Genomic DNA, 144,179 nt, shown 5'->3' on the forward strand with positions numbered 1-144,179 from the left:
CTCTTTACTGCATAAAGGAGATGAATGGGTATGGGGTAAAAGCCAAGAAAATGCCTTTGAGAAAGCTAGGAAGCTGTTTCGTTCAAACAAATTGCTTGTGTTGTACGATCCATGTAAGCGTTTGGTATGAGCATGTGATGCTTCATTGTACGGGGTCGGGTGTGTATTGCAACAAGCTAATGAATTTGGGAAATTGCAACCGATTGCTTATACAACCAGAAGTCGGTTTATGGTCAAGAGGGCCTACAGTATGATCGAAAAAGAAACGTTAGCATGTGTTTATGGGATAAAGAAAATGCATCAATATCTGTTCGGACTCAAATTTGAATTGGAAACCGACCATAAGCTGCTTATATCCTCTTTTCTGAAAGCAAGGGGATAAATATGAATGCATCATCCCGCATCCAGAGATGTCCGCATACAACTGCGCCATCCGCCACAGGCCAGGCACAGAAAACTGTGCCGATGCTCTCAGTAGGCTGCCATTGCCCACCACAGGGTTGGAGATGACACAGCCCACAGATTTATTTATGGTAATGGAAGCATTTGAGAGTGAGCAATCACCTGTTACCGCCCGACGGATTAGAACCTGGACGAGCCCGGACCCCTTACTGTCCTTAGTAAAAAACTGTTTGATCCATGAGAGTTGGTCTAGTGTCTCATTAGAGATGCAGAAGGAAATAAAGCCATACCAGTGGTGCAAAAATGAAATGTCTATACAGGCAGACTGCCTCCTATGGGGTAATCGTGTAGTGGTGACAAAAAAGGGCAGGGAAACTTTCATCAGTGATCTCCACAGTACCTACCCAGGCATTGTAATGATGAAAGTGATAGCCAGATCCCATGTGTGGTGGCCTGGTATCAATGCAGAGTTAGAGTCGTGCGTGCACAAATGTAATACATGTTCACAGTTAAGCAATGCACCCAGGGAGACACCACTAAGTTTATGGTCCTGACCCTCTAAACCGTGGTCCAGGGTCCATGTCGACTATGCAGCCCCATTCTTGGGAAACTTGTTTTTAATGGTTGTAAATGCGTACTCCAAATGGATTGAATGTGTGATAATGTCGGCAAGCACGTCCGCTGCCACCATTGAAAGCCTACAGGACATGTTTGCCACGCACGGCCTGCCTGATGTCCTTGTAAGTGACAATGGGCCGTGCTTTACCAGTGCCAAGTTCAAGGAGTTCATGACCCGCAATGGGATCAAACATGTCACATCTGCCCCATTTAAACCAGCGTCCAACGGTCAGGCAGAACGAGCAGTTTAAACAATCAAGCAGAGCTTGTAAAGGGTAACTGAAGGCTCACTGCAGACTCGCTTATCCCGAGTCCTGCTTCGATACCGCACAAGACCCCACTCGTTCATTGGGGTCCCTCCCACTGAACTGCTCATGAAAAGGGCACTTAAGACAAGGCTCTCGTTAGTACACCCTGATCTACATGAACAGGTAGAGAACAGGCGGCTTCAACAGAATACATATCATGATTGCGCAAATGTGTCATGTGAAATTGAGATAAATGATCCTGTATTTGTATTGAAATATGGACAAGGTCCCAAGTGCCTTCCTGACACTGTTTTGGCCAAAGAGGGGAGTAGGGTATTTGTGGTGAAACTCTCAAATTGACTCACCTGCAGGATTCACTTGGACCAAACCAAATTCAGATTTATGGACTATCCAGAACAACCACAATAGACTCCACCTTTTTCGACCCTCCAACACACACACTGGTGGTAACCGACCCAACGGTTGACCACGAAGCAGAACCCATCACCCGCAGCAGCCCAGCAGGACTCACCACCCCAGCAGCCCAGCAAGGCCAGCTGCACAGCAGCCCAGCGAGGGCCCAAAAAGTACTCACCAAAACCAGCATTTGCACCGAGACGATCAACCAGGGAAAGGAAGGTCCCAGATCGACTCACATTGTAAATAGTTACACTATTGACTTTAGGGGGGAGTGTTTTTACATATGTAAACCTGTAAATAGCATGTCTAACCACCAGAGGGCTTATCCCCCGGAGTCCCAAGGGTTCCCGTAATCCCTTGGAAGCACCTGTATATAAGGAAGCCTAACAGGCTGGAGAGGCACTCTGGAGACCTGTAATAAAGGATTACGGTCACACCTTACTTTGAGCTTGCAGTATCTGGTCTGACTCTTTATTCAAGACATAGCAATATGTATCCTGCATCCTGCCTCCTGCCAATAATAGGAATCTATTCCTTAGTTCTGAATAACAACAGGAAGCCACTTCATGGCCGATGATATTAGCTCTGAATAACAGGAATTTTACCATTGTCCTACAGTTGCACCTGCCAATTTTGCCACATCAGCAAATTGTGTTTTTGCCTTCCCAATCTAAAACGTGTTCAACTCTTTAATTCCCGCTTCAAATACTATCCACTTGCTTGGATCAGTGCAGCTCCAACAACACTCAAGAAGCACCACGCCATCGAGGACAAAGCAGCCCGCTTGTTTGGCACCCCATCCAACACTTTATACATTCACTCCCTCCAACACCAGCGTACCGTGGCTACAACGTGTTCCATCTACACTGCAGCATCTCGCCAAGGCTTCTTCGGCAGCACCTCCCAAACCCACGACATTTACCACCTAGAAGGACAAGGGCAGCAGGCGCATGGGAACACCACCACCTCCAAGTTAACCCTCCAAGTTACACACCATCCTGACTTGCAAATATATCGACATTCCTTCTTCGTGGCTGGCTCAAAATCCTGGAACTCGCTCCCTAACAGCACTGTGGGAGTTCATTCACTACATGACTGCAGCGGTTCGAGAAGGAGGCTCACCACCATTTTCTCAAGGCAATTAGGGATGGGCAATAAATGCAGGCCTTGCCAGCGATGCCCACATTGCCCCCAAAAAAACTTCAAACATATTTAATTGGCTGTGAAGTGCTTTGGGATGTCCTGAGATCATGAAGGGTGTTTTCTTTTAAATCTTTGCATTCCAGGATGATATTGGAGCAGTGAACAATTTGGCAAAGGAGAGCAAGGCCCAATAGTGCTTAATATGTTCCAGCCTGCCATCTAGGGCAGTAAAGTTGGAGATGAGGGATTGATTGCTATGATCGGCAGCTGCAGAAGTATCATTGCGAATGGAGGGCCAATGGCGAAATAGTTGGGAGCCTGAAAGTGAAGTTGCAAGTGATTTGGAGAAGAGTTTTTTTTCCGAGGAACAAATACAGAATGAAGTGGGGATTGAGAGGGTGAAGGGGGATTGGACATTGAGGAATAAAAGGAAGTGATCAAAGATCGCCTTTTCTGTGATTGTGATCATGTGAGTAGAGAGGCTACATGACATGGCAAGGTCGAGGGAGCAGAGTTATTGCTGTCCTTGGGAGAATCATAAATTTGCCTAAGCAATTTTCCCCTCCATTGCACTCCTGCCTAGTTTGCACCTCGGGTGCAGTGTAGGCACCAATCAGGTTCAGGGCCTGGATGTCTTTCTGACTGGAGAGACACAAATAGTGTTATGCTGCAGGAGTTACTGTTGGGACCATTGCTATTTTCAATCTATATAAATGATCTGGGCTTGCAGATAACACAAAATTTCCCGGCAGAGGAGGTGTAGGTTAACTTTTTGTTTAAATTCCTATTCTCACCTGATGGCTAGGTTTCCAATTGGGTGGCTTCTTCCTCCTTATTTCTTAAAGTAGGAATTCTTACCTACTACCTTTCCCTTATTCTCTGCCATATGGACTCCCTTCCCTCTGTCCTCAGCTGAAATCATTTTGTCAAGGTATTGACTCTTGCTCTGGTCTTCCACAGGTAAAGCTCTTGTAGGATAAGAATGTTCTCTCTCTGCAGCATTTTTTTTTGGCTGAAGTTGTTGGGGATAAATTTCCATCATGTTGCATCTGCCTCAGTCCACACAACTCTCCAAAGCTGCTGGTGCCCTCAGTGATTTCAAATGCGACATTTCAATATTTGCAGTGATCTTGCCTGGCTGCTTAGTGAAGATGTTAACGCTACATAATTATCTGATGTGTCTTAAGGCCTGCAAGTTAGAAACTATAATAAATTAGATAAGCCTACATAGCAATGAAAATTCACTATTAGAGGTACTCCTCTACTGATTAATGAATCGTGAAAGCCACCTCTCTCTGAAGGTTGTAAAGAGTCACAATCATAATGAGCTGCTTATGGTCTCTATGTAGTCACAGTAGGCTTGAGCCTACAACCACTAAAGCTATAATTTGACATGAGGGAGTTCAGGCTGCTTTGCCACGAACAAATGCATAACAACTGATTCATATGTTAACTGACTCTTTCACAGTGGAAACTTGTTAATAAATGAGAGTCTTTAACAGACACAGTTATGCAGGCACCAATTAATTCACATACAATAGATGCTGCAATGTTTAAAAGGAATGAACATAAGAACTTAAGAACATAAGAAATAGGAGCAGGAGTAGGCCACCTGGCACTTGAGCCTGCTCTGCCATTTAATAAGATCATGGCTGATCTGATCATGGACTCAGTTCCAATTCCCTGCCCGCTCCCCATAACCCTTTATTCCCATATCGTTGAGTAAATCTGTCTATCTCCGCCTTAAACATATTCAATGACCCAGCCTCCACTGCTCTCTGGAGCAGACAATTCCACAGATTTACAACAATTTGAGAGAAGAAATTCCTCCTCATCTCAGTTTTAAATGGGCGGCCCCTTATTCTAAGACTATGTCCCCGTGTTTTAATTTCCCCTATGAGTGGAAATATCCTCTCTGCATCCACCTTGTCGAGCTCCCTCATTATCTTATATGTTTCGATAAGATTCTTCTGAACTCCAATGAGTAAAGACCCAACCTACCCAACCTATCTTCATCAGTCAACTGCCTCATCTGCAGAATCAACCTAGTGAACCTTCTCTGAACAGCCTCCAATGCAAACATATCCTTCCTGAAATACGGAGATCAAAACTGGACGCAGTACTCTAGGTGTGGCCTCACCAATACCCTGTACAGTTGTCGCAAGGACTTCTCTGCTTATATACTCTATCCCCTTGCAATAAAGGCCAACATTCCATTTGCCTTCCTAATTACTTGCTGTACCTACACACTAACTTATTGTGTTTCATAGAAGCATAGAAACATAGAAACATAGAAAATAGGCGCAGGAGCAGGCCATTCGGCCCTTCGAGCCTGCACCGCCATTCAATATGATCATGGCTGATCATGCAACTTCAGTACCCCACTCCCGCCTTCTCTCCATACCCCTTGATCCCCTTAGCTGTAAGGGCCACATATTTTTTGAATATATCCAATACACTGGACCCAACAACTTTCTGTGGTAGAGAATTCCACAGGTTCACCACTCTCTGGGTGAAAACCTCATCTCGGTCCTATATGGCTTATCCTCCTTAGACTGTGACCCTTGGTTCTGGACTTCCCCAACATCGGGAACATTCTTCCTGCATCTAACCTGTCCAGTCCCGTCAGAATTTTATATGTTTCTATGAGAACCCCTCATTCTTCTAAATTCCAGTGTATAAGCTTGGCTGATCCAGTCTTTCTTCATCTGTCAGTCCTGCCATCCCGGGAATCAGTCTGGTGAACCTTCGCTGCACTCTCTCAATAGCAAGAATGTCCTTCCTCAAATTAGGAGACCAAAACTAAGGTGTGGTCTCACCAAGACCCTGTACAACTGCAATAAGACCTCTAAGCTCCTATAATCAAATCCTCTTTCTATGAAGGCCAGCATTCGATTTGCTTTCTTTACTGCCTGCTGTATCTGCATGCCTACCTTCAGTGACTGATGTACCATGACACCCAGGTCTCGTTTCACCTCCCCTTTTAATAGTCTGTCACCATTCAGATAATAATCTGCCTTCCTGTTTTTGCCACCAATGTGGATATCCTCACATTTATCTACATTATACTGCATCTGCCATGCATTTGCCCATTCACCTAACCTCTCCAAGTCACCCTGCAGCCTCTTAGCATCCTCCTCACAGCTCACACTGTCACCCAGCTTAGTGTCATCTGCAAACTTCGAAATATTACATTCAATTCCTTTGTCCGATCATTAATGTATATTGTAAATAGCTGGGGACCCAGCACTGAACCTTGCGGCACCCCACTATTCACTGCCTGCCATTCTGAAAAGGATCCATTTATTCCCACTCTTTGCTTCCTGTCTGCCAACCAGTTCTCTATCCACTTTCAATACGTTACCCCCAATACCATGTACCTTAATTTTGCATGCTAATCTCTTGTGTGGGACCTTGTCAAAAGTCCAAATACACCACATCCACTGGTTCTCCCTTATCCACTCTACTAGTTACATCCTCAAAAAACTCTAGAAGATTTATCAAACATGATTTCCCTTTCATAAATCCATGCTGACTGGGACCGATCCTGTTACTGTTTTCCAAATGCGCTGCTATTATATTGATAATTTAATAATTGATTTCAGCATTTTCCCCACCATCGATGTCAGGCTAATCAGTCTATAATTCCCTGTTTTCTCTCTGCCTCCTTTTTTAAAAAGTGGGGTTATATTAGCCACCTCTAATGCATTGGAACTGATCCAGAGTCCATGGAATTTTGGAAAATGACCACCAATGCATCTATTATTTCTCAGGCCACTTCCTTAAGTACTCTGGGATGCAGACTATCAGGCCCTGGGGATTTATCGGGCTTCAGTCCCATCAGTTTCCCTAACATCATGTCCTGACTAATAAGGATTTCCCTCAGTTCCTCCTTCTCGCTAGACCCTCGGTCCCCTTGTATTTTTGGGAGGTTATTCGTGTCTTCCTTCGTGAAGACAGAATTGTTCTGCCATTTCCTTGTTCCCCGTTATGAATTCACCTGATTCTAACTGCAAGGGACTGACATTAGTCTTCACTAATCTTTTTCTCTTCACATATCTATAGAAGTTTTTGCAGTCAGTTTTTATATTCCCTGCAAGCTTACTCTCATACTCTATTTTCCCCCACCTAATTAAATCCTTAGTTCTCCTCTGCTGAATTCTAAATTTCTCCCAATCCTCTGGTTTGCTGCTTTTTCTGTCCTATTTATATGCCTCTTCCTTGGATTTAACACTATCCCTAATTTCCTTTGTTAGCCACAGTTGAGCTACCTTTCCTGTTTTATTTTTACACCAGACAGGGTTGTACAATAGTAGTAATTCATCCATGTGATTTTTAACTGTCTGCCATTGCCTATCTGCCGTCAACTCTTTAAGTATCATTTTCTATAGTCTATCCTAGCCAAATCATGTCTTCCCCAAGGGGCCATACACGACCAGATTGCTAATTAATCCTCTCTCGTTGCACAAGACACAGTCTAGGATGGCCTGCTCTCTAGTTGGTTCCTCGATATATTGGTCTAGAAAACCATCCCTTATACACTCCAGGAAATCCTCCTCGTGCAAAAGGATCCACTGGTTTCTCTGTGTTGCAGCAGTTTGAAATTTTTCTTCATTTAAATTATAATTTGCTTTTCTATTTTTTCTGCCAACGTGGATAATCTCACATTTTCCCACATTATACTCCATCTGTCAAATTTTTGTCCACTCATTTAGCCTGTCTATATCAGGATATGCAAAGAAAGATATTTGGATCTCTAATATGAGGCTTCTATCATACAATTGAAACAACAGCTGGGGAATATTTAAGAAATTGACGCTCCCAGTGTACAACTTCATGTAACTGGAGAGTGGAAAGTTGGGCAGAAAGCAAAGGGTTGGTTAAAACTGTCATGGCCTATAAAGATGTTGTTAATAGTGTTCCATAGGGGTTTGTTTTGAACTCTTCTTATTTAAAACATACATAAATGATCTTAATTTAGGAAGTGACAGAACAATATTAAAATTTGCTGATGACACTAAATTAGTGGTTGCTAAATGTGTGACAAGGATTATGAAAGACCAATGAGGATATAGATCAGCTGACAAAATAGACAGGTAAGTGACAGAATAATGTCAAAAAATGTGAAGTAATAAATTTCTGAATTAAGAATAGGAAAAGTAAATAGACCTTAAGTGGTAAGAAATTTAATAGGGGTAGAGGAGCTGAGGGGTATTAGCATAAAGGTTTTTAAAGGCAGCAGGAAGGATATAACAATAAAGGAAAAATATGTTACTGGGGAATAGTTATGAAAAGAAGTTAGGGCTTTTTCTACTAGAGCTGATGGACCAGTTAGACTTATCTTATCCTTTTTCATATGTTCATTTTTTCATAGCATTTTTTTTAAAACAGAGAAAACCTTTTTTTTAATCTTTCAATTTTTTTTGAAATAATCTTTTAAAAAGAGCATGACAATAGCTGTTGCACCGTATTTAATATACTACAACAGAAACTTTCCTCGATGCCTATGTGATTTTTTTTGTAGAAACCTCTTTTCATTCCAGACTGAACTGCTAGCGATTTGAGGGTTTGAGCATGTTTAATAATCTCAGAAATGATGGTGATGTCTTTTTAAATGATTTGTTCTCTGATTTATCCTAACCTACAGTTTTTTTTTTCTCTAAATGGCTCAACATCAATTTCCCTAATCCTGAAATTTCTCATTTCTGGTCTATTGCTTATTTCTCTCGTGCTTTGGTTTCTTGCTGGTAATTTATGGTGATTCACTGATTGCTCTCATCCTGCAGTTTCTTGCTGCTTGTCCCTTGTGGATTGCTTTCACCGCAGAGCTATGTTTTCATACCATCTCCGAATGTTTCTCACTAGTACTTGTATACTGATTACCAATGTTCTGTCATTTGAGAGTAATCAGTGAGTCATCATTTTTTAGATAACACGGGATCAGTATTTTCAGTGAGGGATTAGCACTGAGAAACAATTGTAGGAGATAAATCAGAGAAAACTGACTTAAATCACGCAATAAATACCTTTATGCACAGCAATTAAATTAGCTGAACTGTACTGCAGAACAACAATGAAGCTACTGGGAGCATTCAAAATCTAGTCTGTTGATGGCTTTTCTGTTTTTGGAGCAATAGAGAATTATGGAAATGAAATTCATTTTTTCTTTAATTTTTTGGTGAGACATTAAAACATTTTGATGCAGTTTTTAAAAAAAAATTGCGAATATTTAAATTGTGCTTGATCATAATCTTAAATTAAACAATTTTTGAAAATGTCATCTTATAGTAACGTTTTTAAATGTAACATTTCTTTTAGTTATACAGGGCATTGTGTTTATTTCCCCCCCCCCCCACCCCCACCCCCGCAAAGATGTTCCAAATGTTGGCAATGATAATCTTCTGACTTTGCACACCAAACAGGGAGTTTAACCTTCCAGAATCGGATATCAGAGATTTGGCATGAAAATAGTATGAAGCACATGCCCGAATATCCGGTATGCGCTCCTGTTAGGCGAGGCTCCCTGCCGGCAGTGCGAAGTTAGAAAATTAACTGTTGCGCTCCTGTGAGAAACAGCAATTCCAGATACTCTTCAGATTCAGAAAAATAATATAATACCAAGCTTTTACAATTCTGTGACAAGCCTAGTACAAAATATGTAGAAGAAATAGCGCAAAAGCCTTAGTGGGGTGCCATTGGTCTAGGTCAGTAGCACAAAAAGGGCTCAAAGCAACTTTGGAGCCTGTTTTCCACCGCGACTGATTTTATTTTTACTAGAAGTGTAAAGTGGATTTGCCACAAGCCCATTTTGTGCAACTGGCGTAGACTAATTTCACTTTAGAGTTGTCCATCAGAACTTTATGAGTTGAACATGTGCTGCGTGATATTCGTAATGGGCAATATTAACACATTTGTGTGAAATTTCTCTGTTCACTACCACAAAAGCATCAGCCTGTTTATTTTAAATGGTTTAACTCTCCATTAAAAGAGTACACAGGACAATTTCATATGAACACATTAATGTGTTGTTATTACCTAGCACAATTTCAACCTCTATCTTAATAAACTATCATATGTAGAATATTTTAAAACCAATTTATGAAAAAATGAAATGCCATTAAAGTAATAAAATCATTGTATCCTTGCATAATATGGTACTTTCGATATAAAACAGGCACATGGTACAGTATCTGAAATCTGGAAGAAGGCAATGCTGTAATCTGCCTTTTTAAATGCAAATGTATCAGGTTAGTATAATTTATGAATATTTTCACTTTTAGTACAATGATTGTTCTTTCCCAAATTTCATAATCGCGTGTTTTTGAGTTGTGGGTAACATATATTTTAATTAATATTTTTTACATGCAAATTAAATGAATTCGTATACTTGATAGATGTTTCCTATCAGTTACACTGATTAATATCAGCCAAGCTTTGTATGATTATTAGAATTACTAACACCTCAATAAAAATGTTGAAATGTTCATTTTGATGCAATCACACTTGCACTCTTCTCTGCGACACAGACAAAATACAAGAGGGGTGATACTGGAACAACAGTGAATGCTTTTGAGATACATTTCAGACTATTGATCAGTGATTTCTATAGCTAATGTAATTTAGAGTTTGGGTTTAAATTCTACTGACTGATCTGATTTGCATCTGGTTCAGAACTGCACAGAATTTGTTGGAGCGGGGCATCTTCCGGCAAGCCCTGTTAATTAGACTTATTCCCTGCACCCTTTAGCTGAAATATCTTTTGGCCACATAGTTGCTGGAAGTGTGAGATATCTCATTGGGCATTCACAAATATTGGTTCCTACTCCAAGAATTTGAAGGTTATTACTGCACTGTTCTTAATAACTCTTATTTGTCTGCCATACCTTTTTTAACAGTAGGCAGTAGATTCGCACTCTCAATTACGTAGTTCAAAAGGTGGCTGCTCAAAAGCCCCCCCAGAATTTGTATGATCATTTTGTATGACTCAGTCAACTGCCAGAGGCTCTGAGATAAATAACCACTGATCTGCACCACGACAGGTGCATACCCCACCTGTAGACTGGCAAGGATTGGACATTAACCCACTCCTAGTCTAATAAGAATGAAGTCAGAGGTGTACCTCTGCTTACACCTGCCATTAAAAGCAGAATAAAAATAATAAATACCATATAAGAATGTGCATTTCAGCACTCACTAGGACCAAAACCACTTTTGCTATCTTGATGCAAGTGAATATTTTGCATACCTTCAACTTTCAAAAATAACAGCAACACATCATCTGCTGTGTAACTGAATTCAAATTTGAGCCCACTTCTGAATCTTCTAAAATAGGGCAAATTTGCCTCTACTCAGTCGTGTTTTGTACTTCTATAATAGGAATAAGGCCACGTTGTTAATTTCTGTTTGCGTCAAACATTTCTGGAGCAATATTTTGGAGCATCCTCCCTCATATTTTCCATGGGAGTTGTTTCCAAATGCACAGCCTCCTTAAGTTGAGAGATTGATAGGGTCACCTTGCTCTATAACTGGCATCGTTGACACTCTGGAATTTCTGTGCAGTAAGCTGAACTTCTGTTATGGCACTGAAATGAAAAAAGATTTCCGTCCTCCAGTGGCCTGAAGAAGTATTTACATGAGAGTAGCCGAGTTCACCTCATTTGCAAACCCACTGAAATAGTCATTGGTACAAATCCTGTGCAAAATGGCTGTAAGCAGCTGAAGTACATGGACACGGTACTGCAACCTTTAAAATGATGGTTCAGCATTCCCACTGGGGGACGAGCAGGTAAGGATAGGAACAGGGCTTGTCGCTCTCACTTAGCTCTCAGATAACTTCACTGTACGTCCCATCAATCTTTTTTATCAACTTTTCAAGAACTATGACCTGATTTTGCTGTCTAAAAATATTTCCTGTGGCATTTATATAATGCTCTGAAAATGACAAGGGGGTTCACTTCCTCTATGATCAGCGAATAAGAAGCAAGCTTGCATTGCCATCAGCAAACCTGCACAAGTTTTTCTATCCTGCCCATAAGGAGCATCACACATTAGTAAGATTTGGCATGCAGTGATCCTGCAGGAAAGCAACAAGGTTCATTTGCACAGCAGTGGCACACAAGCTGCGATCCAAGCTGAAAAATGTGCATCAGGTCAGACTCTGAATTGTTCAGCCCATGAGATGCCTCCAAAGAGGTTTGCAAAACGGTTTCAGTTCCTTACATGACTCATCAAAATATACTAAATGTTTAAAAGCTAATAGCTTTCTTCCCTTTCATCGGCTCACAAAAAAAATCCCACATTAAACAACAAACATTCAATTGGAAACCGCACTACAGTCAATGAATAGGAGATCCAAACTACCCAATTAAAATGCTCCCTGCCAGCCCTGATCACGACACTTTGCTGAAGTAGCTGTTCTAGCTGGAATAGTGGTTGAGGGCTGTAGTTGTGCTTAATGCCCCAGGGCTGGGGAAAGAGAGCATTATGTGAACATAAGAAAAATCAAGGGTAAGAAAAAAACATTCAGGTCATCAAACCTCATCATTCTGGGACAAAAGCAAAATACTGTGGATGCTGGAATCTGAAATAAAAGCAGAACATTCTGGAAATACTCAGCAGGTCAGAAAGTACCTGTGGAGAGAGGCACAGAGATAGGGCTAGAACCTCCACTTTTTTCGACTGCTTAACGCCCACATAACGCCCATTTTAACGCTGAAATGACGTATAACGCCCATATATCGCCCATTTTGGCACAAAATGGAAACTGGAAGGCATTTCTTGGAAACTTATCGCTGAGCATTACTTTCCCCATGTGCTTAACGCCGAGAAAAAATATTACCGCACGCCCACTTTTTTTGGGCGGATTCAGCAGAATGGACGAATTCAACGCCATAATATCACCCAGCGTTATTTTCCGCACGGAATTAACACCGAGGTTCCATATTAATGCCCGGCGACTGTTTTTTGCCGTCAAGAGCATATTTACCCAAACTAGTGGCCATGGAGATTGGCCATCGGCAATTTCACCACCTCGCACACATTTCACCCGCAAAAGCCCTCGCTCAAAAATCCACCCACAAAAAGTGGAACTAACCGGAACGAATCACAGCATTATGTATGCCATGTTGTAGATTACATGTCACGTCCTTTAAAAGGCTGCTGTGCTTCAAACTCTGCAGGTCGTTGGCGTTGAAGTGAACATCGCTAAAAACATCTTGACCACACAATCATCAATTGGAATTGAAGAGGTGTGTTCGTCGGGGCATTCCTTGCTTGTGTGCAATCGGTGGAGAACAGAGAGCTACTGCAATAGAGTCTGTCCTTTCTCACCCTCTCTTGATGACTAAAATACATGCAGCAGACGCGACATCACTGAAGGAACGCTGCACTGCATTATGTGCTCAATGTATGAAGTGACAGACAGATGAGGAGGACCAGACGTTACACCCTCTGCAAATACAAGGAGAAGCATTCTTACTTCGATTTGCCCGACACCACCTGCCTTCGGAGACTGCGCTTTCACAAAGAGGTTATCACTGAGATATGCCAGCTGAGAAGGGCAGATCTGCAGCCTGCCAGCACCATCAGAACTGCACTACCCGTTGAGGTCAAATTAACCGCGGCACTGTCGTTCTATGCCTTGGGTTCTTTTTAGGCAACAGCTGGAGACATTTGCGGACTTTCTCAGCAAGCCACACATTGCTGCATTATACAGGTCACTGAAGCCCTGTATGCACGCAGGAGGGACTTGATCAGCTTCCCTATAACCAGGGAGGCACAGAGTGAGAGGGCTCTAGGATTCTCTGGAATTTCAAACTTCCCCAAGGTGCAGGGAGCAATAGACTGTATGAACATTGCGATGCGGGCACCTTTTCAGGATGCTGAGGTTTTCAGGAACCACAAGGGATTCCACTCCCTGAATGTCCAGCTGGTTGTCGACCACCAGCAAATTATACTGGCAGTGAATGCTCAATTTCCAGACAGCAGCCATGATGCGCACATCCTGCGTGAGAGCGCTGTATCTGACTTGTTTAACAATGAGCCACAAGGTCAATGCTGGATGCTTCAGGACAAAGGAGATGGTCTCGCCACCCGGTTGATGAACCCCCTGCCTGACACCCACATCGAGGCCGAGAGGCGATACAATGAGAGTCACAGAGCAACTTGCAATATCGTGGAGAAAACCATTGGAGTGCTGAAACAACGCTTCAGACACTGGGACCACTCAGGTGGTGAGTTCCAATGCCACCCTGAGCAGGTAGCTCAATTTATGGTGATCTGCTCCATGCTACACAACTTGGCTATCAGGAGGGGACAAGAATTGCCTGATGAGTCTGACAGTCCACCTCACCACAGAGAGGAAGAGGAGGACGAGGAGACAGAAGCTGACATCGGGCCAGCCAATGAGGCTGATGCTGAAGCCATGCTCCTGCCCTCCTGTAGACCGCATGAAAGGGAGCATGGTGGCATGATAACTGCAAGAGCCTTATGTCAGGAGCTCATCAATGATTACTTTGCCTGAAAGAACATTGGTGTTATTCACAAGGCTACACACTGCTGGGTGTGCAGGTCATACATCAATGGTGGTCATCACCTTGGTGACAGTTAAAGTTTACTTTGATTGAAGTTAAGTGTGATTATACCCTTTGATGTAAAGGAATCACCAACATGTAATGGTGCAGCTATCTAAGCCAGTGTGCTGCAAGGTTTTGTTAAATAAAAAGCATTTAAACTGAACATTAGTCTGAAATCATCAGTATTTCTGTACAAACCAACCCTTCCCCCGTACTCCCCTCACCCTCGTCACTGCTACTCCTCCTCAACTCTACCCCTTCCCCTTCTAATTCCAAGCCGCCTGGCTAAGGAGGTCCTCAGGCGATGCTTCATTGCCAGCGGGGGAGGCCGTGGGGTGGTGATGGCCGATGCACTGCTTGGATGGATACGGGAGAGGACAGTCCCAAGGTGGGAGCATGCTCAAAGCCATAAGCAAGGTGTTGCTGTTGGCTCTCATGTGTGGTTGGCAATGGGGGTGCGTTACCTTTGGGTGCAGTGCAGCACTCCGGGACCACTGGGAGCCCTCTGCCTCCAGTGTTCCTGGCTATCTGCTCCAGGGCCTCCTCCATCCCTTCCATTTTATATGTTATTTGTTGGACAAAAACTCGGTGCCAACTATGTTCTTGGTGCGTAGTGGCCTTTTTGCTGGTGGTGAATCTCCGTCATTTCACCCACAACAGCTAAACAAGCACACATCACAGCCACACAATCTTTCAGTGCCTCTGAGCTCCCTCTCTCTCTGTCTCCTCGTCTGCGCATGTCATGATGTTCCTTGACCTCCTGAATCGCGGGAATCGAGCGTTGCCATGCCGTTGCTAAGGACGGCCACACTTTACGGCAGAGGGTCAGAAAAATTTAACGCGACCGCCTTTTTGATATCGCTCGCGGTAATGCCCATTTAAAAAAATGTAAACTTGGTGTTTTGAGATTGGGCGAGAAGCCGGCGATCTGAAAACCCTTTTTTAACGCCCATGCCAGAAATAACGCCCATTTTGGGGCAATAAGCTCAAAAGTGGAGGTTCTAGCCCTAGGGTTAGAACCACCACTTTTGAGATTATCGCCCAAAAATGGACGTTATTTCCGGCGTGGTCATTTTTTGTCCAACAAATAGAATATAAAATGGAAGGGATGGAGGAGGCTCTGGAGCTGGTAGCCAGGTGGCAGAGGGCTCCCAGTGGCACTGCACCCCAAGGTGCCGCACCCCTATTGCCAACCACACATGAGAGCCTGCAGCAACATCCTGCTTATGGCTCGGAGCATGCTCCCACCTCGGGACCATCCACTCCCATATCCGTAAAGCGGTGCGTCAGCCGTCACCACCCACCCCCACCAATGAAGCATCACCTGAGGACCTCCTCGGTCAGACAGCTTGTAGTCAGGAGGGCAAGGGGAAGGGGTAGAGGTGGGGAGGAGAAGCGGCGGGTTGGGCAGGCGGAAGCGGGGAAGGGTTGGTTTGTACAGAAATATAGTGATTTCAGACTAAGGTTCGATTTAAATGTTTTTTATTTGACAAAACCTTGCAGCACATTGGCTCAGATAGCTGCACCATTAAACGCTGGTGATTCCTTAACATCAAAGGGTATAATCACACTTAACTTCAATCAACGTAAACTGTAACTGTCACCAAGGTAATGCCCACCATTGATGTATGACCTGCACACCCAGCAGTGTGTCAGCCTTGTAAATAACACCAACGTTCTTTCAGGCAAAGCGACCATTGATGAGCTACTGACTTAAGGCTCTTGCAGCTATCATGCCATCATGGGGCCTTTCATGTGGCCTACAGCGGAGTGGGGGCATGGCTTCAGCATCAACCTGATTGTCTGGCCCGATGTCAGTGTCTGTCTCCTCATCCTCCTCTTCCTCTCTGTGGTGAGGTGGACTGTCAGACTCATCAGGCAATTCTTGTCCCCTCTTGATAGCCAAGTTGTGTAACATGGAGCCGACCACCATGAATTGAGCTATACGCTCAGGGTAGTATTGGAGCTCACTCCATGAGTGGTCGCAGCATCTGAAGCGCTGCTTCAGCACTCCAATGGTTTTCTCCACGATATTGCGAGTTGCTCTGTGGCTCTCATAGTATCACCTCTCGGCCTTGGTGTGGGTATCATGCGGGGGAGTATCAGCCAGGTGGCAGGGTCATATCCTTTGTCCCCAAGCATCCAGCATTGATCTTGTGGATCATTGTTAAACAAGTCGGATACAGTGCTCTCACGCAGGATGTGCTGTTAGGGGGGGGATGACTCATCAGGGGAGGGCAGCAGCAGCCAAGTTCATGGCACCATGGGTGCCTCTGCTGCACAGGAGGGCAGAAAAAGAGTGGGAGAGCTATAATGATAGGGGATTCAATTGTAAGGGGAATAGATAGACGTTTCTGCCGCCGTAACCGAGATTCCAGGATGGCCTCCCTGGTGCAAGGGTCAAGGATATCTCAGAGCGGGTGCAGGGCATTCTGAAAAAGGAGGGTGAACAGCCAGTTGTCGTGGTGCACATCGGTACCAACGATATAGGTAAAAAAATGGGATGAGGTCCTACAAGACGAATTTAGGGAGCAAGGAGCTAAATTAAATTGTAGGACCTCAAAAGTAGTAATCTCAGGATTGCTGTGAGTGCCAAGTGCTATTCAGAGTAGGAATCACAGGATAGCTCAGATGAATACGTGGCTTGAGGAGTGGTGCAGAAGGAAGGAATTTAAATTCCTGGGGCATTGGAACCGGTTCTGGGGGATGTGGGACCAGTGCAAACCGGACGGTCTGCACCTGGGCAGGACCGGAACCAATGTCCAAGGGGGAGTGTTTGCTAGTGCTGTTGGGGAGGAGTTAAATTAATATGGCAGGGGGATGGGAACCTATGCAGGGTGACAGAGGGAACTAGAATGGGGGCAGAAGCAAAAGATAGAAAGAAGAAAAGTAAAAGTCGAGAGCAGAGAAACATGAGGCAAAAATAAAAAAAGGGCCACATTACAGCAAAATTCTAAAGGGGCAATGTGTGTTCGAAGGACAAGCCTGAAGGCTCTGTGCCTCAATGCGAGGAGTATTCAGAATAAGGTGGACAAATTAATTTTGCAGATCGCAGTTAATGGATATGCTGTAATTGGAATCATGGAGACATGGCTCCAGGGTGACCAAGGCTGGGAACTCAACATCCAGGGGTATTCAACATTTAGAAAGGATAGACTGAAAGGAAAAGGAGGCAGGGTGGCGTTGCTGGTTAAAGAGGAAATTATTGCAATAGTAAGGAAGGACATTAGCTTGGATGATGTGGAATCGGTATGGGTGGAGCTACAGAATACCAAAGGGCAGAAAACGTGAGTGGGAGTTGTGTACAGACCACCAAACAGTAGTAGTGAGGTTGTGGACAGCATCAAACAAGAAATTAGGGATGTGTGCAATAATGGTACAGCAGTTATCATGGGTGACTTTAATCTACATATTGATTAGGCTAACCAAACTGGTAACAATGCGGTGGAGGAGGATTTCCTGGAGTGTATTAGGGATGGTTTTCTAAACCAATATGACGAGGAACCAACTAGGGAGCTGGCCATCCTAGACTGGGTGATGTGTAATGAGAAAGAACTAATTAGCAATCCTGTTGTGCGAGGCCCCTTGGGAAAGAGAGACCATAACATGGTAGAATTCTTTATTAAGATGGAGAGTGACACAGTTAATCCAAAAACTAGGGTCCTGAACTTAAGGAAAGGTAACTTCGATGGTTTGAGGCATGAATTGGCTAGAATATACTTGCAAATGATACTTAAAGGGTTACATAGAAACATAGAAACATAGAAAATAGGTGCAGGAGTAGGCCATTCGGCCCTTCGAGCCTGCGCCGCCATTCAATGAGTTCATGGCTGAACATGCAACTTCAGTACCCCATTCCTGCTTTCTCGCCATACCCCTTGATCCCCCTAGTAGTAAGGACTACATCTAACGCCTTTTTGAATTTATTTAGTGAATTGGCCTCAACAAATTTCTGTAGTAGAGAATTCCACAGGTTCACCACTCTCTGGGTGAAGAGGTTTCTCCTCATCTCGGTCCTAAATGGCTTACTCATTATCCTTAGACTGTGACCCCTGGTTCTGGACTTCCCCAACATTGGGAACAGTCTTCCTGCCTCTAACCTGTCTAAACCCGTCAGAATTTTAAACGTTTCTATGAGATCCCCTCTCATTCTTCTGAACTCCAGTGAATAGAAGCCCAGTTGATCCAGTCTTTCTTAATATGTCAGTCCCGCCATCCCGGGAATCAGTCTGGTGAACGTTCGCTGCACTCCCTCAATAGCAAGAATGTCCTTCCTCAAGTAAGGTTGATGGTGGATAGGCAATGGCAAACATTTAAAGATCACATGGATGAACTTCAACAATTGTACATCGCTGTCTGGAGTAAAAATAAAATGGGGAAGATGGCTCAACCGTAGCTAACAAGGGAAATTAAGGATAGTGTTAAATCCAAGGAAGAGGCACATAAATTGGCCAGAAAAAGCAACAAACCTGACGACTGGGAGAAATGTATAATTCAGCAGAGGAGGACAAAGGTTATAATTAAGAGGAGGCAAATAGAGTACGAGAAGAAACTTGCCGGGAACATAAAAACTGACTGCAAAAGCTTCTATAGATATGTGAAGAGAAAAAGATTAGTGAAGACAAAAGTAGGTCCCTTGCAGTCGGATTCAGATGAATTTATAATGGGGAACAAAGAAATGGCAGACCAATTGAACAAATACTTTGGTTCTGTCTTCACGTAGGAAGACATAAATAACCTTCCAGAAGTACTAGGTGACCGAGGGTCTAGTGAGAATGAGGAACTGAAGGATATCTTTATTAGGCGGGAAATTGTGTTCGGGAATTTGATGGGATTGAAGTCCGATAAATCCCGAGGGCCTGATAGTCTGAATCCCAGAGTACTTAAGGAAGTGGCCCTAGAAATAGTGGATGCATTGATGAACATTTTCCAACAGTTTATGAACTCTGGTTCAGTGCCAATGGACTGGAGGGTAGCTAACGTAACATCACTTTTTAAAATTGGAGGGAGAGCGAAAGCAGATAATTATAGATCGGTTAGCCTGACATCAGTAGTAGGGAAAATATTGGAATCAATTATTTAGGATGAAATAGCAGCGCATTTGGAAAGCAGTGACAGGATCAGTCCAAGCCAGCATGGATTTATGAAGGGGAAATCATGCTTGAGAAAGCTTCTGGAATTTTTTGAGGATGTAACTAGTGGAATGGACAAGGGAGAACCAGTGGATGTGATGAATTTGGACTTTCAAAAGGCTTTTGACAAGGTCCCACACAAGAGATTGGAGTGCAAAATCAATGCACATGGTATTGGGGGTAATATACTGACGTGGATAGAGAACTGGTTGTCAGACAGGAAGCAGAGAGTCGGGATAAACGGATCCTTTTCAGAATGGCAGGCAGTGACTAGTGGAGTGCCGCAGGGCTCAGCGCTTGGACCCCAGATCTTTACAATATACATCAATGGCTTAGATGAAGGAATTGAGTGTAATATCTCCAGGTTTGCAGATGACATTAAACTGGGCAGTGGTGTGACCTGTGAGGGGGACGCTAAGAGGCTGCAGGGTGACTTGGGCAGGTTAGGTGAGTGGGCAAATGCATGGCAGATTGATAGAGAATTCAAACAGGCTTCATTTAGACAGACTGTGAAAATTCACAGACCCCCAAGTCAAGGCTGCTACGTGCAGTTCAGCATGTTGCATTAAGTCATCAATCAACTTGACATTTTAGGACTTTGGATAGCGAGCCAATTAAAAGGTTAAAAGATTATTAATTGAGCCAATAAGGTCAAAGAAGCCGAGTTCTTTTCTGTAAATTGATCCAGGTATAAGTACAGCCATTTTGACCATGTGGTCTCAGAAGGACATAGACCTAGCTTAAAGCCAAAAGCTTGTTGCTGTCTGCCAGAAATAAAGTTACATTAAAACTACAATCGGAGTTCGTATTTCATTGGAAATTAAGAGATCCAACAATTTTGGCGTCACAAACACGATCGCTGAGGAAAGAAACTGAATTTTGGACATCGGACCTACATACTGAAGTAAGGACTCCTCTTTATAAAAGTCCTTGGTCAAAAGTCTAAATTCGCCTCTCCTTCTACGCGATTCCGAAAGCCTCCAGTTTGCGAACCCTCCGGTTGGTAGTCGGCTCAAGGTCCCATAGACGTCTAAACTTCAGCGGTGTGTTAGTTAATTAATCACCGACCTATTGATCGGCTAGAAAGCCTACGACTCGAGACCCCAGTAAAGAAATCAGTGTTATGGCAGCAGGAGATAAGAGCAAAGAATTGCCTACAACTGTTAAAGGTGGGCAGGCACCACCTGAAGTTTCGCTAGATTTAATTCTCCAACAGTTGAAAGAATACATAGAGCAACAATTCAACTTATCTAAAACCTGTATTAAGATCAAACAAAAGTACGGAACCTCCAAAGGACAATGGTCCTTGGACGAGATTAAAAGGGTCTGGGGAAAAACGACCCGTATGAAAAATAAAGAGAAAACTAGATGGTCCCTAGCGGTTATGGGCCAGATCCGAAAGCGGAATGAAAGTATAATGCGTTCCCAACATGATCGAGAACTGACCAGTACAAATGATCAATTGCAAGCTATTTGTGCACAGCTGCGACAGAAAAAACTTGAACTTGAAAAGCTGGAAGCGGAAGTTAAAGATCTTAAAGGTGAAATTAAAGAATGAAAAAAATCATTAGGTCAAGAGACAGTAATAGGAAATGGAAAATGTATTGGTCAATTCCCAGGGTACCCATGTTTGGATAAATTAAAAGCGCAAACCCGAAGACACGACCGAGGAATAGATTCGGATTCTGAATCCGCCAACGATACAGGGTCGGAGGATAAAGAATTAGGGGTGCGCTTTGCCCCGTTTAAAAAAAGATGAGTCAAATCAGAAGAGACTGCGGATGAGGGCGGAACCAAAAAAACGAGGAAAAGGGTGGACGAAAAATACTTAGTTCATGATCCGGCAGACCCAGAGAAAATTGACAAATGGTCCAAGGAATTTCCCAATCCAAAGAAAGGGGGAGTAAAAACGTTGGACCAATTGGACCGCTTAAGAAATATATATCAATTTCATCCCTGGGACGGAATGCAAATTTTGACCATAATGGTGCCAAAAACACAGGGAAGAAAATTGCACGACAAGGTAGAAGAAGCTTTGGGGCAGGATGATCAAGAATTAGACGCAGGATGGGAGGCGATTAAACACTGGCTGCAAGCCTTCAGTCCAGCTAAGACAGACTGGGGAAAAATTGCAGCCTGCCAACAGAAAGGAACAGAGGAGGTCCTGGAGTATGACGAGCGGTTTAGATGCACGTGGCTAGAACATTCGGGTACGAATAATACGGATGAGGAAACGGATGAACAAGTGTTTGGACCCCTGAAAGCAGCTTTCGTGGCAGGTCTAAAGCCAGAACTGTCCAAAATGCTTCAGGTAGTGTTACCGGACTGGGAAGGTAGAGGAACTACCTTTGCAGCATTGGTGGATCGATGTAACCAATTAGATCGGGATATGGGAGTTAAAGTCCGAGCTGTACAGGCTATGGGATGGAAATCCCAGGATTCCGATAAACAGTCATTCGGAAAATTACCCGGAAAATGTCATTATTGTGGGAAAGAAGGTCACTGGGCCAAGACGTGCAGGGCAAAACAGCAAGCTTGTGGCTGGGGAAGAGGACTCAGCCAGGGATACAATTCAACCAACAAACCAGGCTTGTCACAAGATAACGACCTCATAGAAGCATTTAAGCGACTGACAATACATCAACAGAAGGAGTTACTTGGGATAGCAAAAAACGATTAGAACCCACCCTGGCCCCCCTCCTCGCACGAATACAACAAAGGGGAGATGGGCTATATATAACTGTGAGGGTGGGCGATAAGGATGTGGACTGTCTTTTAGACACAGGGGCGGAATTAACATGCTTACCCCTACAATATGGAGACTTTTTGCCGATGGATGGTAGGGCACGTACAGCCTATGGAGTTGGGGGCCATAACATGGAAATTAGAAGGACAACACCGGTACTTATAGGGCTGGGTCCACATGAACTAACCACGCCGGTCTGAATAGGCCCAGTAGATCAACCCCTTTTGGGAATGGACGTTCTAATCCAAGTAGATTCATCGTTGCATTTTGAGGATGGTCGGGTGACATGGTCAATTAGAACTTTGAAGAAAGAAGAATTGAAGGAACACCCGATGTGGGCTAAAGATTGGAACGATTGTGGCCTACTCCAGATGGAGCCTGTGTCATTTACCGGGACCAAGCCTCCATGCACTGAACAGTATCCCATCAGTCCAACTGCCATCACGGGAATCTTACCGGTTATTCAGCAATTGGAGAAACAAGGGGTGCTTATTAAAACGCATAGCGCCTCCAATAGCCGCATGTGGCCGATACAGAAATCTAATGAGACTTGGCGTTTGTCTGTCAATTATAGGAAAGCTAACCAGTGTATTGATCAAAAAGCTCCTTTGGTCGCAGATCCCTCTACCATTTTTAATGCCCTCAAACCGGAACATAAATATTTCTCGGTTATAGATATGGCCAACGGATTTTGGTCGGTGCCTCTGGCACCGGAGGTTCAACAGTGGTTTGCTTTCACGGTCCAAGGACAACAGTATACTTGGATCCGGTTACCGCAGGGTTTCCACAACAGCCCTACGGTATTCCACATGGCTTTACAAAGCCATTTGTGAGAATTACCTCCCCTGTCATCCAGTCATCCAATATGTTGACGATATCTTGCTAGGTTCAAACACGGAAGAACAGCATGAACAAGATTTAAGAGCTTTGCTGGACCACCTTCGGCTGAAAGGACATAAAGCCAGCATCGACAAAGCACAAATATCTCAAGAAGAGGTTGAATACCTGGGACAAAAGATTTCACAAGGTAAGAGAGAACTTACCCAGGATAGAACTGCAGCCATTCGGGCTGCTAAAAAAACCACCACTATTCAGGAACTAAGGTCTTTTTTGGGATTGTGTAACTTTAACAGAAATTGGATTGACTCCTTCACACAGCTTGCTCAGCCACTGAACGATATTTTAAAGGGGAAATGTGCCTCTAAAGAAGCCACCACCCTCACTAAGGAACAGCAAGAGGCCTTCCTGAGTTTGAAAAAGGCTTTGTGTTCAGCACCGGCTCTGGGAATCCCCGACAGTGGTAAGCCATTTACCCTGTTTGTCCATGAGAAAGAAGGATATATGACAGCTATACTGACACAAGAACATGGGGATCGGCAAAGACCTATTGGCTATTATTCGGCAAAACTGGATGCGGTAGCCCTCAGATGGGGAAGTTGCCTAAGGGCCATGGAAGCTACATGTCGAGCGGTAATGACCACTGCGGGTCTAGTCCTCGACCAAAAGCTGATTGTCAAGTGTCCCCACACCGTACATGCTTTGCTGTCCATGACTAGAATGTCTCAGGTGACGGCAGCTAGATGGACCTGCTGGACAGCAGTTTTGGAAGCTCCTAATCTCCATATCATCCGGGCCAGCCCGGTTAATCCCCCAACTATGCTCCCGATGTCAGAATCGAGGGAGAAAGAGGGGGGAGAATGTGAAGAGCATGACTGCGTGGAGATTTTAAAAGAAACAGAAGAAGCAGCCTTAGCAGCAGAGGAGCCTCTGCACAACCCAGACCTCATCCTGTTTACAGATGGTTCCTCCTTTGTTGACAATGGTACCAGAAAAGCAGGATGGGCAGTTACAACCTTACATGAGGTAGTGGCAAAAGGATATTTACCCTCAGGAATGTCAGCACAACAGGCCGAGTTACGGGCCCTGTCAGAAGCATGTCGAATAGCAGAAGGACAGACAGCTAATGTCTACACAGATTTGCGTTATGCTTTTGGAGTCGCTCATGACTTTGGTCTGTTATGGCAGAAAAGAGGATTCCTCACTGCTGCTGGTACACCTATCCGAAATGGAAAAGAAGTCCGAGACTTACTGGAGGCCATACAATTACCTCAGGAAGTGTCCATCCTGAAGCGTAAGGCCCATACCAAGGAAAATACCACAGAAGCACAGGGAAATGCCCTAGCCGACCAGGCAGCTAAAGATGCCGCCTCACAGGGCGTTCCTCCAGAAGAACCAACACAGATGTGCAGATTGAAAGCACTCAGGAATATGACACGAGACCTTCAAACAATTCAAGGCGAGTGGTCCCGAGAGGAAAAATGGACATGGATTGAGGCAGGAATTAAGCTATGTGAAGATGGTGTCTGGAGACAAAGAGTTACCGACAAACCAGTTGCGCCACAAGCACTTAAACCTTTTTTAGCCCAACAGATCCACTCGTGGGGACACTTGGCCTCACAACAGATGACGGCACAGTTCCAGAAAAGCTGGTGGGGTCGGGGATTTAAAAAACATGCCCAGCTGATAACAGACCGCTGTGTGGTCTGCCAGAAAAATAATTCTGGACCCATCACGGTAATGCCCCAACTGAGGCCCCCTGCCCCTGTCAGACCATTCCAGCATCTGCAGGTTGATTATATATCTCTTCCTTCATGCCAAGGATGCACTAACATTCTTGTCATGGTCGACAGATTCTCTAGATGGGTAGAAGCTGTCCCAACTAAAAGAGCCACAACCAATCACACTGCACAGATCTTGTGTAAGGATTACATTCCCCGATGGGGAGTCCCGAGTAGCATTCACTCAGATCAGGGAACACACTTCACAGGTGCTGTCTGCCAAGAAGTCTATAGGTTACTGAACATTACGTAGGATTTACACTGTCCTTATCATCCACAATCATCAGGACAAGTAGAGCGAATGAATCGAACTCTGAAACAACAGCTTGCCAAATATCACCAAGAAGGAACATCATGGCCCCAGGCACTACCAATAGTGCTATGTAGCATTAGGGCAACCCCGAACAGAATTACAGGTCTAAGCCCATTTGAAATTATAACAGGAAGACGTCGCTGCCAGGAACTATCGATTTACGGAAAGCTGATGTTCACTTAATGAGTGACACTTTGTTATCATACTGTCAGAACTTAACCAATGCTGATCGTTCTGTTTCCCGACAGGTATCGACAGCTTGGGGTAATCCACCCGAAGGAGGACACAACATCATCCCGGGAGTCTGGGTGTATGTGAAAAAGTTGCATAAAGAACCTTTGGGTGCCAAGTGGGAGGGACCTTATCAAGTGTTATTGACCACCCAGGCAGCTGTTAAAGTCCAAGGAAAGAAAGCCTGGATCTACGCTTCACATGTTAAACGAGCACCCGTAACTGAAGCTGAAATCTAATAAGGACAATAACTTTTTGCCAAAATGTATAAATTTACTATATTATTGATTATAGGTATTCTAGGCGTAGACCTACTTCTTACTAGCCGACCCTCTGCACCAAAGGGAAATAGTAGGGTAGCAAGGGAATTACATGTAAATACCTTTTTATATATGTCATACATTTATGCGAAACAAGGTAACATTTCTAGTTGTTGAGTGTGTGCGCATATTCCTATTCACTCAAAGGGAGGGATTCCCTTGGGGCCAGTTCCCTTGAATATCTCGGAAATGGCTGAGTGGATAATTAATCAAAACAAAACAGGCAATGCGTTTCAGGATACGGAAAACTGGGCACGTAAATGGAAGTCAGCAGGTTACAATCTGACTACCTTTGAAGGGGGATACCAACCTTGCTACAATAATTCCAAACGGCCCCCATCTTTTGTGATCACTAATACAACGGGAAAAGGAAGACCGGGAATCGGTCTGTCTGATTAGAAACATCAAAGGAGGCCAAAATATGGGGTATAGTAACTGCTCCCGGAATTATAATATAATCAAGCCACGGAACCGTCCAAACTGGGCCGATGTGGGAATTTTTAACGTAACGGGGATTCTGAATAAAACAGTTAGAAAAGCCTGGACAGGCCCCGGAGTGTTGCTAACAAAGAAACAACATTGCCTATAATGGCACCAATTGGGTGTGTGGCCACAAGGCCTACCCTTGGCTGCCCCAGAATTGGACAGGATCCTGCTATTTAGTCTACATTGTGCATTATATGTATCATATAAAGTCACTGTCGGAACATTTACACCATCCTAAGAGAGCTATCACAGAAACAGAGAGGTTCTTTGCCATTCTGATCCCCAGGTATGGGATCGCCAGACTGGCAAGGGAATCCATTAACATGGCATCCATTGTGGAACGGGTAGCCAATGATACCTCAGAGGCCCTAGTTAAAATCAATGCAGAAATGGTAGCAATCCGCACAGTAGCCCTACAGAAAAGACTGGCCCTTGATTACATCCTGGCTGAAAAGGGAGGTACTTGCACCCTACTCGGAACTGAGTGTTGCACATATATCCCAGATAGCTCCGAAGAAATTACCCACTTAGCGGAGCATATCCAAAAGGAGGTAGAAAAACTTAAGCAACCCCCATCATTCACTTTGTGGAGTGGAGCCACTGAATGGCTAGGTTCAAGAGGAACTTCATTGGTGGAAGGTTTAATTCTATTTGTTGTAATTATTTTACTTTTATATTGTTTGTTTATGTTGATTAAATGTTGTTGCAACCAGGCGGCTGTAGCTGCAGTCCCGCATGTGAGACACCTTGCAGGTCCCAGCAGACCGTCTGTACATGGCACAGGGGTATGTTATGCTTTAGCGAAGATTGTTTACTGGTTGAATTAAGATATTGATTTGGATTAAATTGGAATAAGGTTAATTAACCTACTAAAACCAGACTTCCATTGTGGCCACGATGGAACTCGGGTTGGTTTAAATTTGTGTGGAAGCTGCTAATCCGGACATGTGGCGAAACACATCAACAAATTTTAGAAGGAAACTCTATTAACATGTATGTAACCAGTGATACCTGATGTTTTATGATTCAGTTTGTGAAAGAATCAAAGGGGAGATTGACAGAGAATTCAAACAGGCTGCATTTAGACAGACTGTGAAAATTCACAGACCCCCAAGTCAAGGCTGCTACGTGCAGTTCAGCATGTTGCATTAAGTCATCAATCAACTTGACATTTTAGGACTTTGGGTAGCGAGACAATTAAAAGGTTAAAAGACTATTAATTGAGCCAATAAGGTCAAAGAAGGCGAGTTCTTTTCTGTAAATTGATCCAGGTATAAGTACAGCCATTTGGACCATGTGGTCTCAGAAGGACAAAGACCTGGCTTGAAGCCAAAAGCTTGTTGCTGTCTGCCAGAAATAAAGTTACATTAAAACTACAATCGGAGTTCGTATTTCATTGGAAATTAAGAGATCCAACACAGATGCAGTATAATGTGGATAAATCTGAGATTATCCACTTTGGGGGCAAAAACGCGAAGACAGCATATTATCTGACTGGCGGCAGATTAGGAAAGGGGAGGTGCAACGAGACCTGGGTATCATGGTTCATCAGTCACTGAAAGTGGGCATGCAGGTACAGCAGGCGGTGATGAAGGCAAATGGTATGTTGGCCTCCATAGCAAGGGGATTTGAGTATAGGAGCAGGGAGGTCTTACTACAGTTGTACAGGGCCTTGGTGAGGCCTCACCTAGAATATTGTGTTCAGTTTTGGTCTTCTAACCTGAGAAAGGACGTTCTTGCTATTGAGGGAGTGCAGCGAAGGCTCACCAGATTGATTCCTGGGATGGCTGAGCTGACATATGAGGAGAGACTGGATCAACTTGGCATTTATACATTGGAGTTTAGATGTATGAGAGGGGATCTCATAGAAACATATAAGATTCTGGCAGGATGGGAGTGGTAAGATGCGGGTAGAATGTTCTCGATGTTGGGGAAGTCCAGAATCAGGAAACACAGTCTTAGGATAAGGGGTAGGCCCTTTAGGACTGTGATGAGGAGAAACTTCTTCACTCACAGAGTTGTTAATCTGGAATTCCCTGCCGCAGAGTTGTTGATGCCAGATCATTGGATGTATTCAAGAGGGAGTTAGATATGGCCCTTACGGCTAAGGGGATCGAGGGTTATGGAGAGAAAGCAGGAAAGGGGTACTGAGGGAATGATCAGCCATGATCTTATTGAATGGTGGTGCAGGCTCGAAGGGCCGAATGGCCTACTCCTGCACCTATTTTCTATGTTTCTATGTTCCGATGAAATTGAGCATTCACTGCCAATATAATTTGCTGCTGGTTAATAACCAGCTGGACATTCAGGGAATGGAATCCCTTGCGGTTCCTGAAAACCTCAGCATCTCCTGAAAAGGTGCCTGCATCACGATGTGCGTGCATTCTCTTGCTCCATGCAGCTTAGGGAAGTTTGCAATTCTGGAGAATCCTAGAGCCCTCTCACTCTGTGCCTCGCTGGCTATAGGGAAGCTGATCAAGTCTCTCCTGCATGCATACAGGGCTTCAGTGACCTGTCTAATGCAGCGATGTGTGGCCTGCTGAGAAAGTCGAGCTGTGGTCTGAAAAGAACCCGAAGCATAGAACGACAGTGCCGCGGTGAATTTGACCTTGATGGAGAGTGCATTTCTGAGAGTGCTGGCAGGCTGCAGATCTGCTATTATCAGCTGGCATACCTCAGTGATAAAGTCATTGTGGAAGCGCAGACTCCGAGTGCAGGTGCTGTCGGGCAAATCGAAGTAAGAATACTTATCCTTGTACTTGCGGAGGTTATAATGCCTGGTCCTCTTCATCTGTCTCTCACTTCGTACATTGGGCACATAATGCAATGCAGCGTTCTTCAGCGATGTCGTGTCTGCTGTATGTATTTGGTCACCAAGAGAGGGTGCGAAAGGACAGGCCCCATTGCAGTAGCTCTCTGTTTTCCACCGATTGCACACAAACAAGGACTGTCCCAATGAACACGCCTCTTCAAATCCAATCGGTCATAGTGTGGTCAATGTTATATGTAAACCTGCAAATACCATGTTTAACCACCAGAAGGCTCATCCCCTGGAGTCCCAAGAGACCCCACAATTGTTGGGAGCACAGGTAGTTAAGGAGGCCGCACAGGCTGCAGAGGCACTCTGGAGACCTGTAATAAAAGACTAAGGTCACACTTTACTTTGAGCTCACAGTATCTGGTCAGACTCTTTAGTTATACATAACAACTGGCGATGAGATACAGATGACGAACCCCACCACAACGATGCAGAGAACCGTGGGCATCCTGGAGAAATTTTCGAGGGAAATGATTGGGAAACCTTTGTGGAGCGACTCGACCAATACTTCGTGGCCAACGAGCTGGAAGGAGAAGCGAACGCTGCCAAACGAAGGCCGATTCTTCTCACCGTTTGCGGGGCACCAATGTATGGCCTCATGAAAAATCTGCTTGCTCCAGCGAAACTCACAGACAAGTTGAACGATGAGTTGTGCACACTGGTCCTAGAGCATCTTGACCTGAAGGAAAACCTCTGATGGCGAGGTGCAGGTTCTACACGTACAAAAGGTCTGAAGACCAGGAAGTGGCGAACTATGTCACCGAGCTAAGACGCCTTGCAGGACATTGCGAATTTGAAGGACATTTGGAGCACATGCTCAGGGACTTCTCTGTACTTGGCATTGTCCATGAGGTGATACTTTGCAAACTTTTGACTGTCGAGACCCCAACCTTGATTAAAGCCAAAGTGATAACCCAGGCGTCATTGCCTCCAGTGACAATACCAAGCAAATCTCTCAGCACACAAGTACTGCTACAAGTACTGTGAACAAAGTAATGCTGTTTTCGAATCACAACGTACAGGGCCGGCCCCTCATGCCTGCAGCTGCATGTGCGCAGAGGTCTCAGAGTCCGCCATCAAGGGTGATGAATGCAAGGCATTAACACCTTGTTAGCCCTGCGGGGGTGATCATCGTTTCCATTCATGTCCCTTCAAAGAATACGTTTGCAAGGGCTGTGGAACAACAGTACACCTCCAATGTATGTGCAGGCGAGCTGTAAACCCTGTTAATCCTGCAAACCACCATGTTGCAGAGAAGGACAGATCCACGGTCGATCACAGCGAACCAGAGCCTCAGGTCGAGGACGCAGAGGTATATGGGGTGCACACATTTACCACAAAGTGTCCGCCGATAATGCTGAACGTTGAATTAAATGGACTCCCAGTGTCGATGGACCTAGACACGGGCGCAAGCCAGTCCATTATGAGCAAAAAGACTTTCGATAATTTGTGGTGCAGCAAGGCTTCAAGGCCAGTCCTGACTCCCATTCGCTCTAAACTGAGAATGTACACAAAATAATTGATTCCCGTAATCGGCAGTGCTACTGTAAAGGTCTCCTATGATGCAGCGGTGCACAAGCTACCACACTGGATGGTACCGGGCGATGGCCCCACGCTGTTCAGCAGGAGCTTGCTGGGGAAGATACGTCCAAGCGCTCTCATCCGTCAACGGCCCTTCGTATGCCCAGGTCTTAAACAAGTTCCCCTCAATGTTTGAACCACGCATCGGGAAGTTACAAAGAGCAAAAGTGCATATCCACCTAATTCCGGGGGCGCGACCCATCCATCACAAGGCGAGAGCGGTACTGTAAATAATGAGAGAGAGGGTGCAGATCGAGCTGGACCGGCTGCAACGAGAGGGCATCATTTCGCCAATTGAATTCAACGAGTGGGCCAGTCCAATTGGGAGACGGCACTGTCAGAATCTGTGGTGACAATAAAGTAACTATCAAACGTTTCTCCCTGCAGGATCAATACCCACCACTAAAGGCAGATGACCTTTTAGTGACGCTGGTGGGAGGAAAGACTTTCCAGAAGCTGGATTTGACCTCGGCCTACATGATGCAGGAGCCAGAGGAATCATCGAAGGGCCTCACCTGCATCAACACACACAAAGGCCTCTTCATTTACAACAGATGCCTTTTTGGGATTCGATCAGAAGCGGTGGTTTTCCAGAGAAACTTGGAAAGCTTACTGAAGTCAGTTCCGCACACCATGGTCTTCCAGGACAACATCTTGGTTATAGGTCGGGACACAGAGTCGGCTTAGCCGCGTGGGGCTCAGGTTAAAACGCTCGAAGTGTGTTTTCCTGGTGCCTGTAGTGGAGTTCCTGGGGAGAAGAATCACGGCGAACCGCATCAGGCCCACCAATTCGAAGATGGAGGCAATCGAGAACGCACCGAGGACACAGAACGTGACAGAACTGCCGTCCTTTCTAAGGCTCTTGAACTACTTTGGTAACTCCTCAACGGGTCTCAGCACACTGTTAGAACCACTGCACGCCTTACTGTGTAAAGGAGACAAATGAGTATGGGGTAAAAGCCAAGAAAATGCCTTTGTAAAAGCTGGAAAACTATTATGCTCAAACAAATTGCTTGTGTTGTATGATCCATGTAAGCGTTTGGTACCAGTATATGATGCGTCGTCATATGGTGTTGGGTGTGTATTGCAACAAGCTAATGAATCCGGGAAATTGCAACCGGTTGCTTCTGCATCCCGAAGTCTGTCTAAGGCTGAGAGGGCCTACATTATGATTGAAAAAGAAGCATTAGGGTGCATTTATGGGGTAAAGAAAATGCATCAATATCTGGGCTCAACTTTGAATTAGAAACTGACCATAAGCCACTGATATCCCTCTTTTAGCAAGTAAATTAATTTAAGGGTAAAGTCATGGCAGGAGACCTGTGTCATGCTCCTCCTGTGCTATGTGTGAAATCAGGGACACTTCCATTGTCCCTGACAACTATTTGTGCAGGAAGTGTGTCCAGCTGCAGCTCCTGACAGACCGCATGACGGCACTGGAGCTGCGAATGGACTCACTCTGGAGCATGCGCGATGCTGCGAATGTTGTGGATAGCACATTTAGTGAGTTGGTCACACCGCAGATAAGGGTTAGGACAGATCATGAATGGGTGACCAAGAGACAAGGGGTCACATTTGCGAATGCATTTCGGGAGTATTTAAACTAATATGGCAGGGGGATGGGAGCCTATGCAGCGAGAAAGGGCAAAGTAATATGGAGTCAGAAACAGATGGTAGAAAGGTAAAAAGCAATAGTGGAAGGCCGAGTAAAGAAAGGCAAAAAACAAAAAGGGCCACACTACATCATAATTCTAAAAGGGCAAAGGGTTTTAAAAAAACAAGCCTGAAGGCTTTGTGTCTTAATGCAAGGAGTATCCGTAATAAGGTGGATGAATTAACTGTGCAAATAGATGTTAACAGATATGATGTGATTGGGATTACAGAGACGTGGCTCCAGGATGATCAGGGCTGGGAACTCAACATTCAAGGGTATTCAACATTCAGGAAGGATAGAATAAAAGGAAACGGAGGTGGGGTAGCATTGCTGGTTAAAGAGGATATTAATGCAATAGTTAGGAAGGACATTAGCTTGGATGATGTAGAATCTACATGGGTAGAGCTACAGAACACCAAAGGGCAAAAAACGTGAGTGGGAGTTGTGTACAGACCTCCAGACAGTAGTTGTGATTTTGGGGAGGGCATCAAACAGGAAATTAGGGGTGCATGCAATAAAGGTGCAGCAGTTATCATGGGTGACTTTAATATGCATATAGATTGGGCTAACCAAACTGGAAGCAATACGGTGGAGGAGGATTTTTTGGAGTACATAAGGGATGGTTTTCTAGACCAATATGTCGAGGAACCAACTAGGGGTGAGGCCATCTTAGATTGGGTGTTGTGTAATGAGCGAGGATTAATTAGCAATCTCGTTCTGCGAGGCCCATTGGGGAAGAGTGACCATAATATGGTGGAATTCTACATTAGGCTGCAGAATGAAACAGTAAATTCAGAAACCATGGTCCAGAACTTAAAGAAGGTATGAGGCGTGAATTGGCTAGGATAGATTGGCGAATGATACTTAAGGGGTTGACAGTGGATGGGCAGTGGCAGACATTTAGAGACCGCATGGATGAACCACAACAATTGTACATCCCTGTCTGGCGTAAAAGGGAAGATGGCTCACCTGTGGCTATCAAGGGAAATCAGGGATAGTGTTAAAGCCAAGGAAGTGCCATACAAATTGGCCAGAAATAGCAGTGAATCCAGGGACTGGGAGAAATTGAGAACTAAGCAGAGGAGGACAAAGGGTTTGATTACGGCAGGGAAAATAGAGTACGAGAGGAAGTTTGCAGGGAACATTAAGACGGACTGCAAAAGCTTCTATAGATATGTAAAGAGAAAAAGGTTAGTTAAGACAAACGTAGGTCCTCTGCAGTCAGAATCAGGGGCAATCATAACGGGGAACAAAGAAATGGCAGACCAATTGATCAAGTACTTTGGTTCGGTATTCACAAAGGAGGACACAAACAACCTTCCGGATATAAAAGGGGTCAGAGGGTATAGTAAGGAGGAGGAACTGAGGAAAATCCTTATTAGTCGGGAAATTATGTTGGGGAAATTGATGGGATTGAAGGCCGATAAATCCCCAGGGCCTGATGGACTGCATCCCAGAGTACTTAAGGAGGTGGCCTTGGAAATAGCGGATGCATTGACAGTCATTTTAAAACATTCCATAGACTCTGGATCAGTTCCTATGGAGTGGAGGGTAGCCAATGCAACCCCACTTTTTAAAAAAGGAGGGAGAGAGAAAACAGAATTATAGACCGGTCATCCTGACATCGGTAGTGGGTAAAATGATGGAATCAATTATTAAGGATGTCATAGCAGCACATTTGGAAAGAGGTGACATGATAGGTCCAAGTCAGCATGGATTTGTGAAAGGGAAATCATACTTGACAACTCTTCTGGAATTTTTTGAGGATGTTTCCAGTAGAGTGGACAAGGGAGAACCAGTTAATATGATGTATTTGGACTTTCAGAAGGCTTTCGACAAGGTCCGACACAAGAGATTAATTTGCAAAGTTAAATGTGCAAAGTTAAAGCACATGGGATTGGGAGTAGTGTGCTGACGTGGATTGAGAACTGGTTGGCGGACAGGAAGCAAAGAGTAGGAGTAAATTGGTTCTTTTCAGAATGGCAGGCAGTGACTAGTGGGGTACCGCAAGGTTCTTTGCTGGGGCCCCAGCTGTTTACATTGTACATTAATGAATTAGATGAGGGGATTAAATGTAGTATCTCCAAAATTGCGGATGACACTAAGTTGGGTGGCAGTGTCAGCTGCGAGGAGGATGCTATGAGGCTACAGAGTGACTTGGATAGGTTAGGTGAGTGGGCAAATGCATGGCAGATGAAGTGTAATGCAGATAAATGTGAGGTTATCCACTTTGTTGGTAAAAACAGAGAGACAGACTATTATCTGAATGGTGACAGATAATGGTGACACCCAGGTCTCATTGCACCTCCCCTTTTCCTATGGCGAGAAAGCAGGTAAATGGGTACTGAGGTGAACGATCAGCCACAATCGTATTGAATGGTGGTGCAGGCTCGAAGGGCTGAATGGCCTACTCCTGCACCTATTTTCTATATTTCTATGTTTCTATGTTTCCTAATCTGTCACCATTCAGATCATATTCTGCCTTCCTCTTTTTGCCACCAAAGTGGATAACCTCACATTTATCTACATTATACTGCACCTGTCATGCATTTACCCACTCACCTAACCTGTCCAAGTCAGCCTGCAGCCTCTTATCATCCTCCTCACCGCTCACACTGCCAAAATTGGAGATATTACATTCAATTCCTTCATCCAAATCATTAATGTATATTGTAAATAGCTGGGGTCCCAGCACTGAACCTTGCAGTACCCCACTAGTCACTGCCTGCCATTCTGAAAAGGACCCATTTATTCCAACTTTTTGTTTCCTGTCTGACAACCAGTTCTCTATCCATGTCAATACATTACCCCCAATACCATGTGCTTTAATTTTGCACACTAATTACTTGTGTGGGACTTTGTTAAAAGCCTTTTGAAAGTCCAAATACATCACGTCCACTGGTTCCCCCTTGTCCATTCTACAAGTTACATCCTCAAAAAATTCCAGAAGATTTGTCAAGCATGATTTCCCTTTCATAAATCCATGCTGACTTGGACCGATCCTGTCATTGCTTTCCAAATGCGCTGCTATTACATCTTTAATAATTGATTCCAACATTTTCCCCACTACCGATGTCAGGCTAACCTCTCTATAATTCCCTGTTTTCTCTCTCCCTCCTTTTCTAAAAAGTGGGCTTTCATTAGATACCCTCCAATCCATAGGAACTGATCCCGAGTCTATAGAATGTTGGAAAATGACCTCAAATGCATCTACTATTTCTAGGGCCACTTCCTGAACTACTCTGGGATACAGACTATCTGGCCCTGGGGATTTATCGGCCTTCAATACCATCAATTTCCCTTACACAATTTCCTGACTAATAAGGATTTCCTTCAGTTCCTCCTTCTCGCTAGACCCTCGGTCCCCGAGTATTTCCGGAAGGTTATTTGTGCCTTCATTAGTGAAGACAAAACCAAAGTATTTGTTCAGTTGGTCTGCCTTTTCTTTGTTCTCCATTATAAATTCACCTGATTCTGACTGCAAGGGACCTACATTTGTTTTCACTAATCTTTTTCTCTTCACATAACTGTAGAAGCTTTCGCAGTCAGTTTTTATGTTCCCTGCATGTTTACTCTCATATTCTATTTCCCCCCCTCCTAATTAAACCCTTTGTCCTCCTCTGCTGAATTCTAAATTCCCCTCAGTCCTCAGGTTTGCTGCTTTTTCTGGGCAATTTTCTGTCTCTTCCTTGGATTTAACACTATCCCTAATTTCCCTTGATAGCCATGGTTGAGCCACCTTCCCTGTTTTATTTTTACGCCAGACAGGGATGTACAATTGTTGAAGTTCATCCATGTGACCTTTAAATGTCTGCCATTGCCCATCCACCATCAACCCTTTCAGTATTATTCGCCAGTCTATCCCAGCCAATTCACGTCTCATACCATCGAAGTTACCTTTCTTTAAGTTCAGGACCCTAGTCTCTGAATTACCTCTGTCACTCTCCATCTTAATGAAGAATTCTACCATATTGTGTTCACTCTTCCCCAAGCAGCCTCGCACAACAAGATTGCTAATTAATCCTCTCTCATTACACAACACCCAGTCTAGGTTGGCAAGCTCTCTAGTTGGTTGCTCGACATATTGGTCGAGAAAAAATCCCTAATACACTCCAGGAAATCCTCCTCCACCGTATTTCTTCCAGTTTGGTTAGCCCAATCTATATGTAGATTAATGTCACTCATGATAACTGCTGTACTTTTATTTCACGCATCCCTAATTTCCTGTTTGATGTCATCCCCAACCTCACCACTACTGTTTGGTGGTCTGTACACAACTCCCACTAGCGTTTTCTGCCCTTTGGTGTTCTGCAGCTCTGCCCATACAGATTTCACATCATCCAAGCTAATGTCCTTCCTTACTATTGCACTAATCTCCTCTTCAACCAGCAACACTAACCCACCTCCTTTTCCTTTCTGTCTATCCTTCCTGAATATTGAATACCCCTGGATGTTGAGTTCCCAGCCTTGGTCACCCTGGAACCATGTCTCCATAATCCCAATTACATCATATCCGTTAACAGCTATCTGCGCAGTTAATTCATCCAACCTATTATGAATGCTCCTCGCATTGAGACACAGTGCCTTCAGGCTTGTTTTTTTTAACACTCTTTGTCCTTTTCGAATGTTGTTGTAATGTGGCCCTTTTTGATTTTTTCGTTTGATTTCTCTGCCCTCCACTTTTCCTTATCTCCTTTCTACCTTTTGCTTCTGCCCCCATTTTACTTCCCTCTGTCTCCCTGCATAGATTCCCATCCCCCTGCCATATTAGTTTAAACAGCACTAGCAAACACTCCCCCTAGGTCATCGGTTCCGGTCCTGCCCAGCTGCAGGCCATCTGGTTTGTACTGGTCCCACCTCCCGCAGAACCAGTTCCAATGTCCCAGGAATTTGAATACCTCCCTCTTGCACCATTCCTCAAACCGCATCTTCATCTTAACTATGCTGCTATTTCTACTCTGACTAGCATGTGGCACTGGTAGCAATCCTGAGATTACTACCTTTGAGGTCCTACTTTTTAATTTAACTCCTAGCTCCCTAATTTCAACATGTAGGCCTCCTCCTGTTTTTTACCTATATCGTTGGTACCTATGTGCACCACGACAACTGGCTGTTCACCCTCCCCCACCCCATAATGCCCTGCAGCTGCTCCGAGACTCTTATCCAGGGAGGCAACATACCATCCTGGAGTCTCGATTGTGGCTACAGAAAAGCCTATCTATTCCCCGTACAATAGAATCCCCTACCATTATAGCTCTCCCACTCTTTTTCCTTCCCTTCTGTGCAGCAGAGTCACCCATGGTGCCATAAACTTGGCTGCTGTTGCCTTCCCCGATGAGCCATCTCCCCCAACAGTATCCAAAGTTGTATATTTGTTTTGGAGGGAGATGAACGCAGGGGACCCCTGCACTACTTTCCTACTCCTGCTCTGCCTGATTGTCACTCATTCCTCATCTGCCTTTGTAACCTTTACCTGCGATATGACCAACTCACTAAATGTGCTATTCATGAGATCCTCAGCATTGCAGATGCTCCAGAGTGAATCCATGTGCAACTCCAGTGCCACTATGCTGTTTGACAGGAGCTGCAGCTGGATACTGTTGTGTATGTATATACCCTGTACACTCAATGTAGAGTTACATAAGACCAATGAATGTATCTTTATACTGTATATAATATGATTGTACCACCAGAGGGTGCAACTGGTGGAGACCTAGAGGTTACCTGCACACCGCAGTAACCAGGTATAAAAGGGAGCCCACCTTACTATAACCTCATTCAGGAGCTGCCATAAATGGACCAAGGTCACAACAGTTCAAGTGCAATACCTGATCTCATGGAGTCATTACTAGAGTGCTTACAGACACCACAAATATCAACGAGAATACGAATTCCACGCAAAAAATGGCTAACCTTGGCAACTTTCAACAATTTGCTGATGGGGAAGATTGGGATGCCTTTGCGGAAACGTGAGAACACTACTTCATTTTGAACGACCTGGCTGGAAACACACTGACCGCATTGGCTGATAAGTGCCGAGCCATCCTGCTCTGCAGTTGTAGGCCCACCGTTCATGGCCTTGTCAGGGACTTACTAGCTACAGAGAAGACGACAACGACATCGTTCACAGAGCTCGTAAAACTGATACAGGAACAACTTAAGCCAAAAGAGAGCTTTCTAACAACCAGACACCGGTTCTACACACACCGGCGGCTCGAAGGCCAAAAAATCGCAAAATATGCTGCAGACCTGAGATGATTGGCTGTACTGTGTGATTTTGGCGACCACCTCACCGAAGGACTGAGGGACATCTTTGTTATTGGAATCGGCCATGAAGGCCTCCTACACAGGCTGCTCTCTGCGGACATCACCGTAACCCTGCAAAAAGCAATTAACGTGAGTCAAGCGTTCATGGCCTGGGCCTGCGATACCAGAAGCATGATGACTCAAACCCAGGACTCCAACACGGCAAGTACAGTGAACTGAATGGTGCCTTTCAGAGGTAAGACTGTGACCCCGAGCCCCACAACCCTGACTCCGTCTGGGATTAACCAGCCAGCCCCATGCTGGCACTGTGGAGGAAATCACAGAACCCACCAATGAAGATACAGAGATTATACTTGCAAGGGCTGTAACACTAAAGGCCATCTACAGCGAATGTGTAAAAGGCATTTTACTCACAGAGTCGCTGAAGAGTTGGTCGATCACCCGGGCTCCAGCACTGATGAAGACGAAGAGAGAGTCCAGGAGGCAGCTCAGCCTCAGGAGGAGGTGTACGGAGTGTTTACGTGCTCCATCGAGAGTTCCCTGTTGAAGATGGAAGTTGAAATCAATAGTGTTCCAGTCTCGATGGAGGTCAACACAGAGGCAAGCCACTCGCTGATGAACTAGGCAGCATTCGCGGAATTCTGGGACAATCCTATCGAACAACCCAAAATGCTACCAATCCAGGTGAAGTTGCTCACTTACACAAACAACACCATCCCAGTCATTGGCAGCATGGATGTCCAAGTGTCTTACGGCGGTGCGATGCACAAGTTACCTTTGTGGATTGTTGCTGGTGATGGTCCAACGCTGCTAGGAAAAGTTGGATAAAGCAAATCCAGATCTGTTGGAGCTGGGAAAGCCTCCAGGCCCCAGCGATCGACATCCTAGGTGGCCCCAAATTGGATCCATCGCAGCACCTGAAGATCCTACCGTCCAACTCAACTGCGTGGCGATGACACAGACTGCACTGCAAGATGATCAAACCTGAATGACCATAACTCACCTTCTGGGCCGTGGCAGGACTCAGAGGGAAAAGATCGATGCAGAAGGTAAATCCCCGGCTTCAGTTGCAGAACCTGGGGAGAGAAGGATCATAGCAGTCTACCTCGAGGTGAGTGAAAATATGGCGCCCGTACCACGAGGCGATTTACCTGAAATCAAGATGGCCACGACCAGACCACGAGGGGCAGCGTTGAGGGAGCAACACGTGATGTCGAGCAGCGAACTGGATTGGGGTAAAGATTGCAAGGCTCTCTTAAAGGAGACTGGCAACTCAGAACAATTAAAGGGACAGTTCCACTTTTTGTACAGTGATGCCGGTGATACTAATGTGAGATATGTAATTAACAAATGCAAGTATTTAAATGTACCGTTGAACAGCGATGCCGGTAGGATACGTGGAAAAGATGTTATTGATGAACACAAGTATCTAAATGTAACATTGTACAGCGATGCCGGTAATATACAGGGAAAATATGCAATTGAGGGAAAAGATGTAATTGACAAAGGTGAACTAGTACCTGAGTGCAATCGGAGCCAATGTATCATGAATGTAAACGATGGAATAATGTGTGGTGCCGGGTTCAAGGTGCACGCCGCCAAAACCAAGGGCAATCTCCCGTTTGATGCACCCAGGTCCAGCGGGCTAACCAATCATGTAGCCTGCACCTCCAGGACTAAGGTAATTCCCCAGGGAGTGTGGCCACACACAGTGGTAGCTTACCCACTGCAGGGCCAGCAATCAGCAGACAGCACAGGCACCACCACTGGCACGCTGCCTCCGATCGGTCCTATGCCTCTGGCCACCAGGACCAGCACCGGGTGCAAGAGGCCAGCACCCTCCAGCCCTCTCGATGGGACCTGGGATGACCAGGCTCCCACTACCACTGAAGGGCAGCAGGGAGACCCCACAGCCCTCAAAGGAAGACAGGGAGGCCACGCATTCCTGTGGCTCTACCCAGCACTAGGCAACGGCAAAGGCCCTGAGATCCAGCCAAGGGAGCGATTCGAGCACAGCCAGCTGGCAGGGGCCTCAGCACTGGACAACCTGGACACAGTCCGATTACTCTGGAACTAGCGTCCTCACCCACCTGCACCTACACTCCAGGGGCAAGACTGTAATACCACGTATGTACCTTACCTGTAAAATATGCTTGTTCCACCACTGCTAAACCCAACCAGTCATGTAACCAATCCTAATTTTTGTACATGTATGTAAATGCAACTGTCAAGCCAGACACATGGTCTATGTATGGGGGGGGGGGGCAGGGGGGAGTGGGGGGAGAAATGGGGGTACGTAGCCATGGCCACATGGATCACACCCAGAACCCAATCAAACCCCCACATCAACCTCCAACATTCCACTGCTGACCATTTCCTAATGTTATGGCAATAAGGACTTGGGTGTCCACAGGGAGAGAGCCACTCCCAAGCACAGAGAAAGTGCAAGGGCTTTGGGCACTCAAGTCGAGGGCCAGACCACCCAGTACAAAGGCCAGTGGCACAAGACATAGAGGGGAGTGAGGTTGTGTAGATATATACCCTGTTCACTCAATGTACAGTTACATAAGACCAATTAATGTATCTTTACACTGTATACAATATGCCTGTACCACCAAATGGTGCGACTGGTGAAGACCTAGAGGTCACCTGGACACCGCAGGTAACCAGGTATAAAAGGGAGCCCACCTTACTGTAACCTCATTCAGGAGCTGCAATAAATGGACTAAGGTCACAACAGTTCAAGTGCAATACCTTACCTGGTGGAGTCATTACTAGAGTGCTTATAGACACCACAGATACACTTCCCGTGCACATAGTAGTCAGAGACACTTCCAATGTCCCTGATTTCCCACAGAGCACAGGAGGAGCATGACATGGATCTGGGCTCTCCTGCCATGACTGAAATTTTAGATTAACTTAATTTGGCAACAATGCCAAAGGTTTCCTACTGATAAGAGAAATAGAAAATTAAAAAGTAAAAATACTCACCAATCTATGAGCCAATCACTTACCCGCTTGGCTGTGATGTCACACTTCAATTTCTTTTTACTTTTTTGTTTTACTTTCAGCCTCAATCTCCTGCTCCCACTGTTGTGGCTCCTCCCGAATTCCGCGCCCTTTTTATGGGCCTCTCGATCTCCCGCTCCCGCTGCTGTCACTCCTCCAGAACTCCATGCCATTTTTATGGGCCTCTTGATCTCCCGCTCCTGCTGCTGTGACATCCAGCTGTACCTTAAATGTCTCTAATGATTTGTCTCTACCTTCCTGCCCAGCAGATTATTCCATTTAACTAAAGGGGTTCTGCTTAATATCTGTTTTATAATTACTTTTTGAGGATTTAATTTTATATCTTTAGTTCCCACTTTCTTGGCTCAATTTGAAGAAATTTACTGCATTAGGATTTCCTGGAGTGTATTTGGGATGGCTTTCTAGACCAACATGTCGAGGAACCAACTAGAGAGCTTGCCATCCTAGACTGGGTGTAGTGTAATGAGAGAGAACTAATTAGCAATCTTGTTGTGCGAGGACCCCTGGGAAAGAGTGACCATAATATGATAGAATTCTTTATTAAGATGGAGTGTGACAGTGTTAAATCAGAGACTAGGGTCCTGAACTTAAGGAAAGGTAATTTTGATGGTATGAGATGTGAATTGGCTAGGATAGACTGGAAAATGATACTTAAAGGGTTGATAATGGATAGGGAATGGCAGACATTTATAGATTACATGGATGAACTTCAACAATTGTACATCCCTGTCTGGAGTAAAAATAAAACGGGGAAAGTGGCTCAACCGTGGCTAACAAGGGAAATTAAGGATAGTGTTAAATCCAAGGAAGAGGCATATAAATTGGCCAGAAAAAGCAGCAAACCTGAGGACTGGGAGAAATTTAGAATTCAGCAGAGGAGGACAAAGGATTTAATTAGGAGGGGGAAAATTGAGTATGAGAGGAAGGTTGCAGGGAACATAAAAACTGACTGCAAAAGCTTCTATAGATATGTGAATAGAAAAAGATTAGTGAAGACCAACGTAGGTCCTTTGCAGTCAGAATCAAGTGAATTTATAATGGGGAACAAAGAAATGGCATAACAATTGAACAAATACTTTGGATCTGCCTTCAATAAGGAAGACACAAATAACCTTCCAAAAATACTAGGTGTTCGAGGGTCTAGTGAAAAGGAGGAACTGAAGAAAATCCTTATTAGTCAGGAAATTGTGTTGGGGAAATTGATGGGATTGAAGGCCGATGAATCCCCGGGGCCTGATAGGCTGCATCCCAGAGTACTTAAAAAAGTGGCCCTAGAAATAGTGGATGCATTGGTGATCATTTTCCAACATTCTATTGACTATGGATCAGCTCCTATGGACTGGAGGGTAGCTAATGTAACACTACTTTTTAAAAAATGAGGGAGAGAAAAAACAGGGAATTATAGAATGGTTAGCCTGCCATCGGTGGTGGGGAAAATGTTGGAATCAATTAATAAAGATGAAATAGCAGCGCAGTTGGAAAGCAGTGACAGGATTGGTCCAAGTCAGCATGGATTTATGAAAGGGAAATCATGCTTGACAAATCTCCTAGAATTTTTTGAGGATGTAACTTGTAGATTGGACAAGGGAGAACCAGTGGATGTGGTGTATTTGGACTTTCAAAAGGCTTTTGACAAGGTCCCACACAAGAGATTAGTGTGCAAAATCAAAGCACATGGTATTGGGGGTAATGTACTGACATGGATAGAGAATTGGTTGGCAGACAGGAAGCAGTGAGCCGGAATAAACAGGTCCTTTTCAGAATGGCAGGCAGTGACCAGTGGGGTACCGCAGGGTTCCGTGCTGGGACCAGAGCTATTTACAATATACATTAATGATTTCGATGAAGGAATTGAATGTAATATCTCCAAGTTTGCAGATGACAGTAAGCTGGGTGGCGGTGTGAGCTGTGAGGAGGATGCTAAGAGGCTGCAGGGTGACTTAGACAGGTTAGGTGAGTGGGCAAATGCATGTCAGATGCAGTATAATGTGGATAAAGGTGAGGTTATCCACTTTGGTGTCAAAAACAGGAAGACAGAATATTATCTGAATGGTGACAGATTAGGAAAAGGGGAGGTGCAACGAGAGCTGGGTGTCATGGTACATCAGTCATTGAAGTTTGGCATGCAATTGCAGCAGGCGGTGAAGAAGGCAAATGGCATGTTGGCCTTCACAGCTACAGGATTTATTATAGGAGCAGGGAGGTCTTACTGCAGTTGTACAGAGCCTTGGTGAGGCCACAACTGGAATATTGTGTTCAGTTTTGGTCTCTAATCTGAGGAAGGATACTATTGCTATTGAAGGAGTACAGTGAAGGTTCACCAGATGGATTTCCGGGATGGCAGGACTGACACATGAGGAGAGACTGGATCAACTGGGCTTGTATCCACTGGAGTTTAGAAGAATGAGAGGTGATCTATAGAAACATATAAAATTCTGACGGGATTGAACATGTTAGAGGCAGGAAGAATGTTCCTGTTGCTGGGGAGTTGCAGAACCAGGGGTCACAGTCTAAGAATAAGAGGTAAGACATTTAGGACCGAGATGAGGAGAAACTTTTTCACTCAGAGAGTGGTTAACCTGTGGGATTCTCTACCGCAGAAAGTTGCTGAGGCCAGTTCGTTAGATATATTCAAAAGGGAATTAGATATGGCCCTTATGGCCAAAGGGATCAAAGGGTATGGAGAGAAAGCAGGAAAGGGCTACTGAGGTTGAATGATCAGCCATGATCTTATTGAATGGCTGTGCAGGCTCAAAGGACCGAATGGCCTGCTCCTGCACCTAATTTCTATGTTTCTATGTTTCTATCATAACATTTAATATTTTATGTACCTCAATCATAGTTCCCACTCTTGATTGCCTTCCAGTAACCCAAACTGAAAAGTGTTCATATACGTATGCTGGGTGAGCATCAGATTCAGCTGTGCTGCTCTCCACAATCTTGCATACCACTGCTAATCAAGCTTAGATTTCTGATAGGAGTGCAGTTAGAAACAGTTTTGGACAGATTTAAGTTGAAGTGTGCTGTTTGCATGCAATTTTCCAATGTCAACGCATTAACGCAGTTCCAGGTGCAGATTTGGACTTATGCAGAAAGCACACTCTGGCTGCAATTGCTCCACCTGTGGTGAGTTGAGTGTGACCGGCATTGGCGGCATGTGGGAAAGCGGCTCCTGATTCCATCCCATCCTCTGTACCAATCTTCCTTCGATTGGGCTTGTTAATTCCAACCTGAGGGCTTCCCAGCCAATTAACAAGAAGCCGGTCTGATGACATCATCTGCTGATGCATCATCAGTCGGTTTCCTTAAAGCGACCATTGCTTTTACTAGTTCTTCTGCCATTGTTCTGCAGCATTGAGCTACTGCAAACACTGACAAGCATTGCACAGAGGTACACGGCTGTACCCAGGCTCTCCCATCACTCCAAATGCGACTGGAGTGAGTCACAGCAGGGACGTCCTCTTCCCTTCCAATGGACAGAAGATAGCTCTCCAGGACATCAACGCAGTCTGCTTGCACATTGTATAGGAGGGCACAAGCAGGGATGTCATCAGGAGGATCTGGCTGCAGTGGCACAAACCTTTTAATGATCTCAGTAGATCACAGAATGTTACTGCAAAGCCACACTCAACCTCTTCTTGTTGTGACACTCATCACATCCCCATCACTCTGCATTCCCTACTCTACCCCTACACATCCTTACTCACACCAACTTATCTTGTACCTCCACCCATCCCTCTCTCTCTATCTGCATTATCACTTCCCCAGCTCAATAGCCACCCCTCACACATTCACCCTCATCCTTGTCCAATCATACCAAGTAACAACACAATAGGTGTAGGCACTTGGGTCCTTTAGCTAATGTTCATGTAACGTGTTTGTGGATGTGTTGTCAAATATTGAAATCTTTATTTTCTACATTTTACATTCTTGGACAGATTTGTGGGCACTTTTGGAAGTGGCTTAGGGAGTTGTAGTGAATGGTGAGACAAAAGGGTACCCCCCACAATGGTTATGAGTATGAAAGGAATGGCTTAGGCATTGCAGGAATGCTTTATGGAACTGGTGTGGGGTTGTGCCAACCTGGTGCATCATGTGGTAGCCAGGTTGTACAGCATCAAGTGAAGTAAATCTGGCCATGGTGAGGCTATCCCTGGCCTCCCGGGCAGCAATATGGTTAGGTGCTGATACCCTGTGTCCTGTGTAGCATCAGGTAACTGTAGAGAAGGCTAGTGTTGTTGTTGGTGAAGCTGGTGTGTTTCGTGATGTTGGTGTTGAGACTGATCATGGTGGGATTCTAAGGACCAAGGTGAGATTTTTTCAAAGACACATATGCTGCTGGAATAGATGGCAGGTGAGGCTGAGATGACAGAAGTGATCTGTCACTGGTGAGAGAGGTTGCTCCAAGGAGGAGTTCACTGCAAACACTTTCAAACTGCATACAGCTCAAAAGTTTCTTCCAAATCATGAAGGCTTCAGTTTCTGACACTGGAAAGTGAACAGCTGTGAAATGGTAGCTTTTATATCACTTCTGCAGTTGACAACTTGCCAAAGCAATGGAGAATCACTGAGAACCCGACTCCACTTAGCTGGCATGTTCCCCAAGCAACGGCATTGTAAGTGCCTGCTTTTAATCCTCTTAAGTTCTATTCAACTACCTCCTAACTATCTTAATTGACTGGCTCGCCGCTTGATGTTGGGTCTGTGATCTGCACATAGTCATGACAGGTTAGAAACTGACATAGAGGTGGGTTTAGAGCAGGATCCCGACCCGCTGTCAATCTCGGCCATTTTGACAGCCACAAACTTGCACTCGCAGGGCTGGGAAGATTCCAGCCAAGTTGTGGGAACAGGAAACTGTGTATCTGTGAAATTGAAATGCATGGAAACAATCAAAACAGAGTGACAAAATTCTGAAAGTCTTTGGAAAGGCTCAAAAAGCATCTGAACCCAGTAGTGACTTTTGCCAAGGCTGTATAAGCAGTAGACTAAGAGATAACAGGCACAGGCACAATAGGCCAAATGGTCTCCTGTGCTTTATCATTCTATAACAGGCAAAAAATGAACAGAAAAGAAACCTAGGGCACAGGAATAAGTCTGCAGGAAAATGACAGAACCGCTATTTACCTGACCTCCCGTTTGATGACAGCTGAGGTTACGATGATGTTGCATGAGGTAGTTGCAAGTAGGGTGACCGTACTTGCTGCTCCAGTGTGCCTTAGCTATCGATGAGCATTGTAGCATGCCTGAGGAAGTGGAAGTAGGTTGGAAGCTGCAGTGATGCCACCATCAGGGACACTCATCCTTCAGGAACAAGTATTGGAAATTTGGGCACATGCTCCCTATGATTTTCTGTGGATTGAAAATTGTAGGCAGTGTTCACTTGTAATTTCCAAAACATTGCGACAATGATGTAACAGAATCTTAATCTGCAGCAAGCCATGTTCAATTTTTTACCATTAACTTATATAACCAAAACTTCAGGTAGTATTTGTATTTATTTTTCTGTTTGTGCCTACAGATGCCTTCCTTCCCAATGCATTTTCCAATCAGGTCCCCGAGTTGGCTAACCATCAGTTCAATAGAAATTCAAATGCAAACCATCTCTTTTCACTACTTATGTTGTCAGTGGTGCACTCATAATAAAGGATGAAACTGAGTACTGTGTACAATGAGCAAGTGTGACCTTAGCTCCTTTAATAAGATTCCAGAGTGCAGGTACCTCGTGGGTGGCCTGCTTATATACTGTGCTCCCAACAGATGTTGGGATCCCTTGGGACTCGAACAGGTGGGCCCTCTGGTGGTCGGGTGTCATACAGGTTACACAGGGTAAAATACATTACATCACTCCCCCGTGAAGTCAACAGTACACTTATTTACAAGGTGAGACGATCTGGGGCTTTATGCTCCCTTGTCGATCTTTTCGGTACAAATGCGGTTGTGGGTGGGTTGGTAAGTTCTTCACTGGGCTGTTGGGCAGCCGGCCTTGCTGGGCTGCTGGAGATGATGAGTTCGGTTTCGTGGTCAACTGTGATGTCAGTTGCCACTTGTGAGTGTGTTGGAGAGCCAAAGTTGGAGGTGTACTCTTCGGGTTGTTCGTAGCTGTTGATGAACCGCAATTTGATTTGGTCCAAATGTTTTTAGTGCGTTTGTCCATTGGCCCATTTGACCTGAAACAACCTAATCCCCTCTTTGGCTGTGACTGTGCCAGCCATGTGGGACCATGTCGATAATTGAGCACAAACATGGGATCATTGATCTCAATATCGCATGACAAATTTGCGCGGTCATGATACACACTTTGTTAATGCTGCTTGCCCTCCACATGATCATGGAGATCATGGTGGACAAGAGAGAGCCCTGTTTTGAGTGCCCTTTTCATTAGCAGCTCAGCTGGGGCAACCCCGGTGAGTGAATAGGGTCTGGAGCAGTAGCTGAGCGGCATTCAGGACAGCCGGGTCTGCAGGGAGCTTTGCTTGATGGTCTGAACTGCCCATTCAACCTGGCCATTGGATGCGGGCTTGAACTGGGCAGATGTGACGTGTTTGATCCTGTTTCCGGTCATGAATTCCTTGAATTCAGCACTGGTGAAGCGTGGCCCATTGTCGCTGACTAGCACATCAGGAAAGCCGTGCATGGCAAACATGGTTCGTAGGCTTTCAATAGTGGCAGTGGACGTGGTTACTGACATTATTGCACATTCAATCCATTTTGAGTAAGCGTCCACGACAACCAAAAACATTTTGCCTAGAAATGGGCATACATAGCCTACGTGGATCCTTGACCACGGTTTGGAGGGCCACGACCACAAACTTAGCAGTGCCTCTTTGGGATCATTACTCAGCTGAGAGCAAGTGTTGCACTGGCACACGCAGGACTCTAAATCTGAGTCGATGCCAGGCCACCACACATGGGATCTGGCTATGGCTTTCATGATTATGAATCCTGGGTGGATACTGTGCAGTTCACATATGAACGTATGTCTGCCTTTCTTGGGCAAGACGACGTGATTGTCCCACAATAGACAGTCCGCCTGCAGGGACAACTCGTCTTTGCGTCCATGGAACGGCTTAATCGCCTCCTGCATCTCCACTGGGACACCGGACCAACTCCCATGGAGGACACAGTTTTTTTTACCAAAAACGGTAAAGGATCCTGGCTGCTCCAGGTCCTGATTTGGCAGGCCGTAACGGGGGACTTCTCGTTCTTGAATGCCTCCATGACCATGAGCAAGTCCACTGGCTGTGCCATTTCCACCCCGGTGGTGGGCAATGGCAGTCGACTGAGAGCATTTGTGCAGTTCTCTGTGCCAGGTCTGTGGCGGATTACATAGTTGTATGCCGACAGCATAAGCGCCCATCTTTGGATGCGGGCAGAGGCATTGGTATTAATTCCTTTGCTCTCAGAGAAAAGCGATATGAGCGGCTTGTGGTCAGTTTAAAGCTCAAACTTGAGGCCAAATAAGTACCAGTGCATTTTTTTCACCCTGTAGACGCATGCCAGAGCCACTTTTTCAATCATGTTGTAGGCCCTTTCGGCCTTGGACAAACTCCTGGAAGCATAAACAACCGGTTGCAAAATCATCGTTTCATTAGCCTGTTGTAACACACACCCGACCCCGTATGACGACACATCGCAAGCTAGCACTAATCGTTCACAAGGGTTATACAGGACAAGCAGTTTGTTTGAACACAACAGTTTTCTGGCTTTTTTAAAGGCAGCCTCTTGTGAATTCCCCCATACCCAGTCATCTCTCTTGCGCAGTAGCGCACGTAGTGGTTCAAGCAAGGTGCTTAACCCAGGTAGGAAATTATCAAAATAGTTTAGGAGTCCCAGGAACGATCACAGTTCCGTCACATTCTGTGGTCGTGGCGCGTTCTTGATGGCCTCCGTCTTGGCATCGGTGGGTCTGATGCCATCCGCTGTGATTCTTCTTCCCAAGAACTCGATGTCCTGTGCCAGGAAAACACACTTCGAGTGTTTCAACCTGAGTCTCACGTGATCCAACCGACTAAGAACCTTTTCCAGATTCTTCAAGTGCCCCATAATGTCCCTACCTGTAACCAATATGTCATCCTGGAAAACCACTGTACAAGGAACCGACTTTAGCAGTCTCTCCATGTTCCGCTGGAAGATTGCCGCGGCCGACCGAATCCCGAACAGGCACCGGTTGTAGATAAACAGACCTTTATGCGTATTGATGCAGGTGAGGCCTTTCGAAGACTCCTCCAGCTCCTGTGTCATGTAGGCCGAAGTCAGGTCCAGCTTGGTGAACATCTTCCCTCCAACCAGGATCGCAAATAGGTCGTCTGCCTTGGGTAGCGGGTACTGATCCTGCAGCGAAAAATGGTTAATCGTTACTTTATAGTCCCCGCAAATTCTAACCGTGCCATCCTCCTGAAGTACTGGGACAATCGGACTGGCCCAGTAATTGAATTCTACTGGCATAGTCATTTAATTCTACTGGCATGATGATGCCTTCACGTTGCAGCCTGTCCAGCCCAATTTGCACTTTTTCACGCTTCATGTACGGTATCGCCCATGCCTTGTGATGGATGGGTTGCGTACCGGGAACCAAATGGATCTGCACTTTCACCCCAGAGAAGCTTCCAATGCCTGGCTCGAACAACGATGGGAACTTGCTCAGAACCTGGGTACATGAGGCGTCGGCGATGGACGAAAGCATTCGGATATCATCCCAGTTCCAGCGGATTTTTCCCAGCCAGCTTCTGCCAAACAACCTGGGGCCATCCCCTGGCACAATCCACAGCGGGAGTTCATGTACTGCTCCATCATAGGAGACTTTGACTTCAGCACTGCCAATTACAGGGATTAGTACCTTGGTGTAAGTCCTTAGTTTGGTTATGAATGGGCCTGAGCTTGTCCCTGTGTGCCTTTTTGCCCCACAGCCTGTCAAAGGCCTTTTTACTCATTATGGACTGACTTGCACCCGTGTCCAGTTCCATAGATACTGGAATACTGTTCAGTTCAACTTTCAACATTATTGGTAGACATTTCGTAGTGAATGTTTGTACCCCGTACACTTCTGCCTCCTCTGTACGAGTCTCCAATTCTGCCTGATCCACAGTGGATCGATCTTCCTCTGCAACGTGGTGGTTTACAGGGTTTGCAGCTTGCCTGGACATATATTGGAGGTGTCCCATTGTTCTGCAACCATTGCACGCATAGTGCTTAAAGCGGCATGGATGGGGCCGATGATCACCTCCGCAGCACCAACAAGGTATTAACTGCCTTGCATTAATGATTGATGGCAGACTGTGGGTCAATTGAAGTTTGGCCACAGCAGCCGGTGTGTCCGTTCTGCCCTGTACATTTCTGCTCGAGACCGATGTTACTTTATGCACAGTACTGGCCGAAACTTCTTTACTCTGCGAAATCTGTTTGGTGTTGTCACTGGTGGACATAAATGCCTGGGCTATCGTATGGCTTTACTTAGTTTCGGAGTTTCTGCAGTCAAAAGTTTGCGAAGGATTGTCTCATATCCAATGCCCAGTATAAAATATCTTTGAGCATTTGTTCTAGGAAACCCTTAAACTCACAATGTCCTGCGAGGCGCCTTAGTTCGGTGACATAGCTCGCCACTTCCTGGCCCTCCGATCGTTGTCACGTGTCGAACTTCGCTATCAAAATACTTTCCTTAGGATTTAGGTGCTCTCGGACCAGCATACAAAATTCTTCGTAGGATTGCTCTGTCGGTTTTGCCGGGGCCAGGAGATTCTTCATGAGGCCAAAGGTTGTTGCCCCACAGCCAGTTAGGAGGATCGCCCTTCATTTGGTAGCGTTCTCGTCCCCTTCCAGCTTATTGGCCACAAAGTATTGGTTGCGTCTCTACATGAAGGCCTCTCAATCATCCCCTTCTGAGAATTCTCCTGGATACCAACTGTTCTTTGCATTTTCACGCGGTTGTTCGTTAACTCATCGTCAATTGGTACACTCATAATAAAGGATGAAACTGAGTACTGTGTACAATGAGCAAGTGTTACCTTAACTCCAGAGTGCAGGTACCTTGTGGGTGACCTGCTTATATACTGTGCTCCCAAGGTATGCTGGGATCCCTTGGGACTCCAACAGGTGAGCCCTCTGGTGGTCAGGTGTCATGCAGGTTACACAGGTTTAAATACATTATAGTTAGGTTGCCATTTCAAATATTTCCCTGTAATAGCATGCATTTTACATTTGACCATTATAAAAACAGAACCTAGATATTATTGATCAATATTTACTCTACTCATATGGCAATCCTCTGTCTATTATTTTGGGGAAAATGTTAAAACTATTTATGATAAATGGGGTGATATTGGTGCTGCAATAACAGGCAGAGGAATTTCACAAATGCAGCCGGGGTTTATCTACTAATATGGGCATTAGTAAATACAAAGTAGGTCCACCAGCATCTGAAAAAAGAAAAAAATAGGTTAATACAAGCAGCAATTTCCAGGGGTGGAAATTTTAAGATATAAAGGTGGCACAGGCATGACCGAGTGTCTGAACTGGACTGGTAGTTTGCCACCTGACAGCTCTGGGGCAGCAGGAAGCTCACACTGCTCTCATGCACAAACCTCACTATCCTTAAAAAATATTTAAAAGAAGACAAAGCCTTGGTCAGCAAGCACAGGGGTGATGGATGAATGGGACTGATGCAAGTTAAGATACTTGCAGCAGAGTTTTGAATGAGCTTGTTAATAGATGGTGGGAGGCTGGCCAGGAAAGCACTGGAATAGTCAAGTTCAGAGGTAACAAAGCCATGGATGAGGGTTTCAGCAGCAGATGAGATGTGGCAAGAGCAGAGATGGGTGATGTTACTGAGGTACAAATAGGCAGTCTCGGTGATGGAGCTGATATGTGGTCGGAAGCTCATCTCCTGGTCAAAATGGCTCCAAGGTTGTGAACGGTCTGGTTCAGCCCCGGACAATTGCCAGGATGTCGGTGGCTAGGGAACAAAGTCTGCAGACAATGGCTTTGGTCTTCCCAATATTTAGTTGGAAGAAGTCTTTGCTCATCCAGTGCCAGATGTCAGACAAGCAGTGTGACATATCAGAGACAGTGGAGGGGGGGAGAGAGGTGGTAGTGAGGTAGTAAGGTGTCATCAGCGTATAAGTGGAACCTGACATTGTGCTTTTGGATGATGTTACCAAGGGACAGCATGCAGATGAGAAATAGGAGGGGCCAACTATAGATCCTTGGGAACCCCAGAGGTAATGGTGCAGGAGCAGGAAGGGAAGCCATTACAGGTAATTTTCTGGCTGCGACTGGATAGATAAGAAATAATAGGAAAGCAAATTATAATTTAAATGGAGAAAAATTACAAAGTGCCGCAGAACAGAGGGAACTGGGGTCCTTGTACATGAAACACAAAAGTTAGTATGCAGGTACAGCAAGTAATCAGGAAGGCAAATGGAATGTTGGCCTTTATGGCAAGGGGGATAGAGTATAAAAGCAGCAAAGTCCTGCTTCAACTGTACAGGATATTGGTGAGGCCACACCTAGAGTACTGCATACAGTTTTGGTCTCCATATTTAAGGAAGGATATACTTGCATTAGAAGCTGTTCAGAGAAGGTGCACTAAGTTGATTCCGGAGATGAGGGGATTGACTAATGACGATAGGTTGAGTAGGTTGGGCCGATACTCATTGGAGTTCAGAAGAATGAGAGGTGATCTTATCGAAACATATAAGATCAGGAGGGGGTTTGACAAGGTGGATGCAGAGAGGATATTGGAGAAACTAAAACTAGGGGCCATCGACCCCTAATTTCCCCAGCCGCTTAGAGCGGCGTAGTTAGATGTGGTGCGCCGACTTCATGGGGGAAACACGGGCCAAAAACTTACTGGGATAATTTGGCCGTTCCTGGATCCCTGTGGTCCCATGGCATGGCGCTGAGGAACCTGCGCGGGCGGAGCTTGGCCGCGCTTGTTCAGCGCAGCCAGCAGGGGGGCGTGTCCTCGAGTGCCAGCAGGGGAACACATGACCGTTTGAGCGTGCACGCATGCGTAATGCGCGTTAAAGCGTGCACGCATGAGCAAAGGGGCAGGAACCTTGACAATCGGCCATTTAAAGGGAGAGCATCCTCAGTGCCTCAGCAGCATTGGCAATGGGCCATATTAGAAGGTAAGGTGTGAATTGTGTTTTTTGGGTGGCTGAGGGAATGGAAAGGAGTGCGACATAGATGCATGAAAGGTGAAAACTGTGTGTTTTCAAGATCACCTGAGTGTAAATCCAATACACCAATGACGCAAGAGCGTGTAACAAGGATGAAGAATTTCTTGTATGAGGAGGTGGAGAAACTAGCCACTGTCATTGAGGACAGATGGCAGGAGCTGGATATCAGTAAGAGTGGTCCCACAAAAGTTCCACTCAAAGAAATGAGGAGACGCTGGAACTTAGTTGCAGAAGAATTCTCCGCAGAGTTGAAGACCGCAAGAACTGGAAAATAGTATAAAAAGAAATGGCAGGATATTGGTCAAATAGTGCGTGCAAGTATTATCTTGAGTTTTAAATAGTATTGCAATTGTTACTGTGATCATCTGTATATGTCCCATTCATCAGAAGCTCACCATGTGGCAAAAATTATATTTTCATCTTTGCAGAAGTAATTGGCCCACAACAAAAGGGAGAGAACTAGAACAGGAGGAGGGCCACCATTGGAACAGAGGGTCGCTGCCTTGCTGAGTCACACTTGCAGAAAAAGAATCAGGTCTGCACAAGCTGGGCCCACACGCGAGGGTGTGGGTCAATCATGAAAATGCATCGTCGCCCTTCAAATCAACCTGCTGACTGGCCTGCTAAAGTAAGACTACTCATTCCACCCATCCTGTCCCCTCCTTTCCTACTAACCATTTGACTGATCTGTTGTATTTTACAGAACAAGAAGATAAAACTGAACATCCTGAAGATCAACAAGAAGATCCAGATGCATCTGCTCTAGACCAAGGCGGGTGGGGGGGAGGAGGAGTCCATGGATCTGTCTTCACGGGAGAATGCTGATCATGATATGGATTAGTCCATGGTACAGGGCAGCACTTTGCCAGACACTTCCATGAGCTTTGCCACGACATTCCTTAGTTTCACATATTCTGAGGTTGCGGGTCCCATTGGCAGTGGTGGAATGCAGGTTGGAACACCCAGGGCCCCACCATCCCAGCCTGCGCCTCGCACTGGAGGGGTGCCGCTATGCAAACCCACGGCGAGAGGAAGGAGAAGCCGACCAGTCTCTCCTGAGATGCAGCTTTCATCAGATGTACATCAGGTTATGTCATTGGGTGAGGAGACCAATGCCCTTACCCGATCACTCGTGGCCACCGTCAGTGGGGTGCATGATGAAGTTGCGAAACTGTTGGGAGAAATATCAGCACTGAGACAGGCATGTCAGAGCGAGTGCAAATGATGGCGGAGGCCATGAGGGAGCTAACTGCTGCAATAAGGGCACACAGGCCTGACAATCAAATGCCACTCCCACTGCAAACCCCACACCAGCATCTTGAGATCCAAGTCGGGCCCCCAGCACCACCCCCCACCCCCTCACCACCATCACCACCCCTAAGAGGAAGCGCACATTCCCCGATATGTGCATGAGAGATGGGTGCAGACTCTCTTTGCTGGTGTTGTTGTTGTTGAAGTGCATTGTAAACTTTCCAATAAAAGATTTTTGCATTAAACTGAATCATGTTCCATTATCACCACACAACATTTAGAAACAACTGTAAAAAAAACATCCCTCACCCCTACAGTCATGCGTGCCTGCCGCCCCGAGCCCTGGCCGAAGGGCTAGCCGATGCGTTCTGCAGTCGGCAAGGCAGGACTGCTCGATTTTCAGTAGCTGATTTATCTTTCATTTATTTTTGATGATGTCGTGAAGATGTTGTGCTGAAGTTGTTTTGATGTTGTGCTGATGCTGTGAAGGTGTTTAGTGCTTTAGAATCATCTAACTCACCTTCCCCTCCACCTCCCCCGCGCCCCCATCCCCCCCATCTATGGCTATCTACGCTGATTTCTTTTAATGTAGGTAAGGTTTTTCTGTGGCCTACAAAAGTGGCCACATGCACTGGCCTAAGTTAGTTTGGACTAACTTTTAGCTGGCCAAATTTGCTTCTATGGCCAAAACAGGCGTAAGTGGCTGGTCACGCTCCCTATTGGAGAAAAAAAACTAAACTACAAAAAAACCTAACTAACTGACTTACACTGGAGCAAGTTAAATGGGGAAATTTGCGATTTTTAAGTTACTCCAAAAAAAGCTACTTGCTCAAAAAAATGCAGGACAACTCCTGGGGAAATTTGAGGCCATAGTCTCAGAATAAGGGACCACCCATTTTCAACTGAGATGAGGAGGAATTTCTCCTCTCAGAGGGTTGTAAATCTATGGAATTCTCTGCCTCAGAGAGCTGTGGAGGCTGGGTCATTGAATATATTTAAGGCGGAGATAGACAAATTTTTGAGCGATAAGGGAATATAGGGTTATGGGGAGCGGGCAGGGAATTGGAGCTGGGTCCATGATCAGATCAGCCGTGATCTTATTAAATGGCGGAGCAGGTTCGAGGGGTCAAATGGCCTACTCCTGCTCCTATTTCTTATGTTCTTATGAATCAGGTGATTCCAGTCCCACCCAGCTGGATAATGGAGGAAGGACGTTGAGGGAGGTCAGTATCAAAGGCTGCAGACAGGTCGAGAAGGATGAGGTGGAATAGCTTGCAACAGTCACAGTCGCATAGCATGTCATTTGTGTCTTTGATAAGGGTCATTTCAGAACTGTGGCAGGAGCAAACTTGTATTGATGGTAGATTTTAAATTGAAATTGAAATTAACTCAAGCGACTGAATGCTGTTCAGGATTTTCTTTAACTAGCACAGTTGCTGTAGCCCTGTAATAATGTGACAATTTGAACTTGTACTTAATGCAAAATCGTAACCTCACTTTTTCTTGTGTAATAACTGTTAGAACCTACAAAGATGATAAAAACAACATTTTAACAAAAAGATCATTATTTCCTAACTTTAAAAAAGGGTTCTTCCAAACCAACTGAAAATTGCTGGAAAAGTTATATATTTTAGATCAGAAGAATATGAGCCATTCCTGCGCTGCACGACCATTAGTATTTTAAACCTGCTATCCACTTACCTGCCAAAACTCTTTTAAAAAATTTTAAAAATCACTTCAATATTTGAGTGGATCACGCAATGCAATGTCTCCCCATTATGCACCTCAGCAATGCTGCTCTGGCCTCTTAGGGCTGCATTGGTGACTCTTGCACTCAGTGGTCTCAGCCAGCCATAAATGTAATGCACACATGAGGTGAGCACCATTTTTTTCTGACATTACAGCAGTTTGCTGTGAGCCCGTATAGATTTTCACCTGAATTGTTGATGTGTACTAATTTCAAATTAAAGCCACGCTAAATGGTATCTTACTTTTACTTTTGTAATTTGGCTTCAGACTTGTCTTTTGTATCCACAATTCAGGCTTTCTAAAAATAACAAGTGTCTATCACACTGTTACACACTTCTTTTTCAGTTAACCTTATGTACATTGTACACTGACAGGAAAATATGCACTTGCTGCTTCACTTCCAACTAAAGGATGCAGAGGAGGACAAAGGGTTTGATTAGGGCAGGGAAAATAAAGTATGAGAGGAAACTTGCAGGGAACATTAAGACGGACTGCAAAAGCTTCTATAGATGTGTAAAGAGAAAAAGGTTAGTAAAGACAAACGTAGGTCCGGGGAAGTCATAACGGGGAACCAAGAAATGGCAGACCAATTGATCAAGTACTTTGGTTCGGTATTCACGAAGGAGGACACAAATAACCTTCCGGACATAAAAGGAGTCAGAGGGTCTAGTAAGGAGGAGGAATTGAGGGAAATCCTTATTAGTCGGGAAATTGATGGGATTGAAGGCCGATAAAACCCCAGGGCCTGATGGACTGCATCCCAGAGTACTTAAGGAAATAGCGGATGCATTGACAGTCATTTTAAAACATTCCATAGATTCTGGATCAGTTCCTATGGAGTGCAGGGTAGCCAATGTAACCCCACTTTTTAAAAACAGAGGGAGAGAGAAAACAGGGAATTATAGACCGGTCAGCCTGACCTCAGTAGTGGGTAAAATTATGTAATCAATTATTAAGGATGTCATATCAGCGCATTTGGAAAGAGGTGACATGATAGGTCCAAGTCAGCATGGATTTGTGAAAGGGAAATCATGCTTGACAAATCTTCTGGAATTTTTTGAGGATGTTTCCAGTAGAGTGGACAAGGGAGAACCAGTTGATGTGGTGTATTTGGACTTTCAGAAGGCTTTCGACAAGGTCCCACACAAGAGATTAATGTGCAAAGTTAAAGCACATGGGATTGGGGGTAGTGTGCTGACGTGGATTGAGAACTGGTTGGCAGACAAGAAGCAAAAAGTAGGAGTAAATGGGTACTTTTCAGAATGGCAGGCAGTGACTAGTGGGGTGCCGCAAGGTTCTGTGCTGGGGCCCCAGCTGTTTGCATTGTGCATTAATGATTTAGACGAGGGGATTAAATGTAGTATCTCCAAAGTTGCAGATGACACTAAGTTGGGTGGCAGTGTGAGCTGCGAGGAGGATGTTATGAGGGCTGCAGACTGACTTGGATAGGTTGGGTGAGTGGGCAAATGCATGGCAGATGAAGTATAATGTGGATAAATGTGAGGTTATCCACTTTGGTTGTAAAAACAGAGAGACAGACTATTATCTGAATGGTGACGGATTAGGAAAAGGGGAGGTGCAACGAGACCTGGGTGTCATGGTACATCAGTCATTGAAGGTTGGCATGCAGGTACAGCAGGCGGTTAAGAAAGCAAATGGCATGTTGGCCTTCATAGCGAGGGGATTTGAGTACAAGGGCAGGGAGATGTTACTACAGTTGTACAGGGCCTTGGTGAGGCCACACCTGGAGTATTGTGTACAGTTTTGGTCTCCTAACTTAAGGAAGGACATTCTTGCTATTGAGGGAGTGCAGCGAAGGTTCACCAGACTGATTCCCGAGATGGCGGGACTGACATATCAAGAAAGATTGGATCAACTGGGCTTGTATTCACTGGAGTTCAGAAGAATGAGAGGGGATCTCACAGAAACGTTTAAAATTCTGACGGGTTTAGACAGGTTAGATGCAGGAAGAATGTTCCCAATGTTGGGGAAGTCCAGAACCAGGGGTCACAGTCGAAGGATAAGGGGTAAGCCATTTAGGACCGAGATGAGGAGAAACTTCTTCACACAGAGAGTGGTGAACCTGTGGAATTCTCTACCACAGAAAGTTGTTGAGGCTAATTCACTAAATATATTCAAAAGGGAGTTAGATGTAGTCCTTACTACTAGGGGGATCAAGGGGTATGGCGAGAAAGCAGGAATGGGGTGCTGAAGTTGCATGTTCAACCATGAACTCATTGAATGGCAGTGCAGGCTCGAAGGGCCGAATGGCCTACTCCTGCACCTATTTTCTATGTTTCTATGTTTCTATGAGCAGAAGCTTGATTGGAAGGATTCAAACCTGGAGTTTCAGGAAAGATGGGTATGGATTTGGAATGCGACAGCACATTGGAGGGGAAGGAGAAATGGAATGATAGTTTGCAAGGATAGAGGTGTGAAGGACAGATTTTTAGAAGAGAGGTGTGATGATGGCAGATTTGAAGGGTAGGTTGATCGTATTTGAGGAGAGGGAACTGTAAACAATGTCAGCTAACATGGGAGCCAGGAGGGGACGTTGGGTGGTCAGCAGTTGTGTGGAAATAGGTTTGAGGGAGCAGGAGGTGGGTCTCGTGGACAGGATGAGCTCGGAGAGGGCATGAACTACCCTTTCACTGGTTGTCAAGGCTTTCTCTATTTTTCATATTTGACAGTCAGATTCAAAATAATTGGCAGTCATGCATTAAACCGAACAGATCACAGTGCTTCCTCCCCTTAAGCTTACTGCTAGCAAGCCAGTTTGAACTGACCTTGCAACATATCTATCAAAATAAGCTTGGTTCAGCGATCTGAAATGCAGTCATTCTTTTAACTACTTCGTCACAGTGAATTGAGTTAAAAGAACAGCAACTTATTAAAATAAGACAAAAATATATATTCTTGTCACATAATGATCTGTGGTGAATGTGACTATATTTGGTAATTGTCACCAAGGACAATAGCTTATTAAGCAGCTAAAATGTTCTTTACTTTAATTTTACAGTGCGCACAGAAAAACCAACAAATCAGGTATCTAAAACAAAGTGTGTATTTCCATTATTTGTGATGTTCTTACAAAATGGTATCATTTATTCAAGAAAAAACAGAAACAGTGCCTTAATTGTGATTCACCAAACCCACAATTCACAGCAGAAAACATTTAAATGCTGGATAATATGTGTCTGCTGTTACTGCAAGGAGCTAATGACCAATGCATTTGCTTTCAACATCAATTAAAGGTGTGAAAACTAATCAATTGTTCACACAGATCCAAGGGAGAAATGGCATCATTTCCAATGAAATAAGCTGTTAAAAAACTTTAGAGGAATTATATAAATTTTGATTTCTTAACAGTTCAAAGACAGCTGGATCCTGCACTATGACCTAATGGGGATCCTATGAGCTGGAAATTCCTCTGCTATCCTACTACAAGTTGGATGGGATAACTGAGGAAACTGGGAAAATGGGGCAGTAAATCTACCACTGCCTCCTGTCCTGACCTGGATTTCCCTGCTGCCAGATACCTTCCCCATGTATTCACTGGATGGGGGCAAAGCATTGCTATCCATCCCATTTCTCTCATCCATCCCTCTAACTGCCACTCCCTGGGACCACATGGCGGAAGATAGCAGAAGGTCCAGGTAGCAGCTGCAAAGCAATAGCGATTTTGATACTACAATAAAGTCAATTACACATTTGGCAGCAAAAACATTTGAGAAAAGATTTGACAATATTGTCTATTGATCTTATTCATAATTATGTAAAATAATTGACATTACCACTTGATCTTTAAGAGTAAGTTTTCACTTTCAAAATGTATTTTTACTGTATATCAGAAACAGCAGCAATTCTTTTGCTCTGAGCATAAAGATAGATTTGAATTTGTTTAAGTCCCTTAGGGTTTTATAATCTAAATTCACTGAGATAGAGAATGACAGCATTTGACTAAAATGCCTGACTCATCAAAGCCATTTATTAAAAATAATTAGGTAAAGTTGTCTAGAAGGTACAAGACTGGAATGAATATGACCTTTTAAAAAATGTGTATGCACTCCTGTATCAGGTAAAATATCTCAACTCTGCACCAACTTTGTATCTTAGCCCAACCTTAGAGGAATACCCCACACATCTCTGCAATATTTTCAATGTCCCTAAACAGCCATCCAGTGGCTTCAATGAGTGAGGTTACTTATTGAGAAGCAGTGGACCCATGGCCATGAGAAACTAGGTTCAGACTGCTATTTTATTCAACACTGGACCAATACATCTAATAGACTAGAGATTGTTACCTCATCTGCCTAGGACTGTATATGAACCTAAGTTTTTGGAAGATACAAACTGATTCTGTATATAATAATGACCATGTTTGAGAGCACTATCTAAAATAAAATGTGATGTGTGAAAGGCATTGATCTTTCGCATGTATGCAGAAAATGGTGGAAGTTATTGAACAGCATGAATCATAGAGTCATATGGGCTAGACTTTCCATTTCAGATCGCTGGGCTAGTGCACATATATCACCCAAAAAGGCAGGCTATCGCCCATTTTGATTAAAAAGTGGAAAGTTGGGCAGGAACAACGCTGAAAAATTGTTGGCCCAACTTTTGTGTCACATCACCGAGGTGATCGCTGAGGTAATTGCCCACACATCGCCCAGCACAACTTTCGGCACATTGCCCACACATCACCGGGCTGATTGCTCGCTGAAAACATCGCTGGATATCGCTGGAAAGTAGTTGCTTTTATGTGGCCTTCCTCATAGAACTCGGCACTACAGGACGCCATTTTGAACGTCAGAGGAAGTGAGGAGGCTGCTTCAACAAGAAGCTTATAATTTGTGAGTTATTTAACAGTCTGTTACTGATAGATGCACTCACATTTATACTTATATTTATATTTATATATAAATTTATAATTTATGTTTTTTTTTGTACACTTATTACAGCAGTGATAGTGATAGTGATAGTGATAATAGTGTTAGTGATGGGGTCTGTAGTTTCTCTATCATTACTTGTAAATACTCACATGCTGGCGTCTGAAGTTGAGTTAAATGAAGGTTTAGCGAAGGGGCCAATCGAAGAGGTGGCAGACTAATACAGAGGCGGAGGAGGAGAACATACAGCCGATGAATTTACAGGGAAAAGCAATCTTACCTCAATTTGTCCAATAATGCCCGCCTTAGGAGGCTGCGCTTCTGGAAGGAGGTCATCGATGAGATATGTCAGCTCATCAAGGGGGATCTGCAGCCTACCAGCTCCATTAGGCCCGCACTGCCTGTTGACGTAAAGGTTACTTCAGCACTATCCTTCTATGCATCTGGCTCCTTTCAAGCTTTAGCTAGTGACATCTGTGGTAACTCTCAGCACGCCACACACTGCTCCATTCAACAGGTGACTGAAGCCTTGTACTCTCGCAGGATGGACTTTATAAACTTCCCTATGACCAGGGAGGCACAGACCAGGAGGGCTTTGGGTTTCTCAAGAATAGCAAACTTCTGCAAGATGCAGGGAGCAATAGACTGCATGCATATCAACCTGAAAGGACTGTTACAGAAGGCGGAAGTGTTTCATAATTGAAAGGGATTCCCCTCCCTGAATGTTCAGCTCGTTATCGACCACAACGAAATAATCATGGCAGTTAATGTTAAATTTCCAGGCATCATCCATGATGTGCACATCCAGCGCGAGAGCTCTGTCTCAGACCTGTTTGACAGGCAGCCAGAAGATCATGGTTGGATGCTGGGGGATAAATGATATGGCCTTGCCAGCTGGCTCATGACCCCCCTGCGTAATCCCCTGATGAGAAGCGTTACAACGAAAGCCACATAGCTACACGCCATATCTTCGAAAAGACAATTGGAGTACTCAAGCAGCACTTCAGCTGCCTGGACCATTCTGGAGGCAGCCTAAAGTACCACCCTGACCAGATCGCTGAGTTTATTGTGGTGCGCTGCATGTTGCATAACCTAGCCAAAATGAGAGGACAACAATTGGCATTGGGGCTGCCAGTTCACCTCAGAAAGGAGTGGAGGCGGAAGAGGCAGATGATGAGGAGCAGGAGGAGGAGGAGGAGTTGGCTGGTGAGGACCTCGGGTAGTACAATCAGCCTGGCGATGAATCCATGGTCCCACCTCCCCCCCGCCCTGGAAGACTGGAGAAACCCTATGTGAGTTACGCGGTTGCAAAGCTGTTGGGGACAGTTACAGTCACAGTTACAGTTACGGTTACACAACAGTTGCATTTGCGTTGAGTTATGTTTGATCCTTGGCTGGTCTGGCATGGCCATTGTTGTACAACAGTTGCATTTATGTTTTACCTTAACTTACATTATTAGAAAGACACTGCATAACAATTGTAAAATTCAACAAAATTTTTAATAATTTAACAATTTAACTACATTTTTCAACTGTAACAAATCCCCTCCCACTCCCACCCCCAACAATCACCCAACAATAAATTTAAAAAACAGCAAAAACAATATGAAAATACAACAATATGTAACAACAATAAAACATCCCCTCTATACCTGCAGCCACGATTCCCTCCAGATTCTGTACCCCCCCGCATGTTAACCCACCCCGTTTTGGTCCCAGGGTAGCGTGACGAGTCTGGTGTATAGCGGGCGACGGCAAGACTTCCTGCCACGGTGGGGGTGATGTTGGTGTGTTCGCCTGTTGGGGGGGTGTAGGAGGGGAAGACGAAGCTGGGGCATCGTCTTCCAGTCAGAAGGAAGTGCTTCCTCCTGACTCGCTTGTGTGCTGATGCTCATGGTATGTCTGACGGCGGCAGCTTGGAGTTCAGTGCCTTGTCCCACCAACAATGCATGCCGCACGGCATCGATGGAGGCAGTCTGCACATGCATCTCCAAGAGTGTCTGCTGCAAAACCTCCTCTTGCAAAGCACACACCCGGGACATGTCTCTCATGGACACCATGAGCGCCTGGAAATGCTCGCAACTGATCGCGACACTTTCCTCGCACAGTCTGATCAAGCCCTCTATCCAATCGGCCAGAGGAGGAGAGTGCTGACCTCGCTGACCCAACCTCCGTGGGGTTGGCGTGTGCACTAACGCCTTGGCATCGCCAGCTGCACATCGCTTGGTCCTGCTACCTCTTCAGTCAAAACCGACAAAGTGGCCTCAGGTCCCACATCAGCCATGGTCATGGTCAGCGTCGGGGCATCCTTCCCTGATTTGCTGCATTGCGCTGGCATATGAAGGAGGAGCAGCAGTACTACAATAAATGAGACCAGAGACGCTACATAATAACGCATCACACAGTAATACATATGGTGGTAAATCCGAGTTGAAATTCAGTGACCCAGAGAGCTCTGGAGGCTGGATCAATCGGAGAAAGACAGAATGATAAGGGAGTGAATGTTTATGGGGAGCGGACAGAGAAAGGGACAGATGGCCAGATTGCCTGCTCCTGCTCTTATCTCTTGTCAACCTGAGAGTAGCACAGAGGATGCGTGGGAATCAGGATAGCTGCAAGCATAACATAACATGACATAATTCTTATGAAATAACGTTACATTACTTTAACACTGCTTGATGCATTACTCACGTGATGAAAGCGAGAGATCTGCCTCACCACGGGTGGCCGACCGAGTGTGGCCCCCAACCAGTGCTTCTGCCCGTTCCTCTAACTCCGTGAGCTCCTCCGGGGTGCCTTCGCACGGACCGATTCTTTGCTAACAACTTCTGCAAATGTGAAAAGAGCATGGCATAAGCTCATTGACTCGGTAATATCATGGAAAGACAGCAGTCGTCAACATTATATGCTAATAGGGTTTTTTATCCACAATTGATGCACGGTTATAACAAAGATTGTGTTTAGGAGCTAATGCTTTGACAAAAACATCTCTCTCGGCTACAATCTCCATTGAACTCTGCAATGACAGGAGCTAATATCCCAAAGTGTCGCAGGGTAGACAGTAAGCAAGGGCAGCTCTCCCCCAGTCCATGCTGGGTCACTGTGTAAGTGACAGCAGCCACAGAGACTTAAAAAGAGTGCAGATTCATAGCCCTGTCCAGATCTTAGCAGGGAATATATGTAGTATATATGTAAGAATAACAAGCTTAATTTCAATCCTGGATATTTATAATTATAATTACAATTTGCATCATTACAACATAAAATCTATACTTATTCTTGGTGAAGAAACCAGGCTGTTCCAGCGCTTGCGGCACTGGTCCGATCCCCTCGCCTCTTTGGACGTCGCAGCGACCACATCGACGATCTCGCTCCGCAGTTTGCGGTAGGCCCGGGGTGGAGGTTTCCCAGGCCCACCCCGGATTAATTGGGGCCACCGAGAGTGCACCTCGTTGACGAGGGTCTCATTTGCTTCATCAGAAAAGGGCTTGGCCCTCCTCCTTCCCTCCACGTCCTGCCCACTCTCAGCGGACACGTAGTCGGACATATTTTAATATTTGATAGTTTACTTCTGCTAAGTTTTTTCTCTTCCACTCTCTCCACCTATCTCGGCTCCACAGCCTTTCTCCCTCGCTCTCTTCTTTCTCTCTCTCTCTCTCTCTCCCCTTATCTTCTGCACATGTATGGATGACACCTGACTTCCCGAAATGCGGGAAAACCTGTTTACTAAAAAAAAATGCATGCGCAGAAGGCCATTGCTAGGGAAGCTTTGCCTTCCACATTGCTGGGTTATTGCTGGGCCCGTTTCATATCACTGGGCTATCGCTGAGCCCAAATTCGCAATTCCAAAAATGGGTGATATTCCAGCGATCATGAAGGCTGGAACATCGCCCATTTTTTGGACCCTAGTGATCTAAATGGAAAGTCTAGCCCCTGGAATCATAGAAATTTACATCACGGAAGGAGGCCATTTTGACCCATCGTGTCCACGCCGGCCAACCATGCGCTATCCAGCCTAATCCCACCTTCCAGCTCCTGGTCCGTATCCCTGTAGGTTACGGCACTTTAAGTGCACATCCTAGTATCTTTTAAATGTGATGAGGTTTCTGACTCTACCACCCTTTCAGGCAGTGAGTTCCAGACACCCACCACCCTCTGGGTGAATACATTTTCCCTCATATCTCTTCTAAACCTCCCCCAATTACTTTAAATCTATGCCCCCTGTTGTGTACATCAATAAACAGACAAAGTGAAAAAGGAGTAATGTAACATACTTTGTCCTTCACAGCAACAACCAAAATGGTGTCACAAAACCAGCATGTTTACAGCAGTGTGTGAATAGCTCCCGCAGGGTCCTAATGCCTGTCTATTGTCGTGCAACAAACACACAGAGCATGAACACAACATATTTGCCCTCCTTCTGAAAACACAGTCTATGAACAGACAAAGTCCTTGAGATAACCTTGAGATTCTGACAGGATTGGTTAGATGCGGGAAGAATGTTCTCGATGTTGGGGAAGTCCAGAACCAGGGGACATAGTCTTAGGATAAGGGGTGGGCCATTTCGGACTGAGATGAGGAGAAACTTCTTCACTCAGAGATTTGTTAACCTGTGGAATTCCCTGCTGCAGAGAGTTGTTGATGCCAGTTCATTGGATATATTCAAGAGGGAGTTAGATATGGCCCTTACAGCTAAAGGGATCAAGGGGTATAGAGAGAAAGCAGGAAAGGGGTTCTGAGGGAATGATCAGCCATGATCTTATTGAATGGTGGTGCAGGCTCGACGGGCTGAATGGCCTACTCCTGCACCGATTTTCTATGTTTCTATGTTTCTATGTTTAACCGAGCCGTGTTCTGATACGCTGAATCCGGCTTGGAGCTTGCGGTGTTTGATCGAGGTTTTCAGTTGGGAAATAGAACGGTGCCTCTGTTCCATCCTGCTGGTCTGTTGGCCTGTGAGTTGGGATCAGCCTACGAGCATTCCATCGAGTTCCATCATTGAGCTCGTAGATGTGAGGGCTGAACTTTCGCCTGATCTGTTTTGGAGGCAAAAGTGAAAATGTGAGCTTATGACTAAGGTTTGGCTCTGACCCAATCTCCATTTTTAAGTTGGGGCTTTTGAGCGCGTCGGTTTGCATCACTGTACGACTTTGCTTTCCGTTGGCTTTCCAAAATCTGGGATGCGAGTGTGGCTATCTTCACGCTAGGTTTGGCTGGGGGTTTGAGAAAGTCCAGTAGCCAGCGAAGATTCCACCTAATCATGAGTTCAGCGGGTGTCTTCCCCGTTAGCGAGAGTTTTGATGAACGGTATGTGTGGAGAATGGTTTTAACCGCTTCGACGAATGTTTGGCCTGCTGCGAGGTCGGCCTTCAAACCCTCTTTGATGACGCAGTTAAATCGCTCAACAACTCCGTTGCTTTGAGGATTGTACTGTGCAGTAAGGTAATGCTCGATAATATGACGAGTGAGGAAATTCACAAACTGGTCGGAGACAGAATGTGGTCCATTGTCAGTGATTATGACCACTGGGAGGCCCCACCTTGTGAACATATGCTGCAGAATAGTGACAATCATTGATGAGGTCACTGAACTTGTAGCAATTTCTGGCCATTTGGAATGCAGGTAATATACTACAACAAGGAAACGCTGGTGCTGTGGAGCTGCTTCAACTGGACCGAAGATATTCAATTGAAGTTGTTGCCATGATCTTTGTGGGCATGGAATGGGCTTCATTAGCGCTGGTTGGATGTTTGTGGCCTTTTCGCTCAGACTGCATGCTTCGCAGTGTGACAAACTCCTTGATGCAAGTGTTAATCCCAGGCCACCATACTGAATCACGACATCTTTGCTTCATGCGGACAATACCAGGCTGTCCATCGTGTGCCAATGAGAGAACACGCTGTTGATGCAACTTGGGAGTTCCTGCTCCACAACCACAAGCTCGGCAGGCATCGTTCCAAATGGAAAATTCATTGCGAAGTCTTTGGAAGGTTTTCAGCTCTTCCGGAATTTGCTTAGGCCACTCAGTCTGGAGGAAATGACACATGTGCTGGAGCATAGCATCACGTTGAGATTCGGTTTTGAGTTTGTTGCAGGAGTCACGGTTTCTAAGAGACTGAGTGATGATTGAAGTAACATATGTGTCGTCATCTGTGAACAAGTCAGCACCACCAGAGTCCGAAGCAGGTGTTGAGCGGCTGAGCATGTCAGCTACATGGTTGCGAATGCCAGCATGTACTGTACATCAAAGTTCTACTGATGAAGGCGATCTGACCATCAGCTGATTCATAGTGGTCTGTGCCCAGATCCAGTTGTAGCGAGCAGTGTAGTTAGCGCTTGGTGATCCATATGGAGGGTAAATTTCCTGTCATAGAGGTAGATATGCCAGCTTTCACATGCGTAGATGCAAGCGAGTGCTTCGCGTTCCCCTGCAGAGTATTTACGTTCTGTAGACGAGAGTGTGCGAGAGGCGAAGGCTACTGGGTGTTCCAGGCCATCAATCCATTGTAAGAGCACAGCACCCATGGCAGTGCCTGATGCATCCGTGGTGACATACGTAGTGACATTTGGATCAAAGTGTGAGGATAGGAGGGGATGAGATTTTCTCCTTAAGAGTGGTGAATGCCTGAGCCTGGGAATCTGTCCATTCCCAAGGGACGTCCTTGTGCAGCAACTTGCAAAGACATTCAGCAATATGTACGTAGTGCAGGACGAACTTCAGATAGAAGTTGCAAGTGCCGAGGAATAATGCAATTTCTTTGACGTTGGTAGCTTCCTGCATTCGCTAGATCACTTTAATGTGGTCAAGCGTCTTGTGCTGTGACTCTGCAGTCCAGAAAGTTTATTTCTCCAGCAGCAAATGTATACTTATCGGCATTAAGTGTGATGTTATGTGTAGCAAGTCTAGCCATAACTGCGTGAAATCGCTGGTCATGTTCTTCCATTGTCTATCCACGGATGACGATATCGTCAAGCAGATTGAGGGCTCCCTCTATACCTGCTAGCAGAGTAGTGACTATCTTCTGAAATGCACTTGGTGCAGAAGATAGTTCGTAGGGCATGCATCAATACTGGTACAGCCCATCATGTATCCTGAATGCCGGATGCGCTTTGCTGTCCTCCGCTAGAGGTATTTGCAGGTAACTACGGCGCATGTCGAGTTTCGTAAAAACTATTGAGCCGTGGAATTCTGAAGACAGTTCATCGATGGTGGGAAGAGGTACTTGTCGGGGATGATGGCCTTGTTGACCTCTTTCAGGTCGATGCTTAGGCGGATTTTTATGCCAAGCGATCGAGGGTGAGGAATTGATGCTCTCAATGATTCCCTGAGATTCGAATCGCATTATTTCTGCGGATACTTGGTCACGAACTGCAAATGGGAGTCAGTGAAGTCGCTGCATAACTGGTAACTGGTTTGATGGAAGGTTCAACACGGGGACAATGGCAGAATTTTGTTGTCACTCCAAACGCTGTGAAGATCGAGGGGTATTGCTTGTCAAAGTTCATCGTGTACACTGGTCATAAACTTTGAACCCAAGCTTGTCAAAAAGTCAACACCCATGAGGTTCCATCCCTTAGCGACATGAAAGGAAAAGTTATCCAATGTTATTTCCTTGTAATATATCAGGACAGATATGACCACAAGTACCTCGATTTTGGAGTCGGAGTAGGCATGTAGAGTGGAAGTTACGGGCTGCAGTTGACAGTGCATGACATGAGTTTTATACACAGCCTCACTCAATATGGAGACTTTGGCTCCAAGTCCAATGATAAGACAGATGGGCATGCCGTCAATGTTTACATCACAGTCCTTGAATTTGCCCGCACTGATGTGCGAAATGTCACTAACGGTGTAAACTATACTTGGTTTATCACTGTCGGGGTTGTCTCCATATCGAATCTGCTGTGATGAGTGACAGACACTAGCAAATTGGTTCATTTTACTACATGCAGAGCATTTCTTCCCACGTGCGAGGCAGTTAGGACACTTTGCTGAGTGTGATTTGTCCCCAACTGTTAAAGCAGTGAAGTTAGGCCTGCGATCCATAGTGGGTGGCTTATTACTAGCCCTGGATCTCTGCTGTGATTTCCGCTTTGGATGAACACTTTGCACATGGGCTGTAGCTGCAGTCTGCTGCACAGGGGGAGCACGGGATCTGATCGCTTTTGAATCGGAAAGCATTGATTCAATTTGAATGGCCAAATTAGTTGCTTTGTCTAATGTCAACTTGTCATCCTCCATTAGCAAGCATTCCTGAATGCGGGGGATCGTTGTTTCCTCAATCATTTAATCCCTGTTTATTTCCTCTGTGCGTGCTCCAAAGTAACACGTCGCGGCCAGTTCAGTTAATGAAATGATGTACTGTTTGATTGGTTCACCGTTTCCTTGCCCCCTTTGACAAAATATGTATTTCCATCATGATACTTTTCTTTGTCTCAAAATATATCTCTAGGGCACTTAGCGCTTTGTCGTAGGTCTCCGTATGTTCGATTTGACCAAAGGTGCATTGGCCTTCAGTGCCGAGGCAGTAGAGAAGTATTGCACGTCGGTGAGCTGGTGTAACATTGTTGCCGTCTAACCCACTCGCCGTGATGTACGTAGAAAAGCTTTTTATGCATCTTGGCCACGGAATTGGAGGGTCCTCGGGTGTGGAGAGGAAAGGCGGGGTAGTAGGGAGGTTAATTTGATTCATCCTCGGCGCCAAATTATGTTGTGTACGTAAATAAACAGACCTGCTGAAACAGGAGTAATGTAACTTACTGTGTCTTTTTTGCAACAACCAAAATGGTGTCACAAAACCAGCATTTTACAGCAATGTGTGAATCGCTCCGTATGGTCCTAATGCCTTTCTAGTGTCCTGTAACAAACAAATTGAGTATGAGCACAACACCCGCTGGTTGTTGACCCCTCTGCCAAGAGAAAGGGGTCCTTCCAATCCACTCTATCCAGGCCCTTCATAATTTTATAAACCTCAATCAGGTCTCCACTCAGTCTCCTCTGTTCCAAAGAAAATGGTGGTGGCCTTGTAATCACCACATATCCTGACCGACCCATCCGCCTTGAGCACCAGCACAATCGGGCTCGCCCAGTCACTGAATTCGACTGGCGAGATGAAGCCTTCCCTCAGCAGGCGGTCCAATTCGCCTTCTACCTTTTCCCGCATCACGTACGGCACTGCTCTGGCCTTGTGGTGTACTGGCCTGGCATCCGGGTTTATGTGAATCACTACCTTGGTCCCCATGAAAGTGTCAATGCCGGGTTGAAATAGTGAGTCAAATTTGTCCAGGACCTGTGAGCATGATATTCGCTCCACTGAAAAAATTGCATTGACATCGCCCCATTTCCAGTTCATGTCAGCAAGCCAACTCTTCCCCGGCAGTGCGGGATCGTCCCCCGGGACAATCCAGAGTGGCAACCTGTTCTCCGAATCTTTGTGGGTCACGACTACCGTGACGCTGCCTAGCACCAGAATGATCTCCTTTGTTTATGTCCGTAGCTGTGCGTCAATCGACAATGATTTTGGCCTCCTGGCCTTGGACGCCCACAATTTGTCGAACTGTTTGATACTCATCAGGGATTGGCTGGCCCCCGTGTCTAGCTCCATTGATACTGGGATGCTATTGAGGAGCACTTTCATCATTATCGGTGGCGTACTGGTGTATGAACTGTATATGTGCTCCACATGAACTCGCTGAATATCAGCTTCCAGCGATTGCACCCAGTGTCCATTTGGTCTCGTAGGGCTTACATCAGGCCCGTCCTCTTCGTTCATCAACCTGGCTGCAGGCTTCCTGCACATACGTGCCAAGTGACTGCTGACGTTGCAATTCCTGCAGGTATATTGCTGATACCTACAAGCTCTGCCTGTGTGTTTGCCTCCACACCTCCAACATAAGCCGTTGTTGGAAACAAAAGGTCCATTACCAGATGCTCGTCTCTGACTGTCTCTGTAACTATCCTTAAGCGCACCATTGACAGGTGTTGATGGCCCCATTACTGGCCGCATTGTCCCTTGCGATGGCATGAATCGCCGTTCAGCTAGCCATTGTCTCTGTTGCAGTCCCCCTTTGGGTTCAACTATATGCTCGGGCATATCCGATTGCCCCTGTCTGCCTGGAGAACTGTGTGCAACGTTAACAATATTGACTCCCTGTCCATTTGCTGCATTTAAACCAAGATTTTTGTCAAACATCATTCTGGTCTCTTCCTCCCCTGAGATAAATGTCTGGGCCATCAAAGCCGCCGTTTCCAGGGTCAAGTCTTTGGTCTCAATCAGTTTCCTGAAAACCCCAGCGGCCCGATGCCCTCAATAAAAAAGTCTCGCAGCATCTCTGCTCTGCATGCATCTGGGAACTTACATAGGCTCGCCAGTCGCCGGAGGTCTGCCACGAAGCCTGGAACGCTTTGCCCTTCTTGCCGCCGGTGCGTGTAAAACCGGTGTCTCGCCATGTGCATGCTGCTCGCTGGTTTAAAGTGTTCCCCAATCAACTTACTGAGCTCTTCAAAATCTTGTCCGCCGGCTTCTCTGGCACTAGAAGGTCCTTCATCAGGGAGTACGTCCTGGACCCACAAACAGTCAGGAGATGAGCCCTGCGTTTGTCAGCCGAATCCTGTCCCAGCCATTCCTTAATGACGAAACTTTGCTGTAGTCTCTCAATAAAATCGTCCCAATCATCACCAACACAGTACCTCTCATCTGTGCTGCTAGTGGCCATGCTCGCGTGGTTTAAATCCCAGTTTCTCATCGCCAATAATATGTCCTTAATATACAGTACAAATGCACACGAGGCCCATACTGGGGAGAAGGTCATTCTGTGACCAGTCCTTTATTAGCCAGCACTGAAGTGGAGAAGATGGGTGGAGCTTCCCCTTTTATACCTGAAAGTCCAGGTTAGGAGTGTCTCCCACAAGTTCACCATCCAGTGGTCAGTGTTCTCACGATGTACAACTTAGGTCAGTTTATACATGGATTACAATGACAGTAGAATACATGACACCTGGAAACTGCATCAGGTATTCACAGTACAATCTACGTCCTTGGTAAGCTGAGAAAGATGAGTAAATTTTGTAAGATGCCATATAGATTAGAGGTGCATTTTTTCCAGTTCGTCTTCAATGGGCAGAAAATCTATCCCTATTCCCTCAGACAAAGTCTGCTGAGGAAATAATACTTGACCTCAGATAAAGCAAAACAGATATTTAGGAAATCAGAAACAAAAGGTTCAGGACAAAGAGCGGTTCAGTAAGCAGCATTGAATTATTGGGCCCCTGTCTTCAAGAACAAGATTAAAAAAATATTAAAGAAAAAATCTGAAATATGACCCGAAAGAAATAAAAGAGACAAAGAAAAGAGAGAATTCTGTTGACAGTATGGAATGCAGTGAAGTCCCAAACATTGCCCAGCTTAAGAGAAACCATTCCTGAAATGTGGCAAAAATAACCACTATGCAAGATGATTCAAATCACAGAACAGGCAAAATCAAGTGGATGCTATGAAAGAAGTCACTTGAGGAATTTTACACATATCACTTAGCTTCAAATCAAGAAAATTGAAGGTTGAGTACTGCTAATAGTGACTGCAACAATCATATTTAAATTGTATGTAGACGCATAAGTGACAATGTCGAAGTGCAAATATAAGCGATTACATAATAAACCTATGTATGCCGCACACTGACCCTGGATCAGCCCTATTTACTTAATGCAAGAGGGCTACCAGTCAGATTCCCACCTGGGTGGAGAACTCACCCCAGGGAGAGTTGGAAATCTTTGCTGCTGACCTCAGGCACCTGCAGATGTGATGTGTGGCTGGTTGCCTTTAAGGCAACTGAAGGATATTTTTACATTTCAAAAATCCTGAGCATAGGGAGAATGATTGATTGTACCACAATTGATTGCACTCCTTTGGTGGGGATTTAAAGCTTAAATTACCCATTGTCACAACAATTCTGAATGCACTGACATTTATAGTGTCCAGAGTTGCCACTGCATTAATGATGGGAAATATGTTTTATGACATTTTCCCATCAGTAATATGTCATTGGAATTTGCCTGCCCTATTAGGATGAACACATTCAAAGCACGGTGTCACTTCCAGCAGAAAACCTCAGAAGTAGCAGTGGGCTGTGGGAAGCCAGCGGAATGGCTTTTTGCCTGATTTACTGATCACCACCTATTGGAGATATGCTGGAAAAATGACTTCAATCCAGGAAACGAAATTGCCCTTGATGTCAAAGTGTGCATTAGAAATAGCACTATTAATACATGGGCATGGTAAGGTACCATTGAATGCAAGTGTATCCAAGGTCAAAGTTAGTGTGAACAGAACAGGGTGCATTACTTAAACGTAATCGTTAAGACATTAGCGAAGGAAATGAGGAATGATTTTCTAAATCAGCTATTGATAATGCAGCAATTGGAGCCTAACCTAACTGTATCATTTTTACCACCCGATCAGAGAGTGTTGTAGTCAGGAATTTAGGGTCCAGTCCATCACAAAATTAAATTCCCTAGTAAGAAAATCTAATCATAAAACTAAATATCCATAAAGACTAATAATGACATGCTAAAAGATTACATTTTCTAGACAAAACTACGAACAGATAATCATTAGTTTAAGGAAGGAAGAGATTTTGTATTCGAATAAAGATGCATTATAATAGATAATTGCCAATAATGGTTAAAAAAATGCTACCCGACAGATATTTATGGGTCTATTTAAATCAGTGGATGGGAAATCATAGCTAGCTCACCTGTCATTTTCTCTTAAGTGCTCTCTATGTGAATGGCCTTGCTAGCAGCTGTAAGGGGTGGTTTTCAGGGGGTCAGCTTTCCCTTCTGACATTATATGAGCGGTTCCGAATCGCTCCCACACCCTTGGTTCTAGACACTGGAATTATGAAGGGACGGTGACAGACTTGGACAGACAATCGGTTTCAAGGTAGGAAGCAGGTATGGCTTTATTGTGTTTAAAAAGAAGTAAAAGGCACACCTTTAATAACACACACTCAGACCAATACACACTGAAGGGTACAACACATTGAATACATTGTCAAATTACAGCCTGTGGGGAAAAGAATACAGCTTAAACTCTAAATGGGGTAAAAAGGAGAAGGCAGCTACATTTGCACAAGTTATCCCAGCCTCCCCCCTCCCAATTCCCCTAACTAACTAAGTTATAGCTCTGAGGGTTCAGGGGCTATGCTCACCAATTCCTTTAGACAGTTGCCGGTGAATCACGGTTTCGGGGTTTGTTGCACTTGGCCTTCTAGGCGAGCCGCACCCCGGACAGAGGAGAGGACTTCGGACTGCGTAGTCTTCGGTTGGGGTGCGTCCGTTGATGCGGTAAGTTGCGTTTCGGATGTATGGGGTAAGTATTCACTTTCTTTGGTTAGGAATAGTTTTAGTTAGTCCCTTTTGGTAATTTCTCCCCCGTTGGGTCGTTCAGAAGTAGATTGTAGAGTGGTTGTCAGTTTGGTTGGTGACAACCTTCCGTTTCGTGGACCTCGTTCTCTGTCAGTTCTTGATGAGTTCTTGTAGTTTCCTTCACGACTCCATTTCTTCACTCCCCAGCTCCGGCTGCTTGTATCTGTCTGTGTTCACATCTGTGTCCTTGTTCGAGTCTGTGTTCTGCTTCTCTCCTGTATTCTGCTAGTTTGTGTTCTGCTAGTCTTGAGTTCTGCTAGTCTTTCCTTGTAAAACTGGGAGATAGATATATCCCCAAAAAAAGGCTGTGTTATCTCCCATCAAATCTCTTGGGCTCTGTTTAAACTGTTCTGTCCATTGATTTTCAAATGTCTTCTTTGTCAGCAGTAACTCGATTAGGGTGTGAGAATGTGCTATCACTGGTTTTGCATTATTTTAGGATTGTCCAGTTTCTTGACCATGATTTCCATTGTGCTTGATTGGGTAATTCGATTATCTCTTAGGGGGTGAATAGCATGGGGTCCTTAATGCACGAATTTGACCCCACCTCCTGTATTTGGTAACTCTTTTTCGCAGCCAAAATGTTGTAGAATCTTAAAATTGATATGCTCCTTCCCATAGATGTTTAGGGGATCTCAAGCTTCTGTAATTTAGGTCCATTTTGAATTCCCTTTCCTATGAGTCTAAACACTGGGGGGGGGGGGGTCTCCATGAATGCATCCCCTTTTATCCCCCGCAGGCTTCATCTGCCCCTTTAAACTCATTTTAAAAGGCCAGAAAGGGATTCTTCTCCTCTGCAGGGGAAAGGTACCTGGAATCTTTGCGAGGTATTGGTAAATTCTACACAACTCGGGGCCTTACAATATTTACCCTATAACGCATGTAACTCATTTAGTTGTAAATAATTATGAATGTTTATTTGATGGAATGGTATGTAAGTTTGAGTATGAGAATTTAGAAAAGCTTTATTAACAGCAGTAAGTGCTGTTTCAATGTTACAATAAGACAACTGGTTAGATCAGCTCTAGAGGGTTGCAGTCCTACCCCCACCCCCACTTCAGGATTTACCTGAGGGCCGCTGCTGGCCTGGCAGGCTGCCCAAAAGTCAGTCGGGCAAGCTGCTTTTGGAAGCATGACAGATGTCGGCAGCTTGCTGCAATTATTGAGATGAGGCCCAAGGTCAATACCTCGTGCTCCTCGTGCTTCCATCTTCGGGCACAGGGATCGTTCCCTATCACCATATGGCACTTGAAAAGTAGCCTAAACTAATTTCTAGGCCAGTTAGAGCAAGCACTACTACCAGTGCGCAGTGCAAACTACATACTAGATTTTCCACCACCTGCACAGTTCAGACGTTTGTGCCTCTTTGTTGGAGAAAAGATAGCCAGCAGTGTAGTGAACTGACTGCCTTCAATTTTCAGCTTTAGCTTATTTGAATAAGAATATAAGAACATAAGAAAAAGGAGCAGGAGTCGGGTATTCGGCTCCTCGAGCCTGCTTCGTCATTCAATAAGATCATGGCTGATTTTCTACCTCAACTCCACTTTCCTGCACTATCCCCATATACCTTGCTATCCTTAATATATAAAAATCTATCAACCTCTGTCTTGAATATACTCAAAGGCTGAGCCTCCATGGCTCTCTGGGGTAGAGAATTCTAAAGATTCACCACCCTTTGAGTGAAGAAATTTCTCCTCATCAGTCCTAAGTGGCCGACCCCTTATTTTGAGACTGTGCCTTCTTGTTCTAAACTCCCCAGCCAGAGGACACATCCTCGCTGCATCTACCCTGTCAAGCCTTGTAAGAATTTTGTACGCTTCAATGAGCTCACCTCTCATTCTTCTAAACTGTAGGGGCTGCATTTTAGGCTGTTATGTCTATGGGGTGATAATGGTGACGGGGCGGGAAAGTTAGCACCAGGGAATAGTTTGCAATTTAGTTGTTAAGTTTGGGCATTCCGGCCCTGCGTCAGGGAGCGCAGCGTTAAGGGAGGCGCTGTATACCTCTCTTGGTCCAAGGAAGGGAAACCCCCGAGCTAAAAAGCCGGGCCAGGAGTACTCCAAGAATCATCTGAGTGGGGGGGAGCGGGGGAGGGGAACTAAAGAAAAAACACAAAAACATTCCCAAAACATTGCCCACGCCACCACAACACAAATCACTAAAAATAATTAAAGAAAAAACGATCACACTTACCTTAGGAGTCCATTACCTACCTCTCTGCCGACGGGATGGTTGGACCACCCTGATTTCCCAAGCAGTCATTGGGGGCGCCCTTCCAGGCGGATGATTCAGGCAGGAGCTCAAACTTGCGCCGGTGTCACGCCCAGGAGCGGTGCGCACCGGGCGCAGCTCTTTTGGGTGGTGCTGCTCCATGCCGCCGCAAAACTGGACCTGGAGATCGCTGCAGGGAGCTGGAGGTTGACCGCCCACCCAGAAGCCCTCACCGCCGCCATTGCCACCAGTCTGGGCTGAAACCCAGAGCGCAGAAGAACTGAAAATCCAGCCCGAGAAAATATAGGCCTAGTCTACTCAATCTCTCCTCTTAGGACAATCTCCCCATCCCAGCAATCAGTCTGGTGAAACTTCATTGCACTCTCTCTATAGCAAATATATCCTTCCTTCGGAAAGGAGACCAAAACTTTACTCAATACTCCAGGGGCTGGATTCTCGGCTTTTGAGATTTCGGGCAGTAATGGCAGCAGGGCGGTCCTGATACCACCTGGAAAAAGTTTGCATCGTCTTCAAAATTCAGCAAAAAATTAGGTTCTTTGATCGGGGACGCAAAATCAGGCGTTACACAAGGAAGATTTTGTGCCTCAGCCGAAAATCGAGGTATGAAGAAAGTTTTGTTGATTTAAGAAACTTCATTGTTATTCAGTTCCCTGCAACATAACCTTGTCTATTGTATGGTTTTATTTCAGTGGGGGGAGTTTTTGTTACTTTGTTGCAGTAAAATTTATGATTCATCCTTTACCATTGGTGTCTTGTGTATCATTTCAATATTCAATATGGAGATGTGCCTTCATGGGGGCACATAGTATGTCCAGTATTAGCTCCAACCTTCAGTTTCCTCCATTTAGGAGAACCAGAGCAATATGAGCTGGTGATGTGCGACTCTTGGTCTCGCAACATCTCCATGCTGCCTCTCCCGTGGATGGTGTAGCTATCCATTGGGGGTCTTGCCAGGCTCCTCTTCATTGTCCTTCTCCTCCTGAGGTGGGCATACAATCCCCACTGGCAATGCCTGGCCCCTCATGATGGCCAACATGCAGCACACCACAATGAATTCAGATACTTGTTGAGAGGAGTATTAAAGGCTGCCTCCAGAGCAGTGCAGGAATCGGTCTGCCTGTCGGAGATGGCATATCTCTGTCAGCACTTCCTTTCAGAAGTGCAGCCTTCTCACACACTGCCACTCAGAGAGGTATGAGCGTTGGTGCCGATAAGCCCCTGGAGGGTACGCCCTCCTCCCAGACATCTTCGGTCTCTTCGCAACCATGGGCCGTCATGGCCAAATGCCCTTCTTCTAGCTTGACCCCGCCTGGCAATAGAATGGACCATGATACGCTGGTGGTGCCAGGCTTTCTGTTGGTGGCCCGGCCGAACCCAGTCGGTCAACAAAAAAATGTAAATGGCGACCGTGGCAGTAGGTCCTCCCCTTTAATGGCAGCCAGAGTGCCATTTTAGAAGCACTCCAAGCACTGACAGAAAACGTTGCTGGAGGCATCGAGCGGCAGCAAGATTTTCTCGGCGGAATTCCGCGATCGGGAGGGACATCGGCGGTGCGCGCTTTGATGACACACTTAGGACAGATCGGCAGCAGCGGAGCGATAGTGGGGGCTGAGGGTCACCACCGGGATATCGTAGGAGGGCAATTTTCAAAATGACGGCCTTTCCACGAAAAATCAACGGCCATTCCACTCCGCAGGGTGGCCACCAATTTCCAGCTGTAACAGGTGCTAAGGGAAGGGCAATTTCATCCCCCTTTACACTTATACTCAAATCCTCTTGTAATAAAGGCCAACATATATCATTTGCTTTCTTAATTGCTTGCTATCCCTGCATGTTATCTTTCAGTGATTCGTGTACATGAACACCCAGGTCCCTCTGGACACCAACATTTCCCAATCCCTCACCATTTAAAAAATATTCTGCTTTTCTATTGGCTTTATGCAGAGAGAAAATTTAATCGAAGGAGGCAGAAAAACTGTCGAGCAGGCCAGATTAAAGGGATGTATATACTAGAAGGTAAGTGGTTGCATATTGGAACAAATATTAAGCTTTTATCAAGCTTCACAAAGGAATTTCAGATATTTGTCAAAACTAAGGTTGAGGCAGCAAGGTGAGAGAATTGAAAGCAAATCCGATCGTGGAAACACAAAATAAGTGATGTAGGGCAAAGCAGAATAGTACAGAACCTGACCTCCTGTTTGATGGATGGCTACATGGATATATAGCTGCAGGAGGTGAGTGCATGAAGGTTCCCCAATTTGGAACTCCAGAGCATTCTCTCCAATGAACAGTGGTGCATTATTCCTGGAATCAGGGTTAATCTGAGCTCAATACTGTGAACACTACCTGCAGGGATCTGAGAAAAGATCCAGTGAAGACTGCAGACTTAAAGGCATCTGGCAAGGAAACTGTACACAAAAGTACAAAAAATTTGATAGCCCCCAAAAACAGGCAAAGCGATCGCGATGTGCGATTACCCCACGCCCATTCAAAATAATGTAGGCAGCATTAGGGAACTTAGGGAAAGGTAACTTCGATGGTATGAGACGTGAATTGGCTAGAATAGACTGGCGAATGATACTTAAAGGGTTGACAGTGGATAGGCAATGGCAAATATTTAAATATCACATGGATGAGCTTCAACAATTGTACATCCCGGTCTGGAGTAAAAATAAAACGGGGAAGATGGCTCAACCGTGGTTAACAAGGGAAATTAAGGATCATGTTAAATCCAAGGAAGAGGCATATAAATTGGCCAGAAAAAGCAGCAAACCTGAGGACTGGGAGAAATTTAGAATTCAGCAGAGGAGGACAAAGGGTTTAATTAGGAGGGGGAAAATAGATTATGAGAGGAAGCTTGCTGGGAACATAAAAACTGACTGCAAAGCTTCCAAAGATATGTGAAGAGAAAAAGATTAGTGAAGACAAATGTAGGTCCCTTGCAGTCAGAATCAGGTGAATTTATAATGGGAACAAAGAAATGGCAGACCAGTTGAACAAATACTTTGGTTCTGTCTTCACGAAGGAAGACACAAATAACCTTCGGGAAATACTAGGGGACCGAGGGTCTTAGTGAGAAGGAGGAACTGAAGGAAATCCTTATTATCAGGAAATTGTGTTCGGGAAATTGATGGGACTGAAGGCCGATAAATCCCCGGGGCCTGATAGTCTGCATCCCAGAATATTTAAGCAAGTGGCCCAGAAATAGTGGCTGCATTGGTGATCATTTTCCAGCAGTCTATCGACTCTGGATCAGTTCCTATGGACTGGAGGGTAGCTAATGTAACACCACTTTTTAAGAAAGGAGGGAGAGAAAAAAACGGGTAATTGTAGACCGGTTAGCCTGACATCGGTGGTGGGGAAAATGTTGGAATCAATTATTAAATATGAAATAGCAGTGACAGGATCAGTCCAAGTCAGCATAGATTTATGAAAGGGGAATCATGCTTGACAAATCTAGAATGTTTTGAGGATGTAACTAGGAGAATGGACAGGGAAGAACCAGTGGATGTGGTGTATTTGTACTTTCAAAAGGCTTTTGACAATGTCCCACACAAGAGATTGGTGTGCAAAATTAAAGCACATAGTATTGGGGGTAATGTATTAACGTGGCTAGAGAACTGGTTGGCAGACAGGAAATAGAGCGTTGAGATAAACGGGTCCTTTTCAGAATGGCAGACAGTGACTAGTGGGGTGCCGCAGGGCTCAGTGCTGGGACCCTAGCTATTTACAATATACCTCAATGATTTAGATGAAGGAATTAAGTGTAATATCTCCAAGTTTGCAGATGACTTCAAGCTGGGTGATGGTGTGAGCTGTGAGGAGGATGCTAAGAGGCTGCAGGGTGACTTGGACAGGTTAGGTGAAATGCGTGGCAGATGCAGTATAATGTATATAAATGTGAGGTTATCCACTTTGGTGGCAAAAACACTAAGGCAGAATATTAACTGAATGGCGGCAGATTAGGAAAAGGGGAGGTGCAATGAGACCTGGGTCTCATGGTATATCAGTCATTGAAAGTTGGCATGCAGACACAGTAGGCAGTGAAGAAGGCAAATGGCATGTTGGCCTTCATAGCTCGGGGATGTGAGCTTAGGAGCAGGGAGGTCTTACTGCAGTTGTACAGGGCCTTGATGAGGCCTCACCTGGAATATTGTGTTCAGGTTTGGTCACTTAATCTGAGGAAGGACGTTCTTGCTATTGTAGGAGTGCAGCAAAGGTTCACCCGAATGATTCACGGGATGGCAGGACTGACATATGAGGAGTGACTGGATCGACTGAGCCTGTATTCACTGGAGTTTAGAAGGCTGAGAGGGGATCTCATAGAAACATATAAAATTCTGACGGGACTGGACAGGTTCGATGCAGGAAGAATGTTCCCGATGTTGGGGAATTCCAGAACCAGGGGACACAGTCTAAGGATAAGAGGTAAGCCATTTATGACCGATATGAGGAGAAACTTCTTCACTCAGAGAATTGTTAACCTGTGGAATTCTCTACCGCAGGGAGTTGTTGTGCCAGTTCGTTTGATATATTCAAGAGGGAGTTAGATATGGCCCTTACGGCTAACGGGATCAAGGGATATGGAGAGAAAGCAGGAAAGGGGTACTGAGGTGATGATCAGCCACGATCTTATTGAATGGTGGTGCAGGCTCGAAGGGCCTAATGACCTACTTCTGCACCTATTTTCTATGTTTCTATGTAACCTCACACGAGTGGTCAAGGTCAGTGAATGCAGCTTCAAATACCATATCGCATCAAATGCACCATTAGCGTCACACACTGCTCAATGCACTACACCCCCATTACTCACCTACCAATAATCTCTTTTAATCACGATGCATACCTCACGTTATATGCTCCATCTCACCATCACACACTTACCATTGCTTTAAGCCTCACACCCACATCTCACAGCTTTCACACACTGAGAGCTATTCAACCATGATAGCCACACCAGCCAAACGTATTAAACCACATTCATTGACATACTTCCTTCTTTCTTGCAGGACAAGGTGGCACTCCTTGGTAGCAGCAGCTAATCGGAGGGGGACAGGTGTGCCTCCATATCCTGACTCCGCTCAAGGACACAATGCTTGGCATAATTGGAATGGCTGTGACTGAGGCCTTGGCCAGCGGCAGTACTGGAATGATTGACCAGAACAGTATGCTTACACGTAATCCGCACTTCCACTTCATCCCACAATCTCTACTGACTTACAAGCTGCAGATGGTATAAATACACACATTTTGGTTTTCTCCCACCCTCACCACAAACCTACCTTTCTCATTTCAGGGACCCAAGAAATCCAAACTGGCCAGACAGTGATCGAAGAGGTAGAGGAGCAGGAAAGTGATGATGAAAGAAACACTGTCCCTGGATCTGAAAGTTACAGCCACCAGCTCAGATATTGTCATTGGAGAGTAGCTTTGAGGTGGGATCCGGACGTGGTGAGTTACCGGCACTCGTGGGCTGCAGCCAGGGCAGGGGGAAAGGGTAGCACAGGTGCCGGCTGGAATGTCGATGCCTACAGACCATAGCTGATGGGTATGAACAACCAGATGCTTGATGCCATGGCAGGTCTGCTAGAAAGCCTGAGTGCAATGTCAAGGAGTATGGAGGAATCCAGCACCAACCTTACACAGGGCTTTGCGCAGAGTTTGGAGCTGATCTTTTGCAGTGTGGAAAGGGAGGGCAGATCCATTAGCGTACTTGTGGACCTAACCATCATGCTGCTTCTGATGACTGATATCTCAGCTTCCATTGTAGCACAAGTAGAAGCCACCCAACATCTGAGTGCTGCAATGGAAGCTCAGACTGAAGTCATGCAAGCTCAGCTTACTGCCACACAAGCACAGAATGCTACAATCATGGCTGGGTTTATCAGTATTGAAAGTATATCACAATAGCCCAGCAATCTGTCCTCCAGTAGCTTTCGAGGATTGCTGAGGCACTGCCCCTGGGTGAGTGGCGGTGGCGCCGTGGAGCAGGAACATGCTGTAATATTGTAATAGTTTCATTCATAAAATTGGTTTGGAATGTTTGTTTTGTAGTGGTTTATATTGTAGCATTTTAGCCAAGAGGTCTTTGTGATGGTCATTAACAGAGGGAAGGTAAAGTGTGGGACTACTGATGAATGTGAAATTGTGGCTGCGTTCATTGGTACCGCAGTAGGATGAGTCAATCACAGAGAGTCCAGGCAGAAAATGAATGTCTGGGTTGCCACCCCTCTTCTTTCTCCTCCTAGTTTCATAAAAACATAGAATCATAGAAATTCACAGCACAGAAGGAGTTACGGCACAGCTCCTTGTGATTCTGCTGGCAGCAAAAGAGCTATCCAGCCTAAAACCACTTTCCAACCTTGTAAGTTGTAGCACTTCCATGTATTGTGTATGTAAGCACTCTGTTAATGACTCCATGAAGTAGGGGTATGGCACTTGAACTGCACAGACTGTATGTAGTCCTTTATTGCAGCTCCTAGAGTGAGGACACCAAGAGGTGAGCTCCCTTTTATACTGGTTACCTGCAGTGTACAGGTGACCCTTAGGTCTCCAGCAGCAGCACCCTCTGGTGTACAGGTATAGTATATACAGGGTGAAGGTACATTCAGGTCTAGTGTTACAATACATCATTGACATGCATACATAACAACACTCCCCCCTAAGCCTTTCCCAAGTCCTTATTGCCATGACATGGGGAGGTGATCAATAGTGAGCTGTGGGAGGTTATGGTGAGGGTTGTGTGGGTGCAGATGTGAACCCTGTGCTCATGGCTGCCCTCATCCATTTCCCCTCCTCACACAAAGACCATGTGGGTGTCACTGTTGGAGGATTCCTCAGTGGTGGAGCTAGTGCAATGGGTAAAGTACATACACTGTAGAATGGGTAGGTGGTGGCGTTTGGTGGTGGACAGGGCCACAGGGCTGTGTGGGTTCCTTATTCTCCATTGGTGGTGGAAGTCTGGTCATCTCAGGGTCTGTCGGGAAAGCTGGAGGGTACTGGCCTCTCGCTCCCAGTGCTGGCCCTAGTGGTCAGGAGGTGTAGGGCCGGTCTGGGGCATGTTGCCAGTGGTGGTGACTGTGTTGCCCATTGACCACTGTCCCTGCAGTGGGTCTGCTCCCACTGGGTGTGTGTGAGCCCTTCCTGGGGCATCACATTTGTTCCAACAGCTGCATGGTCAAGTAGCCCGCTGGACCTAGGGGTTTTCCATGGGGGGTTTCCTCTGGCATTGACATTATTCCTGTAGAACCCGGTGTCATTTAACATTCTACTTTTCACATGCATGACACATTGGCTTCTATCGCAACCAGTTGACTCTACGCTGTTATCTCTCTTCACATTATCAGATTTTGCACTTACAACACTTTCTTGTGTATCGGCGTCTCCATACAGGGTTACATTTATCATATTAGCATTTCTGGCATCACTATTAAATGGTACAAATTTGTTACTTACATCACTTTTAAAAGCATTCGTTACATTTTTTCCATTAGTTTTTCCGGCATCACCATTTAACATTGCATTTGTATACTTGCATTCGCTTACTGCACTTTTAACTTTAATGTCACTGGCTTCTCTGTACCTAGAGCTGAACTGTCCCTTTAACTGCCTTGGGTTGCTGGTCTCCTTTAAGAGGGCCTTCCAATCCAGTTCGCCACTTGGTGCCACATGTTGCTCCTCCAACACTGCCCCTTGTATGTCTGGTCGCGGCCACTTTGATTTCAGGTTCTTCGCTTCGTGGTGCGGTCACCATCTTCTCGATTTCCTCGAGGTAGGCTGTGGTGATCCTTTTCTCCCCAAGTTCGGCCACGGATGCCGGCAATCTACTTTCTACCCCGATCTTCTTCCCTCAGAGTCCTGCCACGGCCCAGAAGGTGAGGTCTGGTTGTTCGGGTTGGATCATCTCGTCACGATGTTGTGCAGTCTGTGTTGTCACCACGCAGTTGAGCTGGACGGTAGGATTTCTAAGTGCTGCAATGGATCCAAGTTTGCGACCGCGTAGGATGTCGATCGCTGGGGCCCGGAGGCAATCATCATTCCAACCGATTTGGACCTGCTTCATCCAACTTCTTCCCGACAGCGTTGGACCATCACCGGCAACGGTCCACAAGGCGAGCTTGTACATCGCACTGCCATGGGACACCTGGATGTCCATGCTGCCAACGACTGGAATGGTGCCTTTTGTATAGGTGAGCAGCTTTGCCTGGATTGGGGAAAGTTTTGGTCTTTCGGCAGGATTGTTCCAGAGTTTTTCAAAGGCTGTCTGGCTCGTCAACAACTGGCTCGCCCCTGTGTCGATCTCCATCGAAACTGGAACCCCATTGATGTCCACTTCCATTTTCCACAGGGAACTCTCGGTGGAGCAGGTATATATTCCGTACTCTTCTTCCAGGGGCTGAGCAGCTTCGTTTTTATCAGTGTCGGAACCCAGGTGATCGGCCAACTCTTCAGCGACGCGGTGAGATAAACTTTTTCTACACATTCGTTGAAGTTGATCTTTCGCCTTGCAGCCTTTGCAGGTATAATCTTTGTAGCGGCACTGGTGGGCCCTGTGGTTTCCTCCACAGCGCCAGCACGGAGCTAGCCGGTTGGCCCCAGGTGGCGGAGTCAGGGTTGCGGGACTCGGGGCAGCATTCTTGCCTCTGAAAGTCGCCATTCTGTTCACTGTGCTCATCAGTTTACAATCCTGGGTGTGGGTCATCATTTGTTTGGAATCACAGACCGAAATCATGAAGGCCTGGCTCACTTTGATTGCATTCTGCAGGGTGGACGATGTGTCCGCAGAGAGCAGTTTATGAAAGAGGCCCTCATGACCGATTCCAATAACAAAATTGTCCCTTAGTGCTTCATTGAGGTGGTCGCCAAAATCACATGGTGCAGCCAACCTTCTTAGATCTGCAGCATACTTAGCAATTTCTTGGCCTTCGGGCCACCGGTGAGAGTAAAACTGGTGCTTGGCTGTGAGGATGCTCTATTTGGGTTTAAGTTGCTCTTGTATTAAAGTTACGAGCTCCGCATAGGTCTTGGTTGTTGTCTTCGCTGGGGCTAGCAGGTCCCTGATGAGGCCATGGATAGTGGGCCCACAACTGCTGAGCAGGATGGCCCTTCGCTTGTTCACCAGTGAGATCGGTGAGTTCCCAGCCAGGTCGTTCACGATGAAGAAGTGTTTTAACTTTGACACGAAGGCATCCCAATCTTCACCATCAGCGAATTGTTGGAAGTTGCTAGATTAGACATGTTGTGCGTGAAATTTGTAACCTCGTCGCCAGTTATTGTGTATGTAAGCACTCTGTTAATGACTCCACGAGGTAGGGGTATGGCACTTGAACTGTACAGACTGTAGGCCTTTATTGCAGCTCCTCGAGTGAGGACACCAAGAGGTGAGCTCCCTTTTATACTTGGCTACCTGCAGTGTACAGGTGACCCTTAGGTCTCCAGCAGCAGCACCCTTTGGTGTACAGGTATGGTATATATAGGATGAAGGTACATTCCGGTCTAGTGTTACAGTACATCATTGACATTCATACATAACAAAGTGCATATCCAAGTACTTTTTAAATATGATGAGGGTTTCTGCCTCTACCAGACCTTCAGGAAGTGAGTTCCAGACCCTCACTGCCCCCTGGGTGAAACACATTCTCTTCAACTCCCCTTTTACCAATTACTTTAAATCTATGCCACTGGTTATTGACCTCTCTGTTAAGGGAAATAGGTCCTACCTATTCACATTATCTCGGCTCTACATAACTTTATATACCTCAATGAAGTCTCCCCTCAGCTTCCATGTTCCAAAGAAAACAACCCCAGCCTAACCAATCTTTCCGCATAGCTAAAATTCTCCAATCCTAGCAACATCCTTGTAAATCTCCTCTGTACTTTCTCTACTGCAATCACATCTTTCCTGTAATGTAGTGACCAGAATTGTACGCAGAATTCTAGCTGTGGCCTAACTAATGTTTTATACAGTTCAAACATAACCTCCCTGCTGATACATTCAATGCCTCAGCGAACAAAGGAAAGTATCCCAAATGCCTTCTTAATCCCCTTATCTAGCTGTCCTGCTACCTTCAAGGATCTGTGGACATGCACTCTAAGGTTCCTCTGTTTTTCTACACTTCTCAGTATCTTATCATTTATAGTGTATTTGTTGTCTTGTTAACCCTCCCCAAATGTATTACCTCACATTTCTCTGGATTGAATTCCATTTGCCGCTTTTCTACCCACCTGACCAGGCCATTGATATCTTCCTGAAGTCTACAGCTTTCCTCCTCACTATCAACTACACAGCCATTTTTTCGATCATCTGCAAACTTCTTAATCATGCCGCCTACATTGAAGTCTCATTCATTCATTCATTCATAGGCAGTCCCTCAGAATCGAGGAAGACTTGTTTCCACTCTTAGAATGAGTCCTCAGGTGGCTGAACAGTCCAATACGAGAGCCACAGTCCCTGCCACAGGTGGGACAGACAGTTGTTGAGGGTAAAGGAGAGTGGGACAGGTTTGCCGCATGTTCTTTCCGTTGCCTGCACTTGTTTTCTGTATGCATTCGGCGATGAGACTCGAGGCGCCCAGTGCCCTCCCGATGCACTTCCTTCACTTAGGGTGGACTTTGGCCAGGGACTCACAGGTGTTGGTGGGAATGTTGCACTTTATCAGGGAGGCTTTGAGGGTGTCCTTGTCACGTTTCCTCTGATCACCTTTGGCTTGTTTGCCATGAAGGAGTTCCATGTAGAGCACTTACTTTGGGAGTCTCATGTCTGACATGCGGACAATGTGGACTGCCCAGTGGAGTTGATGAAGTGTGGTCAGTGCTTCAATGCTGGGGATGTTGGCTTGGTTGAGGACGCTAATGTTGGTGCGTCTGTCCTCCCAGGGGATTTGTAGGATCATGCGGAGGCATCGCTGGTGGTATTTCTCCAGCGAATTGAGATGTCTACTGTACATGGTCCATGTCTCTGAGCCATACAGCAGGGCGGGTATTAATACAGCCCTGTAGACCATGAGCTTGGTGGTGGATTTGAGGGCTTGGTCTTCGAACACTGTTTTCCTCAGGCAGCCAAAGGCTGTGCTGGCGCACTGGAGCTGCTAAATCATTGATAAATATCACAAAAGGCAAGGGACATAGTACTAAGCCCTGTAGAACATCACAGGAAACACCCTTCCAGTAATAAAAACACACGTCGCCAATTACCCTTTGCTTCCTATCACTGAGCCAATTTTGGATCTGACTTGCCACTTTCCCTTGAATCCCATGGGGCTTTACTTTTCTGATTAGTCCTCTATATGGGGCTTTGCCAAAAGCCTTGCTAAAATCCATGTAGATTACATCAAATACGCTATCCTTATCGATCCTCCTCATTATCTCCTCAAAAAATTAAATCAAGTTAGTCAGATATGACCTTCCCTTAAAATATTCATGCTGACTATCCTTGATTAATCCGTGCCTTTCTAAATGACGATTAATACTGTCCCTTAGAATTTTTGCCAATAATTTGTCCCCCGCCACCCTCCCCCCACCGAGGTGAGGCTGACTGGCCTGTAATTATTCGGTCTGTCCCTTTTGCCCATTTTAAGCAATGATACAACATTAACAGTCCTCCAGTCCTCTGGCAACACACATGTAGTCAAAGAGGATTGGAAAATGATAGTCAGAGCCTTTGCGATTTCGTCCCTTGCTTCTCTTAACAGCCTGGGATACATTTAATTTGCGCCTGGCAATTTATCTACTATCAAAGGTGCTAAACCCCTCAATATATCCTCTCTCACTATGTTTATTTCATCGAATATTTTGCACTCTTCCTCCTTAACTACAATATCTGCATCATCCCTCTCTTTTCTGAAAGCAGGTACAAAGTATTCATTAAGAACCATACCCACATCTTCTGCCTCTATACACAGGTTACCTTTTTGGTCTCCAATAGGCTCTACTCTTTACTTAGTTATTCTCTTGCTCTTTAAATATTTATAAAACATCTTTATGCTTTCCTTGCTGTTACTTGCCAATATATTTCATGCCAGCTCTTTGCTTTCCTAATTTCCTTTTTAATTTCACTTTCTACACTCCTCTAGGCTTTCTACAATATTTAACCCTTGGTATCTGACATAAGCTACCCTTTTTTGCCTTATCCTACCATCTGTGCTCATTGACATCTAGATTTGGGTGTCCCACCCTTTTTCTTTGTGAGAATATATTTGCTCTGAACTCTATCTCCTTCTCGAATGCCTCCCACTGCTGACACATTTACCTTCAAGTAGCTGTTTCCAGTCAACCTTTGCTAAATCACACCTCAGCTTAGTAAAATTGGCCTTTCCCCAATTGAAAACTTTTACTCCTGGTCTAACTTTGTACTTTTCCAGAACTACACCAAATCTAGTTGAATTATGATTACTACCACCAAAATGCTCTCCCAATGATACCCCTTTCACCTGCCCAGCTTCATTCCCTAAAATTAAGTCCAGAACCACCCCATCTCTTATTGGATGTGCTACGTACTGGCTAAAAAATGTCTCCTAAGAATTCTGCGCCCCCTATAGCTTTTACACTGATTCTATCGGAATTAACATTAAGGTACTTGAAATTCCCGAGTGTTGTTTTTAACTTCTCAGAAATTTGCCTAGATATTTGCTCTTCTATCACTCTCTGACTATTTTGGGGTCTATGGTATACTCCTAGCTGTGTGATTGCCAGCTTTTTTTTCTTCTGTTCAACCCATATGGTCTTATGCTGGTCAGCGGATAGCTCTCGTCACCCAGTTGCCACCCTCTAGTTTGTCATAGTGGCTCAAATGCTGATGGTGCAGCTGACTGCTGCAAAATGAAAGAGTCATGGCTGCTGCCAGGATACTGAACATTGTCTTACATGATGCGCTGAGTATGGTCACACACCAGCTGGACATTAAGGGAGTGGAATCCTATCCAATTGCATTACATCTCTGATTTGAGATGCGGTGCACACAAAGCCATGTGTGTGCAGTCAATAGCGCCCTGCACCATGGGGAAGCCTGGTGAAGCTGCATGCTTGCTTTTCCTGCTTCTCTCTGACAAGAGAGAATGCAATGTAATCTGTTTTCCTCTCATACAGAGCATCACTCAGCTCCCTTATACTGGAGTGGACGGTGAACTGGAAGATGCTAGGGATGTCGTCTGCTCCAGCCTGGAAAGAGTCCGACACAAAAAGTTTCAAGGACACGGTGTCCGTTACGGCCACTGGCAATGCCGTCCTCACCCTGGACTGATGCTGCAGGTCTGCCTGCAGCAGGTGACAGTTTCAGTGAGCATCTCCTTAGTAAAATGGAGACATTGCATATAGTGTTCCTCACTGAGGTTGAGGTAGGAGAATTGCTCCCAGAAGGTAGATATAGCCTCCTGCTGCTAGACCTTCTCTCTTCCTCCTCCTCCTTCTTCTAGCTGCCTGTCCTGCTCAGTCCTGCCTGTGCTCATTCTTCCTGTCGTGTTGCAGGCCAAGGAGCATATAAACTACTGCACCCAGCTCTGAGAGCAACTGGTCTGAGCAGACCCATTGCAATTCAGCACCAAGTCCTTGAGCACATGCCACACCACTCCTTATAGATGTTAGGCAATTATAAAGAAGTTTAGAGTGCACCTAACACTGTTACAAACTGAGAAACAGCTAGTAGAATTCAATCAGCAACTAACCTGTAAGTAGGTGATGATCCCTTGAAATAGTGCTGGTGGGGATGGGGAGGACCTTTCCTGCAGCTGAACACATGTTTAGCTGTAAGATGTTAAGAGAGCACGTTTACTCCACTGTTGAGGTCGAAAATGGCAGCTCTGGTGTTGCATTCACTATCTGACTACTCTGCATACTTACTGCACACATTCCCAGTGCCGACGGTAATGGCCTCACAACAATGGTGTTCAGCATGGCCCGTGCCAGAAGAACAGGTGGGATGCCATTTTGGGGCGCTATGCAACCCATTTCTTAGCCCAATATGTCTTGTGGATGACCCAAATATTGCATACAATGTTAGGCTTGTTCCACCTATAACAAACTCACACAAGTTAAGCATTCATAGCTACACAGGCAGCTTGTACAGGCAGCAAACCTAATGGACGGCAAGGAGAAAATCTAGCCAGCAGGACCAAATTAAAGGGAAGTCTGGATTTAACGTAAGTGAAATGTGCCATCAACATCTATGTATGATTAGGGAGTCTTTCTTCAGGTTGGGATTGTGCCTATGTGGAGCCATTTTGTTCTACCACCAGAATAATAACCGAGAGTTCGTAAGTTGGGAAAAGATTTTTGCTTTAGACATTATTAAACTTCAAAAATAATTTTAGCTTCACATCCACACACAAACCTCAAGAGGATACACCTTCAAGATGCACTGTAAAAGTGAAAACCTTGCTACACTCAATTATTCCCCAGTCATAACACCTCAAGTCATTTAAAACAAGCTTGCCATAAGATGCAGATTCACTTACTGATGCCAGATTAGTGTGCAGACTGTGCACATATCTATCACTAATATGCTCCTTTAATTTGCAAACTCTCAAGATTATTTTCTTCTGGGATATGGCACATCAAAGGCGCAAAGAAGCAAATTCGCAAGATCTCACAGATCAATCATAGGTGTTGAAAGCACATCTCCACTAACATGTCCAAGTAGCTCCAGTGGCTTCTGTTGAGCCAATTATGTGGGTAATGAGCTGTCTGTGCAACCTGTTTTAGGTACAGGCAAGAAGAATTCCAAAAGGACTGCCTATACTACCTGCTGGTACTCTGACTTGATGACGTCTTTCTTCGCTGTCGTTGTTCTCCTGCTCCAGCACGTGCTGCTCCCTGGAGTGGTATGCTGCCATGCTGCTCTTTCCGCTCCCCAGTCTGCTTCAATGGTGCTCGCAGGCGAGGGCCGCTCAGCCTGCTGGTTTAGGCCACCACGCTGTTCCTTCCCTCCCTGGCCTGTTCCAATGGTGCTCGCAGGCGAGGGCCGCTCAGCCTGCTGGTTTAGGCCACCACGCTGTTCCTTCCGCTCCCCGGCCTGTTCCAATGGCGCTCGCAGGCCAGGGGCTGCTCAGCCTGCTGAATCATCGCGATCTAAGTCGGTGATTGGAGCGTGAGCAGGTACAGCAGGAGCGGCGAGGTCGGGGTGAAGGAACGACGAGAAATTGTAGAGGGACATGATTGGGGCGCAGGAGAGGCGAGAGTTCAGGGCCCAGAAGAGGCGAGGGCCCAGGAGCAGCACGGGCCAGCCCACACTGCGATATGTGTGCTCACTAGGTCTGTGCAGCAGAGCTGGTCTCCAGTCGACCTGGTTAATTCTTGCGACTGAACCAAGACCTAGCTCTGTCAAGCTCTTGTGGTGGCTGGTGTGCAACGGTCACCACACGTTAAAAAAAAATCTATGCACAGGCATCTTCCACCCTTCAAGATTTAGTTCGGACCTGGAATTTTAGGTCTTTCAGTGAAACACCTGTGAACTTCTTGATGTGGAAGCAAGTCATTCTCGATTCACGGGACTGCCTATGATGATGATGATGATGATGACTGGCAGGGGGTAGAAAGCGAAAAAGTAAAATGCGAAACAAAATCAATATCCCTAAATAAATTCAAGAATGCAAACCAAAAGCCCTCAAAAAACTTCACAAATAGTCAAGAAACCTGAAAAGGGACACCTTTAAGAATTGATGTTGTGCATCCGTTTATACGAGAACACAATCATAACCTTGTCTGTGACCGGCATCACCTCAATTTAAAATCCTCATCATTACATTCAAATCACTCCAGGACCTCGCCCCTCCCAATCTCTGTAATCTCCTCCAGCCCTACAGCCTGCCAATTTATTTGTGCTCATCCAATTCTGGCCTCTTGCGCATCCATGATTTTAATCATTCCACCATTGGCGGCCGTGTCTTCACCAGCTTGGCCCAAAACTCTGGAATTCACTCCCTAAACCTCTTTGCCTTTCTAATTTGGAATCAGAAAAAAAGAACTGTAAATACCTAACTGTCTTATATCATTGTTAGATTATTCACTTGTTCATTGTTGGTTGATTAAATTTGCTTGCTATCGTAAGACTAAAAAATGGGGTTTAACTTGATGCACTACCATTTTCAACGACTGAAATGAGATGTTGTGGAGGCATAAGACAGTCTAGTACTTAAAAGCAAGTGGCACACAGAGCTTGCTGCTCACTTCTCCCAGCCGTTATCAACAGCTTACTTAGATCTCAAAGCAAAGCCACTCTTGATGGTAGGGAGAGTTGGGACTCACCGACAAGAGTCATCTAAGATGCAAGAGCTGAAGTAATTTAGCACAAGAATGTTTAAGAAACCTCAAAAGGAATTAACTTTAAGGTTGCCTTGCCGGTTGAAAAGTGACAGAATCAGATCGACTGCCTGTTTACACCCCACCTGTTATACTTTCCATTCAAGTCAGGTTAGGTTAAAATGGCACCAAAAGAATAATATGGTTAAATTGGCTAACCCCCAAAAATGGGCGCGGGGATTGTTGTATGTGATTAACTCGCACGCATTCAATGTCATGCAGGCAGCAAGTTAAGTTAGTGCTGCCTGCTGTTTTAAATGATTGCTGTGTGCAGCCAGCATTAACTGCTCTGTTCATTGGCTGCATGCATCAGCAGGGGGCCCGATATCGCGAGTGGCTCGCACTACTTAAAGGCAGCCCGCACCTCTTAAAGGGTGGTGCATTGACGCTTCTAGAAATGATTGGAATATGTTGAAAAGTGAATCTATGAATGACTGAACATGTGAGAGAGTGAGCACCAAGGTTTTCTGAATCTACACTGGAGATCTTGGTGCAAGATGTGGAGAGAAGTAAAGACAGCTTGTATCCACAGGAGAGCAGGAAGCCCGACAGACATATGATTATAAGGCAGTGGGATGAAGTAGCAGTGCAGGTCAATGCCAAAAGAGTAGCTCCAAGAACATGGATGCAGTTCAAGAAGAAGTTTAATGATCTGACATGAGTTGTCAAGGTAAGTTTGTTCAATCTTCAAATGGCGTATCCTACCAACTGTACCACTAGTCTCATCCACTGCACCTCCATCATCCATCTATCAACAATCTCTATTAATCATTTCTCAACCCTAAAATTCATTGGCTTTACCTCACCCTTACACACTTAATACTGTTGCAGTTTCACACTGAAAGGTCACATAACCTGGTAGCTACTCACCCTTGAAAACCACATCAAACAAACATATTGCAGGGCACTCAATGACACACTCCCTCTTTCTTGCAGGGAAAGGTGGTACATAACAGGAAGCAGCAAGAAAGAACTGGAGGCGGACAAGCACACCTGGATGTTTTAACCTCTATAGGGCAGACAGTGTTAAAGGGTTATCGGGAAGTTTGTGAATACTGGCAGGACTGAAAGGATCAATGATGAGGGTACCTGCATACCTAATCCTCCTTCTCTCTTCTCACAAGTATAAGTATGCATGTCCTACTTTCTCCTCTCCCCTCACCACAACCCAACCCTTGTCCCTTTTTCATTTCTGATACCCGAGAATTGGAACCTCCCCAGTCAGAGAAGGAAGAGGAAGATGACAGTGAAAATGAAGAGACACCATCACTTGGATCGCTGGAGGGTGAGGTTGCACACTAGTTCTGCTGTAGAGGAGTCAGATGAGGACTTCCATGGGTCAAGCAACAGAAGAAGGCTGATGGGTGTACATAACCAAATGCTTGGTGTACTGGACAGCCTGCTAGAAATGCTGCGCACAATGTCAAAGAGCATGGCAGAATCCAGCACTAACTTGGCACAAGGCTTTTCACAAAGCTTACAACCATCCTTTCCAACATGGACTAGGTGGTCACTTCCATCAGAACACCTATGAAACCTGCTATGATGCAACATCTGATGGCCGATAACATAGTTTCCATTGCAGCATAAACAGCTTCCATCAAAGGTCTGAGTGTTGCCTTGTAAGCTCAACTGCTGACATAGTGGCTCTGGAACCCACTATTCAAAGGTGCTTCCAGGGCATCAAGCAATCTGTTCTCCAACAGATCAGTATGATTTCTGAGGCGCCGACCCAGGAGAGTGGCAGTGGCTCCATGGAACACAAACCTGCTGTCCTGTCTTAGCATGACAGTATTCCTGCTACCACACCTGCTGCTCCAACAGTTCCCTTGCTGTTGCCTATCAGCCAGCCAGCCCAGACTGCTGCAGTCTAAGCTGATATGGTGCCATCTAAAGCCAGGCCCTCTAGGCCCCGAGCTGCTCGAGGTAACTCCCCAAGGCCATCTGCAGTCTCCTCAATTGGAGGTCAGCAGCCTTCCACTAGCCATGCTGCAGCCACTGGGGAAGCATCTCATAGGAGCCCTAGTATAGGCAAAGTTACACCGAAGACAGGCACTAAGGGAATGCACAAATGTGATTAGTTGATTTTTGTATGCATTATGTAATGAGTGAATTTATAAAAAGGGATTGGAATATGCATTTATTGGTGGTTTTAATTTTTGTTTTGTCAGAAAGAGGAAGATGTGATGGTCAGTGATAGAGGAGAGGTAAGGAATGTTGGTGAATTGGGAATTGTGGTTGAGCTTACTGGAAATGTTCATGGATAATGTGATCACATAGAGCCCGGGCATAAAGGAGCTGGCTATGATGCAGCCTTCCTCTGCTTCCTGTTACTTTACTTCCTGTTGCACCTGCTCCTCCTCCTCGTGTTCTTCAGCTTATCACCTGATATGTGGTGGAAAGGACCGTTCAATCATAATGGCCTGGTTGTACAGAATGCAGAATCCTACCACAAATTTTGATACACATTCAGCTGAGTACTGCAGGCTCCTCCAAAGCAGTTCAGACAGTGGAAGCATTGCTTGAGGACATTGATGGTGTGCTCTATAATGTTCCTTGTGGCACCATGGATCACATTGTAGGCCTGCTGTACAGGCGTCATGGGTTCCAGACCGGAGTCATGAGCTATGTCATGACTGGATAACCCTTGTCAACCAATAACCAGCCTTTGACTTGCTGTGATGGTTCAAATACAGGTGGAACAGAGGACTGCTGCTGAATGAAGGAATCATTCAAGGCAATGTGCTTACAGCCAATGGCACCCTGCACCATGGGGAAGCCTACAATCTATGCAAACCTCGTGCTTGCTCTGCCTGCTTCTCTCCAGCAAGAGGGAATGAGGTGAAAGTGTCTCTCTGTGTATAGAGAACCTCTGTAACCTCCCTTGTGAAACAGTACACTGCAAACTGAGAGATGTTGCTTATATCTCTAGCAGCAGCCTGGAAATTAAAGAGTTAAGAATTAAAGAGTTAATAAAGTTAAGAGCAATGGTCACTTCGACAGCCACAGGCAATGCAATTCTTATCCTGCTTTGAGGCTGCAGTTGTGGCTGCAGCAGTTGGCAGATTTCACTCATGATCTATTTTGTGAAGTGAAGACTTCTTATGAATTGGTCCTTGCTGAAGTTGAGGTAAGAGAATTAATCAGCCATGATCTTATTCAATGGCGGAGCAGGCTCAAGGGGCCATATGGCCTATTCCTGCTCCTATTTCTTATGTTCTTTTATTCTCCTTGAAGAATCTCTGCGTATATGGCCTCCTGCTGAGAGCCCTTCTCCCCCTCCTCCTCCCTCTTCGAGCAGCTTGTCCTGCTTTACCTGGCCTCTCTTCATTCTGTCAGTCATGTTCAATTCCTAGAGGAAGCTCTACCAGGCCATCGATGTATGGAAGCAACTTGTTTCAGCACAAGATTTTAAATGATCAAAAATGAATTCAAGATCAGCCAGACAACTTCCTGTAGAGTATTCAAACTTTAGCCAAGTAGAGGAAAGCACTAAAAACAAGTACAATTGCACTAGCCGCCAGAAGAAATCCCTTTCAGTAGCGCTGGTCGGGGGTTACTTCATTCTGTTTATTGTTGTGTTTAACTGTGCAAGATTAAGGCTGGAGTGTGAAGTTTGAAAATGGCAATGTTGGCGTTAAATCAGCATTGCACACTGATTTGTGTCATCATTTAGCTGCTCTACATTTCGCCAGCGGTCGTTGGGCACGCTCAGTGACACCTTCACCAAGATGGCGTCTTGCACACTTACTATCTGTCATGTATCTCACATTACTGTATATAACTGTATCTTACCATGCTATACATGACTGTAACTGGGTATGACCTGTAACAATAAGCATACCTTACCACCAGGGGTGCACTTGCAGGAGACACTCCATACCTGTCCCACTGAGGTATATAAAGGGAGGTCTCAGGCAAGTGCAGCACTGGAGAGCTGGAATTAAAGGTACAGGTCCTGAGTGACCTTGACTTCAGCATGTGTCTTGTGTAAGTCAGTATATTAGAGTCAGGACTGAACACTATCAAATCCCATTTTAGATCCTTACATGGCCATGTAGCACCTAGCATGCAGCTTTGATAACTGGGAAGAAGACAGGTTGCAGGATCAGCCCCAGCATGTTACTGTTCTCTGACCCATCTTCCTGTCTAGTCTCGACTTATAAAATGGCCCTTCAATGCGAACAACAGGTTTACTTGGCACAGTGAATGGTGTATAGTTTGTCGTAGACCAAAAAGTATCATTCTAAACTGATCATTTGTGATGAAAGTTTTAATGCCTCACCTTTTTTAAAAATGTGTTCATGGGATGTGGGCGTCATTGGCAAGGCCAGCATTTATTGCTCATCCCTAATTGCCCTTGAGAAGATGGTGGTGAACCGCTTTCTTGAATCTTCATAAACTTCAGAATCTTTTATTATTCTAACTACAAATTCTGATGCTAGGAGCTGCACTCTGCTAAACAACTAAAACTGGAAACAATAGTAATTTGCCTTTTAGCTCATCCACAATTAAAATAAGGATTTAACCTGAGGGAGAAAATAGAAGATGTCTGAGCCAAATTACCCGTTTCAACAGGGGAGTGATGCTTCACCGCAATAATTATTTATGGTTCTACCCCTTCACTTTCCTCTGATCCCATCCCTCCTCTCAATCTCACACCTTGGCATGTTTTCATTATCCCCTTTGACCATCTTCTCTCTGACCCTGAATGATTAGTCTTCAGGAGGTCTGTTTCATCTTCTTTTGCCCCCATCTCAATGAATTTTGAGCTCTGCCTGATCCTGAAATTTTCTTCTGTCGCCTTCGTTCCTGTTATGTATGTAAACTTTACTAGTGTGTAAGACTTGCCACCAGAGGGCGCACCTGTGCGAAACCCAAGGATCACCTCCACAACCCGGGCAAGCAGGTATAAAAGGCAGTCTACCATGCTGCTTCCTCACTCTGGAGTTACATTAAAGAGACCAAGGTCACAACAGTTTGAGCTTACAGCATACAGTCGTGTGGAGTTATTCTGAACATAACAGTTTCCACGTCCATTTCGTTGGCCAAAAAATGTTCCCCCACCCAGTGGACCCTTTCTCTCATCTTCAGAATTCTCATTCCATCTGGACCTCTCCCTCTGGCCTCTTACCCTCTCTAAACAGAAACGTAGAAACATAGAAATCTACAGAGCAGAAGAAGACCATTTCAGCTCATCGTGTCCGCACCGGCCGACAAAGAGCCGCACGGCCCTCGGTCAGCAGTCCTGAAGATTACATATAAACCTATGAACAATGAACAATGGCGGAAAAGTAAAGAGCACCCAACCCAACCAGCCCACACCACATAACTGCGACACCCCTTGCACCGAAACGTTCTACACTCCACCCCAACTGGAGCCACGTGATCTCCTGGGAGAGGCAAAAAACAAATAAAAACCCAGGCCAATTGGGGGAGAAAAAAAATTCCTCTCCAACCCATCTAGATGATCAAAACTAGTAACACCACTGTTTAAAAAAGGAGGGAGAGTCAAAATGGGTAATTATAGACCGGTTAGCCTGATATCAGTAGTGGGGAAAATGTTGGAATCAATTATTAAAGATGAAATAGCAGCGCATTTGGAAACCAGTGACAGGATCGGTCCAAGTCAGTATGGATTTATGAAAGGGAAATCATGCTTGACAAATCTTCTAAATTTTTTTGAGGATGTAACTAGTAGAGTAGACAAGGGAGAACCAGTGGATGTGGTGTATTTGGACTTTCAAAAGGCTTTTGACAAGGTCCCACACAAGAGATTGTTGTGCAAAATCAAAGCACATGGTATTGGTGGTAATGTACTGACGCGGATAGAGAACTGGTTAGCAGACAGGAAGCAGAGAGTCAGGATAAACGGGTCCTTTTCAGAATGGCAGGCAGTGACTAGTGGGGTGTCGCAGGGCTCAGTGCTGGGACCCCAGCTCTTTACAATATACATTAATGATTAGATGAAGGAATTGAGTGTAACATCTCGAAGTTTGCAGATGACACTAAACTGGGTGGCGGTGTGAGCTGTGAGGAGGATGCTAAAAGGCAGCAGGGTGATTTGGACAGGTTAGGTGAGTGGGCCAATGCATGGCAGATGCAATATTATGTGGATAAATGTGAGGTTATCTACTTTGGGGGCAAAAACAGGAAGGCAGAATATTATCTGCATGGTGGCAGATTAGGAAAGGGGAGGTGCAATGAGACCTGGGTGTCATGGTTCATCAGTCATTGAAAGTGGGCATGCAGGTACAGCAGGCGGTGAAGAAGGCAAATGGTATGTTGGCCTTCATAGCTAGGGGATTTGAGTACAGGAGCAGGGAGGTCTTATTGTAGTTGTACAGGGCCTTGATGAGGCCTCACCTGGAATATTGTGTTCAGTTTTGGTATCCTAATCTGAGGAAGGACATTCTTACTATTGAGGGAATGCAGCGAAGGTTCACCAGACTGATTCCCGGAATGGCGGGATTGACATATGAGGAGAGACTGGATCAACTGGGCCTTTATACACTGGAGTTTAGAAGGATGAGAGGAGATCTCATAGAAACGTTTAAGCTTCTGACGAGACTGGACAGGTTAGATGCGGGAAGAATGTTCTCGATGTTACGGAAGTCCAGAACCAGGGGACACAGTTTTAGGATAAGGGGTATGCCATTTAGGACTGAGATGAGGAGAAACTTCTTCACTCAGAGAGTTGTTAAACTGTGGAATTCCCTGCCCCAGAGAATTGTTGATGCTAGTTCATTGGATATATTCAAGAGGGAGTTAGATATGGCCCTTATTGCTAAAGGAATCGAAGGGTATGGAGAGAAAGCAGGAAAGGGGTACTGAGGGAATGATCAGCCATGATCTTATTGAATGGTGGTGCAGGCTCGAAGAGCCGAATGGCCTACTGCTGCACCTCTTTTCAATGTTTCTATGTTTCTAGGCGCTCACCTTGGCCGTATTCGATTCCCTGCAGTACTTACCATTGTATCTGCGCCAGCCAACAAGAGGTTATCCCACTTACCAGCTCCAGGTCCATAACCCTGCAGGTTCGAGCACTTTAAGTGCCCATCCAAGCACTTTTTAAATGTGGTGAGTGTTTCTGCATCCACCACCTTTCCAGGCAGTGAGTTCCAGACCCCCACAACCCTCTACGTGAGGAAGCCTCCCCTCAAATCCCCTCTGTACCTTCCACCAACCACCTTAACATCATGCCCCTTCATAATTGACCCCTTCACCAAGGGAAATAGGCCCTTGCTATCCACTATTTCCAGGCCCCTCAATGAGGTCTCCTCTAAACCTCCTCTGTTTCAATGAGAACAAACCCAGCCTGTCCAATCTGTCCACATAGCCAAGATTCTCCATTCCAGGGAACATCCTAGTAAATCTCCTCTGCACCCTCTCTCGTGCAATCACATCCTTCCGATAATACGGTGACCTTAACTGCACGCAGTACTCCAGCTGTTGCATAACCAGAGTATCACACAATTTAAACATAACCTCCCTGCTCTTGTAGTCTATGCATCGGCCAATAAAGGCAAGCATTCCGTATGCCTTCTTAACCACCTTATCCACCTGGCCTGCAACTTTCAGGCATCTGTAGACAAGCACTCCAAGGTCCCTTTGTTCATCTGCACTTTTAAGTGGCCTACCGCTTAATGTGTATATCCTTTCCTTATTAGCCCTCCCAAAGTGCATCACCTCTTTTTATTTCATTTCATTTGGAACTGCTGGAGTGACATCGGCTATCTCACTTTCTCTACTCCACTCACTCACTCCAACCTACCTCCCTCGGAACTTGCAGCACTCCATTCTCTCAGATACAACAATAAAATTGTAATTTTACCTGCTGACAAGTGCGGCGCTGTTGTTTCTTGGTGAACAGACCTCTACCTTTTGGAGGCTGAACGCCAACTCTCTGACACATCCTCCAACCTTCTGGACCATGACCCCACTACCAAACATAAATCCATCATTTCCCAGACTGTCACTGACATCATCTCCTTTGGAGATCCTCCCACCTCGGCCTCCAATCTCATAGTCACAAAAACCATCACTGCCCGCTTCTACCTTCTTTCTAAGATTCACAAACAGAACTGCTCTGGTAGACCCATCATTTCAGCCTGTTCTGGCCCCGCAGAACTGATTTCTTCCTATATCGACTCTATTTTTTCTCCCATTGTCCAATCTATTCTGACCACATCTGCAAGTCTCCCGCCATCCTCCACCACTTTAATAGTTTCCAGTTTCCTGGCCCTAACAATCTCCTTTTCACTGTGGACATCAATCCCCCACCAAGGCTATCTGAGGGCACTTCCTTGATCAGATTCCCAACCTGTTACGTCTTTAGATGCTCTGATAATGACTCCACGAGGCAATGTGTTGTACTTGAACTGCCGTGACCTTAGTCCTTTATTGATAACTCCAGAGTGAGGATCACACCTGATGGCCTGCCATTTATACTAGGCCTGGCACACCTGTACAGGTAACCGACAATTCTCCCACTGAGGTGCCCCCTGGTGGCACATCTTGTAATAGTACAAGCAGTAACCATGTAGGAGGAGGATTTCCTGGAGTGCATAAGGGATGGTTTTTTAGACCAATATGTCGAGGAACCAACTAGGGGGGAGGCCATCTTAGACTGGGTGTTATGTAATGAGAGAGGATTAATTAGCAATCTCGTTGTGCGAGGCCCCTTGGGGAAGAGTGACCATAATATGGTGGAATTCTGCATTAGGATGGAGAATGAAACAGTTAATTCAGAGACCATGGTCCAGAACTTAAAGAAGGCTAACTTTGAAGGTATGAGGCGTGAATTGGCTGGGATGGATTGGCGAATGATACTTAAGGGGTTGACTGTGGATGGGCAATGGCAGACATTTAGAGACCACATGGATGAACTACAACAATTGTACATTCCTGTCTGGCATAAAAATAAAAAAGGGAAGGTGGCTCAACCGTGGCTATCAAGGGAAATCAGGGATAGTATTAAAGCCAAGGAAGTGGCATACAAATTGGCCAGAAATAGCAACGAACCTGGGGACTGGGAGAAATTTAGAACTCAGCAGAGGAGGACAAAGGGTTTGATTAGGGCAGGGAAAATGGAGTATGAGAAGAAGCTTGCAGGGAACATTAAGACGGATTGCAAAACTTTCTATAGATATGTAAAGAGAAAAAGGTTAGTAAAGACAAACGTAGGTCCCCTGCAGTCAGAATCAGGGGAAGTCATAACGGGGAACAAAGAAATGGCGGACCAATTGAACAAGTACTTTGGTTCGGTATTCACGAAGGAGGACACAAACAACCTTCCGGTTATAAAAGGGGTCGGGGGGTCTAGTAAGGAGGAGGAACTGAGGGAAATCCTTATTAGCTGGGAAATTGTGTTGGGGAAATTGATGGGATTGAAGGCCGATAAATCCCCAGGGCCTGATGGACTGCATCCCAGAGTATTAAGGAGGTGGCCTTGGAAATAGTGGATGCATTGACAGTCATTTTCCAACATTCCATTGACTCTGGATCAGTTCCTATAGAGTGGAGGGTAGCCAATGTAACCCCACTTTTTAAAAAAGGAGGGAGAGAGAAAACAGTGAATTATAGACCCGTCAGCCTGACATCGGTAGTGGGTAAAATGATGGAATCAATTATTAAGGATGTCATAGCAGTGCATTTGGAAAGAGGTGACATGATAGGTCCAAGTCAGCATTGATTTGTGAAAGGGAAATCATGCTTGACAAATCTTCTGGAATTTTTTGAGGATATTTCCAGTGGAGTGGACAAAGGAGAACCAGTTGATGTGGTATATTTGGACTTTCAAAAGGCGTTCGACAAGGTCCCACACAAGAGATTGATGTGTAAAGTTAGAGCACATGGGATTGGGGGTAGTGTGCTGACATGGATTGAGAATTGGTTGTCAGACAGGAAGCAAAGAGTAGGAGTAAATGGGTACTTTTCAGAATGGCAGGCAGTGACTAGTGGGGTACCGCAAGGTTCTGTGCTGGGGCCCCAGCTGTTTACACTGTACATTAATGATTTAGATGAGGGGATTAAATGTAGTATCTCCAAATTTGCGGATGACACTAAGTTGGGTGGCAGTGTGAGCTGCGAGGAGGATGCTGTGAGGCTGCAGAGCGACTTGGATAGGTTAGGTGAGTGAGCAAATGCATGGCAGATGAAGTATAATGTGGATAAATGTGAGGTTATCCACTTTGGTGGTAAAAACAGAGAGACAGACTATTATCTGAATGGTGACAGATTAGGAAAAGGGGAGGTGCAAAGAGACCTGGGTGTCGTGGTACATCAGTCATTGAAGGTTGGCATGCAGGTGCAGCAGGCGGTTAAGAAAGAAAATGGCATGTTGGCCTTCATAGCAAGGGGATTTGAGTACAAGGGCAGGGAGGTGTTGCTACAGTTGTACAGGGCATTGGCGAGGCCACACCTGGAGTATTGTGTACAGTTTTGGTCTTCTAACCTGAGGAAGGACATTCTTGCTATTGAGGGAGTGCAGCGAAGGGTCACCAGACTGATTCCCGGGATGGCGGGACTGACCTATCAAGAAAGACTGGATCAACTGGGCTTGTATTCACTGGAGTTCAGAAGAATGAGAGGGGACCTCATCGAAACATTTAAAATTCTGACGGGGTTAGACAGGTTAGATGCAGGAAGAATGTTCCCAATGTTGGGGAAGTCCAGAACCAGAGGTCACAGTCTAAGGATAAGGGGTAAGCCATTTAGGACCGAGATGCGGAGGAACTTCTTCACCCAGAGAGTGGTGAACCTGTGGAATTCTCTACCACAGAAAGTAGTTGAGGCCAATTCACTAAATATATTCAAAAAGGAGTTAGATGAGGTCCTTACTACTAGGGGGATCAAGGGGTATGGCGAGAAAGCAGGAATGGGGTACTGAAGTTGAATGTTCAGCCATGAACTCATTGAATGGCGGTGCAGGCTAGAAGGGCCGAATGGCCTACTCCTGCACCTATTTTCTATGTTCCTATGTTTCTATTACATCACTCTCCCCCAAGCCTTTACTGCAAATCGCCTCCATGCATAGACTGTGCTCTGGGCTTAGCTCTATCTGGTTGAACCTTGGAAGGTCGTTTCCATCTTGGGTGAGTAGGTGGTGTTTCGTTGGCAGTGGAGGTGCTCATGGTTTCTGTTTGTTCGTCCATGACCACTCCGTTCTCTCCCCCCCGATATATAGATTATGTCAATGGCTCACTACATTCATGTACTTTCAAGTCGATAAAAAAAAAAATTTGCATTTGCATCATTACATTTGTGGTACAGTTGTGAGGCAAGTACATTTGACTGGTGAGGTACATACTTGATATATACTTGGAATGAGTACTGGTATGTGAGGACAAACTAGTTCCAGAACTGCTGGATGATGTCCAGATAGTCTGGTGGCAGCGCGGTGCCCAGTGCTGGCAGTGGGAACCCGGTTGGCTCAAGTTGCCTGCTCTCGGGGCCTTTGCCATTGCTCCTAGCGTCAGGCAGGCTCACAGATGCCTGTGACCTCCCTGTCCTTTCCTTGTGCCCCGGGTCGCTGCTGCTCCCTGAGGAGCAGTCGTCTGGCAGTGCACAGGGAACTGCTCACTCACTTGCCTGGGCATTATTTGGTTTGGGATCCTGGCTGGTCCCGGTCCCATTTGGGAGAACCATTGCGGGTGACCCTTCGTTCCCGGATGTAGCCTTGGTGGCAATAGGGTGTGGGGGCTGCGCCTTAGCGCAATTTGCTCTTTCAGGCTGGTGGCGGTTGGTGCCATCGGGTGCCTGAGAGGTGGAGCCGATTGGGGGCAGGGTATCGATACCGGTGCCGTTGCCCTCCTGAGATCGCTTGCTCTGCAGCTTGTAAGTATTGGCTGCTTGTGGCCACACTCCATGGTGCATAACTCTGGTCCCAAGGATGTAGGCTACTACATTGGGTAGCTCGCTGGACCTGTGTGCTCCCGATGGGTGTCTGCCCACTGCATTGACTGTCTGCAGTTGAAATCCTGCATCGCACAACGTTTCATTACACATAGTAAATAACCTTTGCTTATTGCATGTACATAGCTCTGATCATCAATTACACATTTTACATCTAATTCACAGTTGCTATTACATTGAGACTTTTCTTTGCTTATTGCATGTACACACTTCGGATCATCAATTGCACATTTTACATCTAAGTCACAGTTGCTCTTACATTGATTGAGAGTGTGGAACTGTCCCTTTAAGTGTGGTGGATTGCCGGTCTCCTTTAAGGGAGCCTTGCTATCTTTACCCCAATCCTCTTCTTCGTTTGGTGCCACGTGTTGCTCCACCAGTGCTGCATCTCTGCCACCTTTTTCTTCAGCGCCTTACCACGTGGTTTGGGCACCATCTTTCCTCCATCCACGATGTCGACTGTGGTGATCCTCTTATACCCAGGTTCTACCACCGAAGCTGGGAAGTCGCATTTGGATCTGATTTTCTTCCTCTGGAATCTTGCCACTGGAGCCTGGAAGGTGCGTTGGAGTCGTCTCAGCTGGATCATCTCCACGCAGTTGTGCTGAGCGGTGTGTGCCTCGGGTGCTGTGCTGGTCTGCTCTCTGATGCTGGGTCCACCCTCATCGATTTTATTAAGGACAAGAAAATGCATGTCAAACTTGTAATCATTCAACTAAAGAGCACTATATCACACATTCAAAGGGGTTCCAGAAATAATACACCTCCCACTTCCCAATGCCTAACTCTGATTAGATTAAACTCCAGGGCAAACAAGGACTATGCTCACCAATCTTTATTGTCAGTTGGCGGTGGTTCGCGATTTCGGGGTTCGCTGGACTCTGTACCTCGAACGTCGTAGAGGACTTCTGACTGCTTAGTCTTCAGTTGGGTGGTGTCCGCTGATGCGGTCGGGCGCGTATTGGACTTATGGGGTGAGTACCCACTTTCTTTTGTTAGCAATAGATTTTAAAAGTCTCTTTCGATAATGCTTCACCTGTTGGTAGTCAGGACTAGATTGTAGAGTGGAAACTTTTGAATCTTCGGTTTCTTCTTTGAGGAGTTTTGTTTCGGAGTTGGTCGATCGCGGTGTTTTCGATGGTACCACGTTGGCTGTGGTCGGTTGCTGCCGCCATGGTGATGTCCGGAGTTACTGGGGCTGCTTTCTCTGCCGTGGTGATGTTCTTCCTTATTCTTCGATAGCAGGGAAGTATGGCCCCGGGAGTGTTGTTGAGGCTGGAGAGACTGTTAAAACTGCTGCGGTGATCTCTCTCCTATCTCCCTCTGATGCATTGCATAACTTCATTAAAACAGGGCCACAGTTATACCTTGGGAGCTGTTCTAATCTTCACGCCAAATCAGCCCTGATTCTTTGTTTATTTTTTGGTGGGCTTGATAACTCTTTGTCATATTTTGGCAGGCCTATTAATTTTAACCTGTCTCGGATGTGCCGATCTTTTAAATTTGTTTCTTGATGGGGAAAAATTAGCTTTGGTATTTGTAATGTCTGCCTAGGCCTGGGTTCTCCATGCGGGCTGGATGTGCATTGTCATTATGTGTCTGCGCTGGAATGGGTTTCCTGCTCAGGGTGATGGCTGGCTATCTCTGGGTTGATTGTTGCTATGTTCATGTCCCAAATTCGATTAAAACTCGTAGTTTCTTCCATGTGCACTTCAGGATCTCAAACTTTCTGGTTGAGAGTTCCAAATTAAATTTCCTTTCCAATGAGTCCAAACACGGCAGGGGGGGTGGGGGGGGGGTTCCCATAAATTTTGCAACCTTACAGTTCCCCCTGTGACAATCTACATGCTAGATGAGCAAAATTCCTGATCTCCCGAGATTCAACCTTCCCTGTATTTACCTAGCTTAAACTTAAACGTGCATCCCCCTTTGAAATGTAATGCAATTTACAAACGGATACAGTCATTTAAATTATGTTACAGCATAGAAGGTGTCCAACGCCCCTCCAATACCCACTTTACAGAAAATAAAGGTACATAATCAAACACATTTTTAAGTAACATTGTTACAACACTCGATCTCTGCGTTTTCACAGCAGGTGAAAATTAAAACAAATCAGACATGGTAATATAGTGTTACCCCTCCCTGTGCGATCCCCAAGTTTGGCCAGGGAGCGTACAGCACCCTTTGATGCCTGACCTGACGGCCTCTGCGCTTACTCGACAAGTGAGACACCATAAGTAAAGAATAATCGTGAGTTGACAGACAAACAAAATGTGGGAAACTATTCTGATCCCGGCAGGAACTTCTATATTCCTGAAAATGTCCCACCAAGATGGAATTGTGATCTCTAGAAATGTTCTCCCTATCTCAATTGTTTTCTGTTCTAGAGTATAGAAATGTTTTTGTGAGATTACTACAGCTTCTAGCAGAGCGGTAAGATGTTCGGGTAGAGGAGGAAGTTCTTAGCCAAAATGTACAACATAATCTTTTAGGTTTGTGATGTTTTCTCTCACACTGAGGTGAACAGTGGAGGGTTCGGGAATGGGGACAGTCCGTTCCTGGGCCACTTGACCTTCTGCCTCGGGTTTAAAACAGAAACTGCTGTCACTCACCGGACACCAGAAGTGTTGTCCATGCTGGTCGTGGGGTGCACTGGTGGTGATACAATATGTCCCACCCTCTATGAATGCTACCTGTGGAGGAACATGGTCTTGTGCCATTACCTCCATGGTACAGATGATAGGCTGTGCACCTGCAGCTTTAAACCTGCACTGTGGTTTAAAATAGGCATTCAAGTGCTGGGGACACAGTATTACGTGTGCACCCAGCTCCGGCACCCGGAGAGGTCAGTACCTGTCATAGCGTGCTCCCACTTTATGACATAGGGTGGGACCGCTCTGAAACGAACATGTGCACCTCCTTGAATGACCCCAATATTCTCCACCCTGTATACCGGTGCGGGTCGGGCTGTCCCACCCATGACCGGCATCCTTAATACTATCCCCATGATGGTGTGATTAGAACACCCGCAATCTACTGGGACAGGGTAGGCTTCAGAAGCTAGGCAGAGCTGACATGGGCTTAGTGAATTACTATATGGGTGGAGGGCTTCGAGGTGCTTGTTGCTGATCCAGGAGGGGACCAAACCTTGTTTTAAGTCCTCCAAGTTATTGCTGCCCTCACCCAACAACCATGCCCCAGACAGCACGCACACCTCATTCTGTGCAGCCTGGTCTGAAGCATTGCTATCCTCCTGGATGAGTGCATTCACTGTCGTGCATGTTTTTCCAGCTCAGCCATGATTTCTTTTAAATGGACCATCATAGCCTGGTCCTCATGTAGCTCTGAGCCTACTACTGTGTTTTCCTCTTTTAGCATCTTTCTCAGTTGGTTCTTTAGACCATTTATCTGCATTTGCAGTTCTATATCATCTAGACTGTTTATCACAGGGGATCCTGTATTATATGCAGTAAAAATGTCATTCAAGGTTCCCCTTCTAGGCGTCCCCGTGCCCATGGTGTCCCTCATGTGTAGGGTGCATAGATCTGCTTTGTCTACGTTCCCAAAGTCTAACTCGTAAAATTTCTTGAACATTTCTCTGAGTAGGGCCTGGGAGAGCTATTCTGTTTCCTTCGGGCACCATGCAGGTAAGTGCACCTTGGTAAGGTTTAAAATAACTGAAGCTACTGCATAGTGTACCCCCTGGTATAACACCTTTTCGGTCAGTACCAATACTAATCTGTTCCCTGGTCCCTTGGTGATGGTGGGACACCTCTCTATTATTGTTCGCACTATCGGGGTCGTGGGCAGGGGTTTCTTAATGTGTGCTCTAAGTTCGATGGTGTTAATTGGGAGTGGGGAGTGTGGGACCGCACACCCGTGTAGGCTGGAATCCCACCCCATCCCTTCCCCGTCATCTTGCCATTGCCTGGCGAAGACGATTGATATGCCTGTGGGACAGATCTCCTCTGACCCCCACATGCAGACATAAATTCCCTGTTCAGACTCTTACCACTTGTTCCAACACACCTTCACTCCTCCCCGTGTCCCCGTGATGGTACGGTACGTGTCATTACCGAGTCTTTCCCAGTCAAATTCCTGGTCCCCCGCGTCCTTGCTCAGCTTCCTGAGTCAACACCATCTATCCAAGGGAATCTGTCCTTTACAACTAACACTGACCCGCGCAGCAACGACCCATATCCTGGGGCATGGAACGAACGACTCCCCATAGGTAAACCCTTCCTGGCTGGAGTAGCAGGTGGAATTAGACCCTAGCCACCCTGGCCACCTCCCTTCGTGGGCGTAAAAGGCGAGCTCTTCCACTCCCGGTGTGCTACCCCTGCAGTCATAATCGGTGCTCTCTCTCTCTCTCTCTCTCGAGCACCCATAAATGAGGGATTCTTCCACACCTCCTTGGTCGCCACTGTTCATCCTTAACAAGGCGAGCAGGAACAGGACCGTTCTCATGTTGTTCTCCTTCCTGTAGGGGCAAATAAAACAGATTGTCCAGCCCTGAGAAAAGCTCTCTGGCTTGACAAAAGGTGATCGAGTTCCAATTTGGACTCATTTCTTCTCGCAGAACAAATTAAGTCTTTAATCGACTGGCTGCCTTTTCCAGTTCCCATAGGAACTGATGTTTGTTATCAACTTTTGTCTCATCTTACTCTTATTGTTCTTGTAGTGCCTCTTTTACTGCCTACAAGATGGGGTCTTTTCCTTTCCCCAAGATCTGTTACCGGTGCTTCCTTCAAATACTACTCGGCCTATGTCATTAATTTGACACCGGCTGGCGTCCGGAGCACTTCCATTCCATATTTATACAAACACTTTTCTCCTATTTTACACGTTTCACTACCTCCATACGCATGGTTTACTCTCGATCGTGGTGACCCTAAAAAAAGAAAACTTTACACTCATAATCCTACGCTATGCTCGATTCTTATCATCCTAATTATATACATCTGCCACCCATCTCCGGGTAGCCAGGTTAACTCCTGTTCTTCTCCTTTCTTCTCTGGCTTCTGGGTTTCCAGCGGGGCCGGTAGCAGGTCGGCCTGTACCGCAAAACCTGGAGCGTCCTGACCGGAGGCGGGTCTGAGTCCCACACTATTGGGGGAACGTCCCCTCCGGTGCTACAGCATACCGCCCCTTTGGGGGTGGCTGCATGGTTCATTTCGTCACCTGAGGGTTCTACCTGGTCGAGGGCTGCGGGCTGGGGACTCCAAATTGGTGGCTGGTCCACCACTATCTCTTCCGGGGGTCCCACATCACTCAAGACTACCGGCTGGGGGTCCCTGCTCGCAGGCTGGTCCCTGATCCTAGGTACCCCTTTGCGGCTGGTCCCTCTCCTGGGGCTGAACCACTTAAATTGGGCGCTAGTGACCATGGTGTCTTAGGCCGTGGTGTGTGGAGAGTCCTTCTCACGGCTCTGATGACTGAGGGTGCATCTGAGTCCCATATGATTGGGGGAATAGCTCCTCCAGTAACACAGTCCTCCGCCCCTCTGGGTACAGACTGTGGGTCTGCCATGTCCCCTGTGGGATTTCCACAGTCGGGGGCTGCTGGCTGAGGATCCCTGCCTTTAGCATGGTTCACTGTTCCTGGCTGTTCCTTGCGCTTAGCTGCTATCCCGGGGTTGAAAAGTTTGCACTGGTTTATGCGGAACCACTTTCTACGGCGGAGCATCTTTACCACATAGACCATGGGGCTTGCCTTGTCGACAATGTGGTATGGCCCTATTTATCGTGATTCAAAAACCCCTACTCGACCATAGTTCCTTATCATGACTTGGTCCCCTACCTCCCAATCGTGATGTTTGCGAGGTTCCAGCAGCATTCGGTTGCTCCGATGCTGTTCTCCCATGTTGTTAGCAGTCTGCCAGTGAATCTGTTCAAGGTGTTCAAACAGATTCCTGACAAAGCTGTCCCAGCCCGCTTCCCTGAGTTGACATTCTGTGAGTACTGGGGCTAATACATGGGTGGGAGTTCGCATGGCACTGCTGGTCATGAGCTCGTACGGGGAATACCTCGTGCTCTTTGACTGGCTGGCTCGGATCCCCATTGTTGTGTATCTGTAAAGCATGCACTCCCATGTTTGTCCACCAGGGAGCTCATCCCCTGAAGTCCCAAGGGATCCCAGCATCCCTTAGGAGCACTGTATATAAGCCAGCCCCTAAGGCCTGTTCCCCACTCTGGAGAGTCTTATTAAAGACTGAGGTCACTGTTACTTTAACCTCCCTGTGTGCAGCCTCATCTGTGTTAAGAACACAATACCCATGAGGTCCAATGGTAGGACCTCTATTCACTTCTTGAGTGAGTCTCCTGTCTCCTTACGTAATCTTTCCTTTATAGTGCGGTTTAAATGCTCAGCAGGCCCGGCTGACTGCGGGTTGTGGGCGACATGCCATTTCCCCTCGAAGGCGAGCACCTTAAGGATCACCTGCAACACCTGCCCGGTGAAGTGACGCCATTGGTCTTACTATACGTAATGGGGTACTCCCCATTGGGAGAGCATCACCCTTACCAGATTCCTAGCTGTTCCCAGAGCAGTGGCTGTTTGGCATAGGAAGGCTTCCACCCATTTGGTGAACACATCCACCAACACTAGGCAGTACTTGTAGCCTCCCTGGGCAGTGGGTAGAGGACTGATGTGATCAACCTGGATTGACTGCCAGGGTCCCTCTACCCTCCTGAAATGTCCTATAGACACCTTCCTTTTCTGGGGGTCAAGGTTGTTGGCAGAGCATATCAGACAGCTGGGTCAGAACTCGCGGACGTCTTCCTTGAGTCCCGGCCACCACCCTGACTGTTCCACCCATTGCCAAGTGGTCTCAGATCCGGGGTGTCCTGTCCCTGGACCCTCATTGCCAGCTGGAGGAACTCTCTCCGGTGTTGTTGCGGAACCACCCATTGCTCCCCCCTTAACAGCATGCGTTCTTTAATGGTAATCGCTGCGGTGCCATACGGGCCGTCTCATTTTCACCTTTAGCTAGCGTGTTCAGGACAGTTTTGAGGACAGGGTCTTGGGTGCGAACCATTTTCAGGTCCAGGGGCAATGCTACCCCTGCCCTTCCTGCCATTCCAACCCTGCCCCTGATTGCTGCAATGGGGCCTGGGTTGTACGGATCCCAGAGCTTGCCCGTATGGGCACCTTGTTTGGCCAACATATCAGCCTGTTGGTTTCCCTCACTGTGGAGTTCAGTGGTGGAATGTGCCTTCACTTTATGTATATAACTCTTCCCTTCCTCCCCCATGGCTGTCATCTTTTCCAGTAAAGGCTTAATTGCCAGGGGTCTCCCGTCTGCAGATGTGTATCCGCGACGGTACTCCGTACACGAATTGCATGTGAACATACTGTCCGAGCAAATCGTGTATGGGGTAGGGAATTCTTCGGGTGTGTGACCACGTACACCACTGCTGACAGTTCAGCATGCTGGGCACTCATAGTACTGGGGATGTTTAATCGCCAAGGCAAAGCCTGCCTTTGGGTCATACACTCCGCAACCTGTGAGTCGCTCGCCCACAGATACCGTACTTGAACTGTCCACATAGATCTCTCGACCTGTGGGGTGTAACCCGGCCTGAAAGTCTATGTTAAGTTTCCACCCCTTCTACGGAATACCGGTGGGCTGTCCTTGGATAGATCATGTTGGCTGCGAACCTTGGCTCGCAGAGACCCTTTACCCTTCGGTCCATCTGTGAGAGGAGCAGGGTCCAGTGAGCAATGGGAGTACTGGTCACCGTCCCGTCCTTGATTCTCCCATCCAGGAGCATTTGGGTGGACGTATGGTGGGTAAGGTGTATGATAGGAGACCCCCCTGTGAAGATCAGTGATTTTTCACAGCCCAGTGTGTTGCTAGGAGGTGCCGCTCACAGTTGGAGTATCCCTTCTCCACATCCTTGTGTACTCTGGAGGAGTAGACAACTGGCCTCAGCCGGCCATGCCGCTCCTGGAGCAGTACTGCACTCAGGCTGTCTCCGCTGGCTGCTACCTCCAGGAAGAACTCTTTTCCCCCATCAATAGCCCCTAGAGCTGGCGCGGTCTGCAGGTCTTTCTTGAGTTGGATAAATGCTGCCTCGCAACCTTCGTCCCATTCCCACTCCACTCCCTTGTGTAGGAGTCGGAGCAGAGGGCCTGCTGTGGCTGCATAATCCTAAATGAAATCTCTGCAGTACACAAATAGCCCTTGAAAATATCTTATGTGGTTACTGTGTTGGGGGCTGGTAACTTCTGCACTGCTTCCCTTCTAGCTTTGTCAACGGCCCTTTCCCCAGCGCACACAGCCAGTCCCAGAATTTTACTTCCTTCTGGCCGATCTGTGCCTTCTTGGGGTTCACTTAAAACCCTTCTTCTTTCAGCAGCTCCAGCAGCTCAGCCAGCAGTGGGCCATGCTCCTCCCCCTCATCGGTGAATAGGAACTAGCTGTCCACATACTGTACCAGTTGCTGGAGTCTGTTGAAGCTCTTTAAACATTTGGCCATATATTGGTGGAAAATGCTAGGGCTGTTGTGGTAGCCCTGAGGGAGACATTTCCAAGTGTATTGCTGTCTTTTAAAGGTAAAAGCCAACTTGTACTGGTCTTCTCTTCGTAAAGGAATGGACCAAAACCCGTTGGAAATATTCAGCACCGTGAAGTTGGACGCGGAGGCTGGGATACTTCCAATGAGGTCGACGACGGCCGCACCCATGGGTGCACAGGCGGGGATGTTACGGTTGAGTACTCGATAGTCCACCGTGGCTCTCTAGGAGTTGTCCGGATTCTTAACCGGCCACATGGGTAGCTATTGCTCTCAATAACCCCTGTTTAACCAAAGAACCCAAGGCTGTTTCCATGTCTGCCTCCGCCTCCCTGGGAAAGTTATATTGTTTCTGTGGTTGGGTCATGGGGTCTCCAAGTATGCTAACCTCGACCCCGTTTATCATTCCACAGTTGTATTTGTGAGTGTCAAAAGCTGCAAGGTTTGCCCTCACATACTCTTGGTACTCCATCTGAGTGTTACTGACCAGTGATTCAAGGTCGTAACCCTCCTTTGGCTTCATGGTGCACAACGTCCCTTTTCCCCATTTTTCTGGGATAACCACCACCTCACTCTCCTGTCCCGTACATACTGCCCCGCAAAGACAGTGGTTTCTTAAATCCACTAGGATCCCATGGCCTAGAATGAAGTCAGCCCCCAGGATCCCCCTCCCTTCCTGTTCCCACTTCATCAGGATACGAGTGCACTTGGTGTGGATTGTTCCCAAATGAATATAGAGTGGAACGGAGAATGAGCCAGCCACTCGGCACCTATGAAACACACCAAGCTGTAGGGGACCCCGCTAGACAGAGGTGAGGCGGCGGGGTTAGCTGCATAGATGAGAGTGCTTGATGCACCGGTATCCAACAGATAATCCCTTTCACCTTTTCCATTTCCATCTGAATGGTCGGTCTCCCCCACGCACCATACTCGAGGGAACACAGGTGAACAGGCTGCGCCTGTCCTAGTCACTGTTTTGGATGGGATGGGGCAGATGGGATTTCGGTACCGGTGGTGATGGCTACCCTCCCAGGGCCATTTAGCATTGTTCGGAGTGCAGTCATGAATGTGTCAAACGTGTGCGGAGAGACTGGTTTCTCGGTCTCAGTCCTTTGGGCAGGGGCTGGAGAATTCTTCCCTGCGCTACGCTTCCATGGATTCCTCCAATCCTTTTTCCAGTGCCCACTCTTTCCACACCCAAAACAGGTACATTTTGTATTGGAGGGGTTGCCCCCACTCCTGGCGCCATTCCCTCTGATCCTGACTAGGTCTGATTTCATGGACCCTTCCCTTGGGTGGGTGCACTGCCGTCCCCCTGCTGTTCCAGAAGGCTAGGGTCAGTTGCCTGACCACTCCCTGCTCGGTGGCCTGGGGATCTCTGGGGTCAAACCAGGCCTCAGTCTTTGTTCTGATCCGTAGTGAACTGTTTGCCACCAGGCTTCGGAGCCAGCGGGCTCCTTCGTCCCGGGTTAGGTGATCCCAGTTGAGCTCCCCACCACAGGTGCTCTGGTACACAGGCCACAGTCTGTCTGCGAAAGCCTGCAGGATTTCCCCTGTGAGCTGCATTGTCTTCTCCACCCTGGAAAAGGGACTCCCATCATTACAGCCCATGGCTTCTAGAATGTCTTCCTGGATGGCGGCAGAGGTGCTCTGCCCCCTTTTGCTCTCGGAAGAGAGGGACTGGTAGAGCTTGCCATCCAGTGAGAGGAGGAGCATTTTTGGTATCTCGGCATCATCGTACCCGTAGATATTCCCTGCCTGTTCCACTTCCATAAAGTGGACCGAGGGGTCTCCCTTTGGAGTGAGCTTTCCCAGGTTAAAACAGGGCCACAGTTATACCTTGGGTGCTGTTCCACTCTTCGCGCCAAATCAACCCTGATTCTTTGTTTAATTTTTGGCGGGCTTGATATCTCCTTGTCATATTTTGGCAGGCCCATTAATGTTAACCTGTCTCAGATGTGTCGATCTTTTAACTTTGTTTCTTGATGGGGAAAAATTAGCTTTGGTATTTGTAATGTCTGCCTAGGCCTGGATTCTCCATGCGGGCTGGATGTGCCATTGTCATTATGTATATGTGCTGGAATGGGTTTCCTACTCGGGGTGATGGTTGGCTTGGGTTGATTATTGCTATGTTAATGTATCCCGGGCAGAAGGGTTTTCAAGTTTACACAATTCCCCAGACAATTTGTTTTAGCTTCAATACCCCAGACAGTTTCAATACTCAAAGCTGGTTTCTTTTTGAAGGATAGTTATCCTTTTGTTTTCAGCCCTTCCCACACGGACCCAATCTGCCGAGTAAAATCCCAAATTCAATTAAAACTCATAGTTTCTTCCATGTGCACTTCAGGATCTCAAACTTTCTGGTTGATAGTTCCAAATTAAATTTCCTTTCCAATGAGTCAAAACACGGAGGGAGGGTTCCCGCAAATTTTGCAACCGTACACATCTGACGAAAGGTCACCGGCCTGAAATGTTGTTTCTCCCTCTACAGATGCAGCCTGACCTACTGAGTATTCCCAGCAATTTTTGTTTATATTTCAGATTTCCAGCATCATCATTATTAATCCAGTTGTCTTAACCGTATCTTCCATATTCAGAAAGTAACTAGGATTACAGTACTACACAACATGCCAAATAATTTAAATTTTAATATGGATGCCCATTCTTTCTAAGCTATTTCTACATTGACAAGAGCAAAAGTATCAAATGTTGATCTGACATTTTACAGATAAACTTTATATTCCCTCTATTATTGCTGCTGCTTCTATAAAGAATCATTAGGCTCCTACTTGAACCATTTGTAGAAAAACAAATTGAGGTATGACTATCTGCCCAAACCCCACTTACTGTATCAGACAAAATAATTGACAAATGATCACAATTGTAGAGTTGGGTACAGTTATCCTTTCTAACAGTGGGTTTTGGTGATAGATGTGAATCATGCCATGTTGGTCTCTTTTCTGTAGGTCAATTCCAAGTGTAGTCAGTGAACTTTTATGTAGCAAAGACAAAATCAATTTCCTGTTTTGTGAATTATCTGCCTTAATCGTTGGGCAGCTTTATTGACTTTTAATTATTCTAGAACAGTGTTGCCTCTTTCGATCCCTCAGGCAATATATACTATGAAGAATGATGCATTTTGCATTTGTACTCACAACACAGAAATTGTTTTGACAATTATCAACGTCTAAAGCTTGGAAGATTACATTCATTTTCCAGCAATCTGTAATTGCAGAAATCTATGCTGTATTCAGGTGTCGTTTTAGTATGTTAAGGGTTGAACCTCTGGGGAAAGGAATTTTAGAGAATAAGGTGTATTTTGGGGCAGATTTTACTGCAGCATGCACCTAACAGCATATGTCATTAGTTAGACTTACCCCTGCATCCTTCAGCTCAAAAATGTTGTGCCCTCTCAAGCAGCTTTCCCATGCAAATCAGGCCCTGCCATTAAATTTTCATCTGTCAAACATCAGTTCAGCATAGGTGCCACTTCTGCAGCTTTACTTTGGACCTTAGATGAGGACCGAAGACATACCGAAAACATAACATTGGCGATGAGGATAGGATAATCGGATAACCTAGCTGAATTTTTTGTTGGTCAATGATTCAGCCAACTAACAAGGGACTTTGAGAGCTTCTCTGTTTAGATAAACAGCTAAAAATTCAAGGTAAATTACAAGCACACTTGGCTGAACTGCCAGAGTCCAGATGGCCATGCCTATGGGAATAATAGGGAGCTTGAGAGAATTTCAACATGACCTTGAAAGTTTCGGAGTGTATCTGGAGCAGCAAGAAATGTTTTTCAGCACAAATAGTATCATCGAAGTAGCCGATGATGAAAACCATAATTGGGTGGTGTTGGAAAGAAAACGGGCTTTTTTTTAAACTTAAGAAGGGCCTGAGGTATATGAAAGCCTGAAAAATTAGCTTGTGTCTGTCAAGCCAAAGGACCGATCACTTAAGCAGAGTTAGAATGGCACTACAGTCCTCAGACCCTGGAAATTGCTGAAAGTTATCATTTCAGAATATAAGATCAGTTAACCGACAAATGTATCAGTGAGTAGATTGTAGCATTAAAAAAGCTATCTATTCACTGTAATTTCGCAAACTTTCAGGACCGAGAATTGCGTGACCGCTTTGTTTGTGGGATGAAAAATGATGTGATTAGAAGAAAGTTATTGACAACTATTAACTTGACTTTTGATTTAGCTTGTCAGACAGCTATGTCAATGGACATGGCCGACCAATATTACTGAGAATTTCGTACCAATTCCAGTCATCAGACAACCAAGGTGAATTGCCTGCAGGTTAAAAGTAAAAGACAATTGGGCCCCAAGGTCTCAGCAAATGTTAAGGATAACGGAGCATTGAAGTCATGCTATCGGTGCCTGGGACAACACATTGCTCAAAGTTGTCCATATGTGAAGACAGGGTGTTTCTTCTGCAGGAAAACTAGGCATCTTGCAAAGGTATGCCGACTGAAGAGTATCCCAACTTTCAAAGCTATAAGTAGAAATCCCCAGACACTACATAGCATGGAAGACAAACAACAGGAGGAGGGGGTTTTAGAGGTACACATCATCAGGGGCACGAGGGTATCTAATGGCGATTCGAAAAGTATCATCATCCATGTAGATGTTGCAGGAACCAAGACACCCTGGAAATCGACATTGGTTCATCCATGACTGTAGTACCGGAATCGCTATACCTCGACAAATTGCGTGATTTCCCATTGGAGAAATTCAAGATAGAGCTGCGAGGCTACTCGGGAGAGAACATTCCTGTGGTAGGTCGTATCACCGTACTGGTGAAATACAAGGATCAATTTCAGAGCTTGCCTCTCTTACTAGTGGCAGGAGACAAGCCTGCCCTACTAGGAAGAAATTCGTTGAAATCACTGAAGCTGGATTGGAGTGAGATTTTTCGTGTTAAAATGAGATTTGCATCAAAGGGTGATGTCATCAAGAAGTATCCGAAGGTGTTCTGTGAAACAGGCAGTCCGATCCAAGATGTCAAGGCGAGTGTCCAGGTACAGAAAGACGCTAGACCAGTTTACTGCAAGCCATGTCCTGTACCATATGCACTCAAGGAGAGCGTTGAAAAAGAACTCAAAAGGCTAGAGACTGAGAACATTATCTCTAAGATTGATCTATGTAATTGGGCTACACCCATTGTTATTGTACCTGAGTCCGATGGTAAGGTAAGGTTGTGTGGTGATTATAAAGTAACCGTAAAACAGGTTTTAGAGAGTAATCTCCCTAATACATTATCAAATATAGAAGATTTGTTCACAACACTGACAGGTGGTCAGATTTTCTCAAAGTTGGCTCTTACAAATACCTACTTACAACTTGAACTAGATGAGGAGTCCAAGTCATGCTTGGCTATAAATATTCATCTAGGCCTATATCAATTTAATAGGCTACCATTTGGTGTGTCTTCCGCCCCCGCCATATTCCATGGGGGGTGATGAACCAGATTTTGCAAGATATTGAAGGGTAGTATGTTATTTGGATGACATACTAATTTCAGCACCAAACAGGCAAATTCATATTAACATATTGAATGAAGTCCTCAAACAGCTAGAGAAGCACAGAGTACGAGTGTCTGCTCGTAAGTGTAAGTTATTTCAAAACTCAGTGGAGTGCTTAGGGCACAGAGTAGAAAAAAAATGTTTTATATCCAACCAAGGGAAAGCTGGATGCAATCAGAAATGCACCAACTCCCAAAAGTGTCACTGAACTTTGATCATTTTGGGGTCTTTTGAACTATTATATGAAGTTCCTACCAAATTTGGCTACAGTCTTACATCCACTGAATGAACTATTGAAAAAACAGGTCCATTGGGAGTGGTCAGAAGAATGCGACACAGCATTCAAGGAGTGTAAAAACAAATTGGTAGAAAGCACCATGTTAGTTCATGATGACATATCTAAGGAGATCAAGCTAGCATGTGATGCCTCTCCTTATGGAGTTGGAGCAGTAATCTCATGTTTATGTCGTGCGGAGGAGAGACCAATTGCTTTTGCTTCATGCACTCTCAGTGCCAGTGAGAGTAATTATGCGAAAATCAAAAGGGAAGCTTTGGCATTCTTGGTCAAGAAGCTTCACACCTAGTTGTATGGTCATAAGTTTACCATCATTATGGGTCATAAGACCCTGACAGCAATCCTCCATCCAAAGTCCCCAGTTCCAACATTAGCTGCAGCCTGAATGCAGAGATGGGCTTGAATTTGTCAGCATATACGTATGATATTGAATACAGATGATCAGCTGATCAGAGTAATGCTGATGCTATGTCTAGATTGCCTTCCCCATCAAAAGTTGCACCCGATAGTGAAGAAGTGTTCTATTTTTTATACATTGATGAACTGCCAGTCACAGGTGAAGAGATTGGAAGAGCATCCAAACATGCCAGTGATGTCAAAGGTGTATGATTACATTGCAAATGGCTGGCCAAACCTGGTAACAGATAAAGATATTCATCCATTCTTCATTCATAGGAATGAATTATCAGTTGATAAAGATTGTATCATGTGGGGTACAAGAGTGGTTATACCAAATAAATTCAGGTCCAAATTAATAGGAGCTCTTTATGACCAGCACCTGGGAATGTGCTTGACCAAGAGTTTTGCAAGCAGTTACTTATGGTGGCCAGGTCTGGATAAAAATATAGAGTACATTGTCAGTCCGTGTACGACATGTCAATCGGTGAGCAAACAACCACCATCAGTACCATTACAACCATGGAAATGGCCTCCCAGGTGTGGCAAAGGTTACACATCGATTTTTCGGAGCTAGAAGGACAACATTGTTCATTGTGATTGATAGGTATTCGAAGTGGGTTGAGGTGTTTCCAATGCGGAAAATAACAACAATAAAATTTTTGACATTTTGCAAAGATTATTTTCTTAATTTGGCCTCCCAGAAGAAATGGTTTCTGATAATGGACCACAGTTTTGTTCAGAAGAATATGCACAGTTCATGAGCAAAAATGGTTTGAAACATACCAAGCTTCCACCATACCATCCTGCTTCAAATGGTGCAACAGAGTGCACAGTACAAATTGTAAAACGTGCCTTCATCAAACAGATGTTGAATCCAAATCCAAAGAAATGACAGTTGTCATTGGACCACAAATTGGCTAATTTTCTAATTACATATCATAATACTCCTCATACAACTATTGATAGAACACCAGCAAAGTTGTTTCTCAAACGACAGCCACAAACCAGATTCTCCTTTTTAAAACCAAACTTGGCACAGTCCGTAGAAGAGAAACAATTAAGACAGAAATAGAATCATGACAGAAGTAGAGTAAAAGAGAGAAGTATGAAATTAAATCAGCAGGTGAGCGTGAATAACCATCACCATAAATGATTAAAGTAGTTAGTAGGAAGAGTGGTTACTAGGAAGTTTATGGCACCGTGGGTGGCTCTGCACAAGAGGGAAGAAAAAAGAGTGGGAGCGCAATAGTGAAAGGGGATTTGATTGTAAGGGGAATAGATAGACGTTCCTGAGGCCACAATCAAGACTCCAGGATGGTAAGTTGGCTCCCTGGTGCAAGGGTCAAGGATGTCTCGGAGCGGGTACAGGAAATTTTGAAGAGGGAGGGTGAACAGCCAGTTGTCGTGGTGCATATAGGTACCAACGATATAGGTTAAAAACGGGATGACGTCCGACAAGATGAATTTAGGGAACTAGGAACTAAATTAAAAAGAAGGACCTCAAAAGTAGTAATCTCAGGATTGCTACCAGTGCCACGTGCTAGTCAGATTAGGAATCGCAGGATAGCTCAGATGAATACGTGGCTTAAGGAGTGGTGCAGAAGGGAGGGATTCAAATTCTTGGGACATTGGAACTGGTTCTGGGGGAGGTGGGACCAGTACAAACCAGACGGTCTGCACCTTGGTAGGACCAGAACCAATGTCCTAGGGGGAGTGTTTGCTCGTGCTGTTGGGGAGGAGTTAAACTAATATGGCAGGGGGATGGGAACCTATGCAGGGAGATGGAGGGAAGTCGAATGGGGACAGAAGCAAAAGATAGAAAGAAGAAAATAAATGTGGAGGGTAGAGAAATCCAAGGCAAAAAGCAAAAAGGGCCACATTACAGCAAAATTCTAAAGGGGCAAAGTGTGTTAAAAAAAACAAGCCTGAAGGCTCTGTGCCTCAATGCGAGGAGTATTCGGAATAAAATGGGTGAATTAACTGCGCAGATAGCAGTTAACGGATATGATGTAATTGGCATCACGGAGACATGACTCCAGGGTGACCAAGGCTGGGAACTCAACATCCAAGGGTATTCAACATTAAGGAAGGATAGACAGGGTGGGGTGGAGTTGCTCATTAAAGAGGAAATTAATGCAATAGTAAGGAAGGACATTAGCTTGGATGATGTGGAATCGGTATGGGTAGAGGTACAGAATACCAGAGGGCAGAAAACGCAAGTGGGAGTTGTGTACAGACCACCAAACAGTAGCAGTGAGGCTGGGGACAGCATCAAACAAGAAATTAGGGATGTGTGCAATAAAGGTACAGCAGTTATCATGGGTGACATTAATCTACATATTGATTGGGCTAACCAAACTGATAGCAATGCGGTGGAGGAGGATTTCCTGGAGTATATTAGGGATAGTTTTCTAGACCAATATGTCGAGGAACAAACTAGAGGGCTGGCCATCCTAAACTGGGTGATGTGTAACGAGAAAGGACTAATTAGCAATCTTGTTGGGCGAGGCCCCTTGGGGAAGAGTGACCATAATATGGTAGAATTCTTTATTAAGATGGAGAGTGACACAGTTAATTCAGAGCCAAGTTTCCTGAACTTAAGGAAAGGTAACTTTGATGGTATGCGACGTGAAGTGACTACAATAGACTGGCGAGTGATACTTAAAGGGCTGACGGTGGCTAGGCAATGGCAAACAATTAAAGATCACATGGATAAACTTCAACAATTGTATATCCCTGTCTGGAATAAAAATAAAACGGGGAAGGTGGCTCAACCGTGGCTAACAAGGGAAATTAAGGATAGTGCTAAATCCAAGGAAGAGGCATATAAATTGGCCAGAATAAGCAGCAAACCTGAGGACTGGGAGAATTTTGTAATATAGCAGAGGAGGACACAGGGTTTAATTAGGAGGGGGAAATAGAGTATGAGAGGAAGCTTGCTGGGAACATAAAAACTGACTGCAAAAGCTTCTATAGATATGTGAATAGAAAGAAATTAGTGAAGACAAACGTAGGTCCCTTGCAGTCAGAATCAGGTGCATTTATAATGGGGGACAAAAAAATTGCAGGCCAGTTAAGCAAGTACTTTTGGTTCTGCCTTCACGAAGGAAGAAACAAATAATCTTCCGGAAATATTAGGGGACCGAGGGTCGAGTGAGAAGGAGGAACTGAAGGAAATCCTTATTAGGCGGGAAATGGTGTTAAGGAAATTGATGGGATTGAAGGCCAATAAATCCCCAGGGCCTGATAGTCTGCATCCCAGAGTACTTAAGGAAGTAGCCCTAGAAATAGTGCATGCATTGGTGATAACTTTCCAACAGTCTATCGACTCTGGATCAGTTCCTATGGACTAGAGGGTAGCTAATGTAACACCACTTTTTAAGAATAGCGGAAGAGAGGAAATGGGTAATTATAGACCAGTTAGCCTGACATCAGTAGTGGGGAAAATGTTGGAATCAATTATTAAAGATGAAATAGCAGCACATTTGGAAAGCAGTGATGGGATTGGCCCAAGTTAGCGTGGCTTTATGAGAGGGAAATCCTGCTTGACAAATCTTCTCGTATTTTTTGAGGATGCAACTCGTAGAGTGGACAAGGGAGAACCAGTGGATGTGGTATATTTGGACTCTCAAAAGGCTTTTGACAAGGTCCCACACAAGATATTGGTGTGCAAAATTAAAGCACATAGTATTGGGGGAAATGTACTGATGTGGAAAGAGAACTGGTTGGCAGACATGAAGCAGAGAGTCGGGATAAACGGGTCCTTTTCAGAATAGCAGGCAATGACTAGTGGGGTAACGCAGGGCTCAGTGCTGGAACCCCAGCTATTTACAATATACATTAATGATTTGGATGAGGGAATTGAGTGTCATATCTGTAGGTTTGCAGATGACACTAAGCTGGGTGGCAGTGTGAGCTGTGAGGAGGACACTAAAAGGCTGCAGGGTGACTTGGACAGGTTAATTGAGTGGGCAAACGCGTGGCAGATGCAGTATAATGTGGATAAATGTAAGGTTATCCACTTTGGTGGCAAAAACAGGAAGCAGAATATTATCTGAATGGCGGCAGATTAGGAAAAGGGAGGTGCAGCAAGACCTGGGTGTCATGTTACATCAGTCATTGAAAGTTGGCATGCAGGTTCAGCAGGTGGTGAAGAAGGCAAATGGTATGTTGGCCTTCATAGCTAGGGGATTTGAGTAAAGGAGTAGGGAGGTCTTACTGCAGTTGTACAGGGCCTTAGTGAGGCCTCACCTGGAATATTGTGTTCAGTTTTGGTCTCCTAATCTGAGGAAAGACATTCTTGCTATTGAGAGAGTGCAGCAAAGGTTCACCAGACTGATTCCCGGGAAGGCAGGACTGACATATGAGGAGAGACTGGATAGACTGGGCCTGTATTCACTGGAGTTTAGAAGGTTGAAAGGGGATCTCATAGAAACATATAAAATTCTGACAGGACTGGACAGGTTAGATGCAGGAAGAATGTTCCCGATGTTGGGGAAGTCCAGAACCCGGGACATAATCTAAGGATAAGGGTTAAGCCATTTAGGACTGAGATGAGGAGAAACTTCTTCACTCAGAGAGTTGTTAACCTGTGGAATTCCCTGCCGCAGAGAGTTGTTGATGCCAGTTCATTGGATATATTCAAGGGGGAGTTAGATAAGGCCCTTATGGCTAAAGGGATCAAGGGGTAAGGAGAGAAAGCAGGAAAGGGCTACTGAGGTGAATGATTAGCCATGATCTTATTGAATGGTGGTGCAGGCTCGATGGACCTATCCTGCATCTATTTTCTATGTTTCTATGAAACTTTGTGGTCGTTGGTATTTTGTCAAGATGCTTGATCATGGACAGGTTAGGTTTGTTCACATTGATCATATTTTACCTGCACATGTGGGAGGAGTTGAAGGTTGAAATTATTCGATTATTTCTGACTCATCAGATAGTCTTATTACAAGTAAAGTACCAGTAGAAAATTCTACATCAACTGTACTGGAAATAAGTCCAAGAGAAACTCAGAATTTAATTCTGAGTCCAAGTCAGGCAGACAAACAGTCTGAAGTTGTCGTGAGTTTAAATGTAAATCAAAGGCATCCCTTGGAGTCAAACTTTCCTGAGGATCATCTTCGAATGAGTCTAAATTCGACACCATGTTTGGAAATGTCTGTTTGAGAGCGAAGGTTTCCTCTTTGAAACAGAAAACAAGCTTGATTTGTAAAAATGGCAAAATAAGTCCATATCCTTTGTTATGTATTACAAGGCAAGTTATGTATGATGATTGTTTGTTCTAATTACTTTTCCATTAAGGAGGGAGAAGTGTAATATACATTGCTCCACGCAGTGGACTACTGTGGCATTGCAGCCATTGCTGTTTACAACAATAAAGAGGGCGTAATCTGACTGGCTTCTTGAAGTTATCAGCCATCTTAGAGCCTGTGTGTGTTTGTGATGTCGTACTGAAAACTTAACAGTTGCGCTGGCTGTTAATGATGAAAAAATGCCGGCACCTCACTTCATGCATGGGATACGGTGAGGTCGGCAGCACTGCCATTCCCTTGCTCGCCTCTCCAATGTAAATGTGCAGATCATGACGTCAATCGGTATGTAATGCCTGAATTGACACATGACTGCTATTTTGGACGTGCGGCAGTACAAGGGAAGCACTGCTGGTGGTTCTTAAAGGGACACACACAACTTTCAGGTAATTTTTTCTTTCAGCTTTTGGATTATTTTTTATATTATATTGAAGTAGTTGCTTGATGCAATACATTTTAAAAGTTGTTAAAGAGTGCACGGAGTGCTGATGGATGCTTGTAAGGCTTTGGATGTTAAAGGAAGGTCTCTGAAAACACTACTTTATCAAAGTCTTTGGGCTCTAGTTGCACTCACCCTTGGGCTGCAACATCACATAGAGCTGAAGCAGTGGCAGCAAAGAGGACAAGCTGCTCACAGAGGGAAGAGAAAGAAGCAGAAGAGGATGAAGCAGAAGGAAGGAGGTAACCAGACAGCCCCTTTCTGGCCGGGATATTACCAGGGTTATATATGCAGAAGATCAGCTTCCTGAACATGTTAGTACACCAGTGCCTCAGGAGACATTTGCAGCTTCCTAGAAGAAGAGCTCCTGCCAAGTGGACCTGGTGGGCATGCTTTGCCAGAGGCTGTTAAAGTCACCACCACCCTCAGAGTTCTTCACCTCTGGCTCCTTCTAGGGATCTGCAGGAGTTATCTGCAGAATCTCGCAATCCGTTGCCATAGGTGACCGTGCCATGTTTGCCAGGGCCAGCAATTCTGTGCACTTTGAGATTGATGACACCAGTCAGAATGAGCGGGCACTCGGCTTTACGGCTCTGGCTAGTTTCCCACAGGTCCAGGAAGTCATCGATTGCACACATGTGGCAATCAAGGCACCCCTAGATCAACCTGTAGTCTTCATCAATCACAAGGGCTTTCACTCCATCAATCTTCAGCTCGTATGCAACCACAAAAAGAACATCATGCAGGTGTGTGCAAGATCCACAGGCAGCTGCCATGATGCTTATATCCTGTGCTAGTCCACCCTCACAAAGCTCTTTGGAGCTCAAAGTAGAGTTAGCGCTGGCTCCTTAGAGACAAGGGCTACCCCTTAAAGATGTGGCTAATGATACCGATTAGGAACCAAACAATGAGGCTCAGGAGAAATCCAATCCAAACCACAAGGCCACGAGAACTGTCTTCGAGTAAACAATTGGAATGATGACGTTGCGCTTTAGGTGCCTGGACAGATAGGAATGGGTGCACCTGCAATGTAAATATGTATGAGGAGTTCTTTTAATGAGGGGTGGCCATTGCACACTGAATACCACACGGGCTTAGCTGAGCAAGGTCTTGGTCCAGTGGCATGGGAGTCCAAGACGACTGGAGACCAGGCTCTACTGTATAGGCCTAGTTGCCTACGATGGGATGTGAACCGAAAGCTCGGCGCTGAGCAGCGTTCTTCGGCAAGATGGTGAGAGATGAGAGATCCGAGGCGTGCGAAGTGGGGGTGAGAGATTTGAGGTAATGCTTCCCTCTCCCAGGTATTAGTTCCTGACTGAGGGCAGGCACTGGAATGGCCAGAGGTCCACTTCATGGAAGAAGGGAAGTCTCTGCAAGATCCTGCAACTCCCTTGGGAGGACAGACACACCAACGTTAGTATTCTCGATCAGGCCAACATCCTCCGCATCGAAGCACTGACCACACTCGACCAGCATCGTTGGGCCGGCCACATCGTCTGCATGCCTGACACGAGACTCCCAAAGCAAGTGCTCTTCTCAGGGCTTTGACACAGCAAGCAAGCCCCGGGGAGCAGGGGGGAGGGGGCGCAGAGGTCACACTTCAAGGACACCCTCAAAGCCTCCTTGATAAAGTGCACTGTCCCCACCGATACCTGGGAATCCCTGGCCCAAGACCACCCAAAGTGGAGGGAAAGCATTCCAGAAGGCACTGACTACCTCAAGTCTCATCGCCAGGAACAAGCTGAAGCCAAGTGTGGACAGTGGAAGGAGCGTGTGGCAACCCCGGCACCACAACCACCTGTTCCTTCAACCACCATCTGCCCCACCATGACAGAGACCGTGGGTCCCACATTGGACTCTTCAGTCACCTGAGAACTCATTTTTAGTGTGGAAGCAAGTCATCCTCAACTCTGAGGGACTGCCTAAGAAGAAGAATGAGTGCCATGCTGCCATGAAGAACATCATCAAGCAAACCATCGGAGTGCTAAAGCAATGGTTGTACTGCCTTGACCGCTCAGGAAGTCGCCAGAGCAGGTGTCCATATTAATGGTGGTCTGCTACATCCTAAACAAGATGCCCATCATGAGGGTGCAGCCTTTGCCACCATGGGTTCTGTGATCACCTCAGGAGGAAGTGGAGGAGGAGCAGGAAAAGAGCAAGCAGCCTAACCATCCATTCCCCTGAATGAAACCCCACATCCCCATTGCTCAACATTTCCGCACCTTACCATCCCGCAGTCACGGAATAGCACAGCATCCTCTTGACCACAATGCTGCTGTGGCTGCAAATTTGGCTGGTGGAAGGCCGCTGGTTCTTAGTGGATGAAACTGCAAATAGTCTTTCAGGATGACCTCAAGCAGCTCTGGTCCTAGAAGGCCTGGCTGTGCACTGCACCACCTCTTCATTGGTGACAGAAATCTGAGCTGGCTGGCTGACAGGCAACACCAAGGGCACTGGTGGCGTGGCAATGGTAGGAGGACAAATGCTGTAATCCTGAGGGAGGACAACAAGTTTTTGATCCACGGAGCCACTCCCCCAGCGTGGCACCTCAGCAATCCTAGTAATCTATTGGAGGACAGATTGCTGGACTGTTGTGATACTCTGTAAGCCCCTTTCAACATCCTTTTTAATTTCAGCCACAATGGAAGCAGTCTGAGCTTGCTTCTCAGCAAGCCGAACCTGAATGAGAGCAGTATGAACTTGCATCACAGCACTCAGACATTGGGTCGCTTCTGCTTATGCTGCAAAGGATGCTGAGACATCGGCCATCAGACCCAGCATCAGGTTGGGTCCACAAGTACGCTAATGGAATTACTCATCACTTCCACCCTGGAAATCATAGGCTCCAAGCTCTGCACAAAGCCCGGTGTAAAGTTGATGCCGAACTCTTCTATGCTCCTTGATTGTGACAACAGGCTCTCTGGTAGGCCTGCCAATGCATCTAGCATTTCCGCCTGCATACCCATCACCCCATCAAAGTCCTTATTTGAGTCCTCTGCAGCAGAACTCGGGTGCAACCTCGCCCTCCGGGAAGCTGGCACCTGCGCTACCCTTTCCTGCTGCCTGGCTGCAGGCCACTTGTGCCATGTGACTCACCATATGCAGATCCTGTTATTGGCTGGCCATGTTGGAGTTCTTGGGTATCTGAAAGGAGAAAGGCACAAGGGTCGGGCTTTGTTGAGGGGAGGGTGGGGAAAACAAGATGTGCACGCTTACACCATCAGCAGCTTATAAATTGGAAGAGATTGTGAGATGAGGGGTAAATGGGATGTGAGAAGGAGGATTAGTTATGAGCATCGTCAATGCTTTCCTTGCCAATCGCCACAGCCTCAGTTATGGCCCCTCCAATAATATTAAGCACTGTTTCTTCCAGCTGGGAAAGGATAGGCAGGCTTACCCATCCCCTGCCGGTTAACTACTTCTGCCTGCAGTTTTGAGCCACACTGCCCTGCAACAGAGAAGGAAGTGTGTCACCTTGTGGTATAATACGTTTGGGTGATGTGCCTGTCATGGTTGAATAGCTGGCAGTATTTACAAGGTGTGAGATGTGGATGTGCGTCTTGTAGCAGTGCTAAGTATGTGAAGGTGAAGTGAAGCTATAAATGTGAGATATGAGTCATGATTGATCGAGATTGTTGGTAGGTGAGTGATGGGGATGTAGGGCATTGAGGCTAGTGGTATAGTTGGTGGGAGATGGCTTTTGAAATGCACTCACTGACCTTGACTACTCATGTGAGGTAATTGAACCAGGTTGTCAGTGCAAGACTCAGGCAGGGTTGCATAGTGATGTTACTGGACTAGTAATACATCGGCTAGGACAAATTATCTAGAGCATATGATTTCAAATCCCATCATAACAGGTGGGGATTTAAATTCAGTTAATTAAATAAGTGTGGAATAAAATTTAGTATCAGTAATGGTGACCATGAAACAACCAAATTTTCATTAAAACCCATCTAGTTCACTAATCTCCTTCAGGTAAGGAATTCTGCCATCCTTACATGGTCATGTCTATATGTGACCCCAGACCCATGTGTTTGACTCTTAACTGCCCTCTGAGATGGCCTAGCAAGCCACTCAGTTGTATAAGGTGGCTCACCATCATAGCACGAAGGTCTGCATTATTTTCAATGGGCACAGGCTGATCGCGATCCCCACACCTGTTTTTGTGCTTAATTGAATTATTAGTTCAAGGTGGCCAGACAATTAACAATACTGCATCTGAGAAAAATATCTAAGGCAGGAATTAAATTTGTAATACCCCTATATGAGACTAAACTTACTACCACTATCGCTCAAGCCCCATCTGTTCAATTGAAAAAAGAAATACTTGCATTTATATAGTGCCTTGCATGACTTCAGGATGTCCCAAAGTACTTTACAGCCAATTAATTACTTTTGAAGCATATTCACTGTTGTATTGCAGGAAATGCAGCAGCCAATTTGCGCATAGACAGGTTCTGCAAACGACAATGAGATAATGGGCCTGAATGTGCGGTCAGAGGCTTCCTGCGGGGAAATGCCTCCGATCCGCAAATCACATCTGCGCCTACCTTTTACCTTGTGATCCACGGAGACTTGCGCTCCTGGACCTCCACATGTAGACATGTGTAGAGGTCCACATATCCCAGAATGCAGGCAGTTCGCAAGCACCCCTGGAATCAAGTGGGCCGGCCCAACCAATGAAAGAATGGAAATTCCCATTCATGAATGGTGATCACACATTTACATACCAAATACATTTTTAAAAATTACATATTTAAAGTCAATTAAATTACAATTTAATTACACATTTAAAACAAAAATGTAATTTTTTGAAAATAAATGCAAATGTTTTAAAGGGGCTGAAAATAACTGTAACTTATTTTACAGGCCTTATAATGTTTAAATAATTGAAAAAAAATTATTTTTCTATTCACTCTTATGCTGGTAAAAGCAGGCCTTTGCGCGTGAAAACCCAGAACTTGTGGGGCCCTTGTAGGCACCAGAAAATACGGGCCAATGGCGATATAATCTGTTTTTTTTATCATGATGTTGGTTGAAGAGTAAATGTTGGCCAGGACTTAGAACAAATGAACATAAGAAATTGGAGCATAATAGCCCATCGAGTCTGCTCTGCCATTCAATAAGACCATGGCTGATCTGATCCTGGCATTGGCTGCTACTGGTAGGTTTCTAAGTACAGCACTGGCTCCCAGTCCTGGGGGCTCTAGTTGCAGTCCCCCTTGCGCTGCAGCATGACAGGTGAAGCAGAGGCAGCAGAGAAATCCAACTCCACTTTCCACCCTATCCGCACATTCCTTGATTCCCTTAGTATCCAAAAATCTATTGATCTCAGTCTTGGATATACTCAACAACTGATCATCCACAGCCCTCTGGGGCAGAGAATTCCAAAGATTCACAACCCTCTGACTGAAGAAATGTCTCCTCATCTCAGTTCTAAATGGTAGACTCCTTAACCTGAGACTATGCCCCCTAGTTCAAGACTCTCCATACAGGGGAAACAGCCTCTCAGCCTCTGCCCTGTCAAGCCCTCTAAGAATGTTATACTTTTCAATGAGAATAGCTATCACTCTTCTAAACTCTAGAGAATAGAGGCCCATTCTACTGCATATCTCCTCATAGGACAACCCTCTCATCCCATGAATCAATCTATCTAGTAAACCTTCATTGCACCCCCTCTAAGGCAAGTATATCCTTCCTTAGGCAAGGCAACCAAAACTGTACACATTACTCTAGGTGTTGTAAGGTGTTTTGTGTGCCCCGTGTCTCTATGACTCCCTTGAGTCGACCCGTGCTTCAAAACTCCCCGGTTTGGATGGTTTCCCTTTGGATGGCAGGAGCTTTTGCCAATAATTCCTGCTGTAAGGGGAAAATGGGAAGGCTTCTTTTCCCACGAGCGGGCCCACTGATATAGAGGGTCGACGCTCGCCCCAGCCCACATGGCAATTCTCGAAGTTAGCAGACAGAGACGGATGGCAAAGTATAACGATCTTTATTACGAACGTCCGGGAACATCCCTCATCACAGCCGCCTGTGAGTGGAGATGCTCTCCGAACAGCACAATCATAAAACTTTTATACATTTCAAAAACCACTCTGTTCCCGGGCAAGACCTCCCTAGATTTCTAATTGGACTACCTTATCAGTGCTACTTCTCTAATTGGACTACCTTATCCGTACTACTCCGGATTGACAGGTCATGAGCTCTGACTGACAGGCCATGATCTCGTGACCATCTTAGACCGTTCCCAGAATGGTATCTCCAGGTTGGAATTTGTTATACATTTCCTTTGGTGCCATGAAGTCTATCTCGGGCCTCTTCTCACGGCCTTATCAGTGGTCTGTTTAGGTTCTCTTCTATTGATATTCCATGTTGGAATACTATCTGGTATCCCAACCCATAACAGTACCTTCTGGAGCCTTGGTGCTGGAATGTACAAGGCATGAGAAGAAAGGCCTTTACCTTCTTATGGGCCAGTGCAGGAACCAGCACTTTAATCCTTGTCCCACTGGTATCCCTAAAGCCAAATTTCCCTCTTACATATCCCCCCTTTTGGCCCTTGGTTATAAGCCAAGCTGGCCATATTTCCCAATAACTATCTCCCTGTAGGCGAGTTCCAGATAGGTTCGTTCACCTGGGTGGCCATCTCCCAAGCTTCGGGACCTCCTGAAACCTGTCGAAATCTCGACCTCCGAAAAGAATGACTCCGACACTTACAGCTCCGGTAGAAGTTTCCTTTTTTAATTTACTTGCTCGCAAGGGGTAGGTCACACTCAGTCAAGGGCTAAGTGAACACCTCCGAAATGGTTCAGTTTAACAAGATATTTATACAGTAAAACCAAAGTTCTGGCCTCTCCCTGTGTATTGCTCTGTCTCACAGTCAGTGAATACAGATAAAGAGTTAATTACTATATCCTGGTCCTGACATGGTTTACAGATATTTCCTTTTGTCAGGGTTATCAGAAAGCCAAATGGCCATTACTCCATGAGTCATAGGTAATGGGCTATCACCTGTCTTGTATTGTGTCAGGATTGTTCCAATTTCCTGGTCAGTTTATCTGTTTGCATCAAATGGATGAGGTCTCGGAAAGAGATAATGGCTAGAAGATAAGGGTGGGGTGACATGGAACTCCTGTAGTGTAGACAATAGGAGAGCACCATGGGGGGTTACTTGTCTCAGCATGACTTGTCTCCCAGCTGTCTGATGGCCATCAGCCATCTAACAGCAGGTTTAGCTGTTTATGCAAGCTGACTGCTAAAATGCAGAAAGTTCTGGAAGGGCCAGGACTCCATTTTAATCAAAAGGCACACAAATACCGTATGGTATCAGCTTAGATAAAAATACATTTCCACATTCCCCCATTTTGTCCTTCACAAGGACAACTCAATCCATTCTGATCTTGTACAGTCTCTCCATTTCCATTTCCACACAAGAGCCTTCAGCAGTTGTTGCTACCATAACTCTAGCCGTGGTCTCGGTAGGTAACATAGTTTCTCCCACCCTGGCACAGCAACACTTAATGACGACAAATAATGGATACAGGGCGAAGACTATCATCAGGAATATGATCAAACCCTGTACCACAGATTTCCCCAGGGCTCCCAACCATCCTGATGTTTTCAGCTAGACTGCCGATATCTTCTGATTTATCTGGGATATACGTACAGCATTCTCCACCTATTAATGCGCATGTTCCTCCCTCCTTGGCTAGGAGATAATCTAAGGCCATACGATTTTGGAGAGCCACTGTTCGAATAGCTACCATTTCTTCATTTATCCCTTCAAAGGCTTGGGAAGTTGCGTTGGCTACTGATTCTACTAAGTTAGCCAGTTCCCGTAACTGCCATTCGGTCGATGCTATTCCATAGGGTGGCACCATTACTTTGAATATTCCGTTTAGCCACGTCAAATCCCGTTTAAATCTGTGGCTTCCATAGGCCTCCCTTAGAGTCCTTACTGATCTGATAAGGGGCACCACATATCCTAAGTAACAGGACCCTGTCCAGTTGGCTGGTAACCATGGGTAGGCTTTATGGCCACAAATAAAGTAGGTGCAATTATAGGGCGTCAGCTCCTGGTCCTTTCGCACTATCCCTACTCGAGTGGTCTCACCTTCCCACCCTTCACCTGGGGCTTTGTTATGGACCGTTGTCCAGCCAACAGTTGCTATCTTTCTCTCAGTGGGATTAGTTGTGGCTTGCCATTTAGTCATTTGGGAACACTTGCTGCGTCCCATTTCTGGTCCTTTAGTTTCATTACTCACTAGGCATATTATACCTTCAGGATTTCCTATTCTGGGAGTAATGCTTAGGAAGGGAGGCTGATGGTTATTATCATAATTGGGCTGGTACCATCCCTGGAAGGTTGTAAGTTTATACCCTGCCGACCTCCATTCTGTTTGCTCCTTCGTTTCTGGCCCCTTAGTTAGTTTTGTCCTGTTTTGCACTGTCAACCATTCTATCATTTCTGATTCGTTAAAGGGGACAGATCTCAGGGGAATACCCCCCCTGGAGTGAACAGGTACATGGGAACATATCCAACAACTCGACAAGTTTCTTTCTTGAGCATACATATGACTCAGTGCCATAAATATGTTTACGTGCAATTCCCTTCGGTGGCGGGTCTGTACCCCTGGTGTAAGCAATAATGTGAAGTAAAACCCTGTCAAGCCCAGCACCATCAGTCCCCATAGTCCATACAGTTCCTTATTCAGTCTTCCTTTTTCTGTTCCTCTGATTCCTTCGTCCCTTCCTCCTGGTCGGGTGCCCGTTTGCAATGGGATGCGTGGATCCATGTTGGTCTTTCCTTTACCTTGATTGCAGTATTGGTCGCCAGCAAGACCTGGTATGGTCCTTCGAATCTTGGCTGTAGACGGCTTTTCCTTTTAAAAATCTTGATGTAAACGAATTCCCCTGGCTCCAGGTTATGACACTTCCCTTCCGCTGGCTTGACTTGGGCTTCCTTTACCTGTGAATGAAAGCTGGAAATACATTTGGTTAGTGCAATACAATAATTAAACATATTTTCCTCCATTTTGTGGATGTCCATCTGTTTTGCAGTAAATGGTGCTGTAAAAGGTAGTCGTTGGGGACGTCCCATAACTATCTCATGCGGTGACAGGCCTGTTGTTCTGTTGGTTGCAGATCGCATTACCATCAAAGCTAAGGGCAGCAGTTCTGTCCATTTCAGTCCAATGTCATTGCATAGTTTTGCCAGCTTATTTTTAAGCATTCCATTATATCTTTCAACAAGTCCAGCTGATTGTGGATGATAACTGCAATGAAAACGTTGATTAATCTGTAAAGCTTTACACATTTCTCTTATAACAGTTCCCGTGAAATGTGACCCGTTATCACTGGAAAGCTTAGCAGGGATTCCGAAGCGCGGTACAATTTCTTTTAACAAACATTTAGCAACAGCATCGGCCTTTTTACATGGAAAGGCTTCAATCCATCTAGAGAACACATCTACAATAACTAATACATACTTGAATCCCATACACATAGGTAATTCAATAAAATCCATTTGTAAATGTACAAAAGGCCCGACTGGATTTGGGTGGGAGGCAGATTCTACTTTTTCCGTCTTACCCAGATTCATTGTCTGACAGGTAACACAATTTTCACAGATTTGTTTTGCAATTGCCGAAATACCTGGTGCATACCAAGTTGCCAAAATATAATCTGCCAATCCCCCTTTGCCTGCATGTGTGAATGTATGAACACATCGGGCAATCCATGGAAGTAAGGATCTAGGGGCCACCACGCGGCCGTCATGGTGAACCCATATTCCTTCTGGATTTTTATAACATTGATCCTTCGTCCAGGTCACCACCTCCTCCATACTGGCCTGTGTCTGAAAGGCCAGCACGTCATTAATAGTGGGTGGCGGGTCTGAGCAATTATTTTTCCTTAGTGGGAACAATGACACCTGCATCCCCCCTTTCGACAGAGCTGCTGACTTAGCTGCGTTATCAGCTCTGGCATTCCCAAGTGCCACCTCATTCGACTGGCCTGTATGTGCTTGGCATTTGATAATGGCAAGTTTCAAAGGGCATTGAATGGCTCGCAGGAGATTTTCCACTTGTTCTGCATTTTTGATAGGGGTTCCTGAAGAAGTCAGGTACCCGCGAATCTTCCAAATTTGTCCATAGTCATGTGATACCCCAAAAGCATACCTGGAGTCAGTGTAGATATTAACTGTGTGTCCTTCAGCCAGAATACAGGCTCGAGTTAACGCAAACAATTCGGCTTGTTGGGCTGAAAAGGAGTCTGGAAGAGAGGCTGTTTCAACAACATTAAACTGAGTTACAATTGCATAAGCCGCTCTAGGTTGGCCCCTATCATTTCGTAAGGCTGATCCGTCAACATAGTACACTAGATCAGGGTTACACATTGGTACATCTGTTAGATTGATACGTGGTTTAGTCACTAATTCGGTTACCATTTCACATGAATGGGGTTCGCCGTCGTCTTCCGTAGGGAGTAGAGTGGCTGGATTTAAGGTAGTACATCTTTTGATGATAAGGTTCGGATTTGATAACAGTTCGACCTCGTATTTAGTGGTTCTTGCGGAGGTTAGGTGTTGGGTGGCACATTTAGTAAGTAAAATCTCGACAGAGTGTGGGATATACAAAATGGTCTGATGATTTAGAGTTATTGTCTGAGCCTGTTGCATAGCATAATAAGCTGCTGCCAACGAAGGAAGACATCCTGGTAGTCCGCGTGCCACTGGGTCTAGTTGGGTACTGAAATACGCTACCGGTCGCTGCCTGTCCCCATGTAACTGAGTCAAAACAGATTGTGCAAAACCCGACTTGTGATGCACAAATAAGTTGAATAGCTTAGTGTAATCTGGTAATCCCAAGGCGGGTGCTGAAGTGAGGGACTGTTTAAGGTTCTGAAAAGCATTCCGGGATACCTCATTCCAAATCAACTTCTCTGGTAGTGCGGGCATGGACATGTCTAACAGTGGTCTAACAATCTCGGAATAACTCGTAACCCATTGCCGGCAGTATCCTGTCATGCCGAGGAGGTGTTTCATTTCTCTCTTGGTTACTGGTAGTGGGGCAGAGCAGATTGCTTTTACTCGGTCTTGTGTCAATTGTCTCGTATCTCTGACCAATTCGTGCCCTAGATACCGAACCTTTTCTGAGACAAATTGTAACTTTGCCTTTGACACCTTGTGTCCTTTCGAGGCCAGAGCTTTTAATAACACAAGGGAGTCCGTTTCGCAGGCCAATTTGGAGGGTGAGGCGAGCAATAAGTCGTCAACATACTGCACAAGTGTAGAACCTGCTGGTAAAATTACATCTTCCAGATCCCTCTTTAGGCATTGTGAGAATATGGTAGGGCTCTCGGTAAATCCCTGCGGGAGTCTTGTCCACGTATATTGGCGTCCTTTATACGTGAAGGCAAACAGGAATTGGGACTCTGGGTGAATGGGTATTGAGAAAAATGCTGAACACAGATCAACTACTGTGTAATACGTTGATGATGCCGGAATACTGGCAAGTATAATTGCCGGGTTGGGTACCACTGGATAAGTTGGGAATACCGAATGATTCACGGCTCGTAGGTCTTGGACAAATCTCCATTTGTCACTATTGGGCTTCTGCACCGGAAAGATCGGTGTGTTACATGGACTTCTAGTTGGAACGATTACTCCCTGGGCCAGCAGGGACTTAATGACTGGCTCAATACCTTGTTCTGCGGCTGGGGACAAGGGGTATTGAGGCTTCTTGGGGAGCGGGGCGGTTGAATTGATCGCTACCTTATAGGGTTGTGCGGTGAGCATCCTTCCTACTTCATTCGTGTGTGTAGACCATAGTTGTTCTGGAACTTTAGCAAGAAGGTCTGCTGTGCTTTGTCGTACTGGGAAGCTAGTGGCTGAGAGCATCCTTTCTTTTAAGACAGCATCGAAGTATATTTTCCCATTTAACTTGACAGAATAGCCTCCCCCCCTTTCATGTTGCCCCAAAGTTCCATTACGTGTGTGCCATTCCTCTTGTATTGGGGATCCTTGCATTCTTTTAACCATTCGTCCTAAATCCTGGGGTTTATGTGTGCCTGCAACCGCAAGGGTGCAGTGTGGAACGCTTCCTTTAACCCTAAACAAGCTCTGACTGTGGGAGGATAATTCAACCCCTGCCGCTATCCCTTCGGGTCCGATAAAGATTTTTTCGATCATCAATTGATGTTTCTGGTGCAGGAATGGTTGATAAAAGATTTGTGCTGTAGCGTCTGATCCCGTGTTGTCACAATATGCTGTGCAGTGTAATGTTTCGTACCACTTGCCCAAGGTTAGAGATTTGAGGTAGTCTGTGATTAACCTTGTTACACACCAATATGAACCAACCAAATAGGATAGGGTTTTGCTTAGTGTGGGGTCCAAATTTTTCCAGGCATACAATATGGGAGTTGTGGGTTGAAGTAGTGGATATGCGGCACATTTATCTATGGGGACTCGAACCTCCAGACCAGCTGAGGAACAGAGGATCGTGGCATTCATTTTACATAACAGGTCATGTCCACACAGATTCACTGGAACCTCCTTAGACAGTAGGAATGAATGACTATCTTCGTAATCCTCTAATTGTACATTGATAGGGTTGGAGAAAAACATTTGCTGTGCGTGTCCAGATAGTCCAATCACTGAGGTTTAATTAGTGGAAGTGGGAATTCCCCTCGTATCCTCCCTTGAAAGGACCGAATAGGTGGCACCAGTATCCACTAGGAATGGGATATCCTTTCCTTGTATTCGTATTTTTACTTCAGGTTCTCCTATGGCATTTAACGAAACGACGGGTAGCTGTTTGTTCGCAGCACTCGGGTCTGGGATTGGGCGTCATTGATCATTATACGGGCAATTTGGTGGTTGGCCGAATTGCTTTTGATTCTGTGATCCAAATGGATCTTGCACAGAGAAATTAGTCTGAGGTCTAGCATGTACCTGGACTTGGGTCGCATACGGGTTGGGTTCTGAAGGGGGAGGGTGTGCTCTATTACCTGCCTGTTGAGTCCAATCATGATTTGGTTGTTGCTGTTTTGCCCGGCAAGTTCTAGCCCAGTGTCCAATCTGACCACAATTGTGACAGGTATCATATTGTTCCTGCCCTGCACCTCCTCTTCCTCTTCCCCTGTAATATCCTCCTCTGGCTCGCCCTCTTCCTCTACCCTGGGGGGGAGCGTAGGACGGTGTCGCTGGGGTGGGTGTTATTGGAGCTGCTTGTCCTACAAACATGGTGACCTTGCTTCTAGATTCTCTATTTCGCTCTTGTATGTCCTTTAACATAGATACAACCTTGGATAGCGATTCCTGTCGCCATCCGAGACAAACTAGTTTAAAGGGATCTCTGAGTTCGGGCCGTAGCCCGTTTACCACGGCGCTGATCATAGGAGCTTCTACCTCCTCCATTTTCATGCCTGAACATTGGTTCATGATCTCTCGCACTCTTTCTACATAATCCTCAACATCCTCCTCCTTTCTTTGTGTAGTTTCCATAATTTTGGACCAATTCGTTTTCCTCGGGAATACCGAATGTAAGGCTTCCCAACATCTTCCCCAGAACCCCTCTCCTAGCTTCGTGCTGGGATCTGCATCCGGAGCCTCTCGATGGGTTTTAAAATCTTTGAATTTTATCTCAAGTTCGGCAAATTTTGTGTCCTTTAACCATGCTTTCAGTAAGATTTGACCATCTAATATACTGGGTTCGTGGCACAAGATGATTACTTTTAACTGGTCTATGGCCTTTTCAATATTGGTTTTGGGGTCTGCCAATCCTTCCACAATTATTCTTAATTCACTTGGTGACCATGGTCGATAAATAGGGATCGGAGCCCCCCCAGAGAGTGGACTGGGAAAAAGTCTTACTGGGTATGCAGATGATGATGGCTCCAGGGCAACGGGCTCTGGTCCACGGGTATGACTTCGTGTGCCCCCTGCAGGGCCGTCACGGTATTGGTTCCCTTGTGACTGACTTATATTTCCTGCAGCCGCACCTGTATTGTTGGGAGCGGGTGTTACCCCGTTTCCCTGTACTCCGGCCCGAGGATCGTCTCCTCCTTGGCCTGGAGCACCCCCCGGGGATGGAACATACGGCGGTGGTCGATGGCTGTAGGGAGTCCAATCCTCATCCCAGTCCTCATCCTCATCCTTATCCCAACCCTCAGGAGCCCTAGGTGAGTGTGCCTTTGTCTCTTTAGCAACCATAATGGATGGGTGTTTGTTATGTCGAGGGCGATTCACCTGCTCTACCCGTTCATCCCCCTGCTTTCTCCCTCTAGTACACTGCTTGCTAACTCTTAGGCTCTTCTCGTGTCGTTCCTCAGCTTCCCTTTTCCAATCTCCAAACGCTGACCAATTCACTTTTTTTTTCCTCTTCTACCTGGGTCTCTGTCTATAAGGCATTTTTCTAGACAGGTTATTCTCTCTAAATTGAATGAACCATCGGGTGGAAATGGCCTGTTTTCACCCTTAGTCCATTTTACCCATTCTCTTAGGTGGTCAATTGAAGACTGACCACAATTCTGGAGCATAAAATGGGCTGGGGTCCCTTTTGGTGGTGGTTTACTTGCTCCAGCCCCCATTCTGGATGATTTAAGATTTTTCCACAGTTTCTGATCTCACAATCCTTTCGGCCAACCGAGTTCTCTACGCCCACTTCTCCTGGCTGTTACGTGGCCTGAAAAGGCTCTTAATTCGGGCTCAGTCTGGGTGTGTGAGATATGTTGGCACGAACCAATCGTAGTTGATCAATCAGTTACTGTTTCTTTTCCTAATCAATCCTTGTGTTTTTTTTTCGAATCACAACTTTCCCTAGTGATTCTTCCCGTTTCTCTAATGGCAATGACTCACAAAGGTATTGCACCCAACAGTAATACAAGGACAACAAACAATATTCCCGTGAGTACACAAATCATAACCTCTAAACAAATTCTCAGTCTTTGTTGTACGCCACTACAGACCGAGTCCTTAACTTATCCTAATAAAAACTGACAAAACTTAAGGTTCCGTACCCAAACTCTGATCGATTGCGCTCCTTTTTTTTTTATAGTCTTATCACATAAGAACCCCTTCCAAATTAAAAACAATAAAAATCTTATCACATAAGAACCTTCGATCGATTAGCGCTTTCTTTTTTCTTTTTTTTTTAATAGTCTTATCACATAAGAACCCCTTCCGAATTAAAAACAATAAAAATCTTATCACATAAGAACCTGGAACCCTTTTCGATCGACTAGCGCTCCCTTACCTACTGAAACCTTCCCCGGGCTGTCTCGAGGTTTTTTCCAGAACCTGTTCTCTTCTGCTGGCGAGCTGAGAAAGAAATGGTTATAAAAAAATACCTTTAACTTTTAAATGCCGAGTCTTGTAGATGCAGTACCTCCGCTGTGGACAACAGATTACATCTGCGATTCAACAGTGAAGAAACCTCTTGTGAGCAAAGGCTCACCTTGTTTGGCCACTGAAGCCTTTCACTGGAGAGGCACTATGCCTGTATCCGTTTTACTCACAGAACAGAGAGTATGCATCTCGGTGGGACCTCCAATAACTGTCGAAATCTCGACCTCCGAAAAGAATGACTCCGACACTTACAGCTCCGGTAGAAGTTTCCTTTTTTAATTTACTTGCTCGCAAGGGGTAGGTCACACTCAGTCAAGGGCTAAGTGAACACCTCCGAAATGGTTCAGTTTAACAAGATATTTATACAGTAAAACCAAAGTTCTGGCCTCTCCCTGTGTATTGCTCTGTCTCACAGTCAGTGAATACAGATAAAGAGTTAATTACTATATCCTGGTCCTGACATGGTTTACAGATATTTCCTTTTGTCAGGGTTATCAGAAAGCCAAACGGCCATTACTCCATGAGTCATAGGTAATGGGCTATCACCTGTCTTGTATTGTGTCAGGATTGTTCCAATTTCCTGGTCAGTTTATCTGTTTGCATCAAATGGATGAGGTCTCGGAAAGAGATAATGGCTAGAAGATAAGGGTGGGGTGACATGGAACTCCTGTAGTGTAGACAATAGGAGAGCACCATGGGGGGTTACTTGTCTCAGCATGACTTGTCTCCTAGCTGTCTGATGGCCATCAGCCATCTAACAGCAGGTTTAGCTGTTTATGCAAGCTGACTGCTAAAATGCAGAAAGTTCTGGAAGGGCCAGGACTCCATTTTAATCAAAAGGCACACAAATACCGTATGGTATCAGCTTAGATAAAAATACATTTCCACAAACCTTCCCACAGAGTTATATAAGGTAAGTCCTTCCTGTAGGACTGCTTAAATTTTCATCCCTTATGGCCTTAATCACAGTGCGTGCTCTGACGTATCGTTTGGCATGTTTAATTCGTGCACATGTTAATCCAATCACGACCATCAGAACCAGACCCTGTATTACTATAAGTACATGTGATATTATTCTTATCCATGGTTGAATTTGAATATTAAGTCCAATGTCCCACAGCTTTGAGTACCAGGGCTGATCAGCCAGCATTGCGTTAGTGTCTCTCTGTAAGTTGTCTATTTCTTCCATCAGCCGGATATACTGTCGTCTTTGATTCTGGATTCCTTGCACCAAACGTAATTGTTCCTCATTTAGTTCCGGTATTTGTTTGCCTTGCGGTTCCCATACCACCTCTTCGTACGCTTCTCGGAGGGTATCCGTGATTGTTCCGCGGATGATTTCCGTTGTCTCGGGATGTATGTGATATCCGTCTATGTCTATTTCTCCCTTGGGTCTGAAGCAGAAGTTAGGACTAATGAGGACACAGGGGGTGACTCCTCCCCTGGTCTTAATGGTTAAGTTGGCTGCCCCCGTGCTCACGCACCACTCTCCATTCCCTTGCGGGGCAGCAATGGTCTGAAGATTGTGTTTAAGAGGAGTGATACTCAGCATACATCCGTTTATCTGGTGGAATCCACAATCATCATTCGTCATTCGTGGCGTACTTCGACATAAAACCACTTGGTTATTTTTATAGCAGTTGGTTATGGCAATGCCTCTGGTACTATTGTTAACTTTAATCGCCCATCTGGCAGGCTGATGGTAACCAAGTTTGGTTTCTCACTTCACCGATATTATCCATCTGATATAAGTGGTCTCTCTTTGTTACATCATACTGTGGTATGGACAACACAAATCCGATCATATTCACCCGCCCAGTAATACATCTGAATTTTGGCACTCATGCGTAACTGTTCCTTCGTACCTCGCATGTGTTATTCAATTTTTTATCTAGAGTCCAATTGTTAAGTATGCTGTTCGGAATCCAATCTGGTATGTCTCCATTCTGGAGTTGCACCAAATTATGTTGTACCTCACTTAATATCCATGCCCCATACCCGGAGCAAACTATCTCAGCCTGTAATAATTTACTTATATCGTTCCCCATTGCGTGGATGAAATTTATTGTCTTGGTATGTTTCTGCAATGTATGGGCCACTTGTGATATTTCCCCTTCCACGCTATTGCCCAGCCACGCTTGTAGGGCTTGGTTATCCCGGTCCCGCCCCAGCACACCCCTTAAGACTTGCGTCAAGGTATTGACCCTATCATCTATCGCATACAGGTCTATGGTATTCACTGTTGCAAGGCCCGCAGTGTAACCCGTGATCAACATTTCCAGTATTTCCCTTTTTGTTCGACAATGTTCTATCCCCTGTCTGATATTGAATCTCATGGTTGTGGATTCCGGGCCTTCAAGGATTCTCTGAGTCAGATTCTGGTACAGACTTAAAATCTCATTCCCACAGAAGCTCGGAAGAATGATATCCGTGAGGTTTAGGACCACCGTAAGTAGCCGTTGCCGCATCCCAAAATGTATCCTCTTCTTAGATTCCTTTATTACTAGTCCCCCTGTGACTCCCATCTTTATGAACGGGCATGTGGGAGGGGGATGAGTGGTGGTACTATAAAGAGTTGTAGTTCCCAGACTGGTTGTTGGAGCAACGGTGGTGGATCTATTCTGAACCCGGATGTATCAACACCACTGATCGGTACCCACACACGGGGAGGCCGGGCATATTCTCCAGTTGGTATCCCCTGGTTGAGGTCTCCCTGAGAATTGGGCAAAGACAGGCGTGCACCTTATTTGTGCCCCCTCCCTATAAGTACAACTTCCCCGTTTCTTCTCTAGCACGAAGCACAC

The sequence above is a fragment of the Pristiophorus japonicus genome, chromosome 2 (assembly GCF_044704955.1).
Source record: "Pristiophorus japonicus isolate sPriJap1 chromosome 2, sPriJap1.hap1, whole genome shotgun sequence".
Lineage (NCBI taxonomy): Eukaryota > Metazoa > Chordata > Chondrichthyes > Pristiophoridae > Pristiophorus > Pristiophorus japonicus.